The 121,057-nt window shown below is 41.9% G+C and overlaps 6 protein-coding genes and 1 long non-coding RNA gene across 9 annotated transcripts; 5 read left to right on the plus strand and 2 right to left on the minus strand.

Moving 5' to 3' along the window:
• Window positions 1-21,709: 21,709 nt before the first annotated feature.
• Window positions 21,710-26,071, plus strand: LOC117465464 (beta-1,4-galactosyltransferase 1-like). Its single transcript, XM_034108269.2, has 2 exons — window positions 21,710-22,948; window positions 24,356-26,071. The coding sequence occupies exons 1-2, from the start codon at window positions 22,565-22,567 to the stop codon at window positions 25,022-25,024; spliced, it is 1,053 nt and encodes a 350-aa protein (XP_033964160.1). The 5' UTR covers window positions 21,710-22,564; the 3' UTR covers window positions 25,025-26,071.
• A 10,325-nt stretch (window positions 26,072-36,396) lies between these two features.
• Window positions 36,397-41,568, minus strand: amer2 (APC membrane recruitment protein 2). Its single transcript, XM_034109177.1, has one exon. The coding sequence runs from the start codon at window positions 41,381-41,383 to the stop codon at window positions 39,338-39,340; it is 2,046 nt and encodes a 681-aa protein (XP_033965068.1). The 5' UTR covers window positions 41,384-41,568; the 3' UTR covers window positions 36,397-39,337.
• Window positions 41,569-59,723: 18,155 nt separating this feature from the next.
• On the plus strand, window positions 59,724-60,208 carry LOC139435909 (uncharacterized). The gene is made up of 2 exons (XR_011645121.1): window positions 59,724-59,962; window positions 60,075-60,208. It is a non-coding gene; the product is annotated as an uncharacterized lncRNA (long non-coding RNA).
• A 5,766-nt stretch (window positions 60,209-65,974) lies between these two features.
• On the minus strand, window positions 65,975-78,162 carry mtmr6 (myotubularin related protein 6). The gene is made up of 15 exons (XM_034108789.1): window positions 77,970-78,162; window positions 74,445-74,576; window positions 72,759-72,921; window positions 72,507-72,664; window positions 70,844-70,972; window positions 69,671-69,805; window positions 69,423-69,555; window positions 69,194-69,303; window positions 68,703-68,828; window positions 68,549-68,598; window positions 68,365-68,458; window positions 68,179-68,285; window positions 67,130-67,264; window positions 66,923-67,049; window positions 65,975-66,641 (listed from the first exon to the last, which is right to left on the minus strand). Exons 1-15 carry the CDS (start codon window positions 77,991-77,993, stop codon window positions 66,291-66,293), a joined length of 1,974 nt encoding a protein of 657 aa, XP_033964680.1. The 5' UTR covers window positions 77,994-78,162; the 3' UTR covers window positions 65,975-66,290.
• A 501-nt stretch (window positions 78,163-78,663) lies between these two features.
• nup58 (nucleoporin 58) lies at window positions 78,664-92,771 on the plus strand. The gene is given in 23 exon segments (XM_034108452.1): window positions 78,664-79,036; window positions 79,038-79,098; window positions 79,534-79,625; window positions 79,627-79,689; window positions 79,691-79,700; window positions 79,804-79,844; window positions 79,931-80,019; window positions 80,021-80,208; window positions 80,502-80,664; window positions 80,868-80,935; window positions 81,054-81,224; window positions 81,734-81,808; window positions 81,943-81,986; window positions 81,989-82,037; window positions 82,040-82,061; window positions 82,339-82,381; window positions 82,383-82,424; window positions 82,532-82,672; window positions 82,674-82,700; window positions 82,702-82,735; window positions 89,556-89,639; window positions 90,732-90,829; window positions 91,255-92,771. Coding segments are annotated over 23 exon segments (1,788 nt in total). The 5' UTR covers window positions 78,664-79,018; the 3' UTR covers window positions 91,420-92,771.
• Window positions 92,772-92,870: 99 nt separating this feature from the next.
• Window positions 92,871-102,448, plus strand: ropn1l (rhophilin associated tail protein 1-like). Of its 3 annotated transcripts, none has more exons than XM_034108449.2 (6): window positions 92,871-93,210; window positions 93,706-93,838; window positions 94,543-94,666; window positions 95,355-95,516; window positions 96,327-96,502; window positions 99,901-102,448. In XM_034108449.2, the coding sequence occupies exons 2-6, from the start codon at window positions 93,708-93,710 to the stop codon at window positions 100,010-100,012; spliced, it is 705 nt and encodes a 234-aa protein (XP_033964340.1). In that variant the 5' UTR covers window positions 92,871-93,210; window positions 93,706-93,707; the 3' UTR covers window positions 100,013-102,448. The 3 variants fall into 3 exon arrangements, with proteins under 3 accessions (XP_033964340.1, XP_033964341.1, XP_033964342.1); XM_034108450.1 differs by lacking the exon at window positions 99,901-102,448 and adding an exon at window positions 97,169-97,328; XM_034108451.2 differs by lacking the exon at window positions 92,871-93,210 and having other exon boundaries at window positions 93,758-93,838; window positions 94,524-94,666.
• Window positions 102,449-104,631: 2,183 nt separating this feature from the next.
• Window positions 104,632-119,366, plus strand: LOC117465834 (ankyrin repeat domain-containing protein 33B-like). The gene is given in 7 exon segments (XM_034108875.2): window positions 104,632-105,477; window positions 114,428-114,557; window positions 116,484-116,624; window positions 117,204-117,345; window positions 117,779-117,977; window positions 118,752-118,983; window positions 118,986-119,366. Coding segments are annotated over 7 exon segments (1,590 nt in total). The 5' UTR covers window positions 104,632-105,042; the 3' UTR covers window positions 119,297-119,366.
• The last annotated feature ends 1,691 nt before the right edge of the window (window positions 119,367-121,057 follow it).

The raw sequence follows: 121,057 nt of genomic DNA on the forward strand, positions 1-121,057 counted from the left end.
TCTGATTGCTGTCGGGGAGCAGCGAGCGCTCTCATTGGTCAGAATAAGCTGGGGAGGAGAGGCAAAGGCTGTAGAGAAGGGGAAAAAAATGACCATTTTTTTTTCATTGGCTGCATATGACCATAATTGCACCCCTCCCTTTTTCTCCCCCTCCGTTTCCCTCTCTCAGCAGAGCAGCAGCAGGCTATAATTTGAACCACCGGAGCCAATTATGCAGATTAGCTTGCCCCAGGTTGACCAATGACCTTCTCCCCCCGTTTACATTTGTTTACAATATGCAAATTACCGCCAAGTTCAAATACTCACTAGAGGGTGTCAAAACACCTTTAGACTAACATCGTACCGCCACAAAAATGCCCCACACACACACACACACACACACACACACACACACACACACACACACACACACACACACACACACACACACACACACACACACACACACACACACACACACACACACACACACACACACACACACACACACACACACACACACACACACACACACACACACACACACACACACACACACACACACACACACACACACACACACACACACACACACACACCTTAGCAGGAGATGCTGTTTGATTAAGTGTTTTGGGGCGATTTGTACAATGAGGACTTCTTAATATTGCAGGGTTTTGAGTTTACACTCCAAAATGTTAAGACACTTTTCTCTTTTTATCCTTCCTACTTTCTTTCTCTACATCCTCTCCTCATTTCCCCACTCTTGCCTTCTCATTTTACTCCCTCCTTCCTCCGTCGCCCCCCCCCACCACCACCTCCCCCGTTGTTACAGAGATGGAAGCTGGTCTGTCTAATTAGCTGTATGGTTTACCTTGGCTCAGTGGGGCCTGGCTGCCTTAGCCGGGTTTAAACAGGGAGATGGACGGACTGAAACCCTAGGCTGTAATTAGAGACAGGCGCACTGAGGGCACACCAATGCTGACACAGAACCTCTGTTCTACACACACACACACACACACACACACACACACACACACACTACAGAACGCTTGGGAGGCACACAAGCTTGTGGCAAACATTCACACAAAATGCATGAAAACAAAAAAGGTATAAGTACCATCCATCTAGGCACGAATAAAAACACACATACACATGCAGAGAGTTAGCATCCACTTCTGCCAACACACAGCAGTGTCTCCGTGTCCCTGATGCACACACAAACTGTACTGGATGGTCCTAAATATACATGAGTGCTCCCATTTGGGTCCATCTCTTATTCCAAGTCATATTTGTGCGGTTTATTCTACGGTGTTCCAGCAAGATGTCCCCAAACACAGCACCAATTATGTCTTTCCCCCTCACCTCATCTACTCCAGCCTGCTTTCTATTCGTTCCTTTTTTAACACTCGTTTGCTCCCCTCTCCCCATCTTGTCCCGTGATTTATTACTTCTTTCTTCTGATTTTAATTCCCCCTCTCTCCGTTACAATTGTACACTCTGTGGTAGGGCCTATTTCTATTTTCCTGCAGTACAGATTAAAAAGGCACACCACTGCAAATCGGCCAAAGACACCACACCGAGCCGATGCCGCACACATGAGCGAGCACGCACGTCTGCAGCTGGTCTGATTGCTCTGGAAGTGTTGTGTTTATTCCCCTCAAAGTTAACTTCATCAAAACAAGGAACAAAGAGACAGAGCCAATCAATGAAATTCATTAATGAAAACTGAAATGCATTTTATTCTTTTCTAATTACACGCATTGTAGCTCATAATTGAGCGGGGTGTATCAGACTTGAGATTACTTCACATTCGTACGTGTGGCTCTGTGTGTGTGTGTGTGTGTGTGTGTGTGTGTGTGTGTGTGTGTGTGTGTGTGTGTGTGTGTGTGTGTGTGTGTGTGTGTGTGTGTGTGTGTGTGTGTGTGTGTGTGTGTGTGTGTGTGTGTGTGTGTGTGTGTGTGTGTGTGTGTGTGTGTATGCGTTAATGTGTGTGCAAAAGAGTGAGAGAAAGACAGGCATACAAAGAGATGAGTGTGAAGAAAAAAAGTGATATCAAGAGGAGGGAAATGAGACAGACAGAGAAATATGAGCCAATGGATTGTATCGTATGTGTTTTCTCTGGTATTATACTGCCCCCCTCTGTTTGTGCACAGAACAACATCCTCTGTCAGTCAGCTGTGGAGTGTGTGATGAGACCTTCTGTCCCACATCCTTTCAACACACAGCACACAAACTGAACAGGCACACTGCATCAAAACGCCATGTATAACTTTGATACGAGTTCATAGTTTGACAGTATAAACTAGATTTGGGTGAGCTTATTGACTTCCCAAGGGAGACATCTTGGCAGAAAGCTCAAAAGGGAAGAAAAAAAAATGTGTGAAGACAAAGCAAGAATTGATTAGATTTTCTTTTTTTTCTATACTTACTTTCGTTTTATCTGTTTTGTCATGAATTCATGTCAGCACAACAACCCTGCCGTTACGTCTCATTGCTAAATTGTGATTGTTGTTCCCGAGATTAAAGTGGACCGTTCTAAAGAGAGCATGTACTTACAGTCATATTGTTTTAATGTGTTGTGACAACTGCAAGGCACCGTCATCCACATCGTGCATTCAGGAGGCACAGACACCTCTGTTCTTTTAGAAATCGCTCACCCCCAATCAAACTATGATGATGATTTAAGAAAGGTAGATGTGCTGTGTGTGTTTACGTGAGTGTGTGTGTGTGTGTACTGTTTGCCATCTGGCCCTAACTGCCCCACGATAACAAATGTTCCAGCTTTCTGATTGGGCAATTAAAAGCAGCAGGGGTATTGTGTTGACGGGTGAGAGTGTGACATCCATCATCTGAAACAATCAGCCCCGACCAAGTAGTGGTGTGTGTGTGTGTGTGTGTGTGTGTGTGTGTGTGTGTGTGTGTGTGTGTGTGTGTGTGTGTGTGTGTGTGTGTGTGTGTGTGTGTGTGTGTGTGTGTGTGTGTGTGTGTGTGTGTGTGTGTGTGTGTGTGTGTGTGTGTGTGTGTGTGTGTGTGTGTGTGTGTGTGTGTGTGTGTGTGTGTGTGTGTGTGTGTGTGTGTGTGTGTGTGTGTGTGTGTGTGTGTGTGTGTGTGTGTGTGTGTGTGTGTGTGTGTGTGTGTGTGTGTGTGTGTGTGTGTGTGTGTGTGTGTGTGTGTGTGTGTGCTGTAGGCTCTTCAAACTACCTCCAGCCCCCTGTGTCTTTATAATAACGCCATGAAATCAAACACACAACTCTTTATTCCCAGGTGATGCACAGTCGCCAGTGGCATCCAAAAAGAAAAGAAAGAATCAATAATGACCAAACCAGGAAATCTTTCAAGCGGTGTTTGAACAGACGGAGAAACTCATGGAAAAGCATGACTACGTGACGACTAAGGGTAACGTAAGGGGCTGCAGTTGAACCTAAATGGGCAGGAGAGCCAATGTTGGAGTTGTCAAGTTTAAACATGGTCAACTTGTTTTTTTGTAATGCCCTCTGTGTCGAAGTTTCAATTTGTTTGCCCTCTGAGCACACCCAGCAGGAGTACTTGTACATCACTGCAGTTAGGTGAGAAATCAAACCATGGCGAGTCAGCAAAAAAAAAAGACAATTCAGGGCGTATTAAAAGGCACCCTTTACCTTGAGTCACCTCCCACTCGTTAAATGCTGCTCATGATGCACATTTTCTGGACATAAATGTGTTTTCACCATCATTACAATTCTAATAGCAGCAATCAGGAAGGCAATCACAAGGAAATGGTGCAAAGAGGACCCCCCCCCCCAAACTATGAAATGCTGACTAGATATTCTTGAAACTTGAACATGTTCTGAGGATCACACTATTAGCATTTCATGAAGAATGGATTGCTTGTAAAACACATCAGAAAGACAATACTAGAACTTTATATACACTGAACAAAAATATAAACGCAACACTTTTGTTTTTGCTCCCATTTTTCATGAGATGAACTCAAAGATCTAAAACATTTTCTATTTACACAAAATAACCATTTCTCTCAAATATTGTTCACAAATCTGAAAAAGTCTGTGATAATGAGCACTTCTCCTTTGCCGAGATAATCCATCCCACCTCACAGGTGTGGCATATCAAGATGCTGATTAGACAGCATGATTATTGCACAGGTGTGCCTTAGGCTGGCCACAATAAAAGGCCACTCTTAAATGTTCAGTTTTGCTTTATTGGGGGGTCTGGGGGGGGGTCCGAAAACCAGTCAGTATCTGGTGTGAGGGGTAGGGATAGGGTAATGTTGTGAATCGAGTGGCCTGTGTTCGTCGTCCATAACATACGCCTGCCCATACCATAACCCCACCACCACCATGGGCCACTCGATTCACAACATTACCCTAACCCTACCCCTACCCCTAATCCTACCCCTCACACCAGATACTGACTGGTTTTCGGACCCCCCCAGACCCCCCCAATAAAGCAAAACTGAACATTTCAGAGTGGCCTTTTATTGTGGCCAGCCTAAGGCACACCTGTGCAATAATCATGCTGTCTAATCAGCATCTTGATATGCCACACCTGTACGGTGGGATGGATTATCTCGGCAAAGGAGAAGTGCTCACTATCACAGATTCTTTCAGATTTGTGAACAATATTTGAGAGAAATGGTTATTTTGTGTATATAGAAAATGTTTTAGATCTTTGAGTTCATCTCATGAAACATCGTACAAATCACTGACACAAATGTCTATGTTTGTTCTGTTCTAACAAAATGAAACTAATACAAATTGAGTGCACTTGATGACGGTACCAACTGAGGTATAACAAACAAACCATCACTGAGAGCTGATGTGTATTTATTATAGAAATGGTATGAAGGAAAGTACTCCGAGAGACACGAACAGAAATAACTCATATAAGCCAATATTACTAATTTGACAAGTTCTATGTATCTCTTTGGTATGCAAAAGATGTACTATATTTAAAGAAAACTTTCAACGCATATCCAAGAAGGACTTGTACTTTATGCGCTGCAGAACTGAAGCTCAGTATCAAAGTGGAGCCTTAGTCTTAGCTGTTGATTGTCTAAGAGCATAATTAATACAGCAACTAATCCAACATGCCATCTAGCCAACCCAGAAATGTCCAATCCTATTTACTGCTTCAGCCGGGGTTTGAAGCCACTCAAAGCCCGCAGCTGAGGCGCTTTGAGACCACTGAGTGAGCTACTAATCATGACACCATTAGCTAAGAAAACACTGGGAATTAGTCCGATGACGAAAAGTTGTGCCTTTTCCACAGAGCTTTTGTTTAGTTAATTCCCTGTCGACAGCCAAGTGCTCCGCTCGCCTGGAGAAAACTTCCTTGAGAGGAAAAGATGACTTTTATCCCTAATTAAAGCAGCTTATTTGCATAGCTCACCAAGTCATAATATATGCTAATGTGCATTTACATTGGAGAGCGCTGCGTAGGCAGTTAATGTGGCCTAAATATGTCCATAAATATTATTTTCTAATGTTATTTTAAGATTATCATGCATCTTTTATACATTTCTTATGTTTACTGTTCCTCCTCATGGTGTTCTAAGTCTCTTGCTCGAATTTAACTGAAGTATAGATTACTTACAGCAAGCCAAATGACATCTGCAATCAGAACATAGACGGCTGAAATCAATGTTTTAGGTCTGTGGTGGATGTGGTTTGGGCAAAATGTAAATGTTGTTGAGTGTTTGACATGAGGACATGATAGTCAGGCCAATATGCCGTGTGTGTGTGTGTGTGTGTGTGTGTGTGTGTGTGTGTGTGTGTGTGTGTGTGTGTGTGTGTGTGTGTGTGTGTGTGTGTGTGTGTGTGTGTGTGTGTGTGTGTGTGTGTGTGTGTGTGTGTGTGTGTGTGTGTGTGTGTGTGTGTGTGTGTGTGTGTGTGTGTGTGTGTACTTTGCCAGTAGACCATGCTGCAGACCAATCAACCGCTGAGGACAAAAGTTTGAATGATACCATGAAATGAGAGGAAGAATATTTCAAATGTGTTTTCGGTGCATCTTTCATGGACTGCCAAAGGGAAAGAACAAAATACTAATGATTGAAGACGGCAGCCATCGAGTAGTTCGGACCTGCCTCATGTCAGCAGGTACTGTGTGGTTTCTGTGCGGGGGGAAAACCCACTTGATATCCACCAGCTTAAAAAGGAGGCCAATCAAGCTTATTAGTGGAAATTAGGGATGTCACAAGAACTGATACTTTTGTACGATGCCAAAAATAATGAGCACATGATCTTCCAAAGCAGTGCTGTCGTCAGGGCTTGAGACTAGCAGAGTCCCAGAGTCTGATAGAGAACGCGTTTAGGATGCATAGAGTTGCATTTCTTTGGGTCAAAATAAAACAGGGGTAATTTATAACACTATCAGTATGTGCTTACACTACTTGGAGAGGTTTAAGGCCTCAAAATGAACCCATCTAGATTACATTTCAAATGTCAATTTATCATATACCGGATTTCACAAATTATAATAAACAAGGCCCAAAAACAAGAGCAGTAACAGGTCCAACTGCTAATACATGAGTGACACACTGATGGGAAACACTCGTGAATATTAAGAAGGAACTTCAAGTAAAAGGTGCCCGATAAGAACTGCAGTGCATACTGTAGTACATCGGGCAAACCAAATTAATAGAACAAGGTGAAAAATAGAAACAGGAAATAGATTGAATTGTATAAGAAAAATGGGGAGCACAGAATTGCGGGTTGTTTATACTAATTGACTCATTCTATTTATTCCTATGTCTCGATTCCAGCTGAAGTGAAGTGGATGCTGGCTCTCTGGTCATTTGCAAACCTCACTTATCTTTCCGTGAGTGATTTCATTTGGCGTTGAGTGGTTTTGAGAGGAGAATAACACCAGATGAGGCCAACTTAAAAACCAGGTATCTCAGAATGTCCTGTCCTCCTTATGGATATTAAGTATTGTGATCTCAAATGAGGAAGGCTCTCATCAGCTATTGCAAATGATAAAAAGCTGGGGCATTCTACACAAAGAAAAAGAAGAAGAGAGATCGAGATGGGGAGAGCACCAAATGCGGTACATGAAAACAATAAGCACTTTCCTCTCAATCTGAGGCAGTGTTGGAGAGGTTTTCTGGTAATTGGCTTTGCCTAAAAGATGGGGAGATTGAAGAATGCGGCAAAGATGATGGAGAAAGAAGAACAGGCCTTCACTTTACAGAAGATGGGACCACAGCACTAGAGAAACAGCCTACCGCTTTCCCCTCAAGTGCTCTCCCATTTGATTACCCCTCCTGCCCTCCCCTCCACTTCCTGCCTAGTGATTTGTGTGCCTTCCTGTAGCATTTTGGTTTGAACATCACAGAGGGTAATGTGCATGAATCTGTGTATGCACATGTCCATAATGACAACATATGCGTGCACTCGTGCCTGTGAATGCCTACACAGAAGCGTGTGTAGAAACTTTTCTGTTTTCACCCATGTGACCGAGGAGACCATATTCCATCTGCAAAACACACAGCAGCACCACCGAGTGACTCACCCCTTTCATCTGCTTCCACTGCTCTCCGTTACTCCAGCTTCCACGCCTTCCCTAATGGGTTTTCAAATGCAGGTACACGATTTCTTTCAAGACTTGACAGGCATTTTCCTTTGTGTTTAGAGATGGGGATCAGGCACTCAGTGGTTCGCTCGAAAGATTCTGCATACAGAGTAGAAACATTTCCCCAAAACTTGTTTGAAAAGGCCAAATGTGAGACTCACATTTTCATCTGGCCAAACAAAGGAAATAAAAGCAACTCTGAAATACCCTTCTCTCTTTTTTGTAAGTGCAGTTTTTGTTTGTTTTTGGGCGATAGTCTTGTATTAAACCGTAGACATGCGTGTCTGACGCTACTGGAAGATTATTGTTAAGAATGTTTGGTCGGTTCTGAGGCGTCAGCTCAAAATTGATTTGCTCAAGATATAAATACAAAAAATGGTGAAAGCACAGATCTCCTGAAAGTGTATTAAGAATAAAGCTAAAGTGCATGAATAATGGGATGTTATGTTGGTATAAAACATTGGCTTTTCACACAGTACTACATTTGACCAAAATGAAATCCATCATGCTTAAATCCCTCAGATTCAATGTGTGTGGTCATTTTGCAGATTCATCCACTCAGTGTTGCAGTGCTGTGCAGTAGACTCTGGACTATGCACAGACATCATTGACTGTACATGTATAGCATGAAGCCATTATGGTCGGCATCAGATAAGTGACAAGCTGACTTGAGGTGCCAAATTCATGTTATAACCTGGATGTAATTGACTGTGATTTCCAACTGCCCTCTCTGAGCCAGAGCGGCGATGTCTCCTAATTAACTAGAGAGCGCTGACAGCCTGGTGCCACCTCCATTTGGTCCCCACTTGAAACGAGTGCCATGTCCTGAGGGTTCCTGTCAGACCCAGTGCTCTGTGAATGGTAGGACATGTCCCTTCATGTCTTCATTCATCTCTCTCTCCATCTCACTCTCCCTTTTTCTGACAACTATTTTCTTCCAATCATGCTCAGGAAGAAAATGTAAGTGTGTTTGGCTGGAAGGTGGAAACAGATTGCCTCTACTGTACGTGTGTGTTTGATGAGAGAAAGAGAGAGAGAGAGATGTTCATAAGTCTGCCGTCTTATCCGTTTCTCTATACACTTCGCTTCATTATCTGCCTGGAGAGTGATGTCTTCCTAAACCAGCACCAGAGCCTGAGGGCTGCCACCACCTTCACACTGATTGCAGCACACACACACACAGACACACACACACATCAGCTACATCATTAATTACACACACAAATGATGACAATTAATACCTTGAGTTCTAAACCCTCGCAGACAAAATAAGGAGAAACAACACGGTACGTTTGGTGAACACATTCGGACTACTAAAGGACACAAACAAGGATCTGTCGCCCTAGTACAAGGCTCATAATGGAGACAGAAAAAAGAAATGTGAAGAAAATGTTCACTATGTACAGTGGAGCAGCCATCCTTCAGATGGGAGCATGTCACTAATGAAATAGCTAGATTGGTAAAACCCCATTAATTGTGCTGAGGGCGATGAGGTTTAATTGAGAACAAGACCGGGTCACTCGGAGAAGGGAAAAAGATTACAGTGAGATAGACAGTGTTCTGGCTCATTTAAAGGGCAAGTCCAACCTTGCACAGTATTGACGTAGTTCAGCTGTTGGATTAATACCTTTAAAGCTTCCAAAGCCTTTTAAATTCCTAATCTCTGCCAGTTTCATAAATTCTACTTCGGGAAATAAAAGCGACCCAGTAGCAATAATGAACTGCACGCCAGCTAACCTGAGTTGCACCTTGTTAGATCTAATGCTAGTGGACTACACAGTATATTTAAGATTTCAGTTGTTTAGCCAAATCCAAAAGGTGAACCATGTCAAGCCTACAAAGAGGTAGATCTGAAGAAAATCAGACCCGATACAAATTGTGAAGCAGGCAGTACTTATGAATGAACAATTAGTCCAATAAGAAGCCAAACAGTGACACGCAGGAATAGCATGCAAAACAGTGCAGGGGAGTATCTATATTTATTGAACAGTCTGTCATTGAATGCAATGCCCTCCCCCTGAACATTGCACTGATTGCAAAGATAAAATAATCTATTTGGGTTTAATAGTCTTTCTGAAGGAGTTAAGAAAATGTAAATAAGGTGTATCAAGTCATCTGTTAATATAGTCATTATCTGTCTTAAGTTTCAGTCTCTTGTATCTTGTGTCACCTCTCCTTTTGCTACTTTCGAATAAAAGCCACCGCACCACTTTAAAGTTTAGACATGTTTGAATTTAACTAAAATGTTGAATTAAACATGGACAACCTATAATTCTAACCACTTTTGTGACACATAGTAAACTGACTTAAATGTGGCGGAAAGACTTTTGTCCTTTTCTGACAACTGACTCTTGAAGTCCCCTCAATTACCCTTCACTAAACCTGGATTTACAGAAAGACATTTGTCACAAAACTGCAAAAACATCGCTCCAGAGCAGAAGTATTAAGTGTGTTTTGCTAAATCTGTGCCACACTGCAGGATCTGTCTGGTAGTTTGAGGTGCATCACAATCAGCCTAATTGGACAGGTGTTTGCGAGCCATTATGATACTAAACCGTTGTGTCAGTAGAAGAGCCCCAAAACAGCACGACACCCCCCAAAAACCTGCTGAAGGATTAGCTGTGTGGTTAAGATGGGAGAGGAGGCTTTTACGTGTCAGGGTTGAAAGAAATTAAGATGGGGTAAGAGAGAAACAGAGAGAAGACGAGGGAGGGAGATTAAAGAAGAGCAGCACTCTCAGTGTGTGGTAAGCCACAGTCAGCTCTTGTCAGCCACCCCTGGTGGGAGTATGTACCCCACACAGAGAAACAGAGACAGGCATTAACACTCCACTCAACCAACCCATTCATCTAGGAGGAGAAAAATATATTAAAAGACGTATACAGAAAACAACTGACACTTGCTTCATTTTGCGTTTGTATCTAATCAAATATACGATGCAAAATAGCTTAACTGTTTATTTTTTTGTGACCAACTTTTTATTGTTGTTTTTTTTTTTTTGCCCTCACAAAAGGGACTTATACAGATACAAATGATATAGACAATACAAAAAGAAAAAGAAAATAAATATATATATATATATATATATATATATATAGGGAATCCCTTTCCCATGCCACCCCGTCCCCCCCTCTTCCCACCCATCTTGCCATTTCACAGAAAATCCTACCTGATGTTTTTTAGCAATCGTCTGAGTTCATCTATATATTATATATATATTATAGCATAACAATTTATCCACATAAAATACATTCATTCCTTTTTTTTTTTTTCACATAACATTTCATCTGTTTAAGCTGAATTGCGATTAACTCCTAATAAACCACAATTTCACCAAGGTGTGCGTATATGTACAATCATCATTTACATGAATGATATTACCCGATCAGCAGCTCTTTGAATAGCCTCTAATGTTTTCAATATTAAACTAATAACAAAAAACGCCTTGTGATTTATTAGACCCTACACGGGAGGCCATTACAATACAAGTTAAGGGGAGTCAACCAGGGGGGTTAAAGGTCAAACTGGAAGACAGACATTTCCTCAGAGGGCTTATAAACTGATCAGTAACACACTTATCTAAAGAGAGACACACACACACACACACACACACACACACACACACTATAGCACATATCTTCACCTATTATTGGATGAGGCACACACGCCTGGAGTGAGGCACTCAATGAATAGATCCTTATTGATTTCACTGTAGGGCCAATTCAGCCTCTCAACAACTCGCATGCCACATTTCTGCTACAAGCAACTAATCCGTACCGTGAAACACACACACACACACACACACACACACACACACACACACACACACACACACACACACACACACACACACACACACACACACACACACACACACACACACACACACACACACACACACACACACACACACACACACACACACACACACACACACACACACACACACACACACACACACACACACACACACACTCTCTCTCTCTCGCCCCACCACTCCAAGCTTTCCTAAATGACCTCATGAAGTAGGGTGAGGCTCTTCACACATCTAGCAACAGTGGTGGAAACAGAGCAAAATATCCCCTCATTGATCGGTTGACGGCACCCAAAGGTTAACAAGGCAGCGTTCTCTGCAGGCTGAATGGCCAGAGGAAGGTCCAGTTGGCAACCGCTGAGCTGGTGAGAAACTCTCAGTACTCGAATGAGATGAGCTAATAGCTGGTGAGCAATTTCAAGCATTAGAGAGAGGAGAGTGTTTTCCTTCTTTCCCCTTTGTCTAGCTCTAGTTTGTTTGCCTTTGTCGAGTTTAACTCGGACGAATGATCTTCTTTAACCCAATGCATATGAATATTAAATAGAGAGCTTTATTCAGGTAATAATCTCCGGTGTTACCTGTGAATCACAGGTTTGTTCCCTGTTCACGGCCCCTTTACCAGACCTACAATATTGTTGCCTATTTGAATTTGTTAAAATTGTCTAAACTCTTGCCAGATCTCGTTTGCTCATTACGGAAACACAAGGTGTGAACATGATCTACACTGTAATGAAGTTTACAGGCATAGCGTTAGTGTTGCCTTTATATCATTTTCTACAAGGATTACATCTCTTCTTTGCAAATCAACTTCAGTTAACATAATAAAGTTATATAATAAATATCCCTTATGCTGTGAGACACAAACTAGGGAAAGACATCCCAAAAGGTTACCACTGTGTATGAACATTGATAATCGAACTTAGCCACCTTGTAGTATTTGAATTCATCTCAGTGTTTCGGTCATTGCTCTGCTGCTACCGAATATGCACCAAAAAAGAACAATGACAGTTGCAGCGAATAATTGGATTGTACTTTACTTCACTGACTTTGTGAGAAATAATATGTTGATTAAAGCTGATTACAGCTCGACCGGCTCACCTGTAATCTCGCCATAGTTTGGGAATGAGCAAGGTGTAATCACGCGCCCTGCAAGCCGCTTTTGTTCAGATTTTGGCAGATGAACATTTGACATCTAATTCACCATTTTTTTTTTTCAAGGATTTACATTTTATGGATTCCCAGGATATATTCCTTTCTTTGTGTGTGCGAGTACATGCCAGGGCATCTGTGCATTGTGTGTGTTTGCATGTATGTGTGTCACTAGGGTAATTAGGAATAGGAGGAAGGGAGAGATCAAAGCAGGCACTTTACACTCCATTTCAGTTTTGATGTGAGAGTGTGTGTCAGCGTGCAAGTGTGTGTGCGTGTGTGATGATCTCCTCCAAGCTTTGATGCAGTAAGCTCCGCCGGTTAATGTACTACGGATAAAAATACTACACCATGTAATCTGGCATTTATCCCTCGAGAGCAGCAGCCCAAAATGTGACACATGTCAAGAGGAAAGAGGTGGGGAAAAGAAGAACAAGCGGGGGGAGAAGAGGAGGAGTAACCGAGGTAAGAGACTGCATTTCTTCTTCTTCTGCTCAGAGATGATTCAAAGATTGACAGAGATTCTTAACTGCGCGGAACATTTTCCATTAATTATTACAATTAATTCAGCACAGTAAAGTACAAAGCGACGACAGATACCCAGTTCCTCAGAGATGCATTAAAAGTTGCTTTTAGAGTCTGCAGAGTTATTGCAACACATCACAGGCAGCAAAGAGGCCCCATATTTAGTTGGATGTACTTTATGTCTTAATAGAAAAAGATTTTGAATAAATGTGACATGAATGTCAACGTGGTTTTATATGTGTGGACAACAATCGAAGTTAGGCGTGGCCTTAGTGTTGTACACACATCCAATTAACTCAAAACAAGACGACATCAGTTTCATAACCTATTTGTGAATAAAAAGCCACCAAGCACATGTTGCAAAGTTGAATGGGACTTATGCAATAAACTACCATTTTAAAAAGACGCCACTCAAAAGGAGTTAGCATTCAGAAATACAAAGATAAACATGTAAAAAGTGTACTTTTCTGCTTCCATTTTCTTCATGTCTCCATTTCAAAATGACATTTAGAAGCAATAACATCACAGATTGCTCCACTGGCCTGTGTCTTCTGTAAGTCATGATGGATGACCTTATGCAGCCTGATATTGCACCTCTAAAGCACAATACAGTGTAAAAGTGATGCTGGACAGATGAATACTGGCTTTGCAGTGTCGACCATATCCTACTGCTTTCTGTGACAAGATAATACCATACAACAATACATGGTATTATTTGTAGATTACCCCCTTTTATACAATTTAGCCCAATGTGTAAAAGGGAGACAAAACATATGAAGAGATTTAAAGAAAACGTAATGATAGCATATAGAAAACTACCATTTCTGCAATGCTACCATACACCGTCCAACACCAGGGCGCTAGACCCTTAAAAGGATCAATGTAATGCATGGGCCCTCCAAATAAGCACAGCAGCCACATTTAGGTCAATCTGGCTCATTGACTAATATAAATGTAGGAACATTTAACAAGATATAACATTTATTAAGATGCATTATTTAAGTACTGGTCAGAATCTGAAGAAAATAACCTGAAAACATGCTGCTGTCATTATTCCAACATGTAGGCTATGTTTAGGAAGCATAATCCTACAGGAGAAACAACATCAACAGGAGAAATGAGCTCACTGTACTTGCACTGAAAAGCCATTACAGCACAAGAATGCACATTCAATCCACGATCCTCGAGCAGAGAAAAGCCATGTGTCAAAAACTGGATCATGATAGCTCGTTTCAGAAAAACGAAAAGGGCAAGAGGAAACTTGAACACAATAAGAATAACACATTGCACGAGCAGTCCACCTCGGGACTATTTGTCAACACAGCAAAATAAAGCCATAAAACAAAGAAATTAGGCAGTCCTTAACTTTTAGAAGTCATGTTCTCTCGTCAACAGGATATTCCACAGATCCGTCAATCCACCTCTCGTATAGCTTCTCCAAAAAGTGACGCCAACAATGTTTTGCAGTCCGTCTTCCTGCGTGGTTCTTGCTGAAACCTCAAACATCCAGTCTGTTTTATAAACGTTCGCTTGTGTCTCATTTTATGGCCTTCTACTGCTTTTTCTATGTCCATTATTAGCTCTTTTAGCGTGATATTGTTTGGTATGATTATCCATGAAGATAGCAGCGCTCAACGACGGCTTGACTATGACCCCGGCATGACCCTAAACTTCTTCTTCTTCTTCTTCTTCTTCTTCTTCTTCTTCAAATTGTTGTGTAAAAAATAAAACTGGTTTTACCCAGATGGAAAGTGATTGGCCATCGACTATTTCAAGAATAATTCAAATGTTTTTATTCGCCATTTGGGTATAACGGTAGTTAATTAAAAAGCATAGCTAACTTAGCACAAAGACTGGACAGAGCCACTATCATTTTAAATGAAGCCACACAAAAGTAAACAGACAAAATACTGTGTTTTATGCTACAAATACATAACTTTCTTTCTATGAGGCAGTGTTAATCTACCCAGCATTTTCTATTTAGTTTTTATAATCTCATTCTAGCAACACCAGACATGAGATTTTAGAGAATAAGCTCAATTTAAAGTATTTGGTATTTCTATTCAGAAAATGTATTTACCCTAGCAAAGTGATGTTTTTTTTTTTACTTTTACTTCAAGTATTTGAACACTTTTTTCACCTAGCTGACAAAAACATCTTAGCAATGTTATTTGTACACATTGCCCTCAAGTCAACAGCAAGTATTACATCAAATGCAAAGCAGATGACAGTCTTGCTGAATAGATATGCTCATTCAGCTGCGCAGAATAGGCAGGATCACGTTGTAAAATGGTGGCAGGCGAATAAATGAGCATGGAAGGAAGTCTATCTACCTGAGATAGAAAGGACCTGTGCTAATGAAGAGAGAAAATGAGTGAACGAGTGTGTGAGCGAGCGAGACAGCAAGTGTGTGACTGTGCGAACAAGTGAGGCTCTACAGAGCTACCTATCAGGGATGGGAGAAGAAGATAGTTAGGCGTGAAGACCATACGTCAATGGGCCCTAATTGAGCACTTCTCCTTCGCTCTCCACTTGCTCCTGACACATCGCCCCGGGGCCTATTGGGAGAACGCCGGCTTCACGTCACGAAGAAAACCAGAGCGATGGATGATAAGGGGAGCAGAGGATGGTGCTCGTCGTTTCTCCTTCCCTGAGTTCTCGCCCCAGTCTTGTGACTTCACGTTGGTGTTTCTCCAACTTTTAAAGACCTAAAACTAAGCTTTCTCTTAAACATCACAATTAGCTGTGGCCTGAAGGCTCGGGTTGTGACCACAGAACTGCTCGATTAAACACCTGGACAGGAGAGTGGAAGGATGCTTCTCTTGAGCAAGGCACTAATCATGACATTCTAGTAAAGTTGCCAATGGGAAACAAAATCCAGAGGTGTGTCTCTGACCAAAATGTGTACCAAGGTATATTCATCTGTTACACATATGTGATTTACAAGTCAACCTCTAATAACCGTTTTCATCTTCCCAGTTACATATATTTTCCTTCTTGTGTTTCCAATTTTTATTATGAGGGTTGAGGTCTAATGCTCAAGTCCAAATATTTCTTTTGGAGGTCTTTGCTGGTCGGACCACCAGTGAAGATAAATATAGCCTTTAAACTCAATAATGTGCCATGTCTTGTTTAAGTGCACCAAAATAGAATTTATTTGATTTTCCTACTTAAGGTCATGCAGCACGGACAAGATGATATGTCCAATGAATAAGATAATACAGTATAACTACCACAAGAGCAAGGGTTGTTAAGACAGCACAAGTCTAATTTACCCAGTAACCAATCAGTTTTGTGCCAGTGTCAGTATTATTTTTCCATATTACTGTTGGGCGTTTTACCCTAAGAAAAATATGGTTTATTTGACCCAGTGTTGGACATACAAAGTTTCATCTTAAACACATGATTAGTTTATGTTCAAAATTAAAAGTATACACACAATTTATAAATCACTATTATTTAAATGTATAATCAGGTTGCAAATGGAAAAAATTGGAGGTTTTTTCCACATGGGAAATAAATCAAGTTAATCCAGCATTGCAATAAGAGTTTATTTAAACAACATTCAACTCTGCTGATAATGATCAATATAACTTTGACATTAAAGCTAACAACTCTGTTATATATTTTAGGTTTAAAAGGCATCTAAAAAAGAGACATTTAATTTATTTATTTGATCATTTTCACTTCAAATAAATGTAATAAACTGCTGCCATTTTGGGAGTATGGAATAAAAGCTTTGAAACACAACTGCTGAATACATCATAAAACAGATTTTGTCAGACCATTTGAGCAATGAGAAGCAGGTGGAGTCCAGAGCAAGGTTGAGAGGTGTGCAAACATACACACTCTCACACACACACACACACACACACACACACACACACACACACACACACATATACACACACACAAACTGCTGCTTTGTTCCCCCGGGTAGACCATGGAGCCGTCAAAACCACTCTGATTCTGAATTAGCTCTGATTGGCTGTCATTGCAGTGCGTCCCACACAGCTGAGACCACTCAAAACCACACACACACACACACACACACACACACACACAAAGACACACACACACACGCACACAAACACAAACACACTTTTATGGTCTGGGCATCATGTTTCACTAAACTGCTGAGTTCTGTTTGCTGTAACTGGGGCTGTTTTAAGAGCTGTGGTTCAGTATAAATGTGCGTGTGTGTGTGTGTGTGTGTGTGTGTGTGTGTGTGTGTGTGTGTGTGTGTGTGTGTGTGTGTGTGTGTGTGTGTGTGTGTGTGTGTGTGTGTGTGTGTGTGTGTGTGTGTGTGTGTGTGTGTGTGTGTGTGTGTGTGTGTGTGTGTGTGTGTGTGTGTGTGCGCACGCGTGTTCACATCTGTATACATGACTGCACTAAATGCATGCATGTAATTATATTCATACTTTCAGGAGTGCAGGAGTATGTTGTACTGTATCATGCAAGCTGTGCATATTCTCTGAGGGCATTTTACGCTACAGAAATCTGGGGGAAAAGCTGCATATACATATTGTGAGATAATCCCTTGTGTCTTGTCTTGTTGTTCCATTCTTGGCAAGCTTGACCGAATCTAAAGCCCAGAGCTTTTACGATCAAAAATCAAATAGATTGAGTGTGTCCCATATGACAGTGTGAGAAAATCCTGGTATTTGCATAAATGAACAGCATCTGCACGTATGTGGTGTTGTGTTATTTAAATGGTCATACTATGATGCACTGATCCACTAAATCCCACTCATAATGGCTATAGAGAAATACTAAGAAATGCTCTGTACCAAAACCAAAGAATTCATAAGAAAGATCTTGGATCAGTTGTATAAACTTCTCAACAGAGAGTAAATGAAAACACTTGTTTTAACATTCTTTTCTTCTACTTAATTAGGAAATTGTGAAGGTTTTCCCATAAATGTCACTCTGACCACAAGCATGCATTCTAAGTAATATGTGGAGCCAAAAACAGCACACCAGCCACTTTCAAAGGGATGCCCCATCAGCAGGGGTTTACCGGTGTTCCTACCTCAGTTTAGATTGGATCCAACAGGCCTTCTCCTCTGGTTACAAATATGCATTGATAAGCATCATTCCTGTCCTTAAATTGAAGTTGCTGGAAGCAGCAAGAATAAGCAGAAGAGAAAACAGGAAAGCTGGATTCCAGCTTCAGAGGCCTCGGGATCAGGTTTCTCTGCAAAAAGCAGCACATTTATATATTTATCCAAAGAATGTGGTTCAGAACAGGAAGCATAATTCTCTCAGAAAGAGACACAATTGAATGCATTTTTACTTGCCCCGTTTTGTCACTTGAATATTAAATGTCCTTTTTCTTTCTATGTCTTTATTATATGTTACATCTGACAAAAAGCCTTTGAATCTTTACATTTAAACATGTAGTTACATGCAGAAACACATTAATGCACATGAGGTTGCATGTAATACGTGTGTGTGTGTGTGTGTGTGTGTGTGTGTGTGTGTGTGTGTGTGTGTGTGTGTGTGTGTGTGTGTGTGTGTGTGTGTGTGTGTGTGTGTGTGTGTGTGTGTGTGTGTGTGTGTGTGTGTGTGTGTGTGTGTGTGTGTGTGTGTGTGTGTGTGTGTGTGTGTGTGTGTGTGTGTGTGTGTGTGTGTGTGTGTGTGTGTGTGTGTGTGGAAACTTCCCTTTTTGCACAGTGTGTCTCTCTTTTTATCGGTGATGCATGACTACCCTCTAGTGGTGATATACAATACTTTTATGCAATAATTATAATAAAATATACTATGAACTTGGCATCTACCGGTAGATACGGCACATTTTTCCACCTTATTTTAACTCAAATGTGTAATGTTTAAATTAAACAGTTCCTCCTGACAATCCTTCCAACATCTATTACCACAGACTACTGATAAAATGTCTGAGACTGGAAATGTACCCATGTGTTTTTATAATTTTTGATAGTTTAAAAGATCAGCCTTAATGGTTGCTTTTAGTATACTTCTAGACAGAATTATGATTTAAGCAAACATTCACGTCTTGGTTGGCACTTCAGGATATTTTGCAACCCTGAGAACTGAGTCGAGTGCCAACATCAACATATCATCCATGTATATCACAGGGCTGAAGCAGTAATGAAAACAGAAAGGAGTCCCCATGGTGAACATGATGAACCAAAGTAAATGGTTTAAACAGGCGAACCGGGGACAATGGAACATCTCTATTAAAGCCCTGGGAAATTGTAACGGAATGTGGGAACATTTGCTTATTTTTCGTCAGTAACACTGAAAAGCCGTGGCTAACATAAATAGAATTAGCAGCTGGATAGCATCTGTACCATGGGAATACATTGTTAGCCCCAATTAGCCTTGGAGGACAAAAGGGCAAACTAGTTGTGTCTTTATGGTGCTGAAGCCGAACATTCCCAGTGTTTCTCCTTTGTTGTTTGATCACAAAATATCGACTTAAAGGTCCCATGTCATGCTTTTCCGGTTATTACCGTCCCCTTGTGTGTTATGAAGGTTTTTATGCATGTAAACGGTCTGCAGAGTCAAAAACCCTCAAAGTACACCCTGTAGCGAGTAAAACTCTAACACAGTCTATGCTGCCCCAAAACGCCTCGTTGGAGATTTCTCATTTTCCATAGTTTACTTCCTGGGTACTGTGACGTGTGAATACCCAGAGGCCACGCCCTCTGCCAGCATTTCACGAAACAAAGCTTCCCAAACCTTTCAGCGATTCATGCCGGATATGTACAGTGTAGGGCACTGAAGAACGATGCTGTTCTTTGTTTGGACCAGCGGGAGATTCGGGTACACAACCTGTAAGTATTCATTGTTGTTTGTGTATTTATGATGTTTAAAACAAACAAAGTATCTACCACGACTGTTTAAATGGGTAAACGTTTTTCGGGCTAAGTTGGGATCGCGGAGAAATGCTCTCCTCAGACGCATGCTCACAGCGTTATAAACCTTTTTCTTACTCAATATCAAGTCACACTTATTGTTTTTATTTCGGCTATGAGTGTTTGTGTGTGCTCAGAATGAGTTTCGCTTGTTCTCGCTGTATCGCCGACCCGGAAGCCTGTCCGCTCCTCGCAGCAGATCGCAGCAACGAGCCTCTCAACGTCCCGACCAATCAGAGCACACTGGGCTCACATGGAGGGGGGGGGGGGGGGGGGGGGGGGGGGCAGGAGCTCCAACAAACCGTTTAGGACAGAGAGTGAATACCGGTGAATACATACTTTACGGAGAATGCTGTGTGAGAAACAAATGTGAGTTTGGAAAATTGCACAGTATAAATCTATTTTAGTTCAACAATGGAATTATGATCAGTAGAAATGGCCATGACCCTTTAACTAAACATATACATGTTAGAAGAGATCAGTGGGCACAGTGTCAGCTTGGACACACAACTTTAAACAAAGCCTACCCAAGGTGCCAATTGTCGTTTAAACAACTCAACCAGAGCCACATTAGCATCAAAATAAAAGGTGTTTAAAAATAATTTCCAAAAATTCTATAAACACTCAAACACAATATATCCAAACAACACAACTAAAATGAATATATTGTTTTAATCAAGAATTATAAAATAGGAAATGACAATAAAAAAACAGCAATCGCTATGAACTAGTTCAATCTGTATTTAGTAACAGGGACAGTATGTGCCATCTAAGGCAGGCAAGCACATGAAGGCATGCATGGTATTCTATTCTCTTTTTTACTGGAGTATTCCGTTTTAAGAAGCAATGCTTTAAAATACCACCAGGGGTCACTATTGCTACAGTTTAAAAAAAATGGACACTTGTTTTACTTTTCAATAACCATGTTTCTATAGCATTTAATGATTTAGATCCTAATGATGAAAATAGCTCTCTACATTTTGATGTACCATATTGGGTTTCAGTAATGACTTTAACTGTGTTGTTATTGCATAGTTGTTCAACCAGTCAGTTACATAAGGAACCAGGCAACCATTCCTCTCCCTCACATGTCCTCTCTACTCTTTGGATTAACCACATTCACACACTCAAGCATTAGACCTACTCCAAACAGCAGTGCTTCGTGTGTTTTTGATAGATTATGAGTTGAAAAATGTTCCTGCTTTGAAATGAATGTGGTCTCTGTTAATCAGTTATGGGTGATATGGTCACATGATTTAAACACTGGCTTCCTTGTTTTCAGTGGGAAGTGTTGGTGTTAATGTCACATGAACGTTGTGAATTTCCATACTGGATATGCTGCTTTCATTTCCCACCCTAAAAGCAGAAACATATACATTTTATATGACTGTTTTTATTCAAATGTAATGAATTTTAAACATATTCTGGCACATTAAACAAAAGCCATATTACCATCATATCATCCGGCTCTTTACTTAGAAAACCCAGCTAACAGATTATGTAAAACCTGCAAATTTGAATGTGAAAGCTGATACAAGTGTCTTGTGATTTCTTTCAACTAATCATAACCTGTAAAATAACTCTGAGGGTTGTTAACCGTTGTGAGATTAAAACATCTTAAAACTACCCTTTGTTAAATAAATACAGAGCTAAAACTAAACATCTGTTCAGCACCTGTAAAGGCATAGTTCCTGCTTCAGAAAGCTGGGTGGGTTCATTGTAAGCGAAACCCTTCCCTTTTGTTTGTCATTCACATTGAAATAGCTTCCTCATCTTGATGGCACTCCCCTTACTGACACTGCTATTGGGTTGTGTGCAAAAGGAAGTCAACTAACGTGTAGGATTCTTATCAGTGACGGTACAGATTAACAGCAGACGGAAATATACAAAATCTTGTTCGACATTGAAAGGAGACCATTCTGTCCGTTTTCTACAAGAGCAGAGGCATCAAACAGAAACTCTAAACAGAACGTTTACGCGCTACAGGAGGCAAGTTTGGACACGTTTTGTTTCCTGGGACGTCTCTGTTTACTCTGAGGAAGTCTGTCATTGTGAGAGCTTTTATAAGTTTGTTTGAGGACTTGTCAGTTGTAGGTGAACTTCAAGTGTGTGAAGTTTCACACTGGACACTCAGGACTCTCAGGACACTCAGCATTGTCACTCTCTCACCACTAGAAGGCGCTGTATGACAATTTACAGGAAGTGTAGTTATTGCTCTAATATCGAAAGAAGAAATTATGATTTAATTGGCCAATAATTAAGTCTTTATTGTTTTATTACATATATGTGTTTTTTGTTTGTGTTTCATATGAATTAGGTCTAAAGGTAGGATTATGCCCTATACATTACAAGAGTATATTTAAATGTAATATAATTATATTATAGACAGAAAACACAGCAATACACTTTCAATTAACAAGTCATACAAGTGTTTAAAAACGGATACAAGTTTGTAAAAATGAGTATCACTCATTATTGACGAGGTGTTGCCAACCTGATCCGGTGACGTGAACAAGGAAGCTGCTCCCAGGTATCTGTCTGCTCTTTGTTAGGAACACCTTTGACTTGCAAAGTGTTAAGAAAGAGTATAGTGCTGTGCTGTTAGAGAGCCGGTGAGTGTTCAGGACTCAACTTCAGGGGTAGCAACATGATGAGAACAGTCTTTCAAGTCCTATGCTTCTTTGCTTTTTTCACTCTGGCATGTTTTGTGGTGCTTCTATACTTTAGAAACGACAGCACTTTAACTCAGTTTAAACAATCGGACGATAAAGTAAAGGTAAACATGAAAGTTCCTCAATGGACCAAAGAACCAAAGAATGGATCCCTTAATCTCACCAAAGAAACGACAGTGATGGCACCCACTCCAAGGAAGGGTTTGGAACCTTGCCCTGACACCCCCCCGCATCTTGTGGGTCCCCTCTTTGTGGAGTTTAATAGCAAAAGATCCTTGGATGAAATCAGAAAGGATATGGATCCCGTTCTGAAGGAGGGAGGACGATACAAGCCTCCAGACTGCATCGCCCTGCAGAAGGTATGAGAATAAATGCAGAGACAAATGAACACATATTGGATCAGTTTTCTGTATTATTAGATACTTGGAATCTATTTTCAAAAAAAGAGGTGTCAAAACTTAATTGAAGTGTGTAATCTACATCATATTTATGTGAGAATTCTGACTAAATCACCAACTTTTATGTCCTTACTTTCACTAAGGTGATGCCTATCATTTTGGGGCATTCCAAGTATTTTCTTGTTATGTTAATGTGCTCAAATATATGTATTTTTAAGCGTCACTTTAACTAGACCTATAGCTGTTTAGAATCAAGTAACTGTTTACCTGTTATTTTTTTATTTGTATTTTCTCTTTTTTTTAGAAATATAAAAAATCATAATGAGATCAAAAGTAAAAAAATAAACATATGGGCTTCCTATAGCAAACTCACTGCATTAAGCTGCATTATGTAAGATATGGTCAGAATCTAATCATGAAATGCTCAAAAAATTATAAAGATTATAAACTGAATGCATCGAAGTAACAGTTTTGATGTTAGTTAAGTATTGTGTAAATGTCTCCTGAAATGAGCATGCTAGCCATTATGAGAGAATAAAGAAGAGCTGCCCCTTCTGAGGACTTTTCACAGTTTCATGATTGTGTATTGTATTAATCCATAGTGGCAAAAATGAGTGTAGCAACTCAAAATGAAGCAGATCAAACCCCTGGTACACATCTGTCATGTCAGTTGGTGCCGCCGGCTCGACGTATACATCTGAACTTCTGCCACGTAGAGCAGGATGTACGAGCAGCACGTATATGTACATAGACTGTATGTTTTCACAGTAACGAGTTTAGCCGATTTTACAGACAATTATTTATAAGTTTAAAGGTCACCTATTATGCAAAATACACTTCATGTCTCTTCTACATCAACATGTGTCCCCTCTGTGTAAAGAGACTCCGAAAGTTTCAGGAAAAAAGATTCTCTCTCTTTTATATACAAACCTGTCTGACAATGAGCTGATCAGATTTTGGCCACTTTATGATGTCATAACGATGTGTTGTCTTGTGTAATCATTAGCCAATCACAAACCAAGGTAACCCCCCCCCCCCCCTTCCCCCTTATCACCTGAATCTCCTCCTAGAGCACCATTGTGTTCTTTTAACCAAATACCTCTCAGAGGGGCGTGGGGAGTGGCTCCTTATTTTGATCTAAAGTAACAGACAGAGAATCAGCACTTTGGAAACAGGGCTGAAACAGAGGGGATTATGGGTAATGCTGCAATGATCTGATTGGTATTTCGAGCCAAGCACTCCAGAGACATGTTTTGTATATATCCGAGATCTATAATATATTGATGGAAAACAGTATAATAGGGGACCTTTAAGATAAGATTTCCCTACATTTATATTAATGCAAACTTCCTTATTTCACTTGTGTAGGTGGCCATCATCCTTGCATTCAGAAATCGGCATGAGCACCTGAAGCACTGGCTGTTTTATCTCCATCCCATACTGATACGACAGCAGTTGGACTACACAGTGTATGTTATCAACCAGGACGGAGAGGGAGTGTTCAACCGGGCTAAACTGTTGAATGCCGGCTATGTGGAAGCGCTGAAGGAATATGATTATGATTGCTTCGTCTTCTCTGACATAGATTTGATTCCCATCGATGACCGTAACCTCTATAGATGTTTTGAAAATCCACGACACTTGGCCGTAGCTATGGACAAATTTAATTTCAGGTTACCCTACAACACCTACTTTGGCGGGGTTTCTTCATTGTCCAAGACGCAATACTTGAAGATCAATGGCTTCCCAAACACTTACTGGGGCTGGGGGGGTGAGGACGATGACATCTATAAGAGAATTGCCTACCGTGGGATGTCCATCTCTCGACCGGACTCTGTGTTGGGAAAGTACAGGATGATCAAACATGAGAGAGACTTGCACAATGAGGTTAATCCAAAGAATCCGGATAAACTGAGCCACACTCGTAGAGACATGGATACAGATGGGCTTAATACCCTCAAATACACAGTCAAGGAGATTGTGAAGGATATTCTGTACACATTTATCACTGTGGATATTGACGCTCCGCCAAGCTAAAGGAAGGAGGAACCTGCGAAACTGGAAATGCTGTTGACTTTTGAATCATCGCTGTGTGCCAATCGTACTTGAAAAAATGTGAAGGTAACTCCATGCAATAGCCAGTGGATTCAAAGTAAATCGTTTTTTTAAGAAGAGTTTAAGAGACACAATATTACTATTTTATATACTTAATGGAGTATTTGGTATTGATGTTACAATGTGTGCAATCTTAATAGTTTACAAATGGTATCAGAATGTAATTGTTATCGTCTTTTATCAGGTAAAACACAGTTTATCATATACTTCCTCTCGCACAAAGTAATGATAAAATAACCCACATTATACATTACTAAGTAAATAAAATTATCATGATATTGTTCGTAAAGAGTAAAAAACGATTAACTTAACTTTAATTTACTACCATTATGACCTTTAGTAATGATGTACACTGTCACCATTATGTGTTGGCAAATGATCGGGTGAAGGGTCTTTTATACTTTGTAAATGGGATGATTTTGTACTGAGACATTTGTCTTAACTGTAAGCAAACAATGTATTGTTTTTGTACTTCAGTTTGCTGTGTAGTTGCATCCTGTGAATACTTGAAAGTGTGATGAAATCAAAAATGGGTAAATACATGTTATAGTGGTGGGGATGAACAGATTGATTTATCTTTATATTGGAAAGATGGGTTTACTGCTTTTTATTTATGGTATGTGATGATTGTGCCTTTGTCTTGTGAACTCTAGCAATGTTTCGGAAACTTTTATAAAGATTTAAAAAACAACTGTGAGGACATGTGTGGCAACTGAGCTTGCTTGTGAGCATACATTGAGCTTGCAAGCCTAAAGGTCACAAACAAGCATTGTTTATTAAACCCTGTTTCCTTATTCTCAGCAGGCATAGCGTCATTCTTAAAAGAGAACAATTCGTCCCACTAACAATTTACAAATGTTTGCATGTCCCATTTCTTTTTTTTCCGGGTTCATGTAATTGTAAGGCTTCTTTTGTAATTGTGTTAGATCATATCCAGTAGCTTGCATGAGAAACACTGCTGTAGCCAAAGGGAAAGCATGTGAAGTAAACACCCTTACAGCAATTTTAAAAAGCATACTGCTCAAAGTGTGTAGTTTTTCCGCAGTTAATTATGATTTTCTTTTAGATAACTGAGACTTTGATATAACTTGTTTTGAGATTAAATACATCAAAGTCACTCTTTGTGAACAATACATATTACCCCATGATGAACTGAAACATTGGGTTAATTTCAGAGCAAGTTTAATCAAAATGATCCTTTAAATTGTTGTTTATCCAATTTTGAAATGCTCTTTGAATTCATAGCATGCCTAATTGTTAAATAGTTTTCCTAATCTTAGCCCATTTTAAACGCAGAGCAGGCAGAGGGACACTTTTCTGAGGAATGCAATTTTCGGCGAGTGATGTAAGAGAAGAAGGGCGAGGCAGTGAACTTAAGATCCTATTAGCAGTTTTCTTTTTAACAATATAGGTGTTTGCTTTAGCCATGTGGCCCACACTATGTTTCAGTTGTGGCCCTCCAAGGAAAGAAGTTTCGGCACCAGTGAGAGAAGTTAAGTATTCATCTCTTCAGCCTAAAGAGCTGGAGTGACCTGTTTGAAACGTTGATATTAGGGGTGTAACGGTTCACAGAAGTCACGGTTCGGTTCGTACCTCGGTTTGGGGTTCACGGTTCGGTACGGTTCGGTACAACAAGAAAAAGCAAAAAAAAGTCCCAAATGTGTAATTCCAGGTTTGTTGTTATTTATTTTTGAACAGTAGTGCAAGTTTCAGTTTCAAAATAAGGAACTCTGACATTTTGAATAATTAACTGTATTAAACAGTTAAAAACAAACCACAAACAGCACCACACACTCAGATGGCCATATTATCTATAATGGCTGATGTCAAACTAAAAGGTTTCCTCAAGCTGTAAAACTAAAAAGAATGTCTTGAAAATATTACATCATAAATAATAAGAAAGTGTTTCCAGAGCGCAAAGTCGTTGAAAAACATTATGCCAAAAGCTTCCGTTATTTATTTTGGTTTCACGGCTTTCATGTCTATTGGCTTCTTAAAAACAGCGGGGATAAGCTGTTGTCTTTCGCCGGGCTCCGGTGATTGGCAAATCTGGGTGATGCCTTCTGATATGATTTAGCATGTTTGGCGTGTGTTTTCATTAGCATACCACACCGCTATCGAACAACGCCGACACACCGTCCTCTTCCGATCCACCACTCGCACACTTCATCGTTATTGTAGTCCACAGGGAACCCGAAATGTTCCCACACAGCTGATTTAAAAGAAGCAGGTGGGTTCTAGCTCCTGTGTGTTATCTGAAATCGCCATACTAACTTTTCTTCTTCTTGTATTTAGTTCGTTTTGTTGTTGTTTCTTCTTGTTCTTCATTTGTTGTTTAAGGGCGGCTGGCAAACAGCTTTTAGGCGCAATACCGCCCCCTGGATTATATATAGTGTAGTGGATACTGCCCTGAATGACAGACTTTTTTCCCACTCGTAAAAAAAGGCGTATTCGCCGTGTGACTGCATGTGCCGAACCGTGACGGTACGGGACGAATACGGATACCGTTACACCCCTAGTTGATATACTTTGTATTGAAGGGCAGATGCAAGACGTACACTGAACAAACATAATCGTTGACTTTAATTAAATGTATTATGTCAACAGATACACGTAATTGTATTAGGTTAGCTGAATCAATAATATAAAGTTTAACCTATTTTTTTATTTAAACTTAATATTGTTGGTTTCAACTAAGCTAATGCAATTATTTGAAATGTGTTGACATTATATATGTAATGAAAGGTGCAGCACACACTTTGGAGGGCATGCACACTTGTTATGATGTTCATTATGTTGAACTGTTTATAATAACATTCCCATTTTCACTAAGGGAATTCATTTGGATTGTCAGGTTATGTAGCAGGGTTTCAGCTAAAATGAAATGAAAATTCAATATTTAGTTCTAAAACAAAGCCATTGTCCTGTGTATCAGACCACTATCTAATTCCCCTGACCTTAAAACTCCTGTCATCATTCATCTTGTTACACATAATCAAATTGTTATTTTTGGTGCTCAAAAGGTCAAACATGAGTTGTACATGTTTGACTGTGATGCAGCTTCACGCAGCAGCGTCACACCTTAATGCAGGGTCGACCATCACGATCGACCGGTCCATCACGATCGACCGGTCCATCGCGATCGACTGGTTGGGCACCCCTGCCTTAATGCATGTATGACATGTGTGCGAAACAGATCCGCCTTGTTGATGAATTATGTTTAAGTGAAAGCATTGCACAACATTGCCCCGAGAGGAACTGTGGTATCAGATAGAGCAGAGGTTCTCAAACCTTTTGTTTATGCGGACCACTATTTATTATCAAGGGTTTTCGCGGACCACCTCATATGCAAACCATACAAATAAGTACATATATAAACGTAGTGTTAAAACGCCGATATTTTTTTTATAGTTAATCATAGACAATCAAAAGTAAATTGAAGCCTATCTGATACTTTTGTGACCGGTGTCTGTCTGCGTTGTGTATGTTTCTCAAAGAGGACGGCGGACGGTATTTTAATTAGGTCATCCCAAACAATGCCACAAGTGCGCACGCACGTGCACAAAACGGGCAGACAGGTCTACAAAAAGTATAAGTAACATAAACAATGTATAGGCCTAAGTTGCATAAAGGCTTGAGCTACATTATTGCTAATAAGCAATAGCGACAGCTCTCTCTCTCTCTCTCTCTATTGATATTTTAACTGAATAACATTAGGTGACATTATTGTGGCACATCAGTAAAGCCTTAAATAGAAATGTATAAGATGGCAGACATAATGTCATGCATTTTCACTGGACAATAACTGAATGAGTTTGTTTCACTCTTAGACCAGGGGTACCAAATGTATGCAGACTATTAACAATCATAGTATTCCTATTAGCTGGCAATCACTGTTATGATGCGGCGATTACCATTCTGTACAGCAAAACGCCTCACAAACGGATTAAGATCCAAAGCTTTAGTGCGTTTTGATTCAATGCTGAGTACAGCCAAACTTGACAGTCTCTTCTCTGTCAGTGTAGACCGCAAATACCTCGTTCCTTCCGTCTACTTGGGTCCGGATGCTTCTCGTTTTGCGCCGTCCTGTTCAAATGAAATCGCCGCCAATCATATTTCCACGCTCGCGCCAGGGCCGGGGGAGGGGTTACAAGGCTCGTGTCTTGTGGTGCATTCACTTGCACTCGGACATTAGAGATTTTCTCTCATAAATGTCCGATGAGCCCAACGACCACTACCCCACTGCCTGATATCATTAGAAAGCTAGGAATCTCCTCTTTCCTGACAGTGTATACAACTCAAAATGTGTCTTCAGGTCAATGATTTTCGGGTGGTCCCCGAAAATCCTTGATAATAAAAAGTGGATTTTATTTAGCTTTTTTCCACGGACCACCTGCAGTACCCTCGCGAACCACCACCAGTGGTCCGCGAGGGTACTGCAGGTGGTCCGTGGAAAAAAGCTTGAGAAAGCTTGAGAAAAAAGCTTGAGAACCGCTAAGATAGAGGACGAGGGGGTTCCCATGCCATGAGGATGCAGAGGTGAACTTTTCCATGAGAAATTAACCTGTTAAGGATGTGTGCTAAAGGTCAGAGCACTGTATCGATGATTACATCTCAATCACTGCATTTCTCCTCGCTTCTGGTGGTGGTTCATTAAAGGTTGTGCTAAATTAATGCATGTCTCTGAGTACACGATATGTGGGTTTTAACACGTAGGTTAGTGTGTGTTTTTCTGTATACATGTGCACCAGTTCAACTTCAATCATGTCTCACACACACTGTATCAGCAACCCCCCAAACGAGATGGGTCTGTCTGCAGACCGCAGCAAGGAGGCGTTTCCTATAGGGGCGTTTCCTATAGGGGCGTTTCCTAACTTTTTTTATCCAGCTGCTTTTATAAATCCTCGCAGAAGAAGTCATTGTTCTAGTGATGGGAATTCCGGCTCTTCTTGCTGAGCCGGATCATTCGGCTCACCAAGAAGAGCCGGCTCTTTCGGCTCCCAAAGGGCTCTTCAGTTTAACACATATTATACCTTTTAATTAAATCAAATGTAGCGCTGTTTTGACTAATTATTTATATGTGTACACATATATCACTTAAATTATTCAAGACATCCTTTGTACTAAAGTATTCAAAAGTAAAAATTACATGTTTAATATAAATTATTTGCTGTGGCCAATTGTAATCATTGCAGGTTTACATACCCGTGTAACTCTCTGATACCACCCAATGAATGCAATAGGCTTGTTTGAGACAAGCAAGACCTGCACAGACCTGCGCAGTTGCGATCAACGTCTTGCTAGTGCGTTGCATGATGGTTAGTCATTTTGTCCGACTTGCTCTGGAGGCTCGCCCACATGAGACTTTGAAATCTCGCGGGACAAAGACGCCCGCAGCCTTGAGAGCGAGGCGAGGCGAGTTGGCGCACTTGGGCCCAATCCCAAACCACTCCCCCCACCCTACCCCTCCGTGATGGAGTGAACTCCGTCTGTAGCCACACTCGCAGCTCAACGAGGCTCCTCCTGTCAGATGGAGGGAGTACATACAGCAGCCAGCTTTGGGACGGCCTCCCCTCTCTCCGGCAGAAACAGGAAATGCCGTAACTGTATGTAACAACGGTTTCAAATCAGCATCTCTTAGACAAAGAGTTTAAATGAATAACTCAAATAAAACTCCAAACATCTTTCATTGTGTCTCAAAGCTCTTTTAGTTTTAAACCTGATGTTTATAAGCTTATTAGTTTTTGCAACGGTCTGTAAATATACACAACTTTATAATAAAATGCACACATTTACCTTTTTCTAGACTAAACCCAGGTTTGATCCTAAGTTAAAAACATATGAGGTCATCATGAGGTTGTTAACATCGCAGTTTATCAGTGGATGTTTGCTGGAACTACTTGTTAACAGCTTGTTTCCTGACGGACACACACAGCGTGACTCCGGTCAGGTAGAGACCGGTCTCAAGTCAGCACCGCTGCAGACTCGCTGTTTGAGGGCTTGATAGCCCACTCCCCCTCCACACTCGTTGCTTTGGAACAGCCCTCAATATGGCGGAGCCTCCGCGTGAACGCGCAAACGGAGGGGTAGGGTGTAGGGGTAGGGTGTAGGGGGCGGTTTGGGAATGGGCCTTGCTCTCCACGAGCTGCGGAAGCGAAATGCTTGATGGGAAACGGCTCGCTGGTATCTCGAGCTGAGCGCTCATTGGTGGTTTTTACCACGTGCTGCTGATTAAACTCTCCAATTGGCTGGCAAAAGTTTGTTGTTGTTTTGTGTCAGTTTTACGTCACCACATCCATTCCCATTTTTCATCATTGTTCCACAATGTTTATCATCATGAAATTAATATCTATATATTTTATACTATACTGCTTACCGTTTTCATACTTTATATATCTTAGCATATTCATACACACTGTTCATACTGCTCACATTACATTACATTACATTGCATTTAGCTGACGCTTTTATCCAAAGCGACTTACAATAAGTACATTCGACCAGGAAGACACAACCTTGAGGAAAACAGAATCATATAAGAACATCAGGTTTCAAAGAGCCAATCGTTTCAAGTGCTGCTCAACTGGCTAAGCCAGTCCTTTATTAGTATATAAGTGCTCTGTTAGCAGTTCTTTGTTAGTCATTCTATCGCTCGAAGTGGAGTCGAAAGAGATGAGTTTTCAGTCTGCGCCGGAAGGTGTGTAAGCTTTCTGCGGTCCTGATTTCAATGGGGAGCTCATTCCACCATTTTGGAGCCAGGATAGCAAACCCACGTGTTTTTGCTGATGGGAACTTGGGTCCCCCTCGCAGCGAGGGTGCAGCGAGCCGTTTGGCTGATGCAGAACGTAGAGCACGTGCTGGGGTGTACGGTTTAACCATGTCCTGGATGTAGGAAGGGCCAGATCCATTCGCAGCATGGTACGCAAGTACCAGTGTCTTGAAGTGGATTCTAGCAGTTACCGGAAGCCAGTGGAGGGAGCGGAGGAGCGGCGTGGTGTGGGAACATTTTGGAAGGTTGAAGACCAGACGAGCCGCTGCATTCTGGATGAGCTGCAGAGGTCGGATGGCACATGCAGGTAGACCAGCCAGGAGGGAGTTGCAGTAGTCTAGGCTCACAGGCTGATATCTAGTGTATTCATACCCCACTGTTTATTCATCATTCAATTAATTCTATATGTTATTCTGTAGATTGTGTACATTACTTTCCACTTCACTGCTTGTTGCACCTGGTTAGAAGCTAAACTGCATTTCGTTCTCTCAGTACCTGTAATATGTGCAATAACAATAAAGTTTCTCTTTAAGTTAAACCAAATCATTAAAATAAAATCTATTGTAATGTAATGATTTGGTTTAACCTTATTTATTGAATACATCATTTAAAATGGCAAGATTAAATCAAATTGCAATCATGTTGTCCACATCATAAAGCTTAAAGTGGCAGCTAAAGAATTAACACAGCAGCAGGTCTGTTCAATTCATGCTCATGAAGCTTCATGTGTGCGGATCTGAAGGGACTGATCATTTGTAGCCTGTCCACCTATCAGTTTTGCAAACATTAAGAGGGAGGAGCATTTCTATTGCATCCACTTCATCTGCAACGAAAAACGCCAACGCAATTTCCGCCATTGCAAACCCAGCCAGTCAAGCCGACTCCGAGTCCGAGCTGTCCGACTTAAGACGAGCTTTTTGACACCTCCCCCGGCTGCGATCGGCTACTCTCGTCTACTTTCGAGGCGAGCCGCAATGTGTCTCAAACAAGCCTATTGACTTGCTTGTAGAACCACGCTACACAAAACAGATGGCAACACCTATAAAAACTATTTAAAAAAGGGGCTACTGTATCAACCTATATAAAGTATATAAATATAGTTTTTCTCCCTGCAGGAGAGGGAGCGTGCTTTGAGATCAACTGCTAGGCTGCAGCGGGGAGAAGAGGGGGACAAAAAGTAGGAAGAGAAGTAATGGGTCAGAAACCCTCCTTTTTACGCAGCGGTCCAGACATAGACATCATAGCTACGGCGACATAGTTGCCAGTTACTTTTGGCATTAGGGCAGGGATATCTTTCAAGGTTTGACATAATGAATTGTGCTACTTTTAAAGCAAGCAACGATGTTTTCAAATCTGTAATCAAAAAGCTCTTCAAAAACACTATAGAAGCCGTTCCTGCCGTTGTTACGTTAGTTCAAACAGTAACAACGGACTACTTTTCTTAGCGGATGCATGTCAATTTAAATCAATACAAAAAACTATTTTTTAAATCAATAAAATCTTTTTCTAAATCCATAAAAGCATTTCAATTATTATTGGGAGTCATGTCGTTACTTTGTTGAGAATGTGGCCATGTGTAATAAGCGGGATAATGTCCACATTGCACATTGCATAATGTGCCTTCATGCCGATCTAGATCCCTCCGCAAAAACAAAACAAAAAACGTCTCGTTCGCTGGCGAGAGCCGGCTCCCGTCGTTCACTATAGGAAACGCCCCTATAGGAAACGCCTCCTTGCTGCGGTCTGCAGACAGACTCTATTGCCCCAAACACTCACCCATCCTCCTTCCTGCCCAGCCCCCTCTTTTCATTGGTTGACCTAGTGGTGTTACTATGGGAACGACTGTAGCGACTGCTGTGAGAAATGTGGGGTACAGCACACACACACACGCACACACACACACGCACACAAACACCCACACACACTTGTCATGGCAAGGAAACCCTTCATGATGTCATTCTTTTGTTATGTCAGCGCACTTATATACTAACAAAGGACTGGCTTATCTATAGCCAGTTGAGTAGCACTTGAAATGTTTGGCTCTATGAAACCTGATGTACTTATATGATTCTGTTTTCTTCAAGGTTGTGTCTTCCTGGTCGAATGTACTTATTGTAAGTCGCTTTGGATAAAAGCGTCAGCTAAATGCAATGTAATGTAATATAATGTAATAATGTCAGCAATCTTGTATACTATCAATCAATGTCTACTGCTAAACTGTAGCCTACTGAGTAGCTAAATAAAGTTACATTTAAAGAATAATATTTGTGTGCCTTTTAAGACACCCAAAGACCCAAAAATAAATACTGGAAAGGTAAACACAGCAAAATAGGATGACATTTTCCATATTAACCACATGTATAATCACTCATACCTCGCACACTAAAGCCTTTGTACCTCTTTATTTTTTCTTTCTTTCTTTATTCACTGAATGAATAGAGACATAACTTAATACATTGGGTGAAATGACAGGATGACAATACAGTTCAAATAAGACAAATGAATGAAAAGAAAAAGTAAATATTTGACTATAGGTGTGTGGTGTGTATACGATATTACCAACCTTACAGGGAAATCGGTGATGCAGGGTAGCCTACTGTGTGCGTAGTTGGGTGTGTATGTAGGCGCCACTTGTAGGAGTTGGTTTCAAAGAATAGAAAAGGAAAGAATAAATAGTTAGCCTGATTATTCCTGTGGTCCAACAATGTAATGATATCTTGTGTTTGCTTTATTTATGAGTATGATTGTATGTATGTATTTCAAAGGGTGTATAAAAGGATATGGGTTACATTTAAAGAAATACAAAGCTTGTTGAACGTCAGGGGGATATTATTTTGAGTAATGATTCTAGGCAAGAAGCACAATTATAATACATATATAATAAGAACAGTAGTGACAAAATAATGACAGGATGGGACTGTAACTTTACAACACAGTCTCACGGCATTTCGTGTTATAGTCACGAAATTAATCTATTGATTCGTGTTCACCAACACAATTTCCCCATTTTTTTCGTGTCCAGAACGATTTCAAAGCAATGTAAATAATAACAAATTAGAAGGAAAAAGAGATAAAAAAATACAGATTTCAATATTCTGACACAGAACGATTTTAGAAGCAATGTATTTATACTGGTAGTATGTTTCGTGCCTGCACCAAATAATAACAAATTAGAAGGAAAAAAAGAAAATACAGATTTCAGTATTCTGAGGCTCTTTGCCCCATTTCTTTTCCTCGCGGACGGCAAAAAAACTCCGACATTATACAACTTAAAATAAAAGGGTTAGGGTAAGATATTGAGTAAGAAAATGTTTTTATGAACCCCACAGCTTCCGGTCTTCCAAGACTCGACCGGACAAAAAGACGTGGTGCAGGCACGAAACATACTACCAATAGAAATACATTACTTTTAAAATCGTTCTGTGTGACACGAAAAAAAATGCGAAAATCGTGTTGGTGAACAAGAATCAATAGATTAAATAAATGTTGTGACGAAACACGAAATGCCGTGAGACTGGGTGAACTTTAAGAAGAAACAGCACATTTCTAGTCTTTAAAAATAAAAAGTTAAACTTATACGGTCGGTAAGCATAAATTCACCCTTTTTCCATTTCAGCTTTTCTGCTCTGGTGTGATAGCTGGGGGCTAATGTTAGCCAACGCTAGCTAATGTTAGCACATACTTGCTAATGTTGGCAAACAAACAATTGCTGTAACTGACATTACTGAGTCAGGTAGCTGATATATGAGTGTGTTGCTATTACATGTGTTGCTATTACACTGCATTTTGCATACCATCATGCTGTTGTTGCTAATTGTGGGCTCTTTTCATCAAAAATATATATTTACCAGCTAGATAAAAGATTTATATAAAACCACTAAGGCCAGACAAACCCTCACACAACTCGCATTATAAATCTTCTTCTCCCACTTTTCCCCCTCATTTCTTTCTCACTCCCTCCCTTGTTCTGTCTTTCCAGTGTCTTGTATAACAGGTTTTTTGTTCTGCACATGCTTAATCCTCCCCTTTATCAGATGTATGCACCCAGACAAACATGCACAGGCCGACACAAACATGGCTCACAATGATGATGATGGTCCACATCCAGCAGCAGCAGGAGATTAGTGATGAGATCAGCTGACACACACACACACACACACACACACACACACACACACACACACACACACACACACACACACACACACACACACACACACACCAGCACACACCATTCTCACTGTCAGCAACACTAGCTTTCATCTTGTGGGCTGGAACAAGTGAGTGTTATGGTCTTACGTAAGGCTTTTACATGCATCAGCCTCAGCGTGCAGAAACTGAGAGAGCTGTATTGAGAGGGAGGGGGGGGGTTGCAGCACCATTACAAAGGGGATTCGCACTGCACCAAATTCTCCTCCCACTACAAATGCACGGGCACCCAAACCACAATAACATATGCTTATTTTAGCAATATGTGTATCCCCCCCCCCACCCCCCCACTTCATTTATATTCAGGCCTCACAGGTGCAAAGAGTTCCACCATGCATCAGCTGCCTGTCTTTGTCATCATATTAGCTGTCTGTCTTTTGTCCTATACATCTTTTCCCACTACAGACTAACAGCAGACAATGACACATCCATCAGGCTTTCATCTCAGCAAATCAATAAAGTGTATCGATAACATATAACTCCCAAGCCAAGCAGCTGCTCTCTCCGAGTGTGATGCCACAACAAAAAATGGCACACGCTGCACAACAAAAGCTCTGTTTCTCACCCTTTCTCCCGCCCAAGCTACTCTGTGGGGATTTAAACCACCGGGATGTGGGGGGAGGAGAGATGGAGGATGGGGGTAGATCTCTATCTGGTTTTGCTCTAATTATACAAAGCCTCTGACAAGTGTATGGATTCTTGTGTAAATGTGGTCAGAAAGAGGCAGAAGCTTGTCTATCAGCGCAAACAGTTTTATTCATTAAATAAGAAAAGTGGAGAGATTTCGCACTGTGTACAGACAGACGGTAACAAAAAGAAGGAAAACATAATGTGTTTTTTATCGCAGCGAATGACAACATAAAGGGTAACATGTTTAATCAGAAAGAAAAGAGTCAAATGGGAACAATTCAAGGAATAAGCAAGGTGGCAATATGGCAGCCTGTGTGGTAAATGTCATTGTCAGTTTGCATTGTCCCTGTGATACTTAGAAGTGTTGGCAAAACAACATTTTTAACCTATGATGCAAGTCCCTTAGTTCATTGCTCCCTCCTATGTCTTTAATTGAAAAAACATTAATATAAATGGATTGGTGACAGTGGCATTAAGTTTAATTGCCCATTACATTGATTCCCTATTTCCATTATTTTGTCAATCCGAAGAATGGAGAATTAAAGTGATTGCATACTTAACACAAATAGCAAACAACAAATAATAAGCAGGGTAAATATGAACTGACATGGTCTTTCTCTGCTCCCCAGATAACCTTTAGTCTGCCCTTTTTAACGGCGGGGAAACACACTTACTGCAGATCATGTTACCTCATGACCTCATACTGCACTACACCAGCAGGAGGATGAACGATATCTGAACCTGGAGCAGTGTTGTGGATCAATCAACACATCCCTACTGAGATGGAAAGCTATCATGAACTAGAATAACCCTCAAGTGTCATTGGTACCGTTGTGGTTAGCAGTAGAGAAACTTGCATGATCTCGAATGTCTTGCCCTACAAAAACCCCTTTAACTGAAGGGTAGGGAACACTCTGCCCCCTGTAACTTGTCTCACTGACAAAGGCCTTTCAGCACAGTAAAACACCCCCTCATTCTTAAAACAAGTGGCGCTTTGCGAGGCTCAACACGCGGTGGTTTGTCTTCATTTTTCCGAGCACGAGGGTCTTAGAAAACAGTCAACTTCACCATTTGTCTTGCCCCCACAAAAGAGGGGCAAAGAGGAACACAGTCCAACAGAGGAACATATATGCTGACCAATGATCTACAATGATGTCAAGCTATATTCACACACAGCTGCGTTAGTAGAACAGCCAGGAGAGGATGGGTGAAGGACTCTGAACCTGACTCAAATGTGTTTTCCTTTACTTGTGTTTTCATACAGGAAACAGTCTATTTTAGCTTGCAGACATATTCTGTCTCCCTGAAACTGGCTGACAGAAAGTATTTCTTCCTGTAACCCACTCTCATCATCCTGTACAGTGTGTTAGAAGAGAAAGCAGAGCATTAAGAAGCTGCTATAGTTTTAGATCTGAGCAGTATGACTTTTAGGAGAAACCTATAAAAAGAATATGAAATCAAGTGACGAAACTACGAAGAAAAACAACTGGTTGTTTTTGCATGTGTCCTTAGAGAAGAAAGTCATCCAGTGTAGCTACAAATACAGTGCCAAGGTTGAACAGTGTGTGTACGGTCCTTCAGTGTTAGAGGATGTTCCCTGACCTTTGTGCCTTGTGGGGCACTGCATGCGGAGAGGGATAGAAAATGTGTGTGTGTCTGTTGAAGCATCAGTGCAATGGATCCCTCCAGGTCGAGTATTGCGATAGTGTTACAAGTTTCCTTAAGTAAATCAACAGTTGTAAATCCCAGAGATTGAGGGTGTAAGTGAGATCCAGGTGCAAGACTTAGTCCATCCACAATAATAATAACAAAAATACAAGTCAAAACTGAGGAGGTCTCCCATTCCAAAAAACACAGGATATCATGTGGCCTTCTGCAGGGCATGTTAAACAAATTGGGTTTTGTAGCTACAAAGTAGGTAATTAATAAAACCAGATCTCAAAAAGATCTGCGAAAAGCAAAACAGCAAAACAGCAAAACAAAAATGTCTGGGTTATTCCAGCCCATGTATATTGTTCAGTCTGTCCAAGACTATCAGAGGCTGTGAAATGCAGACTAGGGTATTTTTTTTTACTTTGGCTCTAATATCAAAGGATTAGGAGGTAATTTGTTACAGATTAGACAAGATGACAAACTCAGGAAAAACTTTGATTTGATTAGTTCCATATGAGCAACTATGCCATGTGGAATTCCATAATAAAATGTAAAAGATAAAAGGTGCTCTGCTTATTTTCTTTTCGCTTTGCAGTGTGCAGTTGAACTTTCAGCAGGTCAGGGTTTTTTTCCAGGAAGTTACAAGGCATGTGTGTCTTTTGCGAGACCAGGATTGTCAAGAGTCAACCTCCAAAGTTCCAGTGAGGGCCGTGAAGTGTTAACCCCGCTTTTTGGAGTCTCCTCGTGACTTTCTCAAGGGAACAAAACCACTTATTCTCTCCTAACCCGTCATAAGCCAAAACACATAAAGAATGAGAGCTTTCAAGATTTGAGAGGAATTTACAGGCTGTTAACTCTACAGCTCAACATTTGTCTTGGTCTGGGAAAACCTTTGGCTCTGCATAAACAGCACAGAAGTGATGTACACTCAGGTCATCAAGTTAGCAGGTGAGAAAGCACCCATTCCACAAGAGCTACTTCTTGTTGGCGGCTCCCTTTGTGCTGCCAGGTTTGTTTCCAGAACGACGGACGGGCACCTTGGATACAGGGATCCTGGTGCGAGCCGGAGGGGCCTGGGTCTTTGGTGGAGGGGATTCAGCCTCTAGAACAGACGAGAGGGCTGACTGGCTTACTGAGTGGGGAGGCGGGGTCTGTCTGCTGCTCACTGGGATCTTAGATTCCCGAGGAAGGCTGGTGCTGCCTTTCATTGATTGGAAAGAGGAAGAGGAGGAGGATGAAGGAGGGGATGTTGGTGAGCTGGGGCTCAGTTTGTATTCCGTGGATGGAGAGGGAGTACTGTTTTGATCTTCATCCTCTCCTTCTTCTTCAGGGTCATTGTAGAAGTCGTACAGGTGGTCCCCAGAGCAACTGTCGCGTAACAGAGCAATCCTCTGGTTCCGCTGCAGCCCGCTCTCATCAGGTGTGGCTGTGGGCGTCGCTGAGGGTGTGTCCCAGTAACCCTCATCACTGAGAGGCTCTTTTTCACCGGGCGATGTGGGTAGACGTCCATGTGTGTGAGGGAGAGGGGGTTTAGCGGCCCGGCCTCCTGCTGCACCCCCTAATGGAATCTTACTGAGGCCCAGTGCCTTCACCTGGGGGATCTTTCTGTCTGTGCTCCTGTGGGCTGAGGGGAGGTGACAGCTGGAGGGGGCACGGGGGGGATACGTGGAAGTGGGGGTGGAGGAGGAAGGTTGGTGTGATCGGGGCAAAGCGGGGGAGTTGTCACCTGTGGAGGGAAGCATGTGCCAGAGCCCCTGCATGTCGGCATCATCCACTCCTTCTGGACTTGCCATTTCTTCCCCCCCGCCCATGTAGGCCACCACACCGCTGCCGGCTGGGTGCTGCTGAGGTGGGGGGGGCGCCCGGGCCCGTGCGGGGAGGGAAGAAGGCACTGAGCATGCAGAAACAGAGAACATGTGTTGGATCCGCTGCAAAGGTAAAGGGGGTTTGGTTGGGGAGCTACGAGACGGGACACTGGTGATACCAACAGTTCTCCCAACACTTGGTCCCACACTCCCCCCTCCGCTGCTGCTGCTGCTGGTGCCACTGCCCCCATTACCCGCTGGCCCCTCTTCCTCTGCATCAGCAATAATGTCACCACAGCCTGTCAGAGAGTCAAAGCTCTTGAGGGACGTGACGTCAGTGAAGAGGAGAGAGCAGAGGCGGTCCACTGAAGGTTCTGAGGGGGGGTCACCCGTGCTGCAACAATCCAAAGGGGGTGTAGCGAGTGAAGGGGTGAGGCTGGAAATTGATGCTTTGGCTATTTGGATAGGGGGGTGCAGCGGCGAGTCAGTGGGTGTGTAAGCAAAGGGGGAGTCTGGCTCACCAGATGGCCCTGGCATGGCAACACAGTGTGGGGGTGTCATAGTAACACTAGAAGTGGGAGTCTCTGGGTTGGGTGATGCCCGTGCATCCCCACAATCCACTTGGTGATGAGGAGGGGGTTCAAGGGTGAGCGTAATATCCGTTACCTTTTCAGAGTCGGCAACATCCCCATCCTTCTCCAGCTTCCGTTCAACCACTTCCCCCTCGCCATCATTTGTTTTGTCCTTACGTCTCCATCGCATACTGCTAAAAAAGCCTTTTAGGCCCCTCCCTCTTCTGGAAATCCCCGTCCCTCCATTTTCACTCGACCTAAAACTCCCTCGTCGGAGTAAAGAGAAGAAACTTAGCGATTTGCTGAGTGACCTCACCGGCCCTGCCTCTATGATAGCAAGCCCCTCCCCTCTCTGTCCATCAGCATCGTTGTTAGAGCTCGTTAGTCCATCGAGGGTTCTGCTCCTAACGAGCTCCACCGACGCCGCTGACTCGTTTCCATTCAAAGAATTCCCATTGTCAGAGTTCCCGTTGTTCCCGCTGTTGGTAGCCCCTTTGTTCCTGAAGGAGAAGAAGCTGGCCATCCCAGAGCCGGTGCGCCTCTTCCCGAAGAGTTTGAAGGCAGCTTTGTTGATCTTCCCTGTGGGCTGGGAGTCACACTGAGGGGCCACAGGAGGCTCCACACACTCCGACTGCAGCTCCATTATCGAGCACTCTATCGCTCCCACTCTATCGTTAGCCTCAAGCTCTCTAGCTGCCTCTCTGTCCACTCTCTCTGTCCACACATACACTCACCCTCTCTCTCACTCTTTCTCTCGACCCTGCTGTCTGGTGCTCTTTCACTCCCACTCTGACTTGCTCTAACGCCTGCCTGCTGGTTTTCTCTCAATGCCTGCCTCCCCTCCCCTCCCCTTCCCTCTCTCTCTCTCTCTCAGTCACACACACACACACACACACATGCTAGGACCTGCTCCTTACTGTAACCATGGCAACTGGGTGGGCTAAGCAGCTTTCGTCAACGTTGGCGGGGCGCCAGTGTCTGTCCTCCACACCCTCCCCCATCCTCTTCCTCCTCTCTTCATCTACCTTCCCTGTCACCAATGCACTGTTTGCTCTTATCCTCGCACTACTAATCAGTTTACAAGCCACACGTGCAACATCCCTGTGCGCGTGCGTGCGTGTGTGTGTTTGTACATCTCAGTGTGTTGGGTATGTAAGCAAAATAACACATCCACTGATGAATTATGAAGGATTAGACCTGAGCTCAATATGTTTCTTAGAGAGCTTTTGCAATGGATCATAAGACGTAATGGAATGGCTAATTAAAAATACTCCTTGCATATTAGTATGGATTTAATGTTGCTTACATGTCCGTGGAAAATGGGTCATGAAAGTGGAAAACTTCAGATGACTACCAGTACTCGAACAAGTTTTGCACATGACTATTTTAAATAATTTCCTAGTAGATTTGAATACTGTAATATCCTGTGAGGTAAGTCATGTCAAAGCTACGTGCAAACACTAGCTTAAAATTATGCATTTATACGCATTACTTAATACACACACACACACACAGCTCAGACATAGTACAGTTTGGGCCAGACTTATAGGCCATATGGCTGTGAGCTCTCTTCCATATGGACACAGAGGAACAGGTGTCTATGACAACACATCTAACTGTCATCCTATATTCCTGTGTGTGTGTGTGTGTGTGTGTGTGTGTGTGTGTGTGTGTGTGTGTGTGTGTGTGTGTGTGTGTGTGTGTGTGTGTGTGTGTGTGTGTGTGTGTGTGTGTGTGTGTGTGTGTGTGTGTGTGTGTGTGTGTGTGTGTGTGTGTGTGTGTGTGTGTGTGTGTGTGTGTGTGTGTGTGTGTGTGTGTGTGTGTGTGTGTGCTTTATTTCAAGGATACAGATAAATACCGAACAGAACACTCTCCGGTGAACTCCGTCACCAACAAACAATGACCCAACACTGAACACAGACAGAGACAAGACTAAATACAAGAAGGGGTAATCATGACAACGAGAAACAGCCGGGCAGGGGAGGAGAAACACAAGGACAACAGGTGAACACAATCGGGTAATCAGGGAGGGAAACAGACAGAAAGCAGACAGGCAGGAAACGGGGGTGAACACTTAACACAATAAGACAGGAAACCCAAAGACAAGAACAACACCAACACAGACAAAACTACAAACGTGACATAAAATGTGAATTGTGACAAAAGCAGTGGATAGCCTTAACGTGTTGCCTTGCTGATAATGTTCTTCTTAAATATGCATGGCTTAATATATAATAAATGTTCTTTCAGTATGACGATGAACCAAATGATTTTGCAAATGTGCAAACACTCATTGGGGTATTATAGTGCGCTGAACAATACAACATTGATTTATAGCAGCTCTCCATCTCCACTTTTATGGATGTATGTCTTCCAAAATATTTCCTCCTCGCCTGTAGTGGATTCACTAGAGTTCCCCTCTTTTTGCTGAGAGTTTTCCACTCTGAGTGCTCTTTTTACTGCCTATTCTATCCTCCCAACCCCCCATGAATCTCCCTGATACCCTGACCCACTTACAAACTGCCTCTCCTCCTCCTCCTCCTCCTCCGTTGCTTTGGGCACAAGCTCTCCTCTTCTAGCCCATTGCAATCAAACAATGTCTGCATTCATTCGCCAAAGGCAACACACACCCACGGATCCACAGACATCTTCACACCCACACAGACACATTTTGAGGGCTTCCCCAGAGTGAAGCGCTGAAGCATATCTTCCTTACACTTTCCCCATATAAGAACGATAATCTGTCCGCTTAGCCAACAAGTCAGTCACTCGGCCTGTCTGCCAGAGTGCAGGTGCATCAGAAGCAGAATGCCCTACAGTCATGGTAGCAGGTCAGCTATTGGATGGACTTGACTCTGAGCAGCAGATGGCTGGCAGAGACTGATGAGTGGGCTCAGTTATCACATGATGAGACAAAGGATTTCTTAGGGAGGAAAGGCACATGGTTATCCTGCTTTAATCATTCCAACATCAGCAAAGTACTAGTCTATTCTGTAAATAGGACCATAATCTAGGTCTGATTGTACTCCTAATCAATTGTACAGTGCTGAACCAGATTGGATTTGGTGGTGAAACAACAGGTTTTAGAGGATTGTCACGGTCGAGTGAAGGAAGCAGGACCCAAATGCAGATAACTTTTGAGAAACCCTTTATTTTAAGGATAATGCAGAGATACGGAACACTCACCGGTGAACGCCGTCACCAACAAACAATGACCCAACACTGAACACAGAAAGAGACAAGACTAAATACAAGAAGGGGTAATCATGACAACGAGAAACAGCCGGGCAGGGGAGGAGAAACACAAGGACAACAGGTGAACACAATCGGGTAATCAGGGAGGGAAACAGACAGAAAGCAGACAGGCAGGAAACGGGGGTGAACACTTAACACAATAAGACAGGAAACCCAAAGACAAGAAAAACACCAACACAGACAAAACTACAAACGTGACCTAACATGTGAATTGTGACAGAACCCCCCCCTCAAGGGACGGATTCCAGACGTCCCTAAAAAAACAAAACAAAAAAGTCCAAAACCCCAAGCAGGGTGGGCGGAGGGGGTCCGGAGGACGGGTCTTGGGCTGACAGCCCAGGAACACAGCGGAGGACCAGGAAGGGGTCTCGGGCGGACGGCAAGGTACAGTCCAAAAAGGGGTCTCGGGCGGACGGCCCGGGGTCAAAACAGAGTCCAAGGTGGGGACCATGGAGGACCGAAGGCAGCGGCAGGAAGAGTCAGGGACCCGGGTCCGAGGGCGAAGGCAACGGCAGGAAGAGTCAGGGGGTCGGGCCCGAGGGCGAAGACCGCAGCTCTCAGGGGGCCGGGCATGAGGGCGAAGACCGCGGCTCTCAGGGGGCCGGGCTCTCAGGGGGCCGGGCTCGAGGGCGAAGACCGCGGCTCTCAGGGGGCCGGGCTCGAGGGCGAAGACCGCGGCTCTCAGGGGGCCGGGCTCGAGGGCGAAGACCGCGGCTCTCAGGGGGCCGGGCTCGAGGGCGAAGACCGCGGCTCTCAGGGGGCCGGGCTCGAACCGGTGTCGACCGGACAGGATCAGGAGGCCGGGCAGGAAAACGCTGATGGGCCAGTTCCGGAGATCGGGCAGGACCCGGTGTCGGCCGGACAGAAACCGGAGCCGGTCGGACAGGCTTCGGCAGGATCCCCCACGGAAAAGGACCAGGAGTTGGCAGGAACCCCGGCGAGACCGGTGATGGACATGGGGCTGGCAGGGCCCCCGGTAGAACCTCCAACGGCACGGGATATAGGGTTGGCAGGACCCCCGGCAGAAGAGTCTTCTGCGGGACCTCCAACGGGACAGGAGAAAAGGTTGGCAGGACCCCCGGCAGGGGAGTAGACGGCGGGACCTCCAACGACACAGGACACAGGGTTGGCAGGACCCCCGGCAGGGGAGTAGACGGCGGGACCTCCAACGGCACAGGACACAGGGTTGGCAGGACCCCCGGCAGGGGAGTAGACGGCGGGACCTCAAACGGCACAGGACACAGAGCTGGCAGGACCCCCGGCAGGGGAGTATTCTGCGGGACCTCCAACGACACAGGGTTGGCAGGACCCCCGGCAGGGGAGTAGACGGCGGGACCTCCAACGGCACAGGACACAGGGTTGGCAGGACCCCCGGCAGGGGAGTATTCTGCGGGACCTCCAACGGGACAGGACACAGGGTTGGCAGGACCCCCGGCAGGGGAGTAGACGGCGGGACCTCCAACGGCACAGGACACAGAGCTGGCAGGACCCCCGGCAGGGAAGTATTCTGCGGGACCTCCAACGGCACAGGACACAGGGTTGGCAGGACCCCCGGCAGGGGAGTAGACGGCGGGACCTCCAACGGCACAGGACACAGGGTTGGCAGGACCCCCGGCAGGGGAGTAGACGGCGGGACCTCCAACGGCACAGGACACAGGTTTGGCAGGACCCCCGGCAGGGGAGTAGACGGCGGGACCTCCAACGGCACAGGACACAGAGCTGGCAGGACCCCCGGCAGGGGAGTAGACGGCGGGACCTCCAACGGCACAGGACACAGGGTTGGCAGGACCCCCGGCAGGAGAGTCTTCTGCGGGACCGCCAACGGGACAGGAGAAAGGATTACAGAGGGGACTAGAGGAGAGACTAGAGGAGGGACTAGAGGAGTAACTAGAGAAGGGAACTCGAGAGGGGAACTAGAGAGGGGACTCGAGGAGGGACTAGAGGAGGGCCTAAAGGAGGGACTAAAGGAGGGACTAAAGGAGGGAACTCGAGAGGGGACTCGAGGGGGAACTGGAGAGGGAACTTGAGATGGAAACAGAGAGGGGACTCGAACAGAGACTAAAGAGGGGACTAGAGGAGAGACTAGAGGAGGGACTAGATGAGTAACTAGAGAAGGGAACTCGAGAGGGAAACCAAAGAGGGGACTCGAGGAGGAACCAGAGGAGGGAACCCGAGATGGGACTGTGGCAGCTGGGATCGGGACCATGGCTGCTGGGGCCAGAACTGGGGCTGAAACCATGGCTGCAGGGACCGGAATTGAAGCCAGAATCATGGCTGTTGAAGCCAGAATCCTGTCTATAAGATCCAGCTCTGAAGTCGGAAACATGACTGTATAGGGCGCTCTTGGAGCCGGGACCATGGCCGCTGGGGCCGGCCCTGGAGCTGGAAACATGGCTGTATGATACAGTTCTGGAGCCTGGATCATGACTGTGTGGGGCGGTCTTGGAGCCGGAAACATGGCTGCGGGAGCCTGTACTGGGGCTGGAACCATGGCTGCTGGGGCCTGTACTGGGACTGGAACCATGGCTGCTGGGGCCCGTACTGGAACTGGAACCATGGCTGCTGGGGCCCGTACTGGGACTGGAACCATGGCTGCTGGGGCCCGTACTGGGACTGGAACCATGGCTGCTGGGGCACGTACTGGGACTGGAACCATGGCTGCTGGGGCCCGTGCTCCTTGTCTGGCCTTGCGACGACTCCTCTTAGCAGCCGCCTGAATACTCCGTGGGCCTCCATAAGCCTGACGACTTCCAGCACATGACTCCAGAACAGGAGCAGGAACTGGGACAGAAGCATGGGTTGACCCCAGACGGACCACTCCGAGACGTCGGTAGTCAGCAGGCTGGAAATCACACCTCCAGAGGAAGTCCAACATCCAGTCAGGTAAGAATTCCACCAAGTCGGGCTTCTCCATCGCCAACCGGTGCGCCTCTACCAGGGCGGCCTCCTTCAGCCGAACACTGGACGCTTCCTTCCACCAATCGTGGCAACATTCCAAAGGAAAAGAAAAATTTTGCAGCTCCATCTCAAAAGGATCGTCTGCTGGGTCCATTTCGGGTTGGGTCATTCTGTCACGGTCGAGTGAAGGAAGCAGGACCCAAATGCAGATAACTTTTGAGAAACCCTTTATTTTAAGGATAATGCAGAGATACGGAACACTCACCGGTGAACGCTGTCACCAACAAACAATGACCCAACACTGAACACAGAAAGAGACAAGACTAAATACAAGAAGGGGTAATCATGACAACGAGAAACAGCCGGGCAGGGGAGGAGAAACACAAGGACAACAGGTGAACACAATCGGGTAATCAGGGAGGGAAACAGACAGAAAGCAGACAGGCAGGAAACGGGGGTGAACACTTAACACAATAAGACAGGAAACCCAAAGACAAGAAAAACACCAACACAGACAAAACTACAAACGTGACCTAACATGTGAATTGTGACAAGGATGATACCAATTAACTCCAAGCATTTTATAAAGATATCAATCAATCAATCAATCAATCAATCAATCAATCAATCAATCAATCAATCAATGTTTATTTATATAGCCCAATATCACAAATGTTACATTTGTCTCAGTGGTCTTCACAGTGTGTACAGAATATCAGTATGACAAGACGACACCCTCTGTCCTTAGACCCTCACATCGTACAAGGAAAAACTTCCGAAGAAAACCCAGTTTAAAGGGAAAAATAGGAGAAACCTCAGGGAGAGCAACAGAGGAGGGATCCCTCTCCCAGGACGGACAGACGTGCAATAGATGCCGTGTGTAAATTGAAAAGATAATACATTTGCAACATCGGTAGTCCAAATGTTTGGAAATGCATGTGTGTAATAGGAAGATGAATCCACGAGGATATCCATCCAGGACCGATGATCCAGGACCACAGCCACGACTCAAGATCCAGCGCTCGCGATCCAGGACACAGGACCGCAGGAGCATCCATGACTCCGGATCCCGGCGTATATAGACACCAAAAAGAAAGACATTTCGGAAGCTGGGTTAATCGGAACATGAGAGTACACAGGTATAGACAGAGAGAAGGAAGAAGTAAGATGTCCCCCGACAAACTAAGCCTATATCAGCAAAACTAGGGGCTGAATCTAATCAGCCCTAACTATAAGCTTTATCAAAAAGGAAGGTCTTAAGCGCACTCTTAAAAACGGATAGGGTGTCTGCCGCCCGAACACAAACTGGAAGCTGATTCCACAAATGTGGAGCTTGATAAGAAAAGGCTCTGGCTCCCATTGTACTTTTAGAGACTCTAGGAACAACCAACAACCCTGCATTCTTGGAACGCAATGCCCTAGTAGGACAGTAGGGTATAATGAGTTCTTTAAGGTAAGATGGCGCCTGCCCATTAAGGGCTTTGTAGGCGAGAAGAAGAATTTTAAATTTTAAATTCTATCCTGTGTTCTATAACAGGAGTAATGTGGTCCCTTTTCCTAACTCTGGTTAGTACACGAGCTGCAGCATTTTGAATCAGCTGAAGCGACTTGACTGACTTCTTGGTACTCCCTGATAATAAAGAGTTACAATAATCCAGCCTAGAAGTAACAAATGCATGGACTAGTTTCTCTGCATCGTTTTGAGGCAAGATATGCCTGATTTTTGCAATGTTACGTAGATGGAAGTAGGCGGTTCTTGAAATTGATTTTATGTGGGCGTTAAAGGATAAATCCTGATCAAATATAACACCAAGATTCCTTACAGTCTCACTGGAGGCCAAATTAATGCCATCCATAGTTAGTATATCTTTAGATAATTTGTTTCGTAGATTCTTCGGGCCAAGTACAATAACTTCAGTTTTGGTCGTGTTTAACATAAAAAAGTGTAAGGTCATCCACGTTTTTAAGTCCTTTATATAGATAGCATGCATTGACAAACTTTACATAAAAAACAAAAATGCTAATGCCGAAAGAACTATTCCACAAGCTTTTTTATGGACATTTCTATGAAAATGCAACATGCTTCCTTAATGAGCTTAGATGAGATGCATGCAAGAAACAGCAGAAGTCCACACACTGTTATCTTCACACACACACCCTCCCCATCTGTCTAAATAGGGTTCCCGTTTCAGCCCCCTGAGTGAAGCTCGGCACTAAGTGGGACAGTTAGAGGACATTTTCTCTCTCTGCCTCTCTTCCTCTTTTACTGTGTTATCCTTATCCAACAATATGGAGTATCATTTGCATTCTTGCAAACTCTCCATACTCTGCTTGTGAAGAGCCTCAGGATGAAAATATTGACTTTGCGTGGCAATGGGAATGCATGAAAGGATGGATTGATGCATATGGATGTAGAACATTTGAATACCGGAGATCATCTTGATATGGTGATGGAAAGAACATCAGAATCAGTCAGTCATCAGTCAGCCGCGTTCACACCGCAGTATACTTTTCCCACTTTAGTTCCGAAATGTCGCGTTCACACCAAAAAGAGCCGAATCCCACCCTCAAGCATTTTTCAGGGTATGGTTCTAAGACTGGTACCAATAAATGGAGCAAGTTTCATGAATGTCACACTTTTATTTTGTAAGATAGCAAGGGGGGCATATTGTGATGGACAGGCCTGTCATAAAATTCCCCCCCCCCCAAAAGAGGTTTCTATGAATCCCACCCTCAAGCATTTTTCAGGGTATGGTTCTAGGACTGGTCCCAATAAATGGAGCAAGTTTCATGAATGTCACAGTTTTATTTTGTAAGATAGCAAGGGGGGCATATTGTGATGGACAGGCCTGTCATAAAATTCCCCCCCCCCCAAAAGAGGTTTCTATGAATCCCACCCTCAAGCATTTTTCAGGGTATGGTTCTAGGACTGGTAGCAATAAATGGAGCAAATTTCATGAATGTCACACTTTTATTTTGTACGCATAGCGTATAATATGCTGACAAAGACTATGTAACATTTGTAAACATATATTTTGATTATTAGATGACAACTATGTAAAATGAAACAATACATTTTAAAGCACGTTTATACAGACAGGACGTAACAATAATGATTAAAAAAAAGATTAAAAAAAACAAAAACTCAAAAGGAAGTGACGAATGAATTTCGACACCTCAAATACTGAGCGAAAAGTTAAACCAGAAGAATCAAGAATATGAGCTACCACTAAACAACTCACAGTCTGAACATTACCATTAATAAAAACCCTGAACGTTTACTTTTCGTTTTAAACATCGTTTTAAGGTGTAAACCTATGGTGTACACGTGTCATTTAGAGGTGTAAACGTGTCATTTAGAAATGCGCGTTCACGTGACAAGGGGGGGCATTTCATGACGGGGAGGCATACACCGGAACTAAAATTAGTTAATCAGAACCTTTTTTACCCCCTTTTCCGTCCCTGCTAGAGCCATGGATGTATAGAGAGGCGAAGTCCCTCCCTTTCCGGGAGCCTCCATGGGACCCCGGAAGCGTAAAATTATACATTGAAGTCAATGGAGAGAGAAAGGTTATCTTTTGATCCCGTTTGAATTGTGCCACGAATGACACATATGATGTTTGTCAAATTAAAAGAATATTTTGCAAGTCAAAAAAATTAAAATGTGTCGTAAAACTGTGAAGTTACAATTTTTTTTGTGTGAAACCGCTGAGTGAACTACAGGTCTCTTGGTCTCGCACAATGCGCGTCACCATCACAAAGATGGCCGTCACGTTAGCAAATTTCACCTGTTTCTTTCAGAATGAGAATAAAAGTATAAAACGAGGTGACTACAAGTCTGGACACGTTGAGAGCTGTACATACACGAAAGGGGAGTTAGTCGGTTCTGTAAGAGCAGCGGGACCGGCTTTACAAGGTTTCGGTGAGTAATATGAGTGCAATGTGTAACGTTAATGTCAGCTAGCTAACATTAGCTAACAAGGTACACTAACGTGTTTTGTTTCAGTAACTAGTGTTCTCCTTTAGAACTTCGTGGTCTCTGTGTATGCTGTGGATAACATTAGTGTTCACAAGAACAAGGTAAACTCCCGTGTTTTGTTTTAGTTGCTCTTCAGATTGAAGCGGCCAGTTTTATATCGACTATACTGTATGTGTGATCTCCTTTTACATCTCGTTGTGTCATTTGAGTTTATTTGCTGTGTGTAGATTCAAGGGTTTTGGTTATCTTGTTAATTTGTTTGGTTATCCAGTCACAGCTGTGCGTGACTCCCTCGGGTACACTGGTATGTGTTTTCCTAATGTAGAGAGCATTGATTCATTAATAAACTACACACTGAGTCTAGATCCTGACCAAATCCTTTTTTATTGTTGATCAAATGTTTTTCAAAAATGTATTCATACACATTTAGAAAAATACAATGTACAATCACAACCAGTACAACACACATTACAAAAAATACAGAAAAAACAAACAATAACAACAATCAGACAAAACTATGGAAAAATAACCCCTCCCACCCCCAGATCCGGACCATCCTTGTATTATTGCTCATTCAATCTATTATAGCATGCTAACAAACATGGTACTTACTTTATTTGTACAGATCTGCATGGGAGACGATGGCGCGATGCAGAGCGCTGTCTGTGATTGTGCACGGGGGATGTACAAATGCAGCCACGCTGCAGCATTGGCAATATGTGCCATGTGGCAGATCGCTCCACAGATGTTGAGTGCCAGTGGAGGAAGCCTGGCACTTCCAAAGTAGTCCAGCCGGTGTCTCAACTCTACCAACAGTGAGAGGAGACATACAACCCACTGGCCAGAGACATCGCCACTCAGGATGTAGACTGGTTCAGGTCTGCACTGAGGGGCGCACAGTGTGGCATGGCATGGCTTTTGTCACCTGAGCCAGAGCCGCGGCCTCAACATCAGGCCATTGTCACCGTGCCAGAGCTGGTGAAGGGGCATGGGGGCTTGAGGCAATTCTTGCCTCAATGCGACTGAGCAGAGACCAGCAAGCTGCCATCCAGACAGCCACCGGAGGACAGCGGACAAAGTGGCAGTTACACAGGCGGGGCAGGTTGACAGCCAGCAAGTTTGGTGCTGTGCTGCGGTCGGGACTTTCATCCACTCCATGCGCGTCCCTCATGAAGAGGGTGCTCGGGGGGTACAACTTGGACGGAGTCATGGCTGTCAACTGGGGGGTTGTAAACGAGGCCGAAGGGGTGAAGGCTTTTGTGCAGGCCTATCAGGAGACAGTGTTCGAGTCTGGTCTCTTTGTGAGTGAGTCGGTGTTTTGGGAGCATCCCCCGATGGACTTGTGCAGCCATCTGCCCTGCTGGAGGTGAAGTGTCCACCATCATTATATAGGATATATATATATTTGTATACATATCTGTAAATTGTATACTTTTATTTGATTTAAAAGTATTTTTGATCTCTGTCTATACACACAAACTGAGTAAGATTGACAATAAAGTTGACTATAAAATATATATATTCTTTATGAAAATAGTTGACTGTTGGAGAAATGAATCCAAATGAAACGTTGGACTGAACTACAACTACGCCTTTAAATCTCTACGGACTGTTTTTCAGTGGGATGGCAAGTTCCTATCTTTAAACATTTATTAGTTTTTTCTCAGAACAGATTTGATTTTCTGAAGTTAATTTAACTTAACCATGTAAGGTCATTATTAAAAAGGTACAATCAATTTGTTTAGGGTTGAATAAAATAATGATAAACATTTCATTTGGATAATTTACTGACAGAATAAGAAACTCAATGATGCTCTACTCACCTGTTCCTTTTTATAAAGTGAAACAGTTGAAACGATAGATTTTAGTAAACTTAAAAACAACCTTCTCCAAAAGCTATCAAGGAATATACCGAATACTTGTTTTAGAACTTTATTACATATTTTTATATAAATAGTTTGAGTGATCCATAATTGACAGAAGCTTGTGTTTACACTGACCTGTTACTCATATATTAATGTCTTTGTAACTTCTTTAAACCACTACCTCACTCATTTCTTTCATTCATCACGGTTCAGCAAACTAAGTGACACATGAACCAGTTTAATAATTATAATAATGTAGGATTGCAACTCTTTGAAACTGTAGGTGGCTCTTAAAAAAAATACATTGACTTTGTTTGTAATTGTGTAAAAAAATAAAGCATTGATTAGCAAGCAGGACCTGCAGGAACAGAGCATGGTGATGGATGGAGCTGGGAAGAGAGAAGAATAAAGAAAACAGATCAACTTCATTATCGGATATTACAAATTCAATTTCAAAACAAGTTGCCACTCCTACAGTTTTCTAGTATGTAAAGATGATTTCACTTGACCTATGCAAAATATCACACTCAATACATGTGTGTCTCTGGGGGGTGCATTGTGCCTTTGATGTATATAAATAATATACCATAACCAAATACTATTACGTACAGTGGAAATCAGGTTGCCAGAGCAGGTCAGTCCAGTGTGCATGTTCCTCAGGGTCTCACCTTCTTTACAAGATGCCTGTGTGCTTTGTACCAGGTTGTAATCACATAAGTGATCATACTTATAGATCATAGCTCGTTCTATCGCTTCCCGTCTGATGAAAGGACCAGGAGTCGTTGGACCAAGAGGTAAAGAAAATAAAAGAGAAAAAGGTCAGTAACAACACTTTAAAGAATTATCTCTTTTAATAATGTTCTCTCAGTAATCACTCAACTACTGTCTTTCCAACAAACAGATTGACTCACTATCATCACAATGAAACACGTCCAGAAGAATGGACCACAGATGGAAATTAGCTATTAGCTATAATCTGGCATATTGCATCTCTTCTCTTTGCTGAGATTAATGTTTTTGTATGCATGGTCCTTCTATAAATAAATACATGGCATGCAAAGCTGCCTGCCTGCCTTCCTCCCTTCGACTCTCCCTGAACTGCCTGATCTTTTAATGTTCAATGTTAACCATTTGTGCAGATAGCATTAAGTAGAAAAGATCGCAGATGCTAATCTGCCGTTAGCCTACCTCCCGCCCCCTTAGCACCTGGTGGAGGGGGTGATAGGCTCCTCTTCAAATGTTTCACAAAATACTTACCATCATGACTACTCTTACTGTTTAACATTTGGGTTCACTTCATGTTAAGGCTAATACAAATGACAAGGCTAAGTAATGTGATGCTAACTAACGTGCTCGCTACTAGTTATGTAGCTAGCTTGACTGTGTTCCATGCACAACATGTGTATTACCTGATATGTTTGGTCCAACGACTCCTGGTCCTTTCATCAGACGGGAAGCGATAGAACGAGCTATGATCTATAAGTATGATCACTTATGTGATTACAACCTGGTACAAAGCACACAGGCATCTTGTAAAAGTGAATTTATTTTTAGCAATCTCTTATTTATTGGAGGGAATAATCAGTTATGAGATCTTCTTCTTCTTCTTCTTCGCTTTAATTACGAGTCGCAACCACTTGGAGCATTATCGCCTGTGACATTACTTACGCGAGCCAGAATGGGATTTGGGATTTGTAGTCTTTGTAGTCGCGTATTTTTCATAGTCTTATATTTCAACAGTTTTACGACAAAATGTGACTTTTTTGACATGGAACTTATTGTTTAAGATTGACAAACATCATATGTGTAGTTCGTGGCACAATTCAAACGGGATCAAAAGATACGTTTTCTCTCTCCATTGAATTCAATGTTAATTTTTCGCTTCCGGGGTCCCATGGGCCGGAAGTAGATGGGCGTGACTTCGCCTCTCTATAAGGCTAGAGCAGGTACTTTCGTGGGAGAAAAAGGTTCCTATGTCTGATTGGCTGGGCGGAATGCAAACCACCCCCCGTAAAACTCCCAAAAAGTTTTGTGAAGCCGCCATTTTATTATCCTTGCATTAGCATTATTAGCATTAGCCCAGCCCAGAGCCATATAATAGAATTATATTATATGGCTCTGGCCCAGCGCAGAAACGCAGAGAGACTAATTTATGGCAACACAAAAGAACACATGGGCGCGGTGGAGATGAGGAGGTGTCGGCGTTCTGGCGATTTACTAATGAACCTTTGTGGGAAAAGTACTGCGGTGTGAATGCGACTATTTTAGGTCTGACAGATGATACAAAAAAAAATACCTACTGTGAACACGCTGAAGCCACATTTGCTAATATTTTTGACATTTCAGACAGCAGTGTGTCAGCCATTACTCCAACAAGTCAGGTTACATTTGGATCAGGTCTGCATGTAAGTGTAGGATTTTTGTCAAGGATGGAATAAATACCGTTGACAGCAGGGCCGGCCCTCGGCATAGGCAGTATAGGCGAATGCTAAGGGCGCATCAACCCAGACCCGGCGTCATGGGCGGATACTACAGCCATACCAATAAATGGCTTAGCCCCACCATGAAAAATGATGTTAAAGTAAACAAAATAAAGTCTGCCAACTCGCGCGGAGTAAATTGCACAGACAGCAGTTAGTAAGATTGATTTCAGCAGTCACTTGTCTGGAAATACCGAAGACTAGAAACGGTTTTGAAGGTTTTGTCACGTAGTGATCGTCTTCTCAATAGAACATCTTTGATAATGTCTTCTGGCCAATCAGAATCAAGATAACGGCGTGGTGTTGTTGCAGGAAGTCCCGACGGAGAATACTTTTACTGTAGTACATCCTTTATATACAGTCTATGAGTACATCTCTATATACATCGATACAACATTACGTGTTGATAGAAATCAAGAATCGATGTCGATGTCGATCCCCTCAGACCCCCTGCAGGGGTTGGGTTTTCAGCATGTCAACTATTTCACCTGTGGGGAAATAGCAGGATTGGCTCCAGGTCGCCCTTTTTATTTACTACAAGACAAATGTGCCTTTTTATTTCAAACAGTTCAATTTGGATTGAGACAGGGAAATAATCTAAACCTCACACGTGGCGTTTCACTGTCAAGGGGAGCGTGTATGTAATTACATTGTAAATACTGACTTGAGCCCCACCACTGTATGGGTTAGCCCAAGGGTTGGCAACCCGCGGCCCACGGGCCGCATGCGGCCCTTTAAGCCCTCTGCTCTGGCTCCCTTGAGTTTAGACAAAAATAAGAAGGAAATAAAATAAAAGTATTTGTAGGACTATTTATATTTTGTTGCATGGTTGAAAATGTTTCGTATCTTGTATTTTGAGGTGATACTGTGACACATAAATAAAAAACAAAACGGTTTTAATTAGGTCAACTAAAATATGCGTCACATCCTGCTACGGTCCCGCGCGAGCGCCTTTTCTTGGAGGCGAATAACCCCCGGCTCGATGAGCGAACTATGGATAAATCAAAGAAAAGTACCGGAGGAACACAGGATTTAATTCTGCGTGGACAGAGTTCTCTGCTTTCACAGCAAACGATGCTGGTTTACCGGTATGTTTGATATGTAGAGAGAAGTTGTCAACGGTGGTGCAGCCTTTACGTATCGAGGAACAACAAGGGAGAGGAAGACAGCTGACGATCTTCAGTCATAATTCAATGGGGTATGTAATTTATTTCAGAAAACACTTTTTGTTATATTCCATGGAATGCTCTTAACGTCCCGATAGCAATGAATATATTAAATGCTTTGACAATAAATACATACAAAAATTAATCTGTGGAAGCCGTAGCGCTGTAAAAAGCACGACCAATCATCTGCCTCGGCCCGGCTAAAATAACTGGATGGCCTACCTGCCTGTCAGCCTTCCATCTGTGTACAAACTTATCTCGTGCCCTCATTGGTCATGTGCGCGTTCGTGTGTGTTGGAGGAGGGACTCTGTAAGAAAGTCTGAAGGAAGAGGCATATTTTTTCCGGTTGTGTATTTTCAAATTCTAGCACACTCGAGCTGGTTTCTCCATTCTTACCTACCCTACCTTTAACTCTTTTTAGGGTGCAGCTATATGTTTTATTTATTTCAAAGTGGGCCCATTTTAATAATTTTTTTTTTCCCTTCAATAGTGCAGAGGACTCCCCAAGTGCTGTGTTTAATTTATTTTAAAGTAGGCCTGTGTATTATTTTTAATTCTCCTTATAAGAGTTCTTTGTTTCTTGTTAGAGGTTAACAGTTTTATATCATGTAATAAATAGCCTAATAAATTCAAAAAACTGTAGTTTTTGTCTGATATAACAATAAAAAACTATGAAATATGTTTTGCGGCTCCAGACAAAAAAATTTTTTGGAAAAAGGAGCAAAATGGCTCTTTTGGTCAAAAAGGTTGCAGACCCCTGGGTTAGCCCTACCATAGATTACCCAACACAAATACTCTGCAGCCGCCACTGATTATGTTTATTGTTGTTATTTGTAGGGCTTTGTCCTAATATATATATATTTTTAAACTATGTTGAAAGATTAGTTTAATATCATTTTTTTTATTTTGCTATGAAATTCTGAATGAAATTCAGAATTAAAGGCTGCGCGCGAGACTGGTTTTTCGCTGGGTTGAGTCGTGTGGGTTTTTGAGTGAGATGCGGCACAGCAGCCTGTCAGTTTACTCTTGCTAGGTTAGTTTGGCTATTATCATTTCTATTTATCTGCAACAATGGATATCAGGAAGTGGTTCACGAAAGGAATATGGCAACTCAGCGCCAGATGCAGGCACATAGAAGACATCAGTTACGTTACCAACGAGCTAGCAAGCCAGCCAGGGACAAGGGAGGCTGGCAATCAATTATATATTTTTTTACATTTCATAACAACACAATTTCTCGATTTTGGATCAACAAAGTACATCTTATTATCTTATACTAACAGAACTACGCCTATATTGCGTACAGCGCACATTAACTATGGCACACCCCCCCCCCCCAAGTTGAACCGCCCCAGCCCCAGTAAGATCCAGAGGTTTATGTGAAATTGTTCTTTTTTTGAAATAATGGTAGTGTGCAATTATAGGTTTTAATTTTGTATTTGTATTTGTTAATTTAAAATAAATCAAACTCCCAAAAAACATACACAGCTTCTGTGTGCTTTTATTAACATTGGAATTTACTGTGTAAGCGGCCGCGGGGGGGGGGGGGAGAGCTTTAGAGAGCTCTCTCCTTAAAGACTGAGCGGCTCTGATAACCTCAGCTCAGTGAGGTAAAGGCACACCTTTATATGATCATTATAGTTATAAAAAAATAAGAGAATAGGTGAAAAATAGGAATAAAATACTATATGACAGTACAAAAAAGTTGTTATTAATAAACAAGAATACAGTTTGAAAGGGGAGTGATTTGTAAAGTATCCATAAAGAAAAAGAAAATCTACTTACAGTTCTGTTTCATCTGGGTGTTGAGAGATGTATCCATAGATCTCTTAATGTTGCTCTCAAAGTGCACCAGATTGATGCTTTTAACTTCATCATTTAAAAAAAAAGTCTTCCCCCCCCACACTTAAATCATGTTCAAATGGATAGGAAACTAAATACAGTTGCACACATCTTGTGTCCATATCTGTCTGTTTTGGTTGTCATGCCACAACCGTGCACACGCGAGTCATAGTAAGTGTAAGTGTCTGCATTTGGAGGGGGGGCGCCAGCTAAAATCTTGCCTAGGGCAGCAAATTGGTCAGGGCCGGCCCTGGTTGACAGGATATCCATATTGTTCCTTTCAGTATGGCCTCCGAGAAATTCCATGACGTGCATTCAATGGTTCACATATATCATGCCTGTAAAGGATTATTGGTGCAAACAGGCAAAGGTGTAGCTGTTTTTTTGCGGACACATCAGGGTTGCCAACTCTCACGCATCTGGCGTGTGACACACGCTTTCACTCTCAATCTCACGCTCTCACGCTGCCCAAACTATTCTCATGCCAAAACAAGAATACCGAAGACTAGAAACGGTTTTGAAAACTAGTCACGTAGTGATCGTCTTCTCAATAGAACATCTTTGATAATGTATTCTGGCCAATCAGAATCACGATAACGTCGTGGTGGTGTTGTTGCAGGTCCCGACGGAGAATACTTTTGCTGTAGTACATCTCTATATACATCGATGCAACATTACGTGTTGATAGAAATCAACACATAATGAAATAAGACCCCACGGTTTGATGATTGATAGGTGTGTGGGCTGTCTTTCATTTTGACACACAGAACAATGGGGCTATCCACCCTAATCCACAATAGCCACGTTCACACTGCGGTACTTTTCCCACAAAGGTTCATGCGAATTTAGTTCATGATCGCGTTCACACCAAAAAGAGCCGGTACTAAAAGTAGTTCATGCGAACATTAGCCGCGTTCACACTGCGGTACTTTTCCCACAAAGGTTCATGCGAACTTAGTTCATGCGAACTAAAGAGTTCGCATGAAGACTAATTTATGGCAACACAAAATAAAACATGGGAGCGGTGGAGATGAGGAGGTGTCGGCGTTCTGGCGATTTACTCGGAAGGCTTCAGTAGAAGCTGCTACTCCCAGCAGCTTCTACTGAAGCCTTCCCCAGAGCCATTTAATAGAAGAGTTACGACATCTCCGTTCACTCCAATGGACCACTTTTTTACAGCAATGGCGGATCGTGGAGCCTCTCAATCGTTCCCCGGAAGTTAGCGCCAAGGCTGGCAGAGCTGTGGAGTTGCAGCATAATACACCGTTCGTGACGGACTTTTAAAGGTAAGAAGAAGTTTAAAGATGTATATTGCGGATATTATCAGTACATCTGATTCAAATGAACATGTGTATTAAAGGATGTCAGTGGATTATCCCTAAATTAGTAGATTTAGGGAACGTTTACAGATAACAGATTAAGCTAGCATACCGAAGCAAGTTAGCAACACACGTTGAACAGCCTTTTAATTGTAAATTCCGTTCTCTTAATGTCATTTCGTCCAACATGTTGAATTAGAGAAGAGGGGCTTCTAAACGGGATTGTATGCGGGGGTGGAGGGAGTTAAATATTAGATAAATATAACTTTGGTGCGTGTAAGAGTGAGTGTTTTTAGCAGAGCCATATTGTGTCCTTGTGATTCTGTTGATTATTACCCGTCTGTATAATGTTGCAGCCCAGCTGATTCTGGATTGATGGCAAAGGGAGAGGGACTTAAGTGAGAGTGAAAACACAAGGTACGTTTAATACTACTGTTTTATATAAGTAAACACGTTATCTCCCCAAGGCAATAGGTGTGCTATATAGGTGTGTATAACCCTTTCTCCTGTCTGTTGCTCCCTCTCTCAGCACAAGAACCAGAGGGGGATTCAATGGAGCCTGAATACCTGCACTGAGACCCTCATCCTGCACCCTGAGTCTCAACTCTCAGTGTTTTTCAAGCCTTTCCCTGTTTTTTTGTATTAAACAAAACATTAAGCTTTCCCAATGGTGTGGTTTTCGTTTTGTGAAAAAGTGCAAATGCAGTGTTTGTATATAAATCACATATTTTGTTGCTGTTGGTCGTGAAATTGCTCCTGCTGACTTGAGCCAGCCATTTTTTCCTCCGCTCTGTGTCAGTGGGGAAGCCGTACATTCGTACTCCTTTCTCTGAGCGATTTGAGCATCCCCAGGCAGCACATCAAACCATGGTGGCGACTAGGAGGCAGCACAGCAAACCATGGTGGCGACTAGGAGGCAGCACAGCAAACCAGGACAACACGGAGGAAAAGGCACCGACAAACTGCATGATATGCTCTTCTATGTTTATTGAATTCCATGTATTTGCAATGGATGTTCCTAAAGCAACACATTTAACATCATCATCATCATCATCATCATCATCATCATCATATCCTGTCGGTCTCCTGTCCTTTCTGAAAGCCATAAAGACAACATTAGTCATTTAGATAACTTGTGTCCTCAATTACCAGGGGATTACTGAAACTACCATGAATTTAAGAAAATGGTAGAAATGAATCCAATCTGAATTTTAAAGCATTACTTTAGATCCCCTCCCTCTAAATGTATCAATAAACATTATAAAGTGATGCTCCTGACTACCATACAAGTTTAAGAAGATAATATTGGTTTGAAAGAATTCAAAGCTATAAATAAACAGCAACAGGCTCTTTAACCAAGGCACTGTTAGTAACATGTAAACTAGTTGTTCACACTAATCCTAATATTATCACTTAATATTAGCAAATTCGATTTTATTTTTGAAAACATATTGATGTAAATACATACACATATCGATTTGTTGTATAAATATTGCAAATCAAAACCTTTATTCACTAATAATTACCAAAAATCGTAGTTCTATCTCCTGTTATCAATGCATTCACATTGCCCGCCATGAACTTCCGGGGAACGATCCCTCGTCTACATGAACCACGTGACGATAACCGTTTTTGGACTTCCGGTGTCGTAACTCTTCTATTAAATAGCTCTGGCCTTCCCCAACTCCGGGGACTTCCGGCCGGGGACTTCGGGCGGCAGTATACGCCGTGAAGTGGTTTGCGACCTGCCAGTAAACCCAAAGCAGAAGAAGAAGAAGTGACGTCAGCGGCTTAATTTGCCTAATCCACCCCCAGGGACTTTTTCTGGTGTGAACGCGATCTGTACTTAGTTCATGCAAACTAAAGAGTTCGCATGAACCTTTGTGGGAACGCGGCTAATGTAAAGTAATTCACACAGCCTCTTCCCTCTTCTCTCTGTGAGGAGCAGCAGGTTCAGCTTTCAGAACAAAGTAACAAAAAACTAAAATGACATTCATTTTTTTAAACATGTCGTGTAGTAATAGATGTATTTATTTTTCTTCTCAAGAGAGTACCAGAATGTGTATTTTATGTTAGTAGTTCAAAAAATCTCCTGGGGGGAAATCCCCCCAAACCCCCCTGAAGGGGTTGGGTTTTCAGCATGTCAACTCTTTCACCTGTGGAGAAATGATTGGCTCCAGGTCGCCCTTTTTATTTACTACAAGACAAATGTGCCTTTTACAGTTCAATTTGGATTGAGACAGGGAAATCATCTAAACCTCACGCGTAAAGTTTCACTGTCAAGGGGAGCGTGTATGTAATTACATTGCAAATACTGATTTGAGCCCCACCACTGTATGGGTTAGCCGGCCCTACCATAGATTACCCAACAAAAATACTCCGTGGCTGCCACTGCCGCCCCGTATTGCGCATGCGCAGATCTAAAATCCAGTAGAAATGATAACAAGTAAAAGTCTGCTGCTTATTGTTCTACTAGGCCAAAATAGAGTCAAAGAGTATATGAGAGTGAGAGTGTGTTCATTAATATATTTGGCAGTTTGGAGTAAGTCTGTACATTTGTTTGTGTGTGTGTGTTTCATGTATCGGCCTCTCACGATAATTAATTTTGTTGAATACATTTTCCAGGAAATTATTGCAATAAACGATAATATTGTCGGCACCGTTGTATGAACATTTTAGACCACTGACATAATGATAATATATAATAATAATGCAAGTACATCCTTTCAAACTGCTAGTCACATCCTCATGTAAATGGCAATTTATCGAGTTCATTTTTATTTATCGTACGATAAGTCAATTAATTGCTTATCGCGACAGGCACACAATAAAACAGTGGAAACAAACATGTGTTTGACTTTCATTAGTGAATGAAACTGTGTGCCCTTTATAGTCTGTGTCCAATATTGTGTATTTATTGTATATATATATCCTATATATATATGCTAAGGTCCCGCTACTGACACGATAGCAGTCATTTCGTGCGCATATGTGTAATCAAACCCATGATACCAAAATCTCACTCCAGCCAGGTACCTAAAGTTGGCAACCCTGACATACCTAACCTTTTGAAATCACACACAGATTCTTATCATCACCATCGTTGTCATCACTAAGAGTCCTGTTAGTCAGGATGTTTTAGGACAGAGGGTCTTCCAGCTCCAGATTAAACTAATCCAGTTTGTTGGCGCACATGTCTATGTTTGTGTGGGTAAAGTTAAACCCACAGGATTACCCCCTGTGCTCTTTAGTTACTTTAGTAATCAACAGGGAGTGACACTAAATGTACAGCCCACAAAATACACCTGTACATAACATACATAATAACCTGAATAATGGTCCTGTACTAGCTTGAATTATTAATTGATTAAATTAAACATTATTCTGCCAACATTACTTTTTTTGCAGCAGATGATTCGGCTCATCATAGCAGGAAAATTACAATTTGAATTCATCATAATATTGATGGCTCTGTAAGATTTAGTTTTTGCCAGATTCCTGATTTTATTTTGGCTGGTTCTTTGACATGACACACCATAACACATACATGGAATAGAGCCATGATTATAGTTATTAGTTAGATATTGGATTATCCAACTGTAACACTTCCAAGTACCTATCCTCCAGGTGCACACTACACCCTAAATGATTGGGAAACATATGCCATGATTATATTTTACGACAAGTGTATGTTATTGATAGAGAAAGTAAAAAATGAATAATACCAGTGAGTAGATAGCGAGTGCAGATACCAAATACTCATGAAATGCTTTTGACATCGAGTTCTGCTTTAGGAGAGCAAATCCCATGTTCAACCACATGTGCCCCATCTACATATAGTGTGTGCATGAATACAGTTTGCATATCTATGTGGGCTGTCTGTGTGTACAGTGTATAGACATGTTGCATGAGTATTACAAGCGTTTATGTTGAGTAGTACATCCTTTTACTCAGGAGTGCTCTGCCAGCATGGCGTGCAGTATTTATCTGAATGATTCAAAGCCCCCAGCAGCTTGTCTCTAGAAGAGACTGCTCAATATTTAATGTGGGGTAACATGCACAAGTAGGCTACAGGAAGACCGAGTACACAGAGAGAGAGAGAGAGAGAGAGAGAGAGAGAGAGAGAGAGAGAGAGGTGAAAAGGGTAAAAATGTAAAAAGGTGTTAGGTGAGAACTTGCCGCACCGCTTTATCAATATAGAAAAACAGTGTCCAACTTGCATGAACTTGAAGTTTACAGCTATCCAAGCAACTCAAGCAAATACACACTGCAAGGTAGAACTTGTAATCAAACTAAGGCATGCAGTTATAAAAAGCCTCTTTTGCAACCAACATATAAATATGTTACATAAATAACTCATAACCATCCAAATGAATTAAAAGTGAACTTAAGGTTGTTGAAAACCTGATTCTTTATTGGTCTGTCATCTATTCTGCGTGTGTGTACTCAATTCTTGTTGCCTTTTTCCTCTGATTGTATGGAGCTTTGGAGAAAGCTGACACAAGGGTTTCAAACCTGCAGTGCCAGTATATCTTTATTGCAAGTTCTTGTAACTGCTCATAGAGATTGATTTGTCTGAGACCAATGAACACTTTGTCTGATTGCTGTGTGAATGTGGTATGTGTGTGTAAGCACAAAACTCAATTTATTCCTGCAGTTGGGTTTGAGAGAACAGTGAAGCATGTTTTTTTCAGTGAGAACTAGCTCACTGAAATGCTGCTGAGACAGATTCTATAAAGTATTTAGAGAGGCACACAGGCTGGAGCCTCCAGAGTAGTTATATGCTTTTTTTCTTCTTTTTTTCCTGTCATGCAAAGCACTAAACAAATAAAATGTATGATAATGATGTTGCACTTGCAGAGACTCACACCAATCATTCAGCCTGTAAATGCTGACATCCTGCAGGTTTTACATCTCATCTTCCCGAAGCAATCGGATTGAGTAAGATGTTAGCTTGTACATGTAAATCATATTCTTTCTGAGCTCCAGTATGAAGACACCAACACCAGTCTGGAATGCACACAGAATGATTATGGTCTTTGAGAAATGCTGAGCCAAAACACATCATAATAAAACATGTGAACTTCAAGCCTAAATGAACATGGTCCAAGGGCAACACACCTAACCCAGTTAAACAAGAGAGTAAAAAAGAGCCCTACTCTATTAGGGTGGTCCTTAAAATTGAAAGTCGGAAAGTCTAAGCTCCAACCCCCAGAATTCATTCTATTAGTCAAGAAAACTCTCCTGGTGAACTTAGACTTTCCGACTTTCAATTTTAAGGACCACCCTACGTGAGTCTGAACTTCAAGGTTGATGAGGGAGCGGTAAATGTTGTTGGAATTTGAATAAAATTCACCAGGAGAGTTTTCTTGACTATCATAACGAATTCCGGTGGTTGGAGCTTAAAATAAATGAATTTGAAAATGTACATGGCACTAAGGACCACCCTATACTATATATTTAAGGTTTATACCCTAATTCTAAACATCATATTTTAATGTTCCCTGCCATACTATTTAATGCATATATTTATATTATGAAAGGTCATTTTTATACAACATTGCTAGCTTGTATAGATTAGTTTACAGCTAACAAATACTGCTACCTTAAGTAGCATCGCTAAAGTAGCTACTGGTCCATTAGCAGATGAGCTCTTTATTCTGCGCTGTGATACGGTAGAAATAAATAACTCTTACCTGAAACTGTTGACAACAAGAACTGTGGATTATCTTGAGTAACTATTTTATGATTTCCTTAAACAGACATTGCTAGTTTATCAGATGTATTCTTAGGCCCTTGGACCACCACAGGGCCTGGTCCTATTCCACCGCAAGAAGAAAATCATGGATTGTTTTTTGTTTCTTTTAAAAAAATCTGACATGATTCCATTTCTAAGAATCCAGCATTTGTCAGTGTTTTGACAACTAGACTTATTGACCTTGTTTTTCCCAAGTGTGTCTGTGCGAGTGACCCCTGATCGGGGTCAGCTGTCATAAATAATCAGTCATTGACATGGCAGACAGAGGTGACCAATAGGATTTTGGGATCAATGGATCAGATTATCTGATCAATGTGAGATGTGAAATAGGATTAAATGGTCAATGTTAGCAGCTGAACCTCTTCGGGACTGAACATCACTGTCCAATTAATTATAGTCACGAAATTGGTTAAATATGTAAAATGACTAGCTACAGTCATTTCAACTGCATTTAGTCTGATAGAGTTTGGAGTGCACATATTTTTGAGCCTTATTTCCAGTGCTAGATTATGTTCACTAATGTAGAATTTAAAAAACGAGATCAGGTCCTAACATTCAGATTAGGCTGGATTCCAGGCTTTGGATAAGAGGACATATTTGTGGTGCCAGAAAAATAATAAATATTAGTATTTGGATTATGATTGGATTATATAAAAAGATGAACAAACTAGAAAAAGTCACAATTTTATTGGGATGAATTTATTCTCTTATTCATTATTCTCTATAGTGCTTTTTAACATTCATAAAAAAACAAGCTTTTTTCTATAGGTGCAGTATATGACATAATAATGACGCTTTCCATTGAGATTTAGACTATACACACATACAACTTCATTCACTCCCAATGGACCATTTAGGACCATTGCCTAATCAGCGCGTTATCAAATACAGAACTACTTTTTCCCTCGCCACGCACACGCTTTCAATAAGCCCTCTCACTCAGTTGCTCCCGTCCCTTGATATCCCACAATCCCCCCCAGTTTGGTCTCAGCAGGTCATACGCGCCACTCCAAACTCCAGGCTCACAGCAGCTGGCTCCTCTTTGGCCAACTCGCTGCTGTATGTCCCTTCCAGCTCTCCGTAGCTCTGCTTCCTGCTGTCGGTGCCGCTGCTGCCCTCCACTGACCGCTCTGTGTCAGTGCTCTCTGTGGCCTCCTCGCCCACCTCCTCCTGATCGAACTCCTCCTCCTGTCGCTCCACCTCTTTGTGGTTGATGGGAGCCCCCAGGATGAGTGAATCGGGCCGCGCCGGGAGGGTGTTGCAGTGTTGATCTCTGGTGGGAGGAGGTGCAGGGGGGTCAGAGGTCACAACCGGGGTCACACCGAGCTGAAGGAGCCGCTGGACAGAGAGGGGAGACAAAACAACACAGAGAGATGTTTTTAAATCAGAAATGTAAGTAACGTGGAGCAGGGAGTCGACAAATCAAAGGGTTCATCCTCATGATATTTTCACTTATTATTTTATATAAATTCACATTAAAAAAAACATAATTCCAATCATAGTTTCTGAAGGAATGGGATTTTATTTTATATCCATACTGAATTTATAAAAGATACATTGTGAAATCAGTGACTTCAATATATTTGCTTCATAAAGATAATTAATGCATATCAACTCACGTTCTCCAGCGCTTGCATTGCGCTCTCTGCCTTGCGGCCTTCCTCCCTCAGGTTCAGAACGGTTTTGAGGATCGACTGACGGGGGTGCATAGACCGATCAAACTGGTGGTACATGTTCCTCCAGAACCTGAGAAATAAGGACTGTAAGATGCCATGTATGCACTTTTATTATAAAACAACTTCAGGGAGGAGAGGGGCTGTACTGACTTGAAGTGGTAGGGCAGAGTGGAGGGCTGCAGCACAGGGTGGGCTTTAGAGTACGCAGGGCTGTAGAACGGATTCAAGTAGTTCTCCCTCTCGCTCATTAGAAACGCCCACAGAGAGTGGGTCCGCTCCCTCAGCCTGCAAACAAACATAAGTTATAGTGACACGTACGTAACAAAAGTTTTTTATACCAATTGTGTGAAATTATTGTTTTGCTTCATTAAAGGTGGGGTAGGTAAGTTTGAGAAACCGGCTCGAGATACACTTGTTGTTATATTCCATGGAATGCTCTTAACATCCCGATAGCAATGAATATCTGAAGTGCTTTGACAAAAAATCCATAAAAAAATGTCATCTGTAGAAGCCGTAATACTGTAAAAAGTACAACCAATCCATTTAGCTGGGCCGGCTAAACGGATTGGATGGCCTACCTGCCTGTCAGCCTTCCATCGGGGCACAAACTTATCTCGTGCCCTCATTGGTCATGTGCGCGTTCGTGTGTGTTGGAGGAGGGGCTCTATAAGGAAGTGGCAGATTTTCTCCGGTTGTGTATTTTCAAATTCTAGCGATCTCGAGCCGGTTTCTCAAACTTACCTACCCCACCTTTAATCGTTTCATGAACTGAAAACGGTGTCTCCGGTATTATTATCTTAATGCAATGCAATTTTTCCTTAACAATCTTATAATCATTTTCAAGTAATTAGATTAATAATCTGTAAAAAGTCCTTACTTTCGTTTTTATCTGTAAACAAACATATGGTGACATCTTTTTAGGCACATGATGTTTTGTAATTCTCATTTAAGCCACAAGAGGCTGAAGTTCTAAATAGGACTCAAATCATTTACGAGTTTAATTTCTCTACCCTCGTAGAAACCATTTTGTCAGAGGTTTTTCTCCCTTGCCCATCAAGGCTTACACAAGCAGATGACAACCATTATTTGCTATCCAAATCAACCAAATATTTAAATAATGTTTATGTAAGTTATTTGTTTAAAGATTTGTTTTCTTTGAGCAATGAGGAGTGCCTCTTTCATGTGTTAGTTCAACTCACTTCAAGTCCTCTCTCTGCCTCTGGTTGTTTCCAAGGAAGTTTCCATACTGACAGGAGTGGATGTGCTCGTGGATCTGCAGCAGGAACCACTCGCTGAACTCAAATGCCTATGGAGAGGATTACTATTTAATAAATGCAATAACCACACTGCTAATAAAAAACCAAAGTCATGTAGCTCAAACACACCTGTGGGAACTGCTCTGTCAGCTGCCACACACACTCCAGGAACTGAGTGAAGATAGGAGACACTTCTTTTGGATCCCCGTCCAACTGGTCACACCTAACACACACACACCGTCACAAAATAAATATTGAGGGTATGACAAACCGACATAATCTCTATGCTTATTTGATCTAGGTTAAACCTCACCTGTCTGCAAACTTGTGGCCAAAGGAGATCCAGTCTTTCTCTATCAGTACCTAAGACAAGTGTAAAGGAACGTTTGAAGTAAAAGAGACTAACTTGTAGAAGTTGTTCTGATCTGCTCTTTAGTGCAATGTGTGTGCATGAGTGTGTTTGGTACCATGAGGCCCTTCATGGTGCGGTAGTAGGGGTCCATGAGCAGCGCCCCCAGGGAGCAGACCTGGGCGGTTCTGTCCCACCCGTCTGAACAATGGACCAACACACTGGCTCCTTCCACCGTCACCGCCTGGGGAGAAGAGGGGCAGAGAGCAGGGGATTGTGGCATTAAGAAAAAAAGCAGTGAATGATCCATCACGATTTAAAGCGATGATATACCAAAAGTGTCATCATTAAATATCATTTAACTATTTATATATGCCATATTCTCTAAGAAAAATACTTAAATATCATGAAAAAACTATATACAATGTGCAGTAAAGTGCTTAAGGGATGATGTATTTGTGAAGGCCCAATAAGGAGTTAACATAACCCTAGTTCCCTTGACATAAGGATTTTGGATTATTGGCGAAAGTAAGCTCTCTAGCAAATACATGTTTATGACTGGTCGTTCAGCAACATAATATTCACAAATGAACACCACCCTTTGATTACCTTGGTGAGAAAGATAGCTGCGTCTACAACTGCCTTGATGTGTCGCAGCCAGCCGCTGCTCTCCAGGCCAACCAGGAAGTCGCTCATGGAGAGAGAGCGAGTCCCAGCCACTGAAACACAAACTCGTTTCAGGATACTTATGCTTAGTCTGACAAATCATAAAAGTGCCCGTTAAAATCGGCAAAATAAACGTTATTTTTGTGTGTGTGTGTAGCATCATGTGATTTACATTCTAGCATTTTCTGCAGGCTGGTCCTCATCACGTGGATGTTTTCGATTCCAACAAACTGGAAGCGGATGTTGGAGTAGTTGTCCTCGTTCTCGTAGCCTTTGCCTGCTGCTCGATTAGCTAGCGCGTTCAACTGCAGGACGGAAAAACACAAAGGTATTGGAAAATATTGTGAAGTTTTACATTTCTGTTGAATACATACAGCAAAAATAAAAGCATTTCAGAACACATATTAGTTTGGTGGCTACCTTTGGCCTAGTATCCATGACGTAGACAAATCGGCTGTTGTGATTGGCCTTGCAGATGGCCTGCAGCATGCTCTCATCCTCTAGGCATCGCGCGCTGAACCCGGAGAGAGGCTGACTGCATCGACACACTGCCGCCTGTCAGAGGAACAGAGTGCACTGATTAGAACGAGGATATGTAAACAAATATTACAGAAATCCACCATATGACACCTATCATTACCTCCCTACTACAACTCCCTTGAATGAGCTGCAGCCTAATACAATCCTTATTTAACATTTTAAAATCTAATGAGCTGATTTCAAGGAAATGTTTTAACTGCATACTAGCCACGTCATCCCACAGGTGCATTCCAATGAAATTTGATATCACATTCAGGCAAACCAGGGAATGAACACTTTCAATAACATGAAACCGAGGGCATTTTCCCTAGCTACACCTTGTGGATAACCGATACTCATTTTAACTCAATAATTAATAAGGCTTACAAAAATGGTTGAACCTGTTAAGCCCGAAGGTCCCCGCCGACGGGGACCCTGATTTTTTTTATACACACTCACACAAATATTTTTAATATTTTTTTAAGAATTTTTTTTTTTATTTAAATATTTTTAATTATTTTTTTTTGAATGGAATGAATACCTATAGTGATTATTCAATGTAATACAATGATTTTTATAGTCTGGTATCTGAAAAAGGTCAAATGGCACTGATGGAACAAAATGTGCCCAAAGCTTATTCCGCCTGGACTTTATTTTCATAAACCTCTCTAAAAAGGTCAAATGTCACTTGTTTTGCCTCAATCTTGATACAGGGTACTTATTATATGTTATAATTTGGATTCCTAAAGCTTTTAGGCTACTAACCCATCATTCAAGGTTGGTCTTCACTATAAGTAATGGGTTTTCTTTAGGCGGAGACAGGAATTTACATTTTTTTGCTATGTTCCATCTGAATTTACTCTTACACAGAAACATCTATATTGATTCTGACACTTCTACATCCAACTCACAGATGTAACCTTGCTTTGATAACAAAAATTATTCATATAAACCTTTTAGAAGTGAAGTTACAGTCATTTGTTCTGGGAATGTCATTTTCGAGCCTGAAACCTGAAAAACAGGCTCGGGGTTTAACAGGTTCAGCTTTCTACTGTGCTTAGGTTGTTATAGTACCTTCTTTTCTTGGTAGAAGTATGTGAGAACAGGAAAGCGTCCTTTGCTTCTGAACTTGGAGCTCCCCACAATGATAGGCTTACTGGCAGTGATGGGAACATACAGGTCCCGTGGGTATGTCTCACACACCTGGAAACACACACACACACACACACACACACACACACACACACACACACACACACACACACACACACACACACACACACACACACACACACACACACACACACACACACACACACACACACACACACACACACACACACACACACACACACACACACACACACACACACACACACACACACACACACACACACACACACACACACACACACACACACACACACACACACACACACAATTAGTCTGAACGGTGAAGCTATTAGCCCATAGTTTAAAACAGCAAATCATTATACCTTAAAAACTATTATTTGTGTCATAATGTATCCCACTCAGCCCATCATCCCAAACAATTAGAGCCCTATTTTATTTAATATTCGGTTTTTTATAATAATTTAAGATATATATGTATCATTTATTTTTTACTATAATTTGTTTTATGATGTGTATGTTTTTGTATTAACTGTATTGAGTTCAATTTAAGTGATGTTATGTTAGTTGATATCCTTTGTTTTTAATTATTTATTTTAGCATTTTGATGTTGTTGTTTATGTTTTTGTGTGTCATTCATTGTGAACAAATTAGCAAACAGTATTTCTTTTTTTATATTGAAGCTCTGCATGTCCATCATACTACAGTTTGAGCTAACAGTGGAGCTCTAGCGCCCTCTTCTGGACAAACTAAGTACTAATGCGATATTTTTTTTTTAATATACTCTATTAAAGGTGGGGTAGGTAAGTTTCAGAAACCGGCTCGAGTGCACTAAAATTTGAAAGTACACAGCCGAAAAGAATTCGCCCCTTCCTTCAGACTTCCTTACAGAGCACCTCCTCCAACACACATGAACGCGCAATGCACGCCCAATGAGGGCACAAGATACATTTGTGCGTGCACGAGATGGAAGGCTGACAGACAGGGCGGCTGACATTTTTTTAATGGATTTTTTGTCAAAGCACTTCAGATATTCATTGCTATCGGGATGTTAAGAGCATTCCATGGAATATAACAAAAAGTGTATCTCGAGCCGGTTTCTCAAACTTACCTACCCCACCTTTAACTGATTGGGAGTGTCTAAACTACAACTATAATAATAGTGTCACTTTCATGCCACAATCATTTGACATCAATGCACTGCCAGCTCCTTTAAAGGTATTTGTCTTTGTAGCAGGTGGTGTTTATGGTGCAGAGAGTCAGCAACTTCAGGTTTAACTGGGCCGAGTGCTTCCTGACTGCCATTTATAAAGTTGTATGTTATCTCTTTCTGTGCATGGACAATAAATGATAAAGTTACCAAACCTGTTAACTTTATCTATGCTGCAACGTTGTATTTCCTATATAAACGGATGGCAAACTGCAGGTTGAACTATAATTGTGAGACACAGAAGAGACATCATGAAACTGTACACCCTGTGCTTCTTCCTCTACCTCTCAGCACACAAAAGAAGCAGCATCAGATGTAACAAAAAAGCACAAGAAAATGCCAAAAGATCCACATCTTGGACACTTGAGCTGAAGAACTGACAAACCAACTATCCACCTTGTAGTCTCTGTTGACGTTTGTGAGCTGCCATTGGTCGCAGGGGACGCCCATCCTCTCAAATTCCGCCCCCAGGTCGATGAGCTGCCATCCTTCCTCCCTCTGTTGGTCGTTCTGTTTGGGGTTGTAGGAGAAGGCATAGAGCTCCTCGTAGGATACTGCACAAAGGAGAAGGAAACCAGAGAAAGAGAATTAACGAATACAAATATGGAGGGATAACAACATATCTTAGACAGACCAACTGAAACCCACCAGGCCGTAGAAGACGCAGCAGCGAGCTGTAGATGTCGTGGCAGTCTCTTTCTCTCTGCACCACAAAATGAACCAGCCTGAAGTTGCGACACTGGATGACCAGAGGACAGCCGGTGGTGGTCAGGGAGAGCTTCTCCACAGACGCTATGTGGTGATGCAGGATCTGCAAAGAGAGAGAAAAAAGAAAGAGATCTTCAGTGATTGGCTTTGAATCATGGTTTGATATCATAATAATAAGAAATACAGAAAGACTTTATTAAACAATTAGAGTGAGAGTACACTGCTTGTAGTCTCGTCATTAGGGAACCAAAAAACATTGATACTGATAGACATGCAAGGATTTTAAGAACAGGTATTTTGAACAAAATCTAAATCTTGCTACACATTAACACAAGATCATAAATTGTTGTATTGCCATAAAGTACACAGGGCAGAAAGTACATCTCCATATTCAATGAGGCTAGTTTGAGTTCCACAGGGAATCCAGCGATGAGAGATCATTAAGATGCACATTCATCAGCATCAGTAATGACCAATGAAACACACACACACACACACACACACACACACACACACACACACACACACACACACACACACACACACACACACACACACACACACACACACACACACACACACACACACACACACACACACACACACACACACACACACACACACACACACACACACACACACACACACACACACACACACACACACACACACACACACACACACACACACACACACACACACACACACACACACACACGCTGATGTCACCAGCTGTTGAGAGAGACAGTTACTCAACTGCCGTTTAATATTTTACAAGGCACAATAACAGTCTAACAAACACTCTCTTTGACCAACACATTCACTCTAAACGTCATCCACAAACACCGACATTAGTTAGCTGGCACATTCTAACAGGCGCCTTCACGCGGGGATACATACGCAGACAAGTAACGGCATGCAAGCCCAAAAACAGAGCAAATGAAAACATTCTCACATAAAGCAGGAAGGATGGTGGGGGAGTGGGGTCATGGCCCGAGATCTGCTGCTCAAAGCATTTTAAACCTTGCTAACCTTTCCACAATGCAGACCCGTACATCTGTTTATCCCAATACCCTGAGCCTATCCATCATATACAGGATACAACAAAGTATTTCTTCACTGCACACCACAACAGCGCAACTGTTTACTACTGTAACATTAAAATCAAAGAATCTGGATGGCCTACTAAGTGTTGCAGACACTAATGTAACCCAGTTCTCAAGGTATCAGTAATCCTCTTACGGACACACTTCCCATTAACACACAGAAGCCTAGTCATAAATCTTGCAACTGTAAGCTACTTTTGAAACCCTATACGTACTTCCTCTTACCACACACGCGTTTGCATATTCTCGCTATTGGCCCACCACATCACGTTGCAGACTTCCTTGTGGTGGCAATGCTGATGTCTCTCTTTTTAAAATTAGCTCTAAATTCAAGACTAATAATGGGACGACAAAAGCAGCGAGGATATTACGAGAAGCTACTGGCAACATGACACTGCATATATCATATCTTTAAAAAACACACATGGTTAGCCTAACTGAAAGAAGTCAGTGAAAAAAAGGTAGCTGGGAATGACATTTGCATAACTAGCAGAATGCAGTCACCGCCACAACTACTCACCCAGATCTCCTGTGCGGCAGACGTTGAGTTGTTGGAGCTGCTCTCCACAAAGATGAGATGTGTGGCTGTGAGGTACAGTGTACCACTTGTGAATTTGTTGCTGAAGCGATCCAACAGTCGCACCTGCTCCACCTGCAAACACACACGAAAATAACAACATTAATCAGCAAGGTTCTTTTAAATGTCTCGAACTTGGTGTTAGGATGTACTGAAAGGAAGAAAAAAAGCTCCAGCTAGCCACCAGCTAATTCTGGATATGGCAAAAGTCAGATTTTGCTGAACACTGTGACAGATGTGATGATAATGAGTTCTTAAATAAGTATGTTAGCTACTGCAAGGAGATCAAGTCAACTATTACTTTCTATAGTTCCCCTTTTCCCAGTTGTAATTACCTTTACGAAGAAGGTTGTGTTTTTGGTGTGTTGGTCAGCAGGATTATACTGTTAAGGAAATTGTGCAATCAAATGTGTTAACATTGCTAACCTTAGTTTCTCTGATTAGGTCATCTCTTTGGGAGTGAACCTTGTGTGGTCAACAGACGTGTTTAGGGGGTGAGGTTTTGCATACTGTGTCTGAGGGGTATCTGTATATCCCATTGTCTTGTAGGGGGTGAGGTTTTGCATACAGCTCGATTATGGCAAAAATCATAATCTCGATTATTTGGGTCAATAATTGTAATTGCGATTATTAAATGCGATTATTCATTGACTTTGAAAACATCCATTGTGAACAGTATGTTTTTAACAGTTGATTACCCTGAACTTTAAGTATAATTCAACTGAAAAAACCAAAAAAAGTAATTATTTAAAAAAAAAAAAGTAACAATAAAAAAGTATCGTTTTATTTCAATTACGTTGTTTTCGTAATCGTTGCAAGCCATAATCGTAATCGCGATTACAATACGATAAATTGAGCAGCCCTAATAAAGTATCAGAGGCGGTATCAGCTGGCCTCCCAGAATGTTGTTGTAATGTAAATCTGCTTTGTGATGTCCTCTTATAAAGACAGCCTGTTTCACTCAGAACAGGACGTTGGAGGGGACGTCATACTTGCAAGTATAAAGTTCCTTATTGCTTTTAATGCAAATATTGTGTTGTTGCTGTACGTCTGTTACCTAACTGATTATTCCCTCTAGTCTAAACCACAGCTGATTTTAAAGCTGCTACGACAATACAAAAACATCCCGCCCGATTTTCATTAAACTTAGGAAGACCCCATTAGATGTTTGAGTGGATCCTAATCATGGTGCAACGACACATATCTTTTTCTGTATATATATATATATATTGTTTTTTTCATGATAGGGGAAGGCCTTGACGGAGGTCTGTGCTCTCAGTGTCCTCTCAATGTTTTATTTTACTGCTGACATCTAGCCTTGCAGTGCCCCCAACTCTTCCAAGTACATCATTAAGATGTTTATGGTAGAACATTTACTCAAGTCACACATTTTACACGGGAAGAAGGTTCAGGTTCAATAGACATAACTAACAGCGTTTAATACGGCTGGTGTTAAGAACCACCATTCACCAGGCTACATGAGGTTTAACAGATACAACTCCAGTCCAGGATACACATACATGCATGTTGCTTATTACACATTGTCATTATTATTACATGCATATCACATGCCTTCTCAATACATCCCCTAGCATGACAGGCATTATACAAATGCTCAAAATAGTGATGTACTTTGTACAATTTGTAACAATGACAGTCTTAAATACATGTGTTGCATTCCATAAAAACCCACTGGAATAAGAAATATGCTTATTTTTAGAAAATATGCTGAATATAACTAGAAACATCTAGTTATATTCCCTCTGTGGCAAAATGACTGGAAGAGAGCAAAAGCAGCCAACAGTCTAAATCCATGATTCATCACATCAGCAGTTCTCTGGTTGACTCAGACATCCTCTCCTTTGTTTCCGTTTTCCTGTCGTTTTCTGATATGATAATTTAGCCTATCTCTGTCTCCCAGCAACCCTTGAGACACATCTCTATAATAAACCGGCTTAATAGCACATACTGGAAGTCGGGGGGGGGGGGAGAGAATTGTGTTTTATTTTTGTTGTAATCTCACAATAAAATCTAAGCAATTATTGAAAGTACTTTCAATACTTCCCGCCCAGCTCGAAAATAGCAAAAATGTGAATCTTTTTAACATAGCATCAACATCTGGATCAGGTTGTCCACTAAGTTAATAATACAACCAAATACTGTCGTAAAGATATACAGTGAAAGTTGACTTGTTTACACCAAGTGAAAACACATGGGTGCACATAAATAAATGAATCTTTTATTCAGCCACACAACCTTGAGACAGTACAGCCACACCCTGTCTGCATGCAAGCACACCCACCGTAGCCCAGCATACCCTTATTTCACAGGTAAATAATGTTAACCAAAGAATTGTGTGCACTTTAACTGCAATGTGTTACATTACCCTCATTAGACCGATCCTGAGGACGGAAGCTCACCTTTCTCCATACACACACCCTCACGATTACACCTACAGTAGTATAATAGAGTAGGCGTGGGCCGAAAGCATGTCCCAATCTGTGAGGTAGAGAGGCTTACGTAGGATATATTGAGTTGTTGTCAATGCCAAAGTAAATACAACTGAGCTTTTAAATGGTGCAATTCATAATTCTATAGAGACATTTATTTGCTGTGTTGCCTTTGTTCTACAATTCTGGATTGAAGGTAAACAATGTTGCAAAGTGTTATCATTTTAGGTTTAATCTGAAGCTATGCACAGTGTATAAACTGTATTCCTTATAATACATAACCCTATCACTTCATGGGACAAAACATAATTAGACATTTATCAATAATTCATGTTAGCAATATTAAAATGTGGTTGCAAATAATTTACTTTCTAAAGTATCCAAAACAGACAGCAGCCACATACTGTATGATCTAGTGATGATCTGCAAGGCTTGCAGCCCATCCCACTGATCTTCAGTTCTTGCTGGTTTTTGCCTTCTGACTGGTGTTCAGTTGGCCAAGTGATTTAGGAGTTATGTGATTAAGAGCATTTCAAAGTTTGGCACCTCCCAATGTGTGGTTATTTTGGTTGTACGTGTAGAGTATGACACAATAAGATTGCCAGTCCTACGGGGATCAGTCTGGGTGTGAGCAACCACAAAACTATCAGACACACAGGAGTGCTGTCAGTACTGTATGTATGCATGGTCAATCCATCAATGTGTCATTATGGTTGGATGCAGCTTCTCCTGTCAGTATTCTGTCAGACTGGATACACTTACATTGACAGTGTAACATTAACTCTATCAATATATCTGCTATACAGGAAAAGCAAAGACAAACAGCTCATTGTTGCTCGTCACGTCTGACACCAAGCTGCTGGCTACACCTGCTATTCCTCAAACCCACAACCACAAGTCTGAACATTGATATAAACTGTCAACGTAGCCACACTGGAGAACTAGAAAACTCCCCACAGGACAGGCCGAGTTACTTCTGTATCCTACCCATTTGCAAATAGCTACAAATGTTAGCTACCTTTGGCGTTCGGATATGCTCCATTTCCCCCGAAAAGAGACAGCTGTCAGCGACTGCAAATCTTCACACGACGCCTTCCGGGGATAACTGTATCATTGATAGTTTGTTGCCTCAAACTGCTGCACAAACGGCCTGCACTTGTCGGAGGCATAAGATTGATGTTTATTGTCAATTATTTTACTCCTACATCCGCGTAAAGATCCGGGAAATAACGTCAACACTTGATCTTGCATACTTTTCAAAATAAAAGCACGACTCAATGTAGGTTTAAAGAGGAGACAACATGGTCACGAAGGAATTTCTCCAATGTCTTTTAAATATGTACGTATTACAATTAGTATTTATTTTTCTTAATTTTCTGTGAAAAAACACAGAAAAGAGAAATAATACAAAAGGCATATAACATACATTAGATTAGACATTAAAGAGCTCTTATGACTGTTATGCAGAACAATAAGAAGTTACAAATACTGGCCAAAAAATTAAGTGTGGGCGAAACAGCATTGTGCCGTGCAGATCGTGTTTGAATTTGAACACCATTTCAAATACATAAAGTTTGTCTTTACTATATTGTTTGATTTTCGAATGCTATCTATTATTTTGAAAGCAAGGCCGTGGTTTTGTTAACGTCCGAAAGTACTAACTTTGTGTATGTGTGAGGCATCACGCGACACAAAAACAGCGAAAGGGAGTATGGGAAATGTAGTTTGAAAAGAGATTACCCAAAATGCAACAGCGTTAAGGAAACACCAGGCGGGTAATAGGAAAGTTACACCATGCGAGGATTTGTCATGCAATATTAGGCGTCTTTAATGATCTAAAACACATAAGAAAGGGTTGCGAACACTGCAAACGGAAGGGTCCGCATTGACCTTAGCATTTTTGAAAAAGCCAACATTTTGCCTGGTCTTTTAAAGGCAAGACCGAGATATTTGGCCCTCACGCGGGCATCTTTCAAAGCCTAACTAGCGTGTTAGCTGGGATGCTGAAGTGTCTTCATGAGTGTCCAAATCACCTGTTTGTGTTAATGCGTTGCTTCTAAGACAAACATGTCTGGATTTAACTATTGGATCAGGGACCCTGGGAGCCGCCAACCCTGGTGGGGGATTCTCATTTGGAGGCGCACCAGGTAATGACCTATGTATTAAATAGCGCTTCGCTAACGTTAGCATAGACAAAAGTTAACCTGACGTTAGCATGTAAGAAACGTGTTTCGTTTATACATTAAGGTTACCGGTGTTACTGTACCGGAATCGTTAATGTAACTTATGTAGCAAAAGGACTGTACATTGTCACAGCTTTCACTTTGTTTTACTAGATTGTACTTGTATTGATAAGCTGCACTCTTTTGTGTTATATGCAACAAGTAAGATGTGTAAAGTGAAAGTAAAAGTAAGAGGGCAATGTTTACGGTCTTTCTATTGATTATTTAGTAAGTATCACGTTATATTGCATTACTTGGACAATGTCCAACAACTGTTTCTTTCTTTGTTACCGTCTTGACTCTGGAATCACTAAGGAGCTGTGGGTCATGTGACTAATTGTCTTCATTTTGCATTTGTAGTACACCTGCAGGCCAATGCCGGTGGCTTCTCTATGGGCACAGCCCTCGGTACAGCAGCCACAACCCTTGCTGCCACCACAGGCGCCACCCCACTCTCTCGGACTTGGAGGCGGTCTCTTCGGTCAGAAACCTACTGGAGGATTCTCTTTCAACACTACCTGCATCAGGTAATACTGTTACACAGATTTAAAAAAAAAACAGTGGTAAACACTATCATAAACTCCTGGATGGCTTCATTCTTACCCCTTTGTCTTATGTTGTTCTCTTTAGGTGCTGTTGCACCCCCTACAGGCCTTACATTAGGTTTGTTTGTTTTTTGGTATATTTCTGAAGTCACCTAATTGAAAGTTAATGAAATCAGGTTATAACCTTGCTTTCTGTTCCTATTTTCTCTCAGGTGGCACCTGCCGCTAACAGGTGCATGCCACTGCGTTTTAGCTTGGCCTTCACCAAGCCCACCGCCTCAGCACCACCCTTCTCCCTCACCAACCTCCACGCCCTTGGCAGCCTCCTGAGTGGCAGGCTTATCGTTCGGCTCATGTCCTGACAGCCCAGCTCACAGCAGGACTTCAGCCTTCGGCCTGGGTCTTGGGGGCGCAGCAACCCACCACAGCAGCATCCTTAACAGGCCAAACACTGGGTGGAAGTCCTTCTTCGCCAACACTTTGGCTTCAGGTGAGATGCAACACACACTGAGCTTGTCCAATGCAAGTATTATGTCATATAGATTAACTGAGAGTAATGAATGGGTTCTGTTGATTTTGGTCAGTGAGTAAGCAGTATGTTACTGAACTTTGCACATTGCTATGCCTTTAGATTTTCAATGAGGTCATCAATGTTTACATTTTAATGCTGCAGGTGTTTTTATAGTAACTCAACCTTCTTAACTAAGGACTATGTATTATTAGTATCAGTCTTAACAATGTTACCCATTATTAAAACCTATGTTTGTTTACTTGGTGTTGCAGGTTTGGGTCAGACTCTTGGAGGCGGGTTAACGTTAGGTTCTCTGTTAGCTTCCTCCACTGCATCAGCAGTGGCCCCGGCCCCCAGTCTTGGCCTGGGTGGAGTCGACTTCAGCACGTCCTCTGAGAATAAGAGCGACACATCATCTGGAGCCAATGCAAGTAAGTCCTGCTTACCAACATGTGTGTGGTTTTTTGGCGTAAAGTTTAATGCTAGAACTTTTCAATAACTCTATATGCTATAATGGATTATAGTGTAAACAACTGTTTACTGGGAGGCATTCAGTGGCTTCCTACTCTGCTACGTGTACATCTGATCAGCAAGGAATGTTCTGCGTGTTGTAATGACATGCACTCTTTCTCTCGCAGGGACAGTAAAGCTTTGAAAGATGAGAACCTACCACCTGTTATTTGTCAGGATGTATGAGAATTTTCCAGTAAGTGTTGTATGTGTTTTATATGTCTATTAAAAATTGGTACTAGTGCACCAAATGTATTGCTGGCAAAAACATTGTGTTGAGTTATTATCAATGTCTCTTTCATTCTTTTTCATAGAAATTGTTAAAGACCAGAAACAGGTTCAGGAAGACATCAGCAGGATGTCATCGAACGGCCATTTCTAAAGTCCAGACGACATCAAGAGCCTCAAACAGTCTCTCTCTGTCAGCGCCAGCGGCCTGCAGCGCCAAGCTCTGGCCATCGACAAGCTCAAGATGGAAAAACAGCGCAGGTAAATACTGTACATGTGCACACAACAATCTTTAGTGTGAGTTGTATTATGTGTCTTTTTATTCTGAAGCACAAATCTTATATAAATACAAATGTTATGTTGATATATGGTTACTACGGGTCTTTGAATTAGAAATTGGAAATTAGAGGGGTTTGACGTATTAGACAAAACTAGACAATGCGACCTTATTGCCACGGGTAATTGAAAATGTTTGAATCTCTATATATTGTGCAAGAACAGAATTTAAGTTTTTTTTTTTTTTTTTTTAGTCCAACGTATTCAATTTCTTGCCTGTGATGGGAAATGACAAGAAAAGATGCTCCATGCTAGACCAAGATGGATACGAGTTTTCCTTACCTATGGCATACCTATAGCTTCTTTACCATGTCTGTTACTCTCACCTCATGAACTGAAAAAGTGGGAGTGCCCTCCAAGAAAATGATAGTATCCTGAGAAACTTAAAAAAACGATGCTCTGATTTATTTTTCCCTTTGTATTGAAGGAGTTGAAAATGCTGACATCGCACTGCGTACACAGAAGACCCCCCCTGGACTTCGCATGAGAACAATGCTCCATCAGAGTAAGTTAGCCCCCAGATAGTAGTCCTGAAGCAAATCAAAGGTGTATGTGTACAGCAGTGTCAGCTTTATGGCCTGTAAGTCATTATGCCCCCTTTTGCTTGTCTCCTCAAAAAGATATGTTTCTTGTCTTTAGTTTATTTCCGGAGGCCTGGTAGACAGTTTGAGGTGCAGTTGCAGGCAGTACCGACCAGCAGATAGAAGAATTGGAGAACCACCTGACAACGCAGAGCGTGGCTCCCACATCACTCTCAGGTAAGAACATTTGTCTCACCCTTGACAGATGGGTCATACTTTAAACTAGGTCAATGTGTCTTGAAATGTCCAGATTTAAACTGCTCTATCATTGTGACTCACGGGATGTATATGTGGGTATAAGCGAAATCGGATAACACTAGTTTTATATCAATATTAAAGCTGATGACTGTGTAAACTGGAAAGCTTTTTCCCACATTGAGTAATGGAAAAATACTCCTCTGTTCAATCCACAATAAACACTCGGATATTATACTGTGTACGCTTTTGTTTCCAGACTTGACACCTGGCTATGCAGAAGTTTGTACCAGACATTTGTCCGCACAGGCTGCCCAGCTCCAGTCTGTTCATGAGAATGTCAAGGTCAGTTATTTTCCTCCGCTTTGTTTGAAAATGATTGCAACTTTGATCAACTGTGTCAGTATTTGAATAGAAAATGTTTTTTCTCTATCCCTTTTGTCTGTCATCAGATCTTGAAGCACCAATACCTCCTCTACCGCCGGGCCTTTCTAGAAGACTCTACGGACGTCTTTGAGTCCAAACGGGCGTCAAACAGGAAGTGGCAGAGCACGCCGCGAGTCACGACGGGGCCGGCCCCTTTCTCTAATGTGCCCCAACGCTGCAGCGGTTGCCATGGCAGGCCAAGTTGACCCAGCAACAGCAGCCAACTCCAGGTCTGACTGCCTACAAGTTCTAGAAATTTTTCTTCTTCTCATCTTAAAATGAAAGAGGGAGAGGAGGGACAGGAAAACAGTGTTTTTATAATGAGGCAATAGTGCGAGTAGAAAGGTGAGAAGGTGACAGAATTGAAACGATTAAAAAAAGACCTAGCTGGTGCCAAGTTAATGTGTATGTATTTCTCTAATGAAAGAATGAAGATGAGAAATCTGTTGCTAAACTCTTACAACAAACCTTTGTGCTGCCTTACCATCTTGACATACAAACACTACCAAGGATATAATAACCTACTTTATCTAGTTTAGCTCTGTACCATCTCCAAGGGTATTTTAGAGCAGGTAGATGAAGCCAACTGAGAATGCATTTTTTATAATGGGAGTGTCCAGCTATCTCAATTTAACTCACTTGAATCTTGAAGTTACAATCCGAGCTCCTAAATTAAATGTAATTTCGGGTGCCTGAAATGAGCCAACTTAATGAAGGTTGTGATGGGATTAGAAGCAATAGACACTTGCTGTGTAATTTAGATATACTTGCCAATTATCTGGTCTATGAGGGTAAACAGATTATAATGTAGCTCCTACTCTTCAGTCTAACTGTCGAGAGGGAATCGATCAGAAGCCAAATGGCATCAGCTTACAAAGATGATAAAGGACATTTCTAAGAACAGTGTCAAATAAAGATTGAATGTTCATTGAAGCATGGAGCTTCTCTCGACTTGCCAAAATAGTCTACTTCAAGCCAAACCTACATTTATTGGCTACCATACTTATATGAACCATAATTGAACTAAATGCCTACATCAAAAAGTCTTATTTATTTATTAAAGAAATGTAAGATATGTTCCTCAAATGTGTCATACAATCTGTTTAATCATTTCCATCTTCTGTAGAGGATGTACAAACAAAAATATATTTAAAATATTATTCAACACAGTATTAACACCCAGCATAAGCAGACGGATGAAGATTGATTGTTGAATTTAGTTAACTGCTTACTCACAGATTAGTGTCTTCAACTTTTTCTATAACTTGATGATGTACGCATCCCACAAACACTTAAATAAGCCTGCACAATATACTACAATGTTAACTATGTTAAAAGTAGTTTCCATAATGGTTGTTGCCACATTCATCGGTGAGGGTGTTAAACAGATGTTCAGCCTTTTTTTGTAGGCTTCGGTTAGTAGGCCGTTTTTACTGGCATATCAGGGCACTTATCTACTATGAACAAACTAAGCTACTGTGTATGTTTAGCATGTTCCTGCTGCCTTTCTTGTTGGGGTTAGGAAAGACGAAGTTTGAAAGCAATTTTTCAAGTGTGGTTTCACTTGAAAGTCTTTAGGCGCTTTCACACCGCAGTACTTTTCCCGCAAAGGTTCATCAGAACTAAGTACAGATCGCGTTCACACCGGAATAAGTCCCTGGGGGAGGATTAGGCAAATTAAGCCGCTGACGTCACTTCTTCTTCTGCTTTGGGTTTACTGGCAGGCCGCAAACAACTTCACGGCGTATACTGCCACCCGAAGTCCCCGGAGTTGGGGAAGGCTTCAGTAGAAGCTGCTGGGACTCCCAGCAGCTTCTACTGAAGCCTTCCGAGTAAATCGCCAGAACGCCGACACCTCCTCATCTCCACCGCTCCCATGTTTTCTTTTGTGCTGCCATAAGTTAGTCTCTCTGCGTTTCTGCGCTGGGCTAATAATGCTAATGCAAGGATAATAAAATGGCGTCTTCACAAAAGTTTTTTGAAGTTTTACGGGGCGTGGCTTGCATTCCGCCCAGCCAATCAGAGATGGGAACCTTGTTCTCCCACGAAAGTCCCTGCTCTCTAGCAGAAAATAAAAAGGGGGTAAAAAGGTTCTGATGAACTAATTTTAGTTCCGGCTCTTTTTGATGTGAAACGCGACATTTCGGAACTATATCGGAACTAAAAGTGGGAAAAGTACTGCGGTGTGAACGCGCCTTTTGTCGTCTCACACAATTATCATTATCATCAGATCCAATATTCCTCAATTGTTACCCAGACAATGAATGTTGCTTATTTGTCAGTGTCATATGAACATTCTTATACCTCTGATCTCTTAGCAGGACATGCAGACGCTTCTCTGAATTAGCATCTAGTCTAAATGCCAAGTAGGGATGGACATTTTTACCAAACGATTGGCTTAACCCTAATGTGCAGAAACAAGCTCTTCACATCAAGCCCTTTAGCTACAGTGCGTAAAATACCTGTGTGTATGTAGAGGACACTACCTTGGTGCCTGCTGAAGAGATTTATTTGTGTGCTGCTTTCCATTTTTTTATCTCGTATAATGCCAAATCTATTTCTAATCATTAGTTTGTGTTCTCTGCGTATTCTAGCTAGCTTGTAAAATATTCAAAGTCATTGCTTTGCAAGTCAGTTAACCCCAGAGTGGAGGACTAGGTAAAACGATTGTCTTTTTTTAAGGTAACTCCAATTCTTTTGCCAAATAGTTTTTTTAGAATATTTAAATCAGTCATTTCATTTCAACTCCAAGGCTAGACAAGTCTTTGTCTGGTTCTCTTCAGTATTTATTTAACTATTTATTTCAATTAGATTTGTGTTGGTGCTCAGTCTGTTATTGGGGTGGCCAGTACTGCAGCACTCACAACACTAACCATGCAGCAAGGTGGCGCTACACTCCAGTCAAATTTGGTTTGACCCGAATACCTGTCGTGTGCTGGTTGATTGTGAAGGCCAAAACGTCTGTTCAGAATTTGTTTCTCGATAGGCCCGAACGTGAAACATGCCAAAAGACCTCGTGACTGAAAGTATGAACAATGTAATGGCCTGAACCTGAACATTCAAACTAAGATATTGTTTTTCCATTACTGCAATTATTCTGTCTTGGAGTAAAAGCAAGGCTGTTGACCTTGTAAAATATCACTGGTGTTTGTCACGTATTGCTGCTCTTAAGGCAGGGATGCTCAGTGTTTGTTTTCAATCAAGTGCTGTGAACAACGAGCCAAATGAAGGTTCAGTACAATATGGCTAGTCATCAGTGGCAACAAAGTCTGCATTAACTCACTGTTCAATACTGCTTACCAGAGGTGTGGACTCGAGTCACATGACTTGGACTCGAGTCACCAATTTGATGACTTTGGACTCGACTTGACAAAATCACAAAACACTTGGACTTGAACGCCAATGACTCTGGACTTGAGCCTTCTGACTTGAGGTGACTTGATACTTTAATTCAGGGGTCTCCGATCGCGAGATGCCGCTAGAAGAGCAGACTCCCGTCGGGGAGAGCAGAATCTTCAGCCGCTCCAACTCTTGCTGTGAATCCATGCAGGCAGGGGCGGGACTTTATTTTGCTGAGCCACCATGCGGCTAATCATATGCGAGGACACACTAGGATCATACCATTATGTGAAAGAAGGGTGGGGGGCAGACGCTCCAAAGACAAAAGGTGTAGTGGTACAGGCCAGCTACGGGGAGCCGGATTTAAGTGGCAAGTGCGTCGGGGAAAAAGTCAAGAAATTTGCGAAAACCGAAAAAGAAGCAGCATCTGGCTGCATTTCAATGATATTGGAGAAAGCAAAGCTGAGTGCAGGATTTGTAAAATGGGTGGGAGAAGTTCAGAACTGTAGGAATACTCGGTTACAATAAAAAGTCCTGCATTCAAAATGTTACTCAAGTAAAAGTACAAAAGTATTGGCATCAAAATATACTTAAAGTACCACCTGCAGAGGGATCTAGATGCAGGTGTTCAGGTGCTGCACATTATCCCTGGCATAAAGATAGATTGTGGGTCCCTTATAACATGTTGTGCACAGTGGAAATAAACATTCTGGTCACCTCAACATCAGGGATCTTATACATTAAACTCCTTCTGAATCAAACCGTCACGGTAGCCTTACCTTACTGATCCCTCTTAAAATAGAAAAAAACACGTTACTTTACCAGCAGAGAGAAAATGGATTATTAAATTATTAATGTGACTAATAAAGAGCAGTTTGATTATTAAGTATTATTCTGTTGATCGATGTCATTACATTTGTTGAAAAGCACATAATGACTTGTTAAAGACTCGTTTTGTCAAAGTTTAGGACTTGACTTGAACTTGCCCATCCTGACTTGACTTGGACTTGCCCATCCTGACTTGACTTGGACTTGCCCATCCTGACTTGAGCGCAAAGACTTGAGACTTGACGCGGACTTGAGCGCAAAGACTTGAGACTTGACGCGGACTTGAGCGCAAAGACTTGAGACTTGACGCGGACTTGAGCGCAAAGACTTGAGACTTGACGCGGACTTGAGCGCAAAGACTTGAGACTTGACTCGGACTTGACTCGGACTTGAGACTTGACTCGGACTTGACTCGGACTTGAGCGCAAAGACTTGAGACTTGACTCGGACTTGAGCGCAAAGACTTGAGACTTGAGCGCAAAGACTTGAGACTTGAGCACAAAGACTTGAGACTTGACTCGGACTTGCAAAACAAAGACTTGGTCCCACCTCTGCTGCTTGTTACTTGATTTAAGCTATTTCACCTAAGGGCTACTGTCAGTGTTACAGTGCTGGAACATTTTTCATTTAGTTAAATAAAATGTAGAGGAAAAGTGCTGGTAACAAGTTGTATTTTCAGGTATTTTATCCAAGATGGTGGTACTTTGTGTGGACCTTTGCCAAGGCAAGTTTTTTTGAGTAGCTTTTTTTTTTTTTTAGTATTGTAGAAATTCTACTTTGTGATTGGTTTGAGTGAGTTTAAAAGAAAATGATTGGTTTTACGGTTCACACTGGTCAACTAAAATACATTGATGCCAAACAAAACAGATCAGCAGGGTCAGATTGTATGTCCACATATTTTTGTATTGGAGTCATTTCCCATCATTGTTTGATGAAAGGAATGTCTAGCTCGAGTTGTAATACTTGAGTCTCTGGAGATAGCATTAATGGCACTTCGAAGAGTGAGGATAACAAAACATTGCTCTCACAGCTCTCTCTGCAGCACTTATCTGTACATTGCTGCTAGTTACAATTGTGCTTGGTAAACCCAACCTAGTGGAGTCTCTGTTGACTACTGCTTGTGAGAGAGAACTGCTGCTTCGGACATTTCAACGTCTCCCACACTTTTTTAAAATCCAGATACAATGTCGGTCCGAGCTGGATGTTTGTCAGCTAGATGTTCCAAGGTGGGATAAATCTTTGACTTTGTATTTTACACGCTCACACATAGTCTTCCACATTTCTACAGACGTACTTGGCATAATAATGAAGAATAAATGACGTTATAATTATTGGTCTGTCAAAGCTGCATGGACCCAGGAAGGTGATGGTAAATATTAGCCATCTTATTCCGGTTTGTTCGACAAGCAAGGGATTGTCTTCCCCCTTTTGTGGAAGTGAAGAATTTATAACCTGTGATATTAGTTTTGGATTGGTTGGCACAGTACCAGGCAACCAGTGTTCAACTCAATGAGAGTTTATTGGTGAAAACTCATTTGATTATTCAGAGTTGTGTAAATGGGTTCTTTAGTTCTGTGTGGTGTTACCTTCAGCGCAGCATTGTCTTTTCAATGGGCTCGAATAGTCGAACAATGAGAGTCTAGTCTTTTTGAGTTGCTGGCTGTCCATTGACTTTTTTTATTATGTTATTTTCTCTTAATCATTTTACTCTTTGACCATTGGCTTTATGCTTTTTGTAGTTGATTTTCAGGCGGTACTAGTATTGCAGATTGTGTCATGGGGGGTCTTGGGTGATTTCCGAAAAGCTATACATGTCACCTCAACAAATCAGACTTGATCCGAGTCCATACAAAGAGTGTTTGTAGCCTGCAATCATGCGTAAATTAATTCAAGCTGCAGGTTTGTGTTTAAAACAACTAGAATTGGGTTGTAATGTCTTTTTAAATGCACTGGTTAAAAGGGTTCACACACACGGCTCATTCTATTCACGTGACAACAATGACTTCCACAGGCTAACTGTAACGTATCACTGAGTTTACACTGCGGCAGATGCCAAATCCACATTTCTTATCTAAATCTCGAGTGCTTTTACCTGTAGAGGAATGTGTTTAAATCTATATAACCAATGCCTGTTGATACAGTATATTTAATATATAATATGGTGTGCCTTTTAAGCTATATTCAATAATTGTGTGATGCATTTCTTTTCTTTTTTTGGCGTATGCTAGTTCATTCACTCTCACTCTTTGGAAACTTGTCAAATGCAGTAGCAGTTAGCAATTAACAATCAGTTATGTTCTAAAATGTTTGTTTGTGTTTTATGTCAGTGGAATTGCATATTAAATTGACAATAAATCAATTTTTACACAAAGAAACGGTTGTCCTTGTTTCTTTTTCGACTGAAGTTCATTTAACAATGCAATATATAATTGGAAACTTTATCAAATTTGATTACATAAAAGAAAAAAATGCATTAAGGAAAAAAGACAAGTTTCTGAGTGAAAGAACTAGCAGCACATTTTCCACGTTGTATTCATTACCTGGAATGTTATTGGTTTAAAAAAGATGTAATATCATTTATTGGTAACATAGTATTTGCTGACTGCAGTTGTAATAGCATTTTCTTAAGGCAGTTATACTGTTGTATTATATTTCTTAAGCACTGAGCACTGTAATCTTGTGATATTCAAACGCTACCACTATATGTTGCAGACATTCTGTTTTTGCAAGGTATAACATCCATGGGGAATCTTGATATAAAATCACAAATTACATGTCCTTTTCATAATGAATGTCTTTACCAACTTTTCTGTCAAAGGAGATGATGATTTTGAACACACACATTTAGAGGAGTAAAGCATATGCTCTCTCTCTGTGCCATAGGGACCCAGGCACCCTTGGGGGTAGGGTTCGGAAACCCCTTTGCCTCGGCAGTGGGCACTAGCTTGGGCTCTTCTACCCTTGGAGGTATAACCTCTTTTTTTTTAAATACATTTCCCTGTTTTGCCCTTCCCTTACACCGTAGACAGTTGTCCTAATGCCTAGCTTTCCCCAGAAGCCCTTGTGTTTGAGGTCTTTGTGTTCTCCTGAATGAAAGTAGTGGTAGGCGGTGTGTGTGAGATTGGTGCAGTTAAAGCTTGGCAGTGTTTTTTTTTCTGTTCTTCCATGCGCAGGTGGTCAAGTGCGTTCACACCACAAGAAAAACTGAGCAAACATTTGCCACAGGTCACCAAAACATTGCTAAAGAAATGCAACTTACCAAGTTGCATATCCACTTGGCTGCAACAGCTAAAAGTATCTGGGCAGTGTTGGAAAAAGTGGTCTGAGCGCACACCAGGTGCGTGTTCTCATGTAGTCGATGTGTTTGGTTTTCCTTCTCATTACGTTTTTCTCTCTTCGGCCTTTGCTTTGCCCGCTGAGTCTCCAGTCAGAGGTTAAGCTGTGGAGGGCTCCATCGGTTAGGGTTCGCATAGTCTGTTTTCCATATGGGTTATTTCATGTCAAATGTGATGGAGGCTTTTGTTTACTTATTTTTTCTAAATAAATTCTATGCTATTTGACAACAAAAAATATTACACCGATTTACAAAGTTTGTTGCACATGAGAATTTTTGAATTTTAACACCCTAATATTAAGAGAAGGACATTTTAAAGGTGTATACATGAAACTGTTGGACACACAATTGGTAGGGGCACACAAAGGCATAAGCATATGTAATATTTGTAATTACTGGCCCATTTTTAAAGTAAAAAGATAAATTAGGCAGCCCCCCTCCTAATTAGATATTTGGTCACACTTTTAAAAATAAGTTATGGACATACAAAAATTATAATAACTTAAGCTGATCAATAATTTATTGTTTTTCAAATAATAAATTGATTAAAATAAATAATTTGCTGATAGAGGCGTAGATGATATACTATTTATTTAAGTTTTAAAAACAACACAAATCTGATTTGACATGGAATGACCTAGATGTGTGTGTGTACTCCCGAGCCACTGCTCCTAGTGTAGTTTGTGATTAGTTCAAACTGACTTCCATGTCACTCTCTCCCACAGGTTTTGTTGGTGGGCCAGGATTTGGTGGGGTGGGGACTGGGGGGTCTTCTTTTGCCTTCTCCACCAGTAAGCCCACAGGAGGCAGTCTGAGTGCAGGTACATCATACTGTATACACCCCCCTTCACTCACACCTGGCCCCAACGCATTACAGTACAGCTGAGTCTGAGCAGGCTTGTGTTTGAAAGTGTACTCTCTGAATTGAGAACATTTTGAGTAAGCGTCATCAAGAAAAGTCAAGCTACTGTGAGCAATGTGCAGATACAGTCAGTGTAATGAGATTCTCTGGTTTCCTCTCTGCTAGTAGGCTTGGTCAACAACGTTATCCTTGTAGTAAGTCTTTTAGCTAAGTGCGCTGGCAGTTTGGGCATTCGGGATATTGGGTTGGACGACTTCTGTTCAAAATTTAGCCAATGCTGGATCTGGATAACCTTTATTCTTGACCTTTAATTGCTCCATTACTTTTGTTTCTCTAATATATTGTTGTCTTTTTTGTCCTGCGTCCTCTCTCTTGTTTTCTCTAGGTTCGGTAGCAGCAGCACCTCAGGATTTAACTTCAGTAACCCTGGCCTCAACACGTCGGCTGGCCTGACCTTTGGCGTGTCTAACCCGGCGGCTGCGGGCTTCGGCCAAACACCCCTCCTCCAGCTCAAGAAACCCCCTGCTGGTAACAAAATGGGCAAGAGATAAAACCACGAACACTTCAACCCTGACTGACTAGCTTGGTGTCTGTAGCGGGTAAGGCCTGGTCTCCCAGAAGCATATCAGTGCTTTAATAATCACTATCCAACTACAGAACAAAGAACATTTTAACCAGAATAAATGATCCAGGCTTTGATTGAAACAACCATAAATCAACACCACAGGATCACACTTTAAAATCACATTGAGGTATGTACTAAATAAACATTGACAAACCAAAATCCTATGACCAACAAACATCTTTCCAACAAACATTGGTGTCTATAGTCCTAAAGTGTTGCTCCTCACATGTTCTCATTAGATTAGACAATTCAATTCCTTCAATGACCTGGTCTTTTGGATGCCCGGCAACTAAATACATTTGCTAGACAGTGGAGTTCAAGGAAAACTTAAAAATAGTCTTTGCATAATTTCAAATATGAGTTTGCATTAACTCAAACATGCTGCCTGCACATTACAATCTGTAGCGCTACAATACTCGTGGGAATCCCAGCCATGGACAGATCTCTTTTTATAGTTCAGTTATCTTTACGGAATGTCTTTGGTCTGAATATTGATGTGCTTTTGTGCTTTGAGGTGGACAGTTTTTTCAATAGTTTTACCTAAACTCTGTCAAACTTATAACTGCATTAAAGTCTAATGATAGATCGGCTGAGGCCTCGTCCAGGAAGGGTAAGATGATATAAAAAGGCTTATGAGGAAATAAGTCTGGAACAGTGTAGTTCCTGCCAGAAGGTGTTGATGAGGAGTACTATCTGATCCTGAATAGTTTTATAGGCACAGGAGTGTCCAGGGTGGGTTTTTGGGGAAGAACAGCTTTATTTTTGTATCAAGTGGAGAAAGAGATGACACTGGGAAGGGGAAAGGGGGACTAGCACCTTACTAGTCCATTATGTAATCCACATAACCTGTGTTGTTATTGGTAGATTCCATCCTTATCATTTTTATAAAGACTTTTTAGACACATTTAATTTAGCCCAGCGTAGGAACTTGCGAGAGGGAACGCTGTGATTGTATAACATTACATCTTAAGTTAGTTGAATCTGAAAGGGATTTCACAAGCAGATTCTACCTATTCCACTTGTGCTAGATTAAATGTGCAATGGCGTATTTGACCTGACAGTGATTGTGTGAATGTGCATGAATGAATTTGTCTCTGGTCTATTAAAGTTACTTTTTTTTAATTGTCCATGTCTGTTTGGTTACCAAATACTGGTAGTTGTACTATTATTTTCTAATCACAGTCTGTGTAAACCTGTATTTTCAAGAAGCTGTTTAATAATAAAATCTTGATGATGTTTCATGGCATCACTTCAATAAATGTGTATGCTGACACAGAATGGTATCTGTCATGATTTGTGTCCGAATGTGAATTACCCAATTTATTTTGTCACCAGTGTTATCACTTTTATGTTACAGTTCACAATAGACCGTCTTAATATATGAAAAACCACACTTCATAGAAATAAGATGTTATTATGCCTGTATGCAAATTTCCTGGGCATGACAGCTGCAAATAATCTTCTCATTGGAAGGCTATTTGTACAAATTAGTTAAATTAAGTTAATAAATATGGAATTGTTGAAACATGAAATGTGTTTTGTCCACTGACTCTGCTCACCACAAGGGGTCAGCAGAGCGCTTCACGCAGCATCACAGCTACCCTGCAGAAGAAGAACGCCGTTGCTACGCGACGCAAAACACATCACAACTGCGTTATAACATTATTCGCGCCTTTCTTTCCATATTTCTGCCCACATTTATTGTTCAACTATCCAGGTAATGTTACTTAATTTCGCAATATATTACGACAGTTAAAATGAGTTGTAAAAGTGCCGTTTGGCTACTTAGTTTGTGTCCGGTAGCATTGACGTAAACAATCTATTTGACGTTCAATAGCTAAATGCTTGTATTTGTAAAGTAGCTTATTTTCTCCTACTCTACTTGTGTTTTCTGTATGCTTTTCATAACAGCCAAATGTGTATTCCTAGTTAACCGGACGTTACATTATCTCTTCCAAAAGCCTCACAAAAAGATGTATTAAAATATGAACTGTACAACTATCAGAAGACTTATGTCAAGTTGAGAACCACAATGATATTGTTTTGATATTGCTGTATAAAATAAAAAATGTTGATGTTAATGTAGTGGTTTTTGTCTCCTTGTTTAGTTTTAAGTGGCTGGCAGGCTGCAGTTGTTCCCATCCCTCTTGGATCTGCTATCTGACGCATCTCATCTGCTAATTTGACTACAATGCAATGTTTTATATTGCAGCCATGCCTCTTCCAGACACAATGTACTGTTCCCAGCAAATCAACATCCCCCCCGAGCTGCCAGACATCCTGAAAAACTTCACTAAGGCAGCCATCCGTACACAGCCCAAGGATTTGCTGGTGTGGTCTGCGGCGTAAGTTTAAATCTGTCTTGAAAGGGATTGTTGCTAGTGTTTTATTTCAATCTTGCTCTCTTTAGAAGAAAGCATAACTCACTGGCTGCATCATTGAATGAAAAGACAGGCCTTTTCACTGTGCATCTCTCATCTGTGCATTGACTGGCTGTAATTGGATCCCAGGGGCCTCCGTGTTACTGCAGCAGTTAAACTATCTAACGTTCTCAACTAAGAAAAATCTCTTTGAAAGTACTGGATGCAATTGAAAGATAAAGTGTGTGTTTGTTCCCCTCAGGACTCTCATATCATCTGTTATTTAATTGGCCAATGTAGCTTGGCAGTGTTTACAGCAAAAGACAATAAAGCGAGCCATATGGTGAAACAAAAACAACTCAGATGTCTCCTGGCTTACAAGATGTTTAGATGCTATTAAAGTAACACCAGGCTCTGCCGCCTCTGATGCTGGAATGCTCTAAAGTTGAAGGAAAACCTTGTTTAAACTGTGAAGATAAATATGCCTTTTTAGCAAAATGCAAATCGTTAAACTTAAGACAAAGTACTCATTATAATTTAGTCAACTGATGGTCCTAAAAACATTTCTTTAATTGGACTAATGTCTATATATATGCATCATTGCACATAGTCTGCTTTTGTGACTTTATCTAATTGGAATGGTGCTTAAGTGTGTGTGTGTTTATGTAAGTGTGTGTGTCCTCTCTCAGATACTTCAGTGCGCTGTCTGAAGGAGAGTGTCTGCCAGTCAAGGACAGGCTGGAGATGAATGCCGCCACCCAGAGAACTGACACAGGGCTGACTCCAGGTCTACTCAAGACTCTTCACAAACAGGTACTTCCTCTTCATCAGGGCCTAATCTCATAGAGTGTATCACATAATCGTTTGCCTTATGTTGTTGCTGTTGAAAGAAAATCAATACATTGCATTTTTCCACTGTGCTTTACCGTTTGAATGCCAGGTACAGGCTAGTAATACTGTACTTTGTAATTAATAGCTGCATTAAGTTTAGTATCCATGCTTTTCTGTGTGTATCAGCATATTCCACTCATGCTGTTTCCTCACGTGAATCATTAAAGTCTCATATTATAGTAAACATCACCTGGGGCTTGTACTGGCATTTTGGTGTGGTGGATTCATTAAAGGATCTGAATATTTAATATTTTCTTAAAGGCCGACACTTTAGCAACAGTTTTAATCTTTCCAGGAAGCCATCTCGTTCAGTTTTTATGTCAGTTATCTTAGTATTTAAATTCTGTTTACTTAATTAAAAAGTCTGCTTCCTTTATGGCCCCAAATTGTCCTGTTGCTCTGGGATACTAAAGCAATACTTAGCTGTGTCTTAATTACAAAGCTGACCATACAGAAAAATAAAGAAAAGAAAATCTTGTTGATAAACAGGTCATTAGTACGGCTGTGTTTCAACAAATAAAACAGTGGGATTTTTACACTCATCTGGTAAACTAGATAACCTCATTTGTCCTCCTTATCTCCCCTAAACCGACACTTCCTCCCCCCTCAGCTGTCCCCCAGGAAAACATTCAGCAAGGAGGAAGTGCAGAAGAAGTGGAAGGGCCTGTGTCTCCCCGTGGATCAGCTGGAGAGCCTGCTGTCGCTGGGCAGCTTTGGCTCAGACATCGACTGGATGGAGTTTTTCTCTCTGGGCTGCAGTGCTCTGGGAGGGGTGAGTTGTTACATAAGGCCAGATATAATTGCTAACACCACTTGATACCATTTCCTTTGAGTTTTAAAAAACATTCTGTGAGGCAAAGCACAGCTGGAGGTCCTATAGTGTTTTTCTTTGTTCAATATCACAGTCTAGTTTTCCAGTGTTTAGATAGGGTTAGGGTTTAGTGTTAGTCTAGATGGGGAAGTCGAGTGATCCAGACTTCCCTATGAAGGTCCCCAGGCTCTAAAGATAATTCCTTCTCGGAATACTGAAATCTTTGTGATGCCTTTAAGTCAATGGTTTCGCTTTAAAGTTGCAGATAGAGCAGTGGAGACAGATTAAGGAGAATTTCTCAAAGAAAAACTTTACAGACGATTACGTAGAATCTGCAAAAGCATGTGCAGCTCAGCATTAGCAGCATTATGTGCTCAGTGTCAGTACTTTGGAAAGGATGCTTATACGTATGAGATTGTTTCTGTTTTGACCACATGAGGGCAGTCATGTTCTGCACTGAATTAGTTTTCACTGCTTGTGTGTGTGTGTGTGTGTGTGTGTGTGTGTGTGTGTGTGTGTGTGTGTGTGTGTGTGTGTGTGTGTGTGTGTGTGTGTGTGTGTGTGTGTGTGTGTGTGTGGTGTGTGTGTGTGTGGGTGTGTGTGTGTGTGTGTGTGTGTGTGTGTGTGTGGTGTGTGTGTTATACTTGAAGTGTGTGATGCTCCAACAAGACGTGACCGTCCTTGAATGCTGAAAACACATTTATGTATTTGTGTGTCTGTTTCTTTTGACACATTCCTATTGTCAGCTTCTTGTTTCTGCCACATCCTCAGACCCTCGTGAGTTCTCTGAAGTTTGCCTGTGAGATCCTGACAGAGGATGAGGAGGGCGGTGCTGCGAGGATCCCCTTCGACACCTTCGTCAAACTCTACACCTTCCTGGCTCAACTGGACGGAGACATGCCACAGCAACACATCGACAACTTCCTCAGCAGCCTGCAGCAACAAGTGTAAGTGTTATCTGTGTGTGTGTCCATTCTCCTCAGCATTATAGCTGTCAGCATGCTCATGAAAACGAGGCATACTTCAACTTGCAATAAGCAGAGTGGATGTAGGCGGTGGAAAATGAGGCTGTTTTATATGCATCAACAACAGGGATGCTACCCACTTCTTTTTTTCTCCAACAGCCTAATTATTTTTCTCATTTGAATCAATTCCCCTTGGACATAGCTCCAGTCAAATCTCATACAAATTCCTTATTTTATTAAATCATCAAGGTCATATGATATCTGAAAGTAATAACCGAGTATGTAACCTTAAAAACCCTCATGTGGCATCTACCAGAATGTTTAATTTCCCCTCGTTTATGTAATCATATACAGGCTGCTGCTGATGAACATTAACATTAACAGCGGAATTGCTGACCAGCATTTCAAAACTACATAATTGATAAGAGACATATTTAATTTAATAAATGCAGGAAATACATTCAAAACAGCTGTCTGAAGGTAAGCTGCCAATGTTTTCTGCACTGATGACTCGAGATGCGCTGAACACTGCTTTAAACATGTTGTGCCAGTCAGTGTTGGCACAGATACTTATAAGAGCTATACTCACTGTTGTGAAAATCCTTACGCTGCTGACATGAGCTGTTGCACTGGTTTCTCTTCCGACAGCAACAAGCAGAACGGCATGATTCAGGTTTCCAACTTCTGCATCAGCAGGAAGTGAGCGAAGGAGCGATGGCAAGCAATGGAAGATAGGAAAGAAAGGGAAAGAAGCAACACAATGATAGCGTTTGATTAATAAATGGGCGTGCTAATGCTCCTTCAGGCACAGCTGTTGTTTCATTACTTAGAAATTGGGCCCATTAATTGTTATCATCAGACACAGTGGGTTATTATTCATCCCTGCCCAATCGAACAAGGCTGCTATTTTGAGTCAGGCTGGAATCTTTTAATGAGCAGCATGAGAGGCACAAAGCTGCCTTACCCAAACTGTCAAGTGCTTTTTATTGCTTGTTCCCTTATGTCTGGGTTTGCCAGTTATTCTATCATGCACACAACCTCAGCATGCAGCCTCGCAGCACTTGGCCTCTCTCCTGTATTCATTTCACTCAGCAGATGAGAAAGAGGAGAGGTGAGGAGATAAGCTCCGAGGTCACAAGAGCGTGTTTTTCATCTTGTGTTAAAGAGCTAAACCCCCCCCCAGTGTTTTGTTCACTCCTCCGTGCAATATTTGTAATGGGCAAGTTCAAATGAACACTCATACAGGTTTATTACCCTCGTCTCCAAGCACACACAATCACATGGAGGACCAAGAAATCTCTACAGTTCACACCCCTATGCATACATGTCACACGCAATCTATCATAATTAATACATGCTGTTTCATATGTCAGTGTGAGAGCACAATCTGTGGTCACATAGGCCCAATATGACACTTGTTTATTTCCCCTTACACACAGATACTTAAACCTGTAGTTGTAAAACTCTGTATTTTATCGAGCAGGACAGGAAACACGATCAGTGGAATTCCCAGTTCAGGCGCCAGTTGGCAGTAGGTTGTCGGGGTGGAGGAAGGAAACAAGCGTACCCCTCGCAGAATCTTAGCTGTAAGAGAGTCAAAGGGGAAGTAAGGACAGATGGAATCCCTTAAAACCGCAGGCGATCCACCCAAATGATGCAGCGTAACAAGGACATTTTGTCAGGGCGAAAAACAGATTGTTTTTATTCAGGTGAAACTGAGATACGAGCTAACAAAGATTTAGCATTACAGCCTTACAAACAACTGCGATTTTAAACTTGAATAACAACCTTAAGAACCATGTTTCAGAACATTATTTGCAAATGAATAAGTACATTTAAAACTTTGATTCCTGCGTTCCTAAACCTGCAATAACTTTACCGGGAATCCTGAAACTTTAAATAAGATCAGGAACTTCCGGGGCCATAGTTTCTTCTCCACAGAAAGTCCCCGATACCAAGTTGGTACTTTCCAGTGGACAGGGAAGTATGAGAGGTTGCAGTAATGAGCATCGCTGACATGCCCAACACAAACCTTGTGACATCAAAAGTCTTTGTGCTGTAATTATTTTAACTGTAAGGAAGCACTTTCTGTTGCAAGATTCATTGAGTGATAGATAGGTACTTTATTTAGTGTAAGAAAGTACCACAACATAATGTAGATTCTCACTTTAGAAACTGCCTTTTTCTTTTTCAATAACCTCTGCATTTCTTTCTTTAAGCAAAGTAATACATTGTACTTTAAATTCTTGAGATTTACCTAGACAATCCACCGTGGAGCTTATTACCATGTATTTATTATAACACAAAGACAACCAGTTTAAGTAAAAACACCCACAAATCTGTATTTACAGACCTTAACAAAGTCACAACAGTATTCTCAAATACATTGAAATGAAATGAAATATTTGTAGGCCCATCCTTACATGTCTATACCACTAAAAGTTACGTTTAGGTCCATCCTCTCTCCAGTGCAATGGTCATACAGTACAGCTTCAGAACTGTGTGCCCCATTGTTTAAGGATGGTGTTACTTGGGAGAAACATGATGTCAGGGTCTCAGGAATCTCTGCTCCGGGGTGGACCATGTTGCACAACCCCTTCACTGTTTCTTCAAGCTTTGTTCATAACATCACATCTCCAGGGACACGACAAATGTAGCAGAGCCGTGTGAGAAAGACAGGAGAAGAGAGAATGGACACAAAGGCTCCATTTCAGCTTTCGTGTCTGAAGCTGTTGTGTAACAGACTGCAGGGTAAGGACGAGGGAAAACATGATGCATGTTGTGTAGAACATGGATATTTTATCAATCAGTTAATACTGTACTCTCGATCTATTGTGAGGCACGGCTGTTTGAATTACCGTACTTTTCGGACTATAAGCCGCGACTTTTTTCCCCATTTTTTTTGTACAGCTAACGGCCACTAGGGAACCTCCTAAATCTATGGATTTTACATGTAAAATTAACCACCTTTAACGCTATGGGCTCTAGGACCGGTCCGCGCCCGCCACCTTTAAGCGGCGGGCTCCAGCAGGAAAAGCTGGAGGCCGGAAAAGAGTGAGACAGGTAGCGCGCCAAAGTAAAACCGAGAGACAGAACGAGAGCAAGACAGACGGACAATTTAGCTGCTGCGGCTTATATGCAGGTGCGCTTTATAGTCCGAAAAGTACGGTAGTATGTGATAGTTGTTATGAATTATCTAACTTTACTCAAAAGAGACATGTACACCAGGAAGAGACACATTGACCAAACACAACAAGTTGCTATACAGCCTGCAAGTTTTGCTCTTTTGTCGGCACCTTATGAACTTTTAATTGTTTACTTATTGCTTACAATGTATACATTCAAGTCATAGATGTCTAACAACTTGCTTTTTTCCCCAGGGAGCTCCAACACGGGATGATTAAACCTTTAGACTTCATATATCAGGATGATATCGATTCAACGACTCATGCTTCGTCAAACTTTGCCAGAGCAACCTCACGAGCGGAATAACAATTATGTGAACAACATTGACACAGTGACTGCATGTTGATGCATTTGTTTATGGGTGAGACCGAAACACCTTTCACTACTCTGTGTCTAATAACTAATGCGCTGGATTTGGGTTTACAACTCACATTATCTTGGTGCTCAGAGGTGGGGTGAGCGAGCAGAAACCTCCAAGGCAGCATATGATAGGGACCTGTCAATCAAGCACACTTCCCCATTATCTTCTTTATGGAACAATGATCTCACAATCCCCACAGTGACACAGATTGGCACATGTCAAATTCATTATTGAGACCTGAACTCCTGAAAAGATGTAATTATTTGGTATTACAAGAGAGATGTTCTTTCTTTGAGCTAGTGTTCCTACAGCTATTGGCATAATGACAGTTCAAAGCACTTCTGCATTCCCCATCACCATCACAGTGAGATGTTTCAATCTAGGTATCTTTGTATTGTATTTTGTGTATTTTGTATACCTCTAACAGCATTTGAGAGACGAGCTATACATAATGCTGACTTGGCCAGGCTGTATTTGGGCGTTGTTCTTAAACACATGAACACACATCACACAACATCATGGTCCATTGCTGGCTGATTAAAACGAGTTAATTACCACTATTCGATTGCTCTTATTCAACTGGCAGTGAAAGCTTTTTCTGTCCCTGAATTGAAGTGTTGTCCTTAGCCTCTTAATAATAAGTGGTGTCTGTCCCGACCCCATGCTGATTGAGCAATAATATATGAAGTGTTTCTAATCACTCTACTAATAATCACTACATTAAGTCGTTCCTATGAAGTGGAAAAACGTAATTTTCTGGCAAATCTAAGACACAAGCGGACCCATTAAAACCTTGTTGTAAACACTCACAATTATCATCACACACACACCCCACACAAACCTAAACAGTTCAGTACTTGTGTCAAGAAGAGATCACAGGGATCTTTGTATTGCACTCCTGCTTGGGGTATGCCATCGAAGAGTCCATGGTGTGTTGGTGTGTTCTGGCTGCTTGTGGTCTTAGGGGGGAAATATAAACGACCAAATGGGGGAATGACTGCAGAAGCTTGTCTAAACCTACCAGCACCAAGGTCACATTGCTCATTAAGTTCATTTGGGATGCTAGCATTTATAAACCAAGAGTGATCTTATAAATGTATTAAAGTGGACCCTTTCGCTCTATTTGCTCTTTTCCAGCCCTGCTTTTGTGGCTACTTATGGCGCATTGCCACTGCAGCGGGTAGCCCCGTTTAAGCGTCCTTAATCATCCTCAAGCGGCCAGGCCAGTTTTTGGTGGCCTTTCCATATAGCGTAGCACCGGCTAGCGGGTACTTTTTCCGGCCCCATAAAATCGTGATTCTATCAGGCCAGGGCCAGGGCCGAACTAGTGACGTCAACACTCTCGACTGCTGATTGGTCGGAGAGAATCGTCACAAGATCGTGCACGAGATCATCCCTAGCGTCGTATATATATTTAGAAGCAAGCTTGCAGCATTTTTATACACAGCATTTTTGTAAACGGAGGAGCTACAAAAATAGCAACGTCAAAGAAAAGCACACCGTGGTCGACCGAGAAGGTGACGACGTTCCTACATCTCATTGGGGATGCTCCACGGAATAACTCGAAATGTGAAAGTGTTCCAGGATGTCTCTGCACAGGTGCCCCGCCTACACTGCGTTGCTACCCCAGGTCCTAAACTGTAATGGAAATGCGCCACGGCCTCGGACGGCCAGCGAGGCAGCCCGAAGCCTGAGCGAGGACGCTTAGGGACGCTTAAACGGGGCTACCCCGCTGCAGTGGAAATGTGCCATTACAGGCCTGGAATATGTACTACAGCGTCTCCAGCGGTCTCTCATTCCCCTGATAGGTGGAGAGTTGCCCATATAGGCGGAGCACCCCTTTTCTGACGTCAGAAAAATTCAAATAATAATCAGCTCCGTTGCAGCCCTGTTTTTAGAGATTTTGGTATGGAGGAAAAGAGAGAGGGTTGTGTTTTCTGACACTTGGTGAGTTCCCTGACACAACTTGGCACAGAAGAGGAGTGGACCAACATTCCACAGGCCACAATCAACAACCTGATCAACTCTATGCGAAGGAGATGTGTTGCACTGCGTGAGGCAAATGGTGGTCACACCAGATACTGACTGGTTATCGGATCCCCCCAGACCCCCCCAATAAAGCAAAACTGCACGTTTCAGAGTGGCCTTTTATTGTGGCCAGCCTAAGGCACACCTCTGCAATAATCATGCTGTCTAATCAGCATCTTGATATGCCACACCTGTGAGGTGGGATGGATTATCTCGGCAAAGGAGAAGTGCTCACTATCACAGATTCTTTCAGATTTGTGAACAATATTTGAGAGAAATGGTTATTTTGTGTTTATAGAAAATGTTTTAGATCTTTGAGTTCATCTCATGAAAAATGGGAGCAAAAACAAAAGTGTTGCATTTATATTTTTGTTCAGTGTATTTCATCACGTTATAGACAGTGATCAATAAAGGTACATCTTCTTCGTCTACACACTACATGCTGGACATACTATACCATGCCTTATTTGGACATAGTAAAACAAAACATGGTGTTTTATGTCGAAATATTGCATAGTCGATTTTTATTTATTTATGACATAGTATACTTTGCACACCTGCTCACCGAAAAGTTGTAAGCCTGGTGGTTTGGATCAAGGACTACTTCACAAGCAGACCTCAGAACTGCAGAGCAACTGACAAACGTGCTGGTGAGCAATATTTCCCCCCCCCCCAAGGTCACCTTTCCTGTACACCCTCTGACTTCTTCTTCAACCCTAGTTCATGCCACTTACAGAAGTTCTCCAGCGTCAGCTACATCACAGACGACAAAGAGAAGGAGTACAGAGGTGGAGCTTCATTGGCTGGTGCAACTACCTCCAGCTCAACGTCAGCCAACCAATCTGCTCGGGCTGGTCTGTAGGCGGAGCAGGAAATGCTCCCTTAGCATCATAGTGCACATAAATAATCAAATATAAATAAAACATATTCATAATAATCATATCACATAATTATCTCAGAATAATAATGAGCATAACAAAAAGCAAACATAGGTCTTCTTCATACTATGAAGTGGTTACCGAGGTACGGTTTGCATTGTTTTCTGCATCTAAAATGTTGATTCCTGCAATACAATTGAATCTAGTTATTCAGTATCCTCTAAAACACTTTATTACCAAGCAATATTAGCTTAAAGCCTAAAGCATTCTTTAATGGGAGCACATTTTTTTGTTGTATTCATGTATACTGAGAGGTGTTTCTAATAATTTCTCTATTCCATTTACATCAATGAATATTAGTAAATATTTACAGCAAGATTTAGTTGATGAGAGACTCATAAGCAAGGTCACAAGGTATTTTATTTTAAATGGTGTTAAAAACCATCTCCCTACGTCTATCTTCACCAGAAACCTGGTTTGAACAGAAGATAGAGACAATTATTTTAAGACTTGGTTCTCTGGTGTTTGTGTGTGTGGCTTGACCAGACGGTGCAACATTGCTCAGATATATATCGTTGGCAGAGCTAACACTGTCTGTCACCCGCACAGCTGGCGACCGATACCATAGAGATAAAGAGCCACAGGAGAGCAGAGCTCTCAGCTGGGGGCAGATGAAGGTAGAATAATAATGGGTACACACAGGGACTGTTATGCACTAGATTTTTCCACCGCAGGTGATGTCAGCAAACTGATGTTATTAATTACAGAGAGAAAAAGGAGCATCTCTGTAAATATGTCTGACAGAACTGCAGACTTTACACAAAACTCTGCAAAGCCATGCATTCTCAATATGGACAAAACAGTAAGGCCATCTAGTGACTATTTTTTATTCTACCTTTCTGTGGATAGTGAGAACAACAATATGAGATAAATGTTAGGTTAGGTAACATCAAAACGGAATGCAAATGTACCTCTCGGCATGTACTCATTCACAGGTGAACAACATAACCAATCTGATGCTGGTATGTGATCAATATCAAAATGATATCTCAGTGACACCAATTGTCTGGATGGTGAATATCTCTATTATCTCAATTGGCCAGTAGCCAAGAACATGAGAGAGAGGAAGGTGGCCGAACACGATGAGGCTGTGGGTAAAATGAATTGCCTCAGAATCATACTACATAATATGATAATAGAAAATGTAACCCACGTGCCAGAAACATTACAAAATATCATAATCCCTTAAAACTTAATCTGCTTTATAAACCTGAAAAGTGGAAAGCCCTGTGAGTTTACAGAAAAGTGATGCCATCAAGATGTAAAAAATGCTGGTTTGAATCACATGGGGAAAACAAGCATTTTTTACAACAATACCGTCAATTAATACAAATAGAGATTTTCAATACTGTAGTTGTACTAATTTTAATTTTAATAAAATGCCCTGTATGAATATACTAAAATAGGGTTGCTTCTATAGAGTAAAATGAATCTCTTGTCAATAGAGAGAGAGAGAGAGAGAGAGAGAGAGAGAGAGAGAGAGAGAGAGAGAGAGAGAGAGAGAGAGAGAGAGAGAGAGAGAGAGAGAGAGAGAGAGAGAGGGGGAGGGAGAGAGAGAGGGGGAGGGGTCCCAGTCCCATCTAATCGGATTACGCGACTAGGTTTACAGGATGCTGTCTCTACATGGGACGCTCGTGTACGCAGCACTTTAACTTTCTGCTGTACCTTTACCCACTGCAAAAGCCTGAATCTGACACCCTGCGAGTGTTACCGGACCGGACCGGGGCGCGTGTAGAAAGAGTATACTTTATGTGACGTTCACGGCTCAGATGGACATCCAGCCTGTCAACTCTCGTACATGACTGGTGGGTAACTATACACGCAGCATGCTCACCTATAGGCCGGTATTCAGGTGAAAGAGTTTGTGTAATTTAGCCCCCCGTAAATTACTTTTGAAGGTAGATCATTTGGTTACCCTCTTGTCTGGAGAAACAGGCTGTCCCATGCGCGCGCCTTGTGCCCCACGCTGCACTCTGCCCCGAGGACAGTGCCCTAGGCTCGGGGGTTAGATGGTACTGATCACGGACGACAGGGATGGGGGAGGCTCTTCGTCGGTACGGCTCAAGCACCTCCAGCGGCAGCAGAAGGTCGGGGGAAACATCACCCAGGTTCACCCGACCATAGTGGAGGAGCCGCTGTCACACTGTGATGACGAGGACTACCTGGGCTCGTGCGAGGAGGATGATGAAGCGGAGGAAAACGATGAAGATGAGTTCGAAGAAGTTGACTTTGAGGACTTGGAGGACTGTCGGAGTATCGTGTCGGACGACTCCTTCTACCCGCCGGATGATGTGTTCGCGGACTCGGAAAGCACCACCTCTCCGGAAAGCCCCGAGCCGCTGTCTTTCTTCCAGGCGTGCTGCACCAACAACGCTGCTATCGTCCGGATAATGATAAGGCACGGGGTGAAGGAGGAGGTCAATGAGAAGGACAGGAATAACAGGGTATGGAGCACCGAGGTTGAAGGAGAGACACAGAGTTATTTCACACAGCAGCTAAATCAGAATAGACCTACACTTTGACATCAAACTAGCACATGGACACTTAGCTTGAAACAGACTAATAAGAATAATAATTTGAGTAGTACTACCACACAGCAATAATAATAATCATCATCAAATTTAATATGTAAAGCATTTTTTTCAAAACAACTTTTACATGTAAAACACAAAGAGAGCAACAACACAAATGTATGGAGGAAACATTGTGAACTTAGTGACCAAGTGTTTTCCACATTAATAGAGAAAGTGACCTTAAGTGCGGGACAAGACATTCTTAAAGTTTTACATCCAGGAGCCACATTTTTGGTTTTGGATGTTTTAAATGTACTTGGTTACTAACTAGCTGATTAAGTGTAGTTCTATTATTGTAGTACCTAACTGAAACACATAGACGGACGGCCTTGGTTATCCTCCTGTCCCTCTGTGCAACAAGTTAAGAGCCCCAGATTCAGGAGCCTAGGTATTCAGATAATGAAGCCTGAGCTCGGCTGAGTGGCTTACTGTTCCAGGCCGATGCTGTCCATATCTAAAAATAGCTATTACACCAGTATCCCAATGAGTCTGCAACATACTTATCATAATTAATTAACAATCAATCAAATATAAAATCGAATATTCATTTGATATTTATTGAAGAGGTGACGTGTGCTTGAGAAGGCCACATTTTAAATCTTCTATATATGTTCTTTATTCCCTTGGTTCAGTTTATTTCTATAATAAGCTCACACCTTTATACTTCATAATTGTTCATACCAAGCTGGTACTTTCTGACAGGTATGTGTGTGTGTGTGTGTGTGTGTGTGTGTGTGTGTGTGTGTGTGTGTGTGTGTGTGTGTGTGTGTGTGTGTGTGTGTGTGTGTGTGTGTGTGTGTGTGTGTGTGTGTGTGTGTGTGTGTGTGTGTGTGTGTGTGTGTGTGTGTGTGTGTGTTGACAGACCTCAGTTTTGCAAGAGCGAGCAGCCTCGAACTCTACAAAAACAGTAAAGTCTCTCACCGTTAACAGAACACAGTCTCCAGTGTGTGTGTGTGTGTGTGTGTGTGTGTGTGTGTGTGTGTGTGTGTGTGTGTGTGTGTGTGTGTGTGTGTGTGTGTGTGTGTGTGTGTGTGTGTGTGTGTGTGTGTGTGTGTGTGTGTGTGTGTGTGTGTGAGGGAGGGAGAGAGGGAGGGAGAGAGAGAGGGAGGGAGAGAGAGAGAGAGGGAGGGGGAGAGAGGTCAATTCAAGTGAGGGTGTGTGCTTTTTATTCTGGATTTGGATTCAATGTGTGGGAGTCCATAGGTAAACACACTATCGACCAATGAAATGATGGCATTAGTAAGCAATTTGAACAGTCTTGCTAATGACCCAAAGCAATAAATTCCACAATAGGGAAGCAGCAGCTTTGTTGGTGGAAATATTCTATCGACTTGTATCAAAGACTTACATCAATTGCAACGTAAAATCAATCATGTCCAACTTCAGTCCGTTGAATTTAAATTACACACTCAAATTAATATGTATTACTAAAGGTAATTAATCAAAACAAAACAAATATTGAACATCTTATCTGCAGTGCATCATAGTACTATATGTATCCCTCAAGCATTGTGTAACGCTTCAGTCCTGCCAAAGGCAAAGAGATAAATCCATAATGATGGAATGCCAGACTAGTTTTCTTTCATCTGGACATTTCCCTAAAAGTAATTGCATTAGCTAGCAACGGGCACTATGCCGAAGAAGAATCACATGCCTTAAATCTAGCTTTGATGTGACTCAATGTATTTTCCTCCATGTTTTGCTGAAACAAGTTGACAAAGCCCTTTTTCTCATTACCAGGACATCTTTTACCCTCACATATGGAAGATGACGGTAGTCTTTTTTAACATTGGCAACTCAAAAACTCCAGTAGAGAAGTTTGGAGTGAAACGTAGTTGCTGGAGGAGAAAGTGTGTTTTATTCATTTATCTTCTCCATCCAGCTGGTCAGGACCTTACATAACAAATATGTCTTTAACCTTAAAGCTACCTCCATCTCTCCTCGTCTCTTCTACTATTTCCCCATCATTTCTCACTGCCTGTCCCTCCTCATGTCTCTGTATATAATTACTGATGAGGTCATGGAAAGGAAGAGTAGAAATTACATCATTGGAATGTAATATTTCTCTTCTGACATGCAAGATGGAAGGGGTTAATTAAGTGGGCACCCTAAAACACATGCCTGGACCCAGTTGGCTTGTGTGTGCTTGTGTAATATGTGTGTGTCAGCAGTGAAAGACAGTCATGTGTTTGCATAGATAACCAGGATGTGTGCGAGTACATTAGCCGTTTGCTTTGCCATGCCCTCTGACCTCAGGGTACTGTACACACAATACAGGTTAGGAAACCCCTCCATTGGAAACACATGTTGATATGAATCTGTTAAGCTCATTAGTTCATGTGTATGTGCTCAACATCCTGACACAGATGTCAACATCCAAATATAGCAGACATCCTGACTATGTGATTTGCAAAACAAAGAGGGGTGTTACATCCCAAGGCTTGGACTTACCGAATGCAGCGTACATCACTTCCCCTTCAGCTCATCAGCAGCGTCCAGCGTGATATATCGTCCAAGTCAAAAGGCCCTGAAGACGCAGAACAAATCTGTGGTCAGGATCAGCTTCAGAATGGTAGGGAGTCAGTGTTTTGCATACTTGCCATTTATCAAGGTTAATGCTTGCCAACACAGGATATTAACCCTTGATGTCAGGTAGATTTTCACCTTCTGCTGCAACATAAAACAAGTTTATTTTAGACATGTGGCTGAATGAAGAATGTGTTTGGATATATTATGGCAAGCAGGAACAATAGATCTTTGCACTAAAGTGTCCACATGGGTGTGTTTGTCTCTATAGCCGATGCCTAATAACGTCACAAGTTTACAACTTTAAACTTTTATTGGAACACACATTCTTGGTTACTCAATCAAGCCTTTAAAAAAAAAAAATACATTCATACTTTCCTTTGGCAAGCTAACATGTTAAAACTCGTTATCAGGCTCACCACATCAGATGCTAGACAGTCCCTTTACTGTGAAGATAGAGAACAACTGACAAACAACACAGCCAGATGTAGCAATAAAGTTAATGAGGAGCCATGAAGTCGGTCTTAAGTAAGTTTATTTAATTATCCTTGTATATGATTATGGCACAGTAATTATGATGTTGGCTTCTGATTCCCCACAGTATGTTCTCAGTGTTGTGACTGTCTAGAGGATGTGTTTGGTGAGATTTTAATTACATGTTACTTGTTAGACGCTTTTATCCAAAGCGACTTACATACTCAATACTGTGGGCAGTCCCCACAGGAGACATTTGGGGTGAAGTGTCTGAGGGACACAACGACATGCTGACTGCAGTGGGGTTTGAACCTGTGCTCCCCTGATCCGAACACCAATGCACTATCCACTGCGCCACACGCCTCCCCGATCTATTGGAACTGTGTTGTAAAAATTAAAACATTGAGTAGTAAGTAGATATATTTTCTGAATGTTAATATATTTTCAAATTTATATGATATATAATGAGCATCTCTATCGCTCATTTCTAGTCTTCCGACCACTCTGATTGTGTTACATTACATGCCAACATTTACAAGGTGCCAAACTGCTCATCATCTTATCTAATGCTTATTCACACGCTCACACACTGATAGCGATGCCTTCGGGTGCAATCTGGGGTTCGGTATCTTGCTCACGGACACACTTCGACACGTGTACTCACGCTCTACCGCTCAGTGGACGAGCCCCCTGAACCACAGTCAGACCCTGTATCAATGTCCTCACACACATCTGACACTGTTCAGGGCAGAGAGCTGTTCACATGAAAACTCAATAAACACACACACACACACACACACACACACACACACACACACACACACAGAATTCAATCAACTTAAATGAGGCCACCCTGCCCTCTCTCTCTCTCTCTCTCTCACACACACACTCTCTCTCACACACACACACACGCACGCACGCACGCACGCACTAAGTATCATTAACGGAGAGATACAGTGCGACTATCAGGCAAGCAGACTAAATGAAGCACACGTGGGGAGAGACAGACATTTGGCCCTGCAGATAGCAAGCATGATGCTGGCTGTTGGCAAATACAGATGAGTGGAAAAATCAAAGCAACAGTCATACACATCTGATTTGATTCAGCCATGTGAACACTCAGCTGCAGAAAGAAACACACAGCTAACAGGGAGGCTATTGACAGAAACATGGCCCAGTAGGTCTGCGTTAGTGCCTCTGCTGTATGTGATGAGGGCGGTTCAGGGTGTATGTGCCTGTGTGTGCATGTCCTTGAGCACAAAGAAGGTACTGTAAAATGCCAAACGAATGTTTGATACTTGTGTATGCAGGCGGCAGAGATGCAGGTCTGCCGCTGCAGGATTTAGCATCGACCAGTTCTTATTTTAAAGTAAGAAAACAAAGTGTGGGTAAGCCTTTTCTTAGGAAACAAGAAGTTAGTTACATTGTGGTGTATTGCATAAGTCACACACCCAACGGGGAAGTAGGCTGCTTGGTAGCATGGAAGGCTAATACTAAACATTATGGAGAGATAAAACTTGTGTATGCAGGCGGCAGAGATGCAGGTCTGCCGCTGCAGGATTTAGCATCGACCAGTTCTTATTTTAAAGTAAGAAAACAAAGTGTGGGTAAGCCTTTTCTTAGGAAACAAGAAGTTAGTTACATTGTGGTGTATTGCATAAGTCACACACCCAACGGGGAAGTAGGCTGCTTGGTAGCATGGAAGGCTAATACTAAACATTATGGAGAGATAAAACTTGTGTATGCAGGCGGCAGAGATGCAGGTCTGCCGCTGCAGGATTTAGCATCGACCAGTTCTTATTTTAAAGTAAGAAAACAAAGTGTGGGTAAGCCTTTTCTTAGGAAACAAGAAGTTAGTTACATTGTGGTGTATTGCATAAGTCACACACCCAACGGGGAAGTAGGCTGCTTGGTAGCATGGAAGGCTAATACTAAACATTATGGAGAGATAAAACAAGTTTCTACTTGGCTTGGCTTGGCTAGTTGTTTTTGTGTATATGATAATGCTATTATAGTTTTCAGTAGAAGAGATTTGCTACAATTTGTAGCACGAGCAGAATAATAAGCATGATAAAGCATAAAGAGGCAGGTAACTGGACAAATAAGGATAACTAATATTTGATGAGGTCCATTCATTTGATTAATTGGCAGGGATAACTTCAATTCAAATTCTAGTTCAAACGTGTACTTCAGTTTGCGTTACACTATTTGTTTAAAATGCAATTAATAACATAGTTGAACATTGGCTGTCTATAAGTGTCGTGTCATCTTTGTTGGAGCCAATTATTACCACGTCCTCTCATCAACTTCAGATGCACAGTTCTGCCGTCTCCCTCCCCCTCTGTGTGTTGCCGACTGATACGGCTAAGCCTTTCTATTCCTAGCTCTGGATATTCACCAGATTACTTTGTGAGTGTGTGTTTGTCTTGGTCTGTTTGTCTGTGTATATGGGCTAATAATAAGTGGACCAGTTCAGATTGTGTGTGTGGGTCAGTTTTGCTAAGAAATCTCGACTGATCACCTTGGTTAGTTATTACATCAATTGGTTGAAATCTGCATTACCAAAAATACATTTCGTTTTTAAATCTTAACAGCAGGCTGGATCCTACTAAATGCTGAACGTCTTAGAGGGAAAGATAGCTTACATTGCTAACGTATGATGGCTATGGTGGTGAAAAAGCCTTGCATCCATAATCAAAGCCCATAGGAACTCACAATAAATATTGCTACGCACATTAATAAAAGTAATATTAATTTGGAAGAGCATGTTTCAGTATTGATAGTGTTTGCATCAAGAGATTAGACAAAGTACCACTTTACACCACAAGGCCTTTTGGCTCAAGAGGGCAGCTCCAGTCCTGTGTAATGGAGCCGAGGAGATTAGGGTCAGGGAGGGCAGAGGTCTGCGTCCATCAGCAACAAGTAGAAGCTTTACAATTGCCATAGTGTGCATCTTCCTTTGGCCTACATACAAAACACATAATCCCCTCAAAAAGTATGGGTAAGGATTTAAATGTCTATCATGGTCAAAGTCTCACACACATGCCCTGCACACACACTCTGGAAGTACCTCTTGATTGTTTCAGGGTTGTTGAGCTACCTGCTAGTGCTGTTATTCGTATCCCTTTACCCTAGAGTTAGTCACTGAGTGGCTAAGATTGTGTAGCACATGATTGCTTTGTCATCGATTCATGTGTCTTTCAAATGGTGTGTGCATTTAGCTGGTGCTCTTCTATCAGATTCTTCAGTCACCTACATCACGAGCAGCCTCTGTTAAGATGTATCAGAGCCCAATAGCTGTTACAAATACTCCAAATAAGGATGTGCCGACTAGAACATGTGAGCCGAGGAGTTGCTTTTGCGTGATTGTGTGAAAAAGGTTCTCAGAGAAAATAGGAGATTGCCAGACGACTGAGATTGCTCCAGACAAGCTGCAGGGCAAAGTGCTTTTATACCACACAGTGAGGCTGGAGGTTTGCCAAGAGAGGTGTGTGTGTGTGTGTGTGTGTGTGTGTGTGTGTGTGTGTGTGTGTGTGTGTGTGTGTGTGTGTGTGTGTGTGTGTGTGTGTGTGTGTGTGTGTGTGTGTGTGTGTGTGTGTGTGTGTGTGTGTGTGTGTGTGTGTGTGTGTGTGTGTGTGTGTGTGTGTGTGTGTGTGTGTGTGTGTGTGTGTGTGTGTGTGTGTGTGTGTGTGTGTGTGTGTGTGGGAGACAGACAAGGTCTACATGCGTTAGTCCAACCAGAAAGAGCAATCTGGAGCTGTGCCAGTGTTCTGTGAACTTCTTTCAGAAAGCCCACTAGTTATTCCTCAGGACTTCATGTCACCTTTTCCACTTTTAACTCTCCTGCCCGACAGTATCTCCGGCTGGCTTACAGCCTGGCTTGTTTCAGCCAAAAGTTTAACTTCAGTTTTTTCCAACAGGCAAAACACATCACTGTACATGTACTGTAAATGCTGCACGGCATCATTCTCACTGAGCCTGGAAAGTAGTTGTCCAGTCTGATACACAGAAACTCAAAGAAAGGCAGCATGTTGGGCAGAGCGTCATGTTGTGAGAATCATGTTTTTTCTTGCAGATTGGTTACTTGTTGATGCTTCATAAAGTGGATATGGTCTTAATCCTTTTTAGTTGAGGATAATTTAAACATTCTGCAACCTGATAAGAAGAAAATATGGGGGAGGTTTGTACGTTTTTCTCCACACCGTCAGGCCCTCTCTGTCATTATGATTTGTTTTCAGTTCAACGAGACAGAACTTTTGATGACATTTATACCAGAGTTAGAAATAATAATTGAACGGGTTACAGAGTGTGCTGCTTGTGCCAAGAGGTGAAAAGCATCAAATAGATTTTATGAGGGCTCTCCTGATGAGGACATCATGTCACGGCAGACGCTTCACGATTCAGTGAAATATAAATATAAAATGCAGTACAAATTGTAACAACGTACCTAAATAGTTTAATACTTCACTCTTTCCTGCAAATGTTGCTGGATTTAAAGTCACATGTTTAAAGAATTATTGCACATGACATTAAATATGCACTTAGTTGAATACATTGGTTGTATTAAAGTCCATTTTTGTTAAGCACATTGCCTATAGGTCATCAGGTTTTGTTTTTAGCATCAGCATTGGAAAAGCCTTTAAGCTGTGAAAGTGAATTGGGGATTTATATGTTTACTGGAAATACATTGTCTAAATTAAAATGCACACGGTCTGCCTGGATTAGTGTCAGCAGGCAGAATCCAGCACTGTCTGTGTGTTTTTACACTGCGTAGATTTGACTTGTTGAATTTTCCAGCACACCTGGCTTTAATAAAGCGCTAATTAAAAGTCCATTTAGGGTGTGCCAATTAAGGAAGCTAAGAACAACATATTGTTGTTTCATTGACGTTGTTGCAAATTTTAGTTTAACCACGTTAACCACGTTAACACATGAAACATCAATAATATCTTAGTTTCACTTCTCACCTTGAAAACAATCTCCTGAGTTCAATTTGAAGGCAGAATAAACATGAGAACATGAGTGTTAGCCTTTTTTCACAAGACACCTGTGAAGCCATGAAGAAAGAGAAGACGAAAGATATACTGCACTGCATGTGGCAAACAAAGTATGGATCTTACAGGTGTCTAATTAGAGTTTTCAACATCTAAATCATTCCCTCGTCCCATTTATTCTCATCAAACGAATCCCATCATTACAAAATATTGACTTTTTCATAAATGTCCGTGCTCTGAGTTAGTAAAAGACATCTCTTTCCAACAGAATTCTATGTTTGAAAAAAGCGACACTGTGTTTATGTTATACCTGAGGACGTTGTGTTCCAAAATCGTACTCACAGCTTCTTCCCATCTCTGGTGGTGAACTTGTTTGTCTTGGCTGATGAAGAGTGCACCTTCCGGAAAGTACCCAACTTTAACAGGAGTTTTCCACAGGACTGTCAAACTCACATAAACACACACCCACAGACTAACATTTACACATACGTCCACACACACACATAAAAGGGTTCCTATTCTAGCTAGTACACACAGACACACAAAAGTACACAACAACATCACACAGGGAGACAGTCTATTTTTCCTCCGAGTTCAAGACGGTTCAGTCCTCAGATTTAACATTTATTTAAGGATATTAGATTGGAAAGGAGCACAGAGGTCTTCTGGGTTTTTACTCATACTACTTCCTATATGTCAGCATTTTTTTATTGCTTCAACTCCTTTGCCAAGTTTTTTTTCCCTGGACATTTTTTGCTGATTCTAAACAAAAGCCTCTCACTGTTACTCTCGTCTTTAAACTCCTCTCCTGTCGCTTTTTGTTTCAGACAGGGCTGCTGGTTGCGTGTTACCAAGGTTACGTGGACGTCGTCATAGCGCTGTCTCAGTGTCCGCACCTGGACGTCAACTGGCAGGACAACGAGGGAAACACGGCTCTCATCACTGCCGCTCAAGCAGGTAACACACACACACGCACGCACGCACGCACACACACACACACACACACACACACACACACACACATACCATGTATACATCACTTCAGGGGACATTACATTGACTTACATGCATTCCCTGGAGACTTATCCTAACCTTGACCAACACATGCCGTTACGGAGCGTCCACACTACAGCTCCAAAAATAGCTTGGAGCTGGGCGTGTCTGGAGCTTGGGGATTTTATTCAAGCAACACGGCCAACAACCAATCACATGAATCTCCCGCCCCCGACATACAAAGCAAAAACCCCCGGGGATTTTATGCGAGCAATATATATATAAACTCCCCAAACAGGCGAAAACCTACCAGTTTCCCCCACTGTCTCTGCCACCTCCCTCCATGCCTGGTTCCTCCGGTTTGTATCCCGGTAGGTGAAGAGGGTCTGGTCATACAAAACCGGGTGATTCGCTACGGCGATAGTTAGTTTCTCCTCCGACTTTTTTTGAAATATAGAAATGAACGGCGGGATATCTCTCCCAGCTTAGACGCGGTTTGATTGGCTACGGCTTCAGCTGTCAGATTTTGGGAAACGGGATTTGATTGGCTGGTGCTGGCTACTCCGGCGTCCAGGCGACAGAAGTTGAACAATGTTCAACTTCTGGTCGCCTGGGACGCCTGAGACGCCTCGCTCTGCTACCCACAATTCAGTTCGGCGAAAAAGCGCGGCTACGTGACGTCACCCCATTGAAAGTGAATGGGCAGCTTGGAGCAGCTTGGAGCTTTCGACGCTATCGACGCTGTAGTGTAGACGGGCCGTTACCCTAACGGAGCGTCCACACTACAGCTTCAAAAATAGCTTGGAGCTGGGCGTGTCTGGAGCTTGGAGATGTTATTCAAGCAACACGGCCAACAACCAATCACATGAATCTCCCGCCCCCGACATACAAAGCAAAAACCCCCGGGGATTTTATGGGAGCAATATATATATAAACTCCCCAAACAGGCGAAAACCTACCAGTTTCCCCCACTGTCTCTGCCACCTCCCTCCATGCCTGGTTCCTCCGGTTTGTATCCCGGTCATACAAAACCGGGTGATTTGCTACGGCGATGGTTAGTTTCTCCTCCGACTTTTTTTGAAATATAGAAATGAACGGCGGGATATCTCTCCCAGCTTAGACGCGGTTTGATTGGCTACGGCTTCAGCTGTCAGATTTTGGGAAACGGGATTTGATTGGCTGGCGCTGGCTACTCCGGCGTCTCAGGCGACAGAAGTTGAACATTGTTCAACTTCTGTCGCCGGAGACGCCGGACCGCTCTGCTACCCACAATTCAGTTCGGCGAAAAAGCGAGGCTACGTGACGTCAGCCCATTGAAAGTGAATGGGCAGCTTGGAGCTTTCGACGCTGTCGACGCTGTCGACGCTGTAGTGTAGACGGGCCGTAACCCTAATCATACACCTAACCAAGTCTTCACCCTAAAATTAATGATCCCCCTTATGGGGACCTCCATTTTGTCCCCATAAGGGAGGCGAGTCCCCACACGTGACTGTAAACAGATTTAGGTCCCCACAAGTATAGTAATGCTAGGCCACACACACACACACACACACACACACACACACACACACACACACACACACACACACACACACAGCAATGACATCACTTGAAAACATGCACACATACACATTTGCATACACAGGCAGATCGGTACTAATACTGACACAGACAACCATAAAAGAGTCGGATCTCACTTTTTGAACAGAAGTTAAGAGTGTCTTGTGTGAAAGCGAATAAGGAACAGGCATAGGGATGTGGATCACACCTCTCCAATACATGATGGACTAGTGTGAACTAAACTCTAGCAGCTTTTATTCGAGCCAACATAAGGAGGACAGAGTACGTTGTGACCTCCAGTAACTACCTTCTGCCCCTCTGTTCTTTAAGGCCACATAACCATCACCAACTATCTGCTGAACTACTTCTCTGGCTTGGACATCGAGAGGAGGAACTGCCACGGCTTCACGGCCCTGATGAAAGCTGCCATGCAGGGCAGGCTGGAGTGTGTGCGCTCGCTCATGATGGCAGGTTAGTGCAATGTGTCTGATTGCACCTAATGTAGAAAAACTCTACAGCAATCACACACAAATGACACATATGTCAGTGTTATGTCTGGATTTGACAAATTACCTTGATTTTTGCGGGCAGTTTCCACTGATTACAACCAGAAAATATGTTGTTTATTTTGCCATTACTTTGTCATAAGCTCAGGAAAATATGAGCAGATTTTCACTGGAATGGGTCCACAGATGGACAATTTGAATTAGCTTTGTCATTGATCCAAATGTTAGTTATTGGGTGATTATTCTCTTTTTAGCAATAACTATGAAACTAACAGACAGATATGATACTAAATCATCAAGACAGGGACTTCTAGTCAAGATTTACTGCTATCAGGCCGGGACTGCTATTGATTATTATGCAATGTTTGGCACTTAAACACATCTCATAGCCCTGTGGTAGTGGTGTTAGCACATTGCGCATGAGTCCTGAGCACACTAAGCACTTCTTTGCTCCTCTCTTCCTTTTTGAGAACTCTTCCTATCCCTACTTTCTTATCTTTTGTCCCACATATGACATAGTAACAGTTTGTTTTGTGTCCACCAGGATCTGCCCTGAATGCCAGAGACTTCGGTCGCCACTTCAATGCCAGGGAGTGGGCCTTCTTTACGGGTCGCTATGAAACCGCCTGGGTGATAACGCGCCTGATGGAGCGGCCCTGCCCGCGCCAGTACTGTGAGAACTACAGGTAAAATAATGAGTGGTTCATATTGTTTCTGTTCTGAATTTGTCTCCCCACATACAATTCTAATGAAATTGTTAAAAAAGAAAAGAAAACGGACAATGAACAAAGTTAAAGTTTTTCCTATAGCTGTCCTGAATCGCTTGGGCCTTGATAATAGCATAGAAGAAGGAAAACGTATATAGTTGCAGCCCTATTTGACATGTTTACATTCACTGCACTTTCCGCTACAGGAAGTGATAATTTAGACATGCAACACAAGGTCAAACATTTTTTTTATGTGTAAGATATAAGAAGGGTCAGGGCAGGGCATCAAAATACCTGACCAAGGTACAGAACATTACATATTATACATCATCAGAAAAGTAACCAGACTATGACTTACTTTGCGATGGCAGTGCCTCTGCTCAGTGGATTTATTCTACATTTGCTCTTCTAGTCTGGAGTGGCCCCCTCTGGCCTCGCTGGTGTCCAGGTCCCAGGAGCCCCGCGGCTGTCTGAAGCGCCTGTCGGACACGGTGCGGAGCGTCTTCCACTTTGCCAACGTCACCGAGCCCGAGGAGGAAGGAGTCATCGACCACATGGTTTCGATCACCACTGCCATGAGGAGCCCTTTTATTGCTGTGGCATGCCGCACCGTGAGTAAAGCTCTCAGTCTTTATACACCTATTCATTAATCAGCTTTAAACAGTAGCCCACCACCAGATCCAAGAACCCACCACACTGTGCCGCAGTTACTCCCTCACACCAACATGCTTTTTGCAAATGTAAGCTAAGATAAGTTGAAGCCTTAACCACTTTTTGTGATAAGGAAGTCGTTAAAGTTGCTCACCTCTGCGCTTTTCCTCGTGGCGTTTGTACATACTCAGCATGGTGGGGATATCAGGGCTTGTTTTCTTATCTCACCTTAAACAGACTTGAAACTTGACCAAAAAGTATTTATTTATATATTTTAAAGGATCCCCTTTCTCAAGTCTGACATTTAGTACAACATAATACATACTTTATGCAAAAGTAATGTGATTTTGAAACAGTGTGCACTATTCTTCCATTTATTGTTTAATTGAATCGATGTGCAGAGACCTGAAGGAGAGACATTCACAAAAACAGAATCAAATCGAATCAAATAAACTAATGATAATATTATGGTAATGGTGCTATTAAAGTATAAATCTGGTGCTGGTTTATCATTTATTCTATCAGCAAATGTCTTTTTCACGGGATTTGCTCAAAATAATTAGAGGATATAATTCACGGCAGCCTTATCTGATGGAGGATTTACAGAACTGCAATACTGCAAACAAAAGGGAGACTAGTAGGCTTTTAGTATATACAATAAAACAAATATCACTATAATCACTAATGCTGTGCTATTAATACTGATTTAATAACAAAAACTGTTTTTGTTTCAGGTGTGTCCTGACAGCCCCCCCGCTGTGGGCAAACGGCGCTACTCAGTTCCTGAGATCATCCACCAGCAGCGCGCCAAGGAGCTCCGCGCCATCAACCCCGACCGGGTGGAGAGCCACCTCAAACTCTTCCAGAACTCCAGGGTCACTCTGGTGGCCAAACACTCTGTGGACCGCCGGGCCAGCCTCCAGGCCCAGAGCCTGATGGCTCGGCACCGGAGCTCCAGCCTGACGCTGGGGAGAACAACGAGGCTCTGGACCTGCGGAGGACCAGCCTGCTGCCGCTGCACATGGTGCTGAGGAGGAGCAGCATCAGGCCGGGGTTCAGCGTCCCCAAAGTGAGGGTCACCAAGGCCCCCACGCCTACTTATGAACCAGAAAAGATCCGGAGGAAGAGCAGCGCCAAAGATGGAGGGGGGCACCTGCTGCAAATACCAAAGTGGCGGTACAAGGAGCTGAAAGAGGAAAGAAAGAGAGCCGAGGAGGCGGAGAGGAGGCGGCTGGAGGCGGTGACCAAGAGACACCTGGCTGCTGGGAAAAGGAAATAATATATTTACTCTGGAAGAAGCCATTTACACTACGCCCAAATCAGACAAAGTCTATCCAGACTTGCAAGTGTTTTGGCTTTAATGTTTTGTTTTCTAGAATATATGAATTGCCAGCAGTGTTAACACGAGACAGAAGACTGAATGCTTCTGTCAGTTTGGCCTCGTGCAAATAGCAGCTTTACAGCTTTAGACATGCACAATGCTCAGTGTCCTTTATGATGTCAAACAGTGAATACCCAGGGGATTTGATACTTGAAATGCTTTTGGTTAACTTATTTTTCATATTTATTGCTTTGGTCTATGTTTTGATACACTCCGAGTGCTTGATGCAGTGTTTTTGTACTGTGTTACACTGTAGTAGACACTTCTTTCAGAATGTGTTTATCTTTATATCGAAAAATTGGATGAGATTTATTAAAGATGTTCTGGGATAATGTCTTAAATATTAAGAGTACTAATGGGCGCGTCATATTGACTGAAAAGATAAACACAAGCTTATTTAAATTCGAATGGCAATTGGCAGCAATATTTGTAGATGCTTTTTGTTATGCTTTATAATGAAAACCCATGAATGTATTACACAAATATATTTATATTAGAGATTTTAACGCTTTTCAATGAAAAACATTTTTTATTTCACATACAGATATATAAAAATGTTTTTTAGTCTTAAGATTCAGGACTGACATGTGGAGCACTATTGTGATGTAACACTCACATCTTACCACGTGGGAAGGAGTGAACGTTTTTCTACGTGTTTACATTATATACCACATTCCTCAGGGTGAATGTGACTCTAAGATGGACACTGGTTTAGGTACGAAGGATGGCAACGAAATAAACTGCGAACTGTGGATGTGATTGAGCCAAATATTGATGCGTTATTGCTGCATGCCTCAGCCATGTTGTGTGAGAAGATAATAAGAAAACAAGGAGATGTTTTTACTTGATTGAATTCACAACCTCAGCATTAGGGGGATTTGTGTAACACTGAGAGAAGGGTGAGCTTTGGCCAATGTGACAGTACAAGCAGAAATGAAGTGATAATCCCTAATAAATGGACCCGTCTGATAAAAAAATAATAATTACGGAGCATGAGGTCAGCTCTGTTTTAAGAATTAAACAGTCAAAAATAATGGGGCGAAAAATAGCTGTGAGTTTCAAACAGCCAGAGCCACGACGGGGAGAGTAATGATATTACATTGTCGGGATTTTTTAGAACACAATTTCACGGTCCTAACTCCTCATGGCGATTGCAGCTTAAGTGCCATCCAAGAGTGTGTGTCTAATATACATGGTGATGAGTTGCTAAGGGGTTACAAGGGCAGTGTGCAGCCAAATCACTTCTTCAAATAAACTTCATTGAGTTCTGAATGGCATGGCAATCTGCTTAGACACTCCCCAGAGGAAGTCATTTGAACACGACAAAAGAGGAGCAAACTGCAGCGAGTTATTCACTCACTCTGAGTGTAGCAGGATTAACATATTTAACATCAACATAAGGAAAAGGCTTTTGCTGGCAATGCAGTATCACAGCCGACAATGTCTACAGTGTGCAGTTTGTTCAGAGGGAGGCTAAGTTAGCTGACCATGAATAAAAACTACATCTATTTTCAATGCTGTTTTTTTGTGAGTCAGTAGAGCATTTTTTAACATATTATATTATTACTTTATGACATTTTCTGATGTGTTATAATTTGACTTTTTATCATATTTTAATGCAGTACTATACATCCTGTCACTACACTGTGGCATTTGTTT

The sequence above is a fragment of the Pseudochaenichthys georgianus genome, chromosome 20 (genome assembly GCF_902827115.2).
Source record: "Pseudochaenichthys georgianus chromosome 20, fPseGeo1.2, whole genome shotgun sequence".
NCBI classification, from domain to species: domain Eukaryota; kingdom Metazoa; phylum Chordata; class Actinopteri; order Perciformes; family Channichthyidae; genus Pseudochaenichthys; species Pseudochaenichthys georgianus.

Coding starts and splice junctions, on each gene's coding strand:
- ropn1l (XM_034108449.2), top strand. CDS start 93,708: ATGCCTCTTCCAGACACAATGTACTGTTCCCAGCAAATCAACATCCCC. Junction 93,839..94,542: donor TTGCTGGTGTGGTCTGCGGC/GTAAGTTTAAAT, acceptor GTCCTCTCTCAG/ATACTTCAGTGCGCTGTCTG. Junction 96,503..99,900: donor AGCAGCCTGCAGCAACAAGT/GTAAGTGTTATC, acceptor TTTTTTCCCCAG/GGAGCTCCAACACGGGATGA.
- mtmr6 (XM_034108789.1), bottom strand. CDS start 77,993: ATGGAGCATATCCGAACGCCAAAG. Junction 72,922..74,444: donor CTGCCGCACAGGAGATCTGG/GTGAGTAGTTGT, acceptor CTCTCTTTGCAG/ATCCTGCATCACCACATAGC. Junction 66,642..66,922: donor CAATGCAAGCGCTGGAGAAC/GTGAGTTGATAT, acceptor CTCTCTGTCCAG/CGGCTCCTTCAGCTCGGTGT.
- LOC117465464 (XM_034108269.2), top strand. CDS start 22,565: ATGATGAGAACAGTCTTTCAAGTCCTATGCTTCTTTGCTTTTTTCACT. Junction 22,949..24,355: donor ACTGCATCGCCCTGCAGAAG/GTATGAGAATAA, acceptor TCACTTGTGTAG/GTGGCCATCATCCTTGCATT.
- amer2 (XM_034109177.1), bottom strand. CDS start 41,383: ATGGAGCTGCAGTCGGAGTGTGTGGAGCCTCCTGTGGCCCCTCAGTGT.